At 44.6% G+C, this 122,805-nt stretch overlaps 1 protein-coding gene across 1 annotated transcript; it reads right to left on the bottom strand.

The window, feature by feature from the left end:
- Window positions 1-2,830: 2,830 nt before the first annotated feature.
- RIN3 (Ras and Rab interactor 3) lies at window positions 2,831-111,934 on the bottom strand. Its single transcript, XM_048485228.1, has 10 exons — window positions 111,497-111,934; window positions 67,771-67,957; window positions 62,158-62,272; window positions 42,168-42,240; window positions 36,168-36,259; window positions 28,979-30,418; window positions 21,577-21,885; window positions 13,219-13,350; window positions 6,706-6,869; window positions 2,831-3,637 (listed from the first exon to the last, which is right to left on the bottom strand). Exons 1-10 carry the CDS (start codon window positions 111,529-111,531, stop codon window positions 3,329-3,331), a joined length of 2,856 nt encoding a protein of 951 aa, XP_048341185.1. The 5' UTR covers window positions 111,532-111,934; the 3' UTR covers window positions 2,831-3,328.
- Window positions 111,935-122,805: the final 10,871 nt, after the last annotated feature.

The following is a 122,805-nucleotide window of genomic DNA, read 5'->3' as shown; positions in this document are numbered from 1 at the left end:
AATTCTCCCTTTGTTATGACTTACCAAGCAACCATGGGCGAGTCACTTTCTCTCTTTCTCAGCTTAACATGCCCGGTAGCAGTAGGGTTGTTATGATAGAACAAAATGGGATTGTCCCATGTATTCACAACACTGTGTACTTGACGGAGAAAGGTTAAGGAATGGATAAATGAATGTAAGCTGCAATCTATGAAATAGTGGGTCATATGCCGTTATGGACTGAAGAAGAAAGTATGAATTTTAAAAGTGAAGTTCTGTCTGAGGCAACGTCACTGAGAGGGTTGGGGTTATCTCCCTGTGTAAAACTACCTGAGAGGCTTTTGGAGGCTGAAGTTCCTAAAGTAAAGAGCTGTTGACATTTGCTGTGACAAAACGTAATAACTGAGGAAAGTAGTGGCAGTCATTATGTGATGCTGTCTTGCCCTACTGTGTGACAGCCCTGTGTGCTGCGGTGGAAAGCAAATATACACAGACCAGGAGTGTACTGGTAGTTAGGTTATTGAGGGCCCAAGCTGAGGGGCATATCTATCTATCTATCTATCTATCTATCTATCTATCTATCTATCTATCTATCTATCTATCTATCTATCTATCTATCTATCTATCTATCTGTCTGTCTGTCTGTCTGTCTGTCTGTCTGTCTGTCTGTCTGTCTGTCTGTCTGTCTGACTGACTGTCTATAAAAACTAAGGAGGGATAGATCTTCCAGGGAGGGGAGAAGAATCCCAAAGAACAGCTAATCTGCTGTATTGGGGTTTGCTCTATTTTCCTCTAAAGAGAGTGTGTTATGTTTATTTTGAGGGTTCTCTATTTGTGAGGGCTGAGTACTGAAATTAATGTACCAAGCCTGATAGGATCCTCTGTCTGTGAGAAGTAATCCATTAGCCAGAGTAACATCTTATATAAGGATCTGTATCATCTAAATAACTGTACTATCTGAAGAACATCTAAACTAAACTTATTTGAGCCTGTGCCTGAAAACAAATACTGTTTCTCTGCCAAAGATCTGTTGTATAATTATAAAGAAAATATACAAGTCTGTGAATGACAATTTTTTAGTACAAATGACCAACTTTACATATTTTGTCCATCTTTACATATGCATATCTTTATTAAATGTTTATTATTTTTGTTTATTTTGTATGTGTATGGATGTTGCACACGCACATACACACCCAAGCCCACAAGGGGAGGGTGGCATAGTAAATCTAATAAAATTATATCTATCCATCCATCCATCCATCCATCCATCCATCCATCCATCCATCCATCCATCCATCCATCTGGGCGTGGGGGTGGGGGAAAGGGCAGGTGGCCAAAAGGCACCCCCATGTGACCCAGGCAAATGGCACCTGGGTCATATGCTCCCTCTGCACCTCCCCCCCTTAGATACACCATTGTCTCTAAGCTTATATCTCAAAAAATCTTGTTGGCCTCTAAGGTGCAACTGGACTCGAAGCTACTACCACAGACCAACCCGGCTATCCTCTCAAACATCCTTGACCAACTCATTTTTAGAAAGAAACTAATTACTGTTATGCAAAACTTATATTGATTACATGGGATTTTAATACCATGGTGAAGAAAAGAAGCAGATTTACGGAGGTGAACATTGCTCTGCGCAACAACGTTGCTTCCTGTTATAACAGTAAACATAACACGACATCAGAGAAAGTCTATCTATACAGCAGACATGATGGGAAGAATCACTCCTAAAGGCTGGTACAAAAAGAAAGCAGGTGGTTTAAAGGCCATCCTGTGACCCCGAGTTCTTTTATTTGAGTTTTTCCGGACTCCACTGAACTTGTAGCATTGAGCATACGTCCATTTGTGCTGCCTCTATGAACAAGGCATATCCAAATGCATAATACAACATAGAGAAATAAATATATTTAAGGAGAAGCTCTTACAACACAGATCTGCTTTTTAAAAATTGTCCTGTATATCTGAGAGGAAGGTGACATTTCTAAAGCTTCCAGAGGGAAAATGTTAATCATCTGCTGTGAAAGAAAAGTTTCTTTACTCGAGACATCACCAAACTGGTCCAGATTAGGCACCATTACTCTAACCATGTGTAGATGTTAAGATCTCTAAAAATGGGCATTCCTTGACAAAGGTGGAATATCCACCAGACTGGCTATGGCTATGTGCAGATGCCCAAGCTAAGACAGAATGGCCCCGGTGTTTGGAAGGAGCAGATGGTTTCAGACGTTTGAGAGAAGCTGTGAAAGTAGGGTCTTCTTTAGGATTGCTTTAGCATTGATTCAGAAATCATATTTGGCACTTTATTTCCTCGCCGCCCAAACCCCAGAAATGCTAAACACTCTCTGAGTTAAGCTGCTACAACTTGATTTTATTGATTTAGATATTTATACCCTGTTTTCCTTCCTAACAGGGGCCCAACGATGTTTACAGCACCAGCTTCCCCTTCTCAATTTCATCCTCACAAAAACCATCCTGTGTGGTAGGTTAGCTGAAAACGGATGGGTCACCCAGTGAGTTTCCATAACACATGACTGGAAAAGCTGCCATTGCGCATTGCGCATCCAGGGGACTGCACCCCACTGAGGTTCTTGTTCTCCCCAAATCTCCAGTGGTTTCCGAGTCTGGATCTGGGAGCCTACTAGCAAGTTACTGGGTAATAGCAGTGCAATCCTAAGCAGTCACACCCTTCTAAATCCAATGGACTTAGAACAGGGGTCTGCAAGCTGTGGCTCTCCAGATGTTCATGGACTACAATTCCCATCAGCCCCTGCCACCATGGCCAATTGGAATTGTAGTCCATGAACATCTGGAGAGCCACAGGTTGCAGACCCCTGACTTAGAAGGATGTAACTTTCCTTAGATGGTGGAAAGTGCCATCAAGTTGCAGCCGACTTAATGGTGACCCCTCATGGGGGTTTCAAGGCAAGAGATAAACAGAGGTGGCATGCCATTTCCTGCCCTTGAACAGCAACTCTGAACTTCCCTGTTGGCCTCCTGTCCAACTGCTAACCAGGGCTGTCCCGGCGTAGCTTCCGAGATCTGATGAGATTGGGCTAGCCTTGTCCATCTAGAGCAGGGCAACTCTGCTTAAGACTGCACTGTGAATTATTCAAGTTTCCCCAAAGTAACAGTTGCTTGAAATATATCCATTTCTTGTTGCGAACTAATTCTGCTGACAGAAAATGTTCTGGAGGAAGATGCCTTACGCCGTCACCTCTCAATGTTCAGATCAGAAACTGTATTTTGGCATGCTTCTGAAACCTACAGAGATCAGAATGTTCTGTAAGGCAGAAACATCACACCATCTTTCAAGCAAGACTACTACAGCCGCACAGTTTCGCCGTTACAAATTGTCCGGCTCCTTGATAACGGGAATGGGTGTCTCTTGGCTGCTAATCTGCTTATAAATAAAGTGGAAGGTTTCCTTGGGCTCTTTGTTCAGGAGATGCGATTTGATAACGTGAGGGAGGGCATCTTCAGCGAGCTGCAGGCTCTTATCATTCACCTGGACGAACAAGCCGTAGTCCTGAGGATTCGAGACCTCAAACTTTGCAGCACATTGTTCAGTGAGCTGCTGAGTTTTTGCGTCAGTCCGATAGGCCAGCGTCCTTGTCTTGGTGTCTGCTTCCGAAAGAGAGATTGTGATGAAGTCCTGGAAACCAGGCAAACAAAAGGTATTATTATGGATACTAGCAGACTTGTCTTTCTTTGCAGCACTTTAAGCAAACCTTCTGCCAATTATGGATTCTAGGTAATGGTTACAATTGAAAAGATATCCATAAAAATTTTTACCGCACATGAACAGACATTAATAAATGACATAGTCAACAGACCATCAGGCATGGAAGAGGTTTTTGAGATAGACTCACAAAAAACTTTATGTTGGAATAAGATCTGTTTAGTCCTTAAAGTGGTCACAGGACTTCTGTTTATTTTTAATGCAAGAGGTTGACATAGCACAGCAATCAACACAGTGGTGGGATTCAGCAGGTTCGCACCACTTCGGCAGAACTGGTTGTTAAAATTGTGCTTGTAAATATCCAGTTGTTAAATTATTTGAATCCCACCACCGGAACCGGTTGTTAAATTATTTAAATCCCACCACTGGATCTTCACTATCTTATCAGGAACATCAGGACTTTTGCTGATTACTGAGGGGGTGGGGTAAGGATAAGAGACACAGTAACTTCTTCAGCACAACTTGGTCAGCTGAGATCACCATTAAACTGGAGACTTTGCTTCTCACGCTGCATCACCTTTTTGTGCTTTTGGCGACAGATATTCTGTACAGACACGAGGAAGCCTTATTTGACCTTTGGCCTTTGTAGCAGCGGAACATGTGCTATACACAGGGGTCAAAAGAAGAGAAATCTGGCTCTCATTCGTTCCTATGCCTTACAGACATGGGTGTGCATTTACTAATCCCTGTAACTCACAAAGCCATCCTGTGATCAGTTTATTGTGCTGGTTTCGACAAAGGGGAAAAATGCAGAGGACTGAATGGCAGTTAACCTCGGAGAACCAGATAGCCTTGGATAGTCTGATCTTGTCAGATCAAAGATAAATAGGGTCAGTTCTGATTAGTATTTGGATGGGGGCAGTGGTGGGATTCAAATAATTTAACAACTGGTTGTTTACAAGCACTATTTTAACAACCGGTTCTGATGAAGTGGTGCAAACCGGCTGAATCCCACCACTGGATGGGGGACAGCAAAAGAATTCCAGGGTCTCTATGCACAGGAAGGCAATGGTAAACAACCTCTGTTAGTCTCTTGTGTTGAAAACCCTATGGGGTTGCCATAAGCCAGCCATGACACACACACAACCAATCAATTGAGAGAGGCTTTGTGCCTTCTCTGACACTGCTTGTTTCTTTTAGTGTCCAAAGACCCACCTTTAATGAAGATGTCCCTGTTGAAATTTCTAAGGCTATTTGCCTTGGTTAAAAACATCCCTTAACGCACAAAAAAAAAAAAAGGATCCAAAGAGGTCATTGCTGCCATCTTGTGGCTGAATATAAGGATGGCTTGAATTTGCCCCTGGGTACTAGGGTCTGTTGTTTGATGTTGGGGTGAGGATTTAACGTTTGCCCCTGAGCTGGCTCCCTAACGAAGAGTGTCCCCTTGCTTGCTCTAAGCTGCATAAAGCCTGATCTTTTTCCTTACAAGGGATAAAAGCAATTAGGGGCATTTTTGATGGGGAAAATAACACAGCCCAAATCCACACGATGTATCACTCTACCCGCCCACAACAGGTTTGTAGGGCCAAATACCGTGCTGGGAGTTTTAGAATAAAGATTCAGTGATAGGGAAAGCTAGATCTGATGGACTGGGCCTTTCTGGGAACTGCTAGATACATGGTGTGGGGAGTGGGCCGGGGGGAAGCAGAATGGTATAGTAGCTCGATCTTGTCAAATCTCAGAAGAAAAGCAGGATAAGTACTTGTATGGAAGATCACAAAGGAAGATTCTGCAGAGGAAGGCAATAGCAAACCACCTCTGCTTCTCATTTGTCTTGAAAGCCCCTTGCTGGGGTCGCCGTTTGTTGGTTGTGACTTGATGGCACTTATATGCATAAATGCGCAGAACCTCTATCCAAGTGACAACCCCAAGGCTGATGTTATGGGGAGGAGCCCCTACTAGATATTCCAAGTCTCAACTAATTAAAAAAAACTCCTCTCCGTTCAGCTGTCTTCCATCTGCCAAAACGTAACCACTCCGTGAGCCTCTTTATGCCAGCAGTGGCGTATGGCCCTAGGGACGTGGGGTAACCCATGTCCCTGGGCGCACACCTTTTGGTCACCTTTTGGCCCCCCCACGTGACCAAACGGTTTGCACCTTTGGCTGGAGGTGAGGAGCTGAGCTGGGCGTGCAGCCTGTAGCTGCCTCCCAGTCCCTAGGAGCTGGCTGCAGACCGTGACGCCCGGCGCCCTGCTCAGCTCCTTGGCTCCAGCTAGATGCACAAAGCTGAGCTGACCACCGGAGCTCCCAGTCCTGCCTTCCTCAGCTGCAGAGGGAAAGGCTGGGAGGCCCTGCAGCCCCAGCGGCTGGCTCAGCTTCTCACCTCTGGCCGGAGTGCCCAGTCCTGCTTTCCCCAGCTGGAGAGGGAAGGACTGTGAGCTCCTTCAGCCCCAGTGGCTGGCTCAGCTGCAAGAAGCTGAGCCAGCCACCAGGGTCCCAGTCCTGCCTCCCTGCCAGGCAGAGGTGGGGGGGGGACACCCGGAGCAAGTGTTGTCCCCAGGTGCTGTTTCCCCCCATACTCCTCTGTATGCTGGGGTGTCCAACTCTGGCACCCCAGATATTCATGGACTACGATTCCCGTCAGCCCCTGCCAGCATGGGGTCCCAATGTAAGTTGAAATGTATTGAGGTGGGGAGGAGAGGTGCTAGAATTAACCTGTTTATTTTGCCTTTACTTAAGATATCAAGAATCACATTAAACTCACACACAATGAAACAACAGTGCTTCTGAGGCAGGGCACTGGGTGGGGGAATAACACTAGTTGAGATACTTTGCAATTAGCAGTGCAATTCTAGTCAGTTAAACTGAAGTCAGTGGGCTTAGACTGGTGTTAACCCTACTGTAGACTGCACTGGAGGTTGATGATACGTCCTTCCTTTGCAGACAGTTTGATCAGAGAGCGTTTCTGCAGGCTTGGCTGCAGAGTCCAGCCCACAGTCACCATTTTATGGTATATACGTGTAAGGGCAAGAGCATCTCACCTGTACAGATGACCGTGAGGCCCGGGCTTTGTTCAGCGTTCTCCGCCTCTCCCAGCGGTGGATGGAGTCTTGAACTTCGGTGCTCAGCTGCCGGGTGACGGTGATCTTATCGTAACTTTTGATCAGCTCCACTGCCCCATAAGTAGTGATTAAATAATAAGAACCTGTGGGAAAATTAAGAAGCATCCATCAACTGTCCTTGGGTCTATAAGCCCTTCATGTTGTGCTCGGATCTGGATGTCAGTTGTAAATGTCAGAGGTACACCAGAGGAAAAGCCCAATACACTGCTTGGTTTATTAATGGATTTGACCCAGTTTTTGCAATGGATATGGACAAGATCCTGCAATTTGTGAATGCCACTATTTGTACTCTAGATCCTTGCTTAGTCTGGCTGTTAAAATCATACACGGGCCACATAAGCAAACCCTTAGTATGTATTAATAACGTCACTAGCTCAGGACTCCTTCCCTCAGCCACTCAAAAAGGCAGTTATCTATGTACTACTTTAAAAAACCATCCCTACCAAAATATTATGTGGCCAAATATTGCCCAATCTCAAATCAGCCCTTTTTGGGCTAAGTCAGGGGTAGGGAACCTGCGGCTCTCCAGATGTTCAGGAACTACAATTCCCATCAGCCCCTACCAGCATGGCCAATTGGCCATGCTGACAGAGGCTGATGGGAATTGTAGTTCCTGAACATCTGGAGAGCCGCAGGTTCCCTATCCCTGGGCTAAGTGATTGAGAAGGAGGCCTACTCAAAGTCTGCTTGGATAATTCATTTTTATTTATCTGTATATTTGTTTGATTTATAGGCCACCCTTCCCTGTTGGATGGGTTCAGGGTGGTTCACAACAATAAAAATCACAATATTAAAATCTAACAATTAAAGAAGAAGAAGAAGAAGAAGAAGAAGAAGAGGAGGAGGAGGAGGAGGAGGAGGAGGAAAAGAAGGAGTAATTTGGATTTATATCCCCCCTTTCTCTCCTATAGGAGATTTAAAGGGGCTTACAACTCCTTTCCCTTCCCCCCTCACAACAAACACCCTGTGAGGTAGGTGGGGCTGAGGGAGCTCAAAAGGACTAGCTCAGGGGTTGGGAACCCGCGGCTCGTGAGCCGCATGCGGCTCTTCCGCCGCTGTTCTGCGGCTCCATGAGCCAGCCGCTGACCTCTTTGCCTGCCCCTGCAGAGCAGGGTGGGCGCCTCACCTGTTCGGGCGGCCGCCAGGCCGGCCGCTGGGATGCCGCTCGCCTCTGCTCTTTGCAGGGCGTGGCGCTCACTGCCCGGGCGGCCGTTGCCGAGTCAGCCGGGACGCTTCGCCCGCCCTGCTCCTTGCAGGGCGGGCGCTTCACTTGACCGGCAGCCGGCCAGGCCGAGCCGCCGGAACCCTCTTCCCGACCCCTGGACTAGCTCAAGGTCACCCAATTGGCATTTGTGGGAGTGCACAGGCTAATCTGAATTCCCCAGATAAGCCTCCACAGCTCAGGCAGAGCGGGGAATCAAACCTGGTTCCTCCAGATTAGAGTGCACCTGCTCTTAACCACTATGCCACTGCTGCTCCCCAAGCATCTTGGTGCCTCGGCACAAAGGATAATAGGCCCCTTCCGCACACGCAGAATAATGCGGATTCAATCCACTTTCACAACTGTTTGAAAGTGGATCTTGCTATTCCGCACAGTAAAATCCAGCTTCAAAGTACATTGAAAGCGGATTGAAAGTGCATTATTCTGCAGGTGTGGAAAAGGCCATAGTCAACCAGAGGAAACAAATGAATTAGTGAAGAGATAAAATCCCTAAACAAGAAATCAAAGAAACAACAAGGAAGGGGAAGGGGAAAGGAAAAAGAGAATAAGAGAAAAAGGGAAAGGGAAGGAGGTGGAGGAGTTTGGATTTATACCCAGCTTTTTTCAACTGTAAGGCGTCTCAAAGCTTTGGGCAAACATCATCATGATGGTTTAAAAGAGAAAATCTAAACACTGCAGTAAAATGAGGGTGACCACTAGATGGCACCTAAGCCCCATATGCCATTACAGGAAGAGAGTATTTCTTCAGTCACCAGTCTAGAACAGCTCTTACCTAGAAGAACAACCTTATCATCTTATTTTTTAAAAAAGAGTGTTGCCTTGTGGCAAAATTTTTTGAATTTAAAATACATTTGCAGTACCATACAAGTTGTCCACCTAAGGGATAAAAGGCCCCTCTTGTCTTCAGGCTTCTTAAGGATCCTGTCCCTTTAAATCAATCTTGCCTCCCTTGTTTGAAGGTAGCTTAATTAATGAGTTCCTGTTAAATCAGGGTGACAGGTATTCCTGTGAAAAGGTCCTTCATCATTTACTTTTTCCCGGGTGGAGACTTTAATTATTCTTTTCCTCCTTTGCAACAAAACATGAATTTTCTTTATTTTGTATCCTACGCACACCATTACAAAATTAGTCATGAGAAAATTAATGAGCAGACCTTGCGCCCAAGGAGAAAAGCCGCTTGAAGGTGCAAGGCTCAATGTAGTACTTGCAACTGTCCCTTAAACAAAAACCACAAAGTCCCCAACTGCAAACTGTAAAGTGAGGCAGAAATCAGTACTTTGAAGACCCGCTAAATTCCAAAGATGAATGTTAAACTATATGCTTAATCCACCCAATAAAGTCAAACATACTTAATTTTGCCTAGATCGGCAGTCCCCAATGTTTTCTTCCATGAGAGTTACTTATGAGCAATAACGTAGGGCCAAGATTGTGCCTAAATTTGCTTTCCCCCTTGATTTATAACCAGTTTTTCTCCTCAAAAGGATACTCAGGGGCGTAAATCGTCTACTGCCTTCCATTTTACCCCAATGACAATCCTGAGGGGTAACTGAGGGTGTGTGTGAGAGAGAAAGAGACTAGCCAAGGTCACCCAGCAAGTGGAGTGGGGGGGATGAACCTCCCAAATCCTGTCCTGAAGCTATAATCACTTCACCACAAAAGTCCAAATGCCCACAGCCCTCAGTTGCTTAGGCCACTGGCTAAAAACTGAACCGGCAACACAGATCACCTGCCACCCATCACATCCACACAGGCACACGCTCTCTGTGCCCCTCACACAAAAGGATCCGCTCTCCTATCCACCACTGATGACAAATGAACCTCTTTGGCCCACGGCACTCATCAGATCACATAATCCTGTGTGGGAGAAGTTCCATTGGCTCCCAGTGCTCCCCTCCCCCGCCCCAATGAAATTGAGTCAGTTCTCCCTGCACGTTTTGCTTACTCATTATTAGTACTCATAATGGTTAGCGAAATCAATATGTTAAGCTGTCATTTGGGCCAAGAGTGACACGTTCTGAAGAATGCTCTGCTTTCCAAACCCAACAGCAGGAGATGTTGGGGAGAGCAGCTTAATTTCCCTGCTGCTTACTGACAGGGATCTCTTCCTTTTCAAGCACACAGGATGCTTCACTCTCTTTAGACCACCACCAGGTATCTATTGCCTAGGCAGCCACATTGTCAAAGAGGCCAATTTGTTTGCACCACCTCAGGGGATCCCCCTTTCTGCGCACATTAAAGGGGGGGGGGGGGGGCACCGCCAAGCTATTAAAAGGAAGCTTACATGCTCTTATTACAGTGGTGGTAATTTTGCGGCATTCCGAAAGCGGGACTTATTCCCATCAGCCCCTGCCAGCATGGCCAATTGGTCATGTAGTCCATAACATCTGGAGTGCCAAAGGTTCGCCACCACGGCCTTACCAGCATAATAATTAACAACACTGTTGTGATCCTTATCCTTCAAAGGTATATAGCCCAATCTAAGGGACGGAATAACTACAGGAAGCAGTGCTGGCTCGCCAATGCATTTGTCCTCAGGGCTGGTGTAAATGGCACTTACGTCAGCCAGAAGGTCAAACAGGGTTGTGGGTGGGCAGTGGGCACTATAGAGTTCCACGGTGTCCAACCTGCTTCCAGCCACTGCTTTCAGGGTAGCTGCAGCCCAATTTGTAGGCTGATGCAACTGGGAGCAAACTGGGGGCATTCCCAGAGATGGATCCGACATTAGTTGGCTCCCACCGGGCTTTGGCCCCAGGAATGCTGGCAGTGGGAAAGACAGACTTACGCCACCCTTTTTGGTGAGGTAACTTTGTTTTCCCCCATAGAGGGCTTTTGGGCAACTGGCAAGGTTTTTTGTTTCTTCTACCTCCCTGGGCTGCCAGAAAGCTCTCTGGAAGTGGCACAGCAGAAGCGCCATCTCTGGCTGCCTCCCGAATCAGGATTGCACTGTTTGTCTCTAAAAAGGCCAAGTCTTAAAGAACGTACTGTGAAAACACCAGCATCCAGACACTGGCATTGTTCTAGTTTATATTTGCATTGTTATGTGTTATTAAAAGTGCTTGGTACTGCTGAATCTTTACAACTAAGCAAATATGGGATATGCCCAGATCTGCAAGAAATGGGAACTCAGTGATCTTCAGAGGAAGATCAGGATCTCATTTAGCCATGATCCTTGTTGATAGGGCCATCAACAAAATCTTGTATATAATTCTAAACATGGTAATAGATGTGTATCTTAAAATACACAGTTTAGGGCCATCCTTCTAAAAACTGGGAGAGACACTCAGGTTTGCAGAAAATCTCAAGCCCTTTAAGGGAAAACAACAGAGTAGAATTGCCAGCACAAGAGCAGACCCATCAACCACAGACTTAAAAGAAGAGTTGGTTTTCAGACCCTGCTTTTCTCTCCTATAAGGAGTCTCAAAGAGGCTTAGAATCACCTTCCCCTCCCCACAACAGACACCTTGTGAGGCAGGTGGGGCTGAGAGAGTTTGAACAGAACTGTGACTGGCCCAAGGTCACCCAGCAGGATTCGGGGGGGGGGGGGGGGGGCGGGGGAGGAATCAAACCTGGTTCACTACATTATACTCTGCCGTTCCTAATTACTGTGCCATGCTGGCTTACTCATATTGGGCCAGCTGCCAATGAACTGGTGGCCCCTGCATCAGGTGGCCCTTTGGTGACCACAAACTGAGGATAAGTCCCACTACCCAGTACATAGGGGCACATGTAGAAGACAGTATGGAAAAGGAGTGGGACCCACAGCCACCACATCCTGTATGAGCCAGTCATACAGAGGTGAGGGTGCTACAGGCAGGTGGTGGAGGGGAGGAAGAGGGGGAGAAGAAGCCAGTACCACCTCCACCGATGTATGCACCTGGCAAGTAGGGTGACACTTCTGCTGGTGGGCCTTGGATAGCCTGTGTTGGCAAGCAAGCCCATGGCAACATGGGGGGGGGGGAGGAGGCAATTCCTGAGATATGCCCTACCAGTCACTTCTCTATTAGTGTCATAGGCAGTTCAGACTTAGATGCCTTAATCCTGAACTTTGATCCTAATAAGGGGGGGGGGGCATCTCTGCTTGCCCTATTCATCTCCACCTTACTCCCTAATCAAGACATTTCTGCCATTTCACTGTGGATAACAAAAGCTACAAGTAAATGTCTGGCTACCTCCCTTATGGAGATACTTCTTCTTCCTTGTATCTCCATGAAGGGTGGGACTAGAAACTTACTTTTTAAAAAATGTAAACTAGAACCTGCTTGACCTATGATTACATCATATGAGTACATCAATATACCAACATTTTGGTGCTTTTTTAAAAATCAAAAATGAAATCACTTGTCTTCAGGTTGGGCGGGCGAGAGGGAGTGGTTTGATGGTGACAAAGGTCCAACCATCCCAAAGAGGACTGGAGGAGCATGGGAGTGGGAAGGTCAAAGCAAACCACCAAAAACATTATGCACAAAGAAAAAGGCAACTCAAAATTGGCTTCCAAAAAAAAGATCAGGGCAAACAGTGAAAACTGAAGGCACAAAAGTATATGGAAATCAAAGGATAAAATGAAGAAGTGTGGAACCAGAACTGATGAGAAAACCTTTGTGGAAAGGCCCTCTGTTGCTGCAGTGCCAGTTAAAATTGAAGAGGGTGAAAAAGTGAGGACAAGTGGCAAATGGACAGGGTGGCCTGTTGGTGGTTGATACTGAGCATAACCAAGCTTTAGGAACTTTGAACCAATCAGAGAAATGTGCAACTGTGCCAGAGTTTTAGGAACCACTTGGGGCCAGTGGCATAGCACCAAGGGGGCAGAGCGCAACACACTGGGCGCGCACCGGTGCAGGGTCATGGCGGGGGCGCCCTGAGGGGGTTCTGGAGCGTGGCATGGCAGGGGCGCAGGCTACAGGCGTTCCCTGGGCGCAGTTCCCCCTCACTTCGGCACTGCTTAGAGCAGACCATTCATTGGCAATGGTAACTGGGGTCAGTCCACCAATGATCTTGTCCATGCCAGTTTTCAGGAGGGAGTAGTGGATGAGAGCATAGACATTGTTTGCACTGCTAAATAGAGTGACTCTTGTAGCACCACAGAGGACAGCCATCTGGGCTTGCTCCAGGGGCACTTTTGCCTTCCAGTCTGCTTCCGCCACTCAGCCATGGCCCTCTCCTAACCGCCATACAGATTACGGAATCAAAGGAGAATGCGATCTCTCTCGTACCTTCGCCCAGCTGCAGAGCAGGATCCATGAGTTCCATCATATACTCCACGTTCAGGAGCATCTCTGTCAGGTCACTGCGAGCTAAAACGTACATGAGCACTGGAAGGAAGTCGTCTGCCCCATATGGCTTTCCTGGAAACAAGAAGAGACCCATTCAAGCTACCAGCTGACAAAACTGCTCATTCACACATGAAAAAAATGGGCGTGTGGTAGAAGAGAAGATTCAAGGGGGGGGGGGCAATCTTGGATACCTGTGTGTACAACACACAACCCTTGTGAGAACTAGACCTTGCCAGAGTAATTGCGGAGCAGCTGCCAAAACACAGATTAAAAACAGACCAATCAGGGAAATGTGCAAATTAAGAAGAGGAGGAGGAGGAGTTTGGATTTATATCCCCGCTTTCTCTCCTGTAAGGAGACTCTAAGGGGCTTACAATCTCCTTTCCCTTCCCCTCCCCCATAACAAACACCCTGTGAGGTAGGTGGGGCTGAGAGGGCTCAGAAGAACTGTGACTCGTCCAAGGTCACTCAGCTGGCGTGTGTTGGAGTGCACAGGCTAATCTAGTTCCCCAGATAAGTCTCCCCAGCAAAAGTGGCAGAGCAGGGAATCAAACCCGGTCCCCCAGATTAGAGTGCACCTGCTCCTAACCACTATACTATGCTGGCAGTCAATTACCCTGGCAGTCAAATAAGTTTCAAGATCCTTCCCCTAGTTTTGTCGTTGTAAAAAGAACCACCTTTTCGAAAATAATCTTATTGAACAAATTTCCTCTAAATGAAAAAGAATACTTGCAGTTGTGCATTCTCAGAAAATGGAAGTTAAAGAAGAGATACTTTAAATCAATACTTTGAGAATTTTTTTTGAAAAAGAGGCAGAATTATAAGATGTCATGTCCATATTGTGGAATTAAAGAAAAACAGGTATTTTCTGTAATGATTCCAATAATGATCTAGTGGGTGGGTGGGTGGGGGGGGAGTATGAGTCCCTATTTTGGCAGAAATCTCAGTCTATTATTTACAATGAAGTCATGTTTGTCATTATGTAGCCAGGATTTTATTTTTTTAACAAGAAAACATATGGTATTCATATTACCAGAATGATATGCCTGGAGTCTCCTGCCTACATTTAGCTATGTAATCCTTATTTATTGAAGTCTTATTAGTGTAAAATTTACAACTGGGTTTTCTTAATATTGTTTATTGGAATGTTCACTTATTTATAATGTCTGTTTTATGGTTTTAACTGGAACCAGAATGTCTCAAGGGGTTGGAGGCACAATGGACTTCCAGCAATCAACATTGTTGCATGTTGTTCTAAGATACTTTTTTCAGATTCTTCATAGGCTGTTTCCACACTGAGGCTTTTCTCTGTGTTGTTATCTCAAGTGGATTGCTTGGGGGTGGGGTGGGGGACTTCACATGACATCATGCTCTAATCATGCACCAATGGTCCTTTTCCTGTCCTCATAACACTCTTTTCCAAACCTCTCGTTGATGTAGCTCTTTTTCCACTGTGAATGCAAATGCATTTGCAGTGGCAACCGAGAATTTTCGTCTCAAGCTGCTTGCCTCAGCCCTCTGTCATCTACCATACCAACAGAAGGTTGTGTTCAGCCTTTAAAAATAATAATAGCGATAACACTATAGAGTACTAGTTCCTAGCTCTCTTTTTTAAATGAAAAAAACAGTTCTCTAGCCCTTTTTGTTGCAGAGTTATAAGGCAAACTATAAAACTAGTACCTTTCCCCTTATTAACCCACAACCAAAAGGGCAAGAGACAATCTTTTTAAAAAATGCAAGGTGCAAACCAGAGCATTATACAACAGTTCATTATAACATACAAATGTTATACAGCAATATAGCTATTACTGATTTTAAAAGGCCCCAGAATTCCATTGGTGTGTAGGATAGAACAGGTGCTACACACAAGAAATGAGGGAGAGAAAATGTGTACTTTTCCATCCGCACCACATTCAAAGATGCTTTGACTGCAATTGTTCCCCCAAATCAGATCAAACTAGAAGCCAAGGTAGAACAAAACATCTGTGTGGAAACAGCCTTGCATTGCTATGATCTTTTAGGGAAGAGTGCAGTCCAAGTGTTCTATCCTGCTGTCTGAATAGGAAAAAGCATGTTTTCATAGCACCATTCCTTTTCCACCAGTCACTTATAGTTGCCATTTTTCCTGGCTTTATGGGGGCTTTTAAAAGAAATTGTTAATTGCTATAGCACTATAACACTATAGCAGGGATCTGCAACCTGCGGCTCTCCAGATGTTTGTGGACTGCAATTCCTATCGGCCCCTGCCAGCATGGCCAATTGGCTATGCTGGCAGGGGCTGATGGGATTTGTAGTCCATGAACATCTGGAGAGTCACAGGTTGCAGACCCCTGCACTATAGCATTATATCATTTACTGGGTTTTAAAAAAAACTCCTCAGTGGTTCTTCAGGGCAAAATGCCAGGGAATGACAAAGGAAAGGGCACAGAAAATTTCTGTGTGAATCTCTGCTGCCAGTGCATGTGCAGCAATGATGGACAGCAAAAGGAAAATACTTACCATGTTGATGTAGCCCTTCCCCCCTCAATACAGCCCCCAGGGCCGCCCCACCCAATGGAATGGCATCCGTGGTTATCGTTTCTTAAATATTCACAGTGGCAACAATCCATCAGAGACAAGCCCAGTTCTTTCCTTTACAATCAACATCAAGGGCTTAAGCACACTTAGCTGTGCCTTGGATTGCTCTCATTAACTTGTTCCCAGTTATTTCTATGAATCAGCTGTCTCTGTTTGCCAGGCTGAGAATTATGCTCAGTGGGAGTCTTAAATAAGGACATTTCTGTTTCTTATTCAAAAAATATATCAAGCAAATACAAAGCCAGCTCTTGTTATTTTTAAAAAGTGGTGGTGGATAGAAGTATGCTTATTAACCATTATCATTGCACAGAGGATGTTTTCCTGGGAAAAAATATATAGACATCCATCATTAAAAATATATAGCTAGAAAAAAGACTCTGTTGTTCAGTTAAGCTAACCAGGTCTTCAGTTAGTATAAACTGAAGACCTACATCTTGTGTCCACAAATAGTCGAGGATTCGTCCAGTTGAAAATTTAAAAAAATTCCTGCCGCATCGCGAACGCCCCACCATGCTCTGATTGGACGGGAGGGTCCACGTCATCAGGCGGCGGGAAAATGAAAACCCGGGGTAACCACCCGGGCTTCCCCACTGCCGCGCGCTCTGCGCGCGGGGTCATTCAAAAGGCGCCAGAAATGACTCGCGCTGAGGGGGCGCAAGAGTGACAAAGTCGGGGCGGCTGTATTGTGGGGAGTGCCCCTGTCATGGGGAGTGCTGCTAGACCCCGCATCATTCAGCGCAAGTAGCGCGCAACAATCGGTAAGTAGGGAAAGGGCCACTGTTTGCACCCAAGCTGGGGTTAAATAAAACATACAAATACGCAGACACATCAACACAGAAACAGGTAGGACAGCTAATAAAAGTCTGTGAGAAAATGCCAAACAAAGCAAAGCTCTTCACCGGCTGGTGAAAGACAAATTAGAGGAAGTCAGATGAAGCTCCCTGGAGAAACCGTTTCAGAGTTTTGGTGCTCCAAACAGGACCCCTTCTCAGGTTGCCACTTGTCTAGCCTCAGAGGGAGGTGGCTCCCAAAGGAGGGCCTTTGAAGGTAAACAGGAGTGCTTAGGTATTGGCCATGTTAACCCTGTTCGCTTGCACAAACCTATAGCACAAGAACATTAAACCATGGGTTCATTTCAGCTGCATGTTTTAAATGTATGATTCATGGATGCTATTTCATTTTTCAAAAAACCTGCCAAATGTTTATCATGAATCATGAATATTTTTATGGAACAGTCTTGCATATTATTTAAAGTTTCCATATTCTCTCCCTCTTTCTCTCTTTAGTAATTGCCTGCCTTGAATCCTTATTGGAAAAGAAAGAAAGAAAGAAAGAAAGAAAGAAAGAAAGAAAGAAAGAAAGAAAGAAAGAAAGAAAGAAAGAAAGAAAGAAAGAAAGAAAGAAAGAAAGAAAGAAAGAAAGAAAGAAAGAAAGAAAGAAAGAAAGAAAGAAAGAAAGAAATGCTTTCTTCATTATAATGCCTGTATTTATCTCCTGGTTCTCCCGGAACACCTCATTAGCAATTGTAAGCCCTTCAGCAGCTGCTTCAATGACACTGAAAATGGTCTCGCTTGCTCAAGGTTGAATTGCCTCATTCCAAATCCAGTTTGCCTCCTTTCTGTTTTTCAATGACAAAAAACATTTGTTTCATAAATATCGATAAGAGGCTTAAAATAAGCCCTCTCCTCTGTTACAAACCCCAACGCGATTACACTCTAGGTAAACTATCTGCAGCTTCGGCACCAGTTGGACTACAGCGCTTGAATGAAATTGGTATTTAATAATTGAATGCACAGTTTAAAGAAATTGGAGTTCTGCCCAGATGTCCATAAAGCAATGAAGGCTCTGCCCTTCCACATGCACAAAGAGGCTACTCTCTTGAGGGAAAATTGTCACTTGCTGGTGAAGCAGCTGCTGTCACCACACAAGGATCTCAAAATTAATTACAAGCCTCTGGCAAAGCATTAGTGCATCACATGATCAAGGAAGAAGAAGAAGAAGAAGAAGAAGAAGAAGAAGAAGAAGAAGAAGAAGAAGAAGAAGAAGAGGAGGAGGAGGAGGAGGAGGAGGAGTTTGGATTTATTTCCCCTTTCCTAAAGGAGACTCAAAGGGATTTACAATCTCCTTTCCCTTCCCCTCCCCCCACAACAAACACCCTGTAAGGTGGGTGGGGCTGAGAGAGCTCTGAAGAACTGTGACTAGCCCAAGGTCACCCAGCGGGCGTGTGTTGGAGTGCACAAGCTAATCTGGTTCATCAGATAAGCTTCCACAGCTCAAGTGACAGAGCAGGGAAAAGGGCTATTTTTCCTTTGTCTATGTTATCCTCACAACAACCCATGAAGAGGTTTGGCCCAAGAGAATGACTGCCCCAAGATAACCCAATCCAGATCCCTGAGTGGCCAGGGACAGCACTGCTGCAGCTCCATCTAGAAAGTCCTGCCACCAAAAAGAGTGGCTTAAGTCCAAGGGCCAGGGACAAAGCGCAACTGCTGCAAACCTAGGATGGACACCGACTAAGGTCAGTTCCACCCCCCAGGTACACCTCCTCCATTCCCCCACTGCACTGGTGGGGCTGGCGGCAGTGTGAGAATGCTGACATAGCATTCTCTGGGCATCCCAGGGGGTCACAATGGGGGGCACTTACCCTCTCTGCCAGGGTAAGTGGCCTGGGGGAGGGCAAATCAGCTGGCATGGTCCCGTGCTAGTCCAGCACTCTAAACACTAAACTATAGTAGAAACAGAGCTGGAAGCATTACTTTTTGTGTGAGATGTAGCTTTAGAGACACACAACAGAGAGGCAGTTTGCTGGCTATTTCACCAAGTGATTCAGTACTTCTTGTGCTTTTGTAAGGTAAATCTGTTTTGGAACTTAAAAGTCTACTCCTTTGCTCAACACAACAACTGTCTTCACCTAATTAGCAAGGAAATCTGGCTAATCAAATGAGATTCAGAGATCAAATTCAGATACGCTGCCTTTGTAATCTGGTTTTGTTTTTAAAAAAACCCTAAAAATACCTCTTTGATCCCAAGGCCTCTGTTTATACTGAAAACAAAGGCACTTTTAAATTCACATGCAATTGTGTGACACTTGACATTTCAGGAGTGTTTTTTTTCTTGTTTTTAATGGGCAACATACCAACATTTTAAATATCTGTGCATTAAGAATATGACTGCTTCTATATCCCTGTCATGTAGCACCATCAAGGGATCCTCTCCGCTCTATGGCCCTTTGTGCATGCAGTACTTACCACGAAGCTGTTTGCTCCACCATAGGGTCTCCCCGCATTTCTTAGTTTACATGTGAGGAAGTGCCCCGGTGATGCCTCTGACCACAGCCACCTTTTTAAATGCCCCCTCCTTCTGAGCTATATCTGCAACCTCCATTTAGGAGGTTGCATGCCCCCCCTTTTTTGCTCTTGCAATATACCCAGCATGTTAACACTTTTTTTAAAAAAAAAAGCCCCATTGATTCCCCAGGACTGTTCCTGTGCGGGCAGGGAAAGGCAGAGGGGAGCAGACAACCCAAAGCAAGCAAATTGGACACTGGTTTACTTTGCTTTCCCTGCGCAGGAAGGGAAAAAGTTGCTCTTTACCCTCTTTCAGGAACCATGGGGATTATCTGATCTGTGGCGTGGTGAGTTTGGGAGGAGTGAAAACATGTGTGGATCTGAGAACTTGACCCAAAAGGAATGTTCACTCACTGCAGGGCAGGCCACCAGTGCATTAATGGTCTATAATTCATTTTGAATAATGATCCAAGAATAACTTAAGACAGCCAGAGCATATTAGTGGTTAAAGTGTTACTCTGGGAGGTGGTGAAAACTGCCATCAAGTCACAGTGAAGTTATGCTGGCTCCATTGGTTTTCAAGGCAAAATATGAATAGAGGGGGTTTGCCATTGCCTGCCGCTTTGGAACAATGCTAGGTTTCTTGGTAGTCTTCCTTCCAAGTACCAGCTAGTGCCAACCCTACTTAGCTTCCTGGATTTAATGAGATCAGGCTATTCTGGGCCATCCAGATCAGGGTAGTATTTGCAAGACTTGGGTCTATATCAGAGGTGGGATCCAGCAGGTTCTCACCAGTTCCCGAGAGTGGGTTACTAATTATTTGTGTGTGCCGAGAGGGGGTTACTAATTGGGTCTGCTTTTCCGTTAGAAATCCCATTAGGTCCAAAAATCATAAAGTCCTGTTGTTTCCTATGTGGCTGGTTAGCAAAGGTAGAAAATGGGATAATTCTCCCTGTTGGGCTGTTTTAAAAACATGTTTTAGAAATATGGTAAAGTTCCTTGTTTAAGGAAAGTATCCTCCTTTTGATTCCCTAGGAAACAAAATTAGAGGTATTTTGAGAAAGTATTAAGTATTTGACAGGCAGTCAATTAGAGGAGAAGTAGTTGTTTCTGTTGGCAGTAGACGATAGGACTTGCTATAATGAGTTTAAATTATGGACAGAAGGATACCAGCTGGAAATTAGGAACTTTTTTTTACAGTAAGAGTTTTTTACAGTAACAGAGAAATTATTAATGCCCCACCCCTGGAATGCCCGGCCATGCCCCTGTTGTGCCCCGCCCAGCCCCATTGGCACTACGCCACTGTTTGAATCCCACCACCATGGGAACCTGTTACTAAAATTTTTGGATCCCACCACTGGCCTATATCCTTGCTTTGCCCTTGAAGCTCACTGAGTAAGCTGTACCAGTCATTCTCTCTCACCCTAACCTACCTCCCAGGGTTGTTGTCATGGAGAATGAAGGAGAATGTTGTAAACTGTTTTGGGTTCTTATTGGTGGCAAAAGTAAAGTACAAAATCTCAATAAATAAGCACAGATAAGAGATACATCACACTGACCTGGATGGTCCAGGCTAGCTTGATCCCATCAGGTCTTGGAAGGTAAGCACAGTTCAACCCTGATTAGTACTTGGATGGGAGACCACCAAGAAAGTCCAAGGTTGTTACAAAGAGGCAGGCAATAGGAAACCATCTCTTTTCATCTTTTGCCTTGAAAACCCTTCTTGGTCGCCATATGTGCAACTTGACGGGACTTTAAATACACAAGAGATGCATCAACAATGTCAGGGTCCACTTTTATGAAGCAGAGATCCCAACGCAATTGGACAAAATGTCTTTCTCACGAGCAATATTTGAGAACTCTTCTGGTACAAAGAAGTGCAATTACTTGTTCTTACCCTAGGTGCAACCTATGGACTCAAGACAGTGTCAAAAGAATAATGACATTGCAATAAGTAAGCCAATGTTTGTAGCTCTTTTTAGACCGAGTACAAAAGAAGAGCTCTAAAATATTGTCCCAAGGAAGACTTGCATTGTTCAGTGGGTGCATCTGATACAATGTGTGCCTGTGCCCAATGGAATCTCTCTTTGGCCCCTTCCGCACATGTAGAATAATGCATTTTCAACCCACTTTCACAATTGTTTGCAAGTGAATTTTGCTATTCCACACAGTAAAATCCAGCTGCAAAGTGCATTGAAAGTGGATTGAAAGTGCATTATTCTGCATGTGCGGAAGGGGCCTTTTTGTATCTCCATGAATAATCACCAGAAGGTCCAGCAGCATTTTTCATGTTGGCTGTAACAGACTTATGTGATGAAGCATAATTTAGCTACTTCTGAATGAGTCAGAACAACAATAACTATTTAGAGTCTCTCAAATCCAAAGCACTTAAAAAAAAAGCAACTACAGTTTTTTTTTAACTGCCCCACAGTACCTGGATTTCCCTGAGCCATGGAGTCATAGATGAGTTTGCAGCACTTCAAGAGGATGGAAATCTTTTTCTCTGGCGAGTAAGCCTTGTGCATGTTGGTGAATTTTTGTAGGATTTTCTCCAGCAGTGCAGTTTCAGGCACACTAGTGGTGACTCCCAGGTCCGTAGTAGTTGTGTTCTGTATGACTTGTTGGTTCTCCTTCAGAAACTGAAAAGATCCATCTTTGTTGTGGATTTCACTTAAGTAGGTATAAATGGCCTCTTTCAAAGGCTTCAACACACACTTGTGCAAAGCAGATTCGATGATCACTTCTGGAAGAGGGGAATAAGATATGAAAGGAATATATGAGAAACAAGATGCACGAAATCAGGAGAGCTAGTTTGGGTGCTGATGTTACTCAAAATACCAATTTGTGCCTTTCGACCTACCTGTCCCATCATCCCCTTTCAAAAGGTATGCAAACATTCCAGGCCACTGAAATAATCATGTAGACAAGATTCCATCTTAATTCTTTCTCTCTAATTCTTCCCTGTGTGCTCCTCTGCCTATTCATTAAAATTGCTCATAGGATGGACAATTAAATAAATGTCTTGAAAGTGCCTTGAAAGATTGAGTGCCTTGAAGTGCCTTGAAAGGTGGAGTGCCTTGAAAGATTCAAGTGCCTTGAAAAATTGAGTGAGCAAATGATTCCTTTTGCATGTAAGAATGGTGTCCTCACTGGGAAGACCCTTTGTCACAACCATGAAGAGACACTTTACTTTGATGAAGGCATACTATAGTAAAACGAACAAAAACAAAGTATCTGATGAAGGCAGTGGTGGGATTCAAATAATCTAACAACCAGTTCCGGTGGTGAAATTCAAATAATTTAACAACTGGTTGTTGTTTACAAGCACCGTTTTAACAACCGGTTCTGCCGAAGTGGTGCAAACCTGCTGAATCCCACCACTGGATGAAGGGCACTTTGGCTCTTTAGGGCTTATACCTTGAAAATCTCCTGGCCCCAAATCTTGCTGAACAATGCTAAGGGTTAGATCTGTCAGGAATTGGTAATGTAACAGCTGCCTGGTAGAAACTACTGAACCAGCTGATACTGCAGATTCATCTAAATTGCTTGTTAAATGGTTAAATGGTCACATGTTCCATGCATGCATCAGTCATTGGTTATAGAACTGTATAAGGGTAGTAGATATCAATGGTATGATGTCCTTTGCTGAGGACAGATCCCAAGCTGGAGGCTCTGTCAGTTTATTCTGTATATATGCAACTACAATAATATACCTTTCCTTGATTGAATTACTTGGCTCCAGTCATTTGTACTACACACTGCACTTGATCGATGGCTCAGCTGCTAACTCTGTCAAGATCCACCAGAAAAGCTTGTGGAATTCATCAGTGGAGTGGACCTTCTTCTGTCTTCCCATCTTGTCTGTCCCCCTAAATCCCTTAAAGTTTAGGAAGTGGCTCCAGACTGGGAAAAAGAATTTTGCCCAAGTCCTGCATCTTGCTATAAGCCCCTCCCCCATACCAGCACTGTGATGCATTCCATTTATGAAGGCTCCTGGATTCTCAGATAGGATTTTCAGACTGATGGGAGAAGATGGGAAGTATTATCTCCAACAGCTCTTTTCACAAGCTGCTTCACAGGATCTCCATATTTTAAAGAATTCATTGTCTAAGCTAGGATAGGTAGTCGCCTAAATGCTTTGTATTTATCTGCATTTATTTTTCTTAACAAATCATTTCCTTATTTGAGAATGCTCTTCTGGTTTGCTTTGGGAACACCTTGCTGGGAACGCCTCATAAGCCTCAGTATATTTGATTCTGCGATACTTAGATAATATTTGTCAGGGAGTCTCACCTAATAACAGGATACAAAGATGAGTTTAACAGAGGCAGAATGAATTAACAGAAAATGAGAACAATGACAGGAAAAGTAGGCCAGCTAGGAGCAGTTTCCCATTAATTAGGTGGCAGATTTTCACAGCATGAACGAGTAGATGGCAGAGGAGAGAACTGAATTCCAGAACGCTCGGGAACACAAAGCATCAGAAACTGGACTGGATGTGACAGAGAACGCAAGGGTGAAGACAATTCTGGCCTGTAAGTTGTCCGGCTGTCCTCGACCAGAGCTAGAGCCTGTTCTGCTCAGCTCCCGGCCTTGTGGAACACTCCGTCCAATGAGACCAGGGCCCTACTAGACCCACCATAGTTCCGCAGGACCTGTAAGATGGAGCTGTTCCACCAGCACCATGGCTGAGGACAGCAACAATAGTCCATCTAGGTGGCCACTCCTCTTTTTACATTGTGTGACGTTCTTTTATGTTTTGTGTTCTTATTGATTTTGTATTTGTTATTAGCTCTACTCTCAAGGTTAAAAGGGGAAGGAATTGCAGCTTTGAAATTTTTATATCTAACTGCATAATTTTAATTGTACATATTGGCGATTACCCACTCGTGCTCTGGCCCCCAGTGGGACTGGAAGCGTGTTGAGGCAAGAAACCTTGTCCCAGTGCACTTTCTCTTTGCGGTGTGCTGCTTCTTGCTTTCTGTGGGGAAAGTGAGAGCACTTCAGGTGTGACTTTATGTGCCAGAGCAGGGCAAGGGGTGGGAACACCCTGGAGTGGGTAATTGACCACTGTTGTGCACTGCTTTGAGTAGGAGAGAAAAGGAAAACAATTTGAACACAAATGAAGTGTTCCTACATGGCAGGGGATTGGACTTGTAGTCTCTTCCAACTCTATCAATAGGAGTATAGTGTCAAGATTGAGGGATGTAATTGTACCTCTCTATTCTGCATTGGTTAGATCTCACCGGGAATATTGTATATAGTTCTGGGCACCGCAGTTCAGGAGGGATATTGACCGGCTGGAGTGGGTCCAGAGGAAGGCAACCAAAATGGTAAAGGGTCTGGACTCCATGCCCTACGAAGAGAGGCATAGGGAGCTGGGGATATTTAGTCTGGAGAAGCGTAGGTTAAGGGATGACATGATAACCATGTTTAAATATTTGAAGGGATGTCATGTCGAACAGGGAGCAAGCTTGTTTTCTACTGCTTCAGAGACTAGGACATGGAGTAATGGATTCAAGGTGCAGGAAAAGAGATTCCACCTAAGCATTAGGAAGAACTTCCTGACCGTCAGGGCTGTTGAACAGTGGAATTCACTGCCTCGAAGAGTGGTGGAGTCTCCTTCTTTTGAGGTTTTTAAACAAAGGCTGGATCAGCATATGTCGGGAGAGCTTTGATTGTGTGTTCCTGCATTGCAGGGGGTTGGACTTGATGGCCCTTGTGGTCTCTTCCAACTCTGTGATTCAATGATTCGATGAAGTTGCCTTATGCCACATCAGATCATTGGCCTATCCAGGTCTGTAGTACCTACTCCGACTGGCAGAGTCTCCAGGGTCTCAAGTAGAGGGTCTTTCATATTACCTACCACCCTGCCTTTTTAACTGGCAATGCCAGGGACAGAACCAGGTACCTTCTGTACACCCAGCAGATGCTGTACTGTTGAGCCACTGGCCCATTATGGGGAATGTGGCTTTGGATAAGAAGATGAGCAGCTCAGTTTCTGCCATGTTTGGTTTGAGAAGAACTTCTCAGAGGAAATGCTGACAACACAACTGTGTAGAAAGGCAACCCATCCGGGTGGAGATGAAGTGAAGAAACCCTTCTCAACTTTCATTTCCCCCATGTGGCTATTAGCTATTCTGCTTCCTACAGCTCTACTAAGTGCACCCTTCTGCACCGCTAGCACTATTCGCATACATTCAATTCAGCTGTAGGAAACTCCTTATTGTGCAGTTGAAGCCACCTCTGCTTATTACCTACCAAAGCTATTGCTTAATGCTTGCTTAACATCCAGCAAGGAAAAAAAGCACCCAGAAAACCTTGTCAGATTTGCAAAAAGTACAGTGGATTGCATCATGTCTCTCCTGTTGAAAACTCTTCAGGGCACTAACCCAACATACACGCTTAATTCTGTGTTGCACTGGGACCAGGCTATCTCCTGATATCACACTGCAGAACTGCAGCATCTGGAATGTGCTTGTGTTAAGCAGGGGTGTCAAACTCGAGGCCCTCCAGATGTTCATGAACTACAATTCCCATCAGTCCCTCCCAACACGAGCATTGGCTATACTGGCAAGGGCTGATGGGAACTGTAGTTGATGAACATCGGGAGGGCCGCAAGTTTGACACCGGTATAGGGATCTTTCCTGCAAGGGCAAGGATGGCTTCAGATCCCCAGAAGACATTTTCTCGTTCCTCAGAACTCTTGCCCAGTCCCATCTTCCCTTGCTGACTCTTCAGCAATTACATTCTTCATAAGAACAATCAACTACCAAATGCATCTAGGTGTGGAAATAGCACAGAAGGAAGTGTCTTTCTGCACTGTCAGAACACTGAACAATATATGAAGCTGCCTTTTATCAAGTTAGATCATTGGTCTGTCCACATCTGAATTGCCTACCTTGGCGGGCAGTGGCTCTGCAGGGTTTCAGGCAGAGGTATTTCAGATCACCTCAGCATTTTGACGGGAGATGCTGGGGACTGAACCTGGGAACTCCTGCTTACAAAGCTGGTGCTCTACCACTGAGCCATGGCTCCACTACTCTCTGTGAGTCTCTCGTTCAGTTATTATTTAGAGTCTATTCAATAATCAGCAAGTTCATCCAAAGCTAGAATTTGTTGGGATTTCTAAGGGTAAAAAATTCTAGATCCCCCCCACCCCATTTTTTAACTGGGCTTTTACTTGCGCCTTTAAGAGCACCATGTAGACATTTTAACAGTATGCTCTGACATGGCAAGTTTTCCCCATTACCTCGGGCTGATTCTAGGAACAGCTTTGCCTGTCAGATTTCTGTATGCCGTGTTGTACAGGGCAGGGCTATTAATTCAAAGGAGTTAGCAATACACAGGTGTCGCCATATTTTGTGCCTGAGGCACCACATTTGGCTTCAGCTTCTGGGGTCGCAGGATGCAGGGCTTGGAAATGGGTTGCCAACTGCCAGGGGAAGGCTGGAGATCACCCGCTAATTGCATCTGACCTGCAGGCAGCAGAGGTCAGTTCACCTGGAAGAAATGGTCGCTTTGGAAGGTCCCCCTGAAGCCCCTCCCCTCCCCAAACTCTGTCCTCCTCCGGCTCCACCTCCCAAATCTCCAGGAGTTATTGCTGGCAACTCTAGCTGGGAAAGATCCTGCTTCAGAGATGTTCTTTGTGCATCTCTCCATGCAACATGAGCCCTCTTCAGATGACACCTAGCAGGGGAGCAAGATACACACTAGAAGCCTTTTGGTTCTGTCCAAGGAATGTTCAAAAAAGCAACATTCTCAACCATGGGGGCACAGCTCAAGTGCACTCAGCTTGTGCCCCACTGATCCTCCAAGGGTGGGGCCTGGAATTCATTCCCACACCCCTTCTACATGTATCCTTTTCTCCCAGAAGAGGACTTCTGTACATGAGTGGGAAGGATTTTAAACAGAATAGGGAAGGGATGCATCAGTTCTTCAGAAAGGCAGGTCTCCTTCCAGCTTCCTACCCAACTGAGCACAGTTTCTACATTTACGCTACGAACTTTTGAGTTTCTGTTTACAAAATACCATTGTATGGCATCACAGCGAAACAAGAAGCAAAAGCGCCATGAGGAAGAGAACCGTAATTGAAAAGCTAAGACACCCTCAACCATTTTAACCCAACCTCTGGCTCATCTCAGTGCTCTTTCTTGCATGCTGCCTGCAGCCCTAGGCAGGATATTTGGTTGATATCTAAACAATGAATCTGGTTAGAAGAGGAGGAAGTCTTGGAACCATTCAGAATTCTTGTGTCAAAGGACTGGTCAGTGCTCACAACAGCTCATTCTCTCTCAATCTGGTTCACCTTACAGTACTGGAATTTCAAAAGGGGATAACATCACATAGGCCAACTCTTTGGAAAATACAAACTCAAAGTGGTCAATTTAGCAAAGAATGCTGCCATATCCCCATACCTGTGACCTGTCTTCTCTGCATCCAGACTCAATTATGTTTTGTTTAAAAGATGAAATTGTCTATTTCAAAGTTAGGAAATGGCCATGGTTCAGTGGTAGGACATTTGCCTGGTATGCAAAAGTCCACTGGTCCAACCCCCAACATCTTCAGAAGGAGAAGGAGAAGGAGAAGGAGAAGGAGGAGAAGGAGAAGGAGAAGGAGAAGGAGAAGGAGAAGGAGAAGAAGAAGAAGAAGAAGAAGAAGAAGAAGAAGAAGAAGAAGAAGAAGAAGAAGAAGAAGAAGAAGAAGAAGAAGAAGAAGAAGAAGAAGAAGAAGAAGAAGAAGAAGAAAGAACTGTGACTAGCCCAAGGTCACCTAGCAGGAGTGTAGCAGTGCGGAAACACATCTGGTTCACCAGAGAAGCCTCTGCCACTCAGGGGGAGGAGTGGGGAATCAAACCCGGTTCTCCAGATTAGCACACACCTGCTCATAACCACTACACCATGCTGAGATAGTAGGAAAACATGAAATGCTCCTGCTAGTCTGATGGACCAATGGTCTCACTCATTGATAAGGAAGCTTCATGTGATCATGTATTTTGGTAAACAAGCAAGTATCCCTCCTTTGCAGGCAAAAACATCTAGGGTTAGCAGCTGCTGGCATTTAACAGCTGCATCAACCCAATAACAAGAGTCGTATTCATATCATGTCTTTCAATACTCAGCTTCATACACACTATCCTCTTGCAAGCCTTACAATAACCTGGCACAGTAGGTCATTTTTATTACCAGGCTACTGATGGAGGGGTGGGGCTGACAAAAAATAGCCTGACTTTGGGCTTAAAGAGATGAAACAAAGATCACACATCTCATTCTGCCAATGAAAAGCAATCTGCAGGTTCATACTCCTCATTTTGCCTCTGGGTCATACAAGAAAGGGAGGGAGTACTCAACCCTTCAACCTCTCTTCGGTTTTGCAGTTTGAAACTGTGCTGTCTGTTTTATTGCGAGCATTTTAAAGGGGAAATGTGTTTTTTTTTAAACCATACACCTTTTCCTTTAAAATGCTAATAACCAAGCAGGGAACGCAGTTTCAACTAGAGAACCCAACTGGGGATTGAACAGTTAAATCCTGTCTCCTTTACCTACATGGCCTCGAGGCAAACTGAAGCACGGGTTGTAGTCTGTTTTTTATAGACAAGATAAGACACATGACCTTTATCTGTTTCAGTCCTAGGGTCCCAGAGTGGGCTTGTGGCAGCTGTTCAGTATGGTGACTTATTGATTCATTGCTCCACCTCTTAACCACTAGACTTCATCATAACTTCATTTTATGATTTTCCTCATATTTTATTAACTTGTTATTTTCTTTTGTTCCCACCTGGTCTTGCAGCTCAGAGAAGCCACGGGGCCCAAGGATGAGCAGATGGAACCACTTACCTAGTTGGTCATCAGGGTAGACGGCCTGGTCCATCAGAGATTTCAGCTCTGTGCTTTGTATTAAGTAGCTCTTCAGCTGTGTCATCATTAAGCGGATCTCTTGCAGCATCTCTGTGCTCGAGCTCTGCTTTGCCATCATCTCCAAACTGTACACTTTGTAATCCTGCACCAGGTTGCCAAAGTACGAGTCCTTGACTTGGGCCAACTCTACAATCTTCTTCTGCAGCTTTTGGTCAGAAGACAGGAAAGCAGTGAAGACATTGCTCAGGCTGACCATGGATAGACGGTGCCTGGCCCGCCCAAGGAGCAAGGAGCGGGTCTTCTTCACTGAGGGAATGGTGACGGGCTCTATCTCATCTTCTGTGCTGCTGGTGGAATATGAGTCTTGCTCAGAGGCAGAAGTCTGAACCGATGCATTGCTTACTGGGCAGTCTAGAGAGTCACGTGAGCCTTCACCGTCTGATAAACTGGCAAACTTACTGTCATGTCTCGATTTCCTTTTTGCATCCAAGCAGGTGTCTTTGACTGGCTGCGTGTCTTTTTGTTGCACAGGTTTTTCTGACTCATTCAAGCTCAATTGTTTGAAAAGGAAGGAATTCGCTGAAGATGGCTGTCTGGAGAGCCTCTTCTTTCTTGGGGGAGGGATCGGTGGCCCCGCTGGATTCTCTGAAGGCTTCCTTGGCAACTCAGCCAGCTTCGTCTTGGTGTCCATATCAGGTGTGGTTTCTTGACATTGCGAGGGGTCTTTCTCTGTTGCCTCCAGTGGAACCTCAATAACTTGAATGTTATTAACAAGTCCTTCAGTCCCATCACTGTGTTTTCCCACCAATTGCTTGTTGTCTGGCACTGCATTTTTTCCAGATTTATCAGCACAACATTTTCCCAGTGGTCTTTCAGACACACACCTCCTTGGTGGAATGAATGGAGGGGAGGCACTTTTCTTCATGGATGAATAGCCACCAGGCGATAAGGGCCCTTCCCCATCACCTTCTTTTTCTTTACTGACCTCTGTTTTCATTACTTTTTCCTCCTGAAGATGAAGGTGGTTCTCTTCAGCAGTGGTTGCAGGAGACTTCACAGGTTGCTTCAAAGCATGTGGCGGGAGCGGTGGGGGGCGACGGCTGGGATATTTTTTGATGGGTGTTGTCACACTGTTTGGAGCCAAAGGAAGAGTCTCCCTGCAGCTCTCTTGAGGAGGCACATTCAGGGGAAACGGATAGCTTCTCTCTTCTATAAAAATAGGATTCACAAACCACAGCCTGTCACTTCCGACTGACAGCTCAATTTCACATGAACAATTGTTCCTGCTGCTTGCAAAACACTGGTCAGATTTTTTAATTTTTGTTGCCTGGGCTGTGGCAAAAGCAGAAGCTTTCACAGGGTGAGGAAGCCCTCCTCCTCCTCCTCCTCGCTTCTGATTTAAAGTGGAATCCCAGAAACCTGTCAAAATTAATAAAATAACTTAATCCAAGAAAGGAAGGAGACAGCAGGGCTTTAACCCCAGTTATTTTGGGGGGCTCGGGAATGACAAAATCACTGATAGCATCAATCATTTTACTTAGACGGTATATCAAGGAGGGAGGGGAAAGTGAATATAAGATTTTAAGTCTGTTTGCCAACCCAAAGTTGGGGGGGGGGCAATATTGCAAGCTTCCACTGTATGAAGGAAAAGATGCTCCTGCAATTATCTCTTGGGCAGCATTTGTAACATCATTCATTTACCCCCTCACAATCCTCGGAGTAATATTACATCTTTGAAAAAAAGTTCATGAGGGCTGTGTTTTGCTTCTGTGGAAGGTTTTTCTTTCTATTTTTTTTTTTGGAAAGTGAAAACAAATATGGCACCTTAAACCTATTATTAAAAGGCAGAATATCTGCTTGAAGCAGGGGAAAACAGGACTGACTCAGTACGCATGCTGGGGATATTGTAGTTGTAGTTTCTGCATTATCAGGGAGTTGAACAAGATGGCCCTGGTGGTGCCATCCAACTCTGAGACTGAACAAATTAAAGGAATTAAAAACACGTATATATTTCCCCCTTCATATTTTATCAAAGGATGGAAATGGATGATCTTTATGCAAGAGACAATTGCTCAAAAAGTAACTGCATTTCAAAACTGGCAGTAGCTGAGGCTTTATAACTGGGGCTGCCCTTGAGGACAACCTGGAAAATTGACATGGTACAGAAAACTGCAAGCCACTCACCTGTTTATCAGTTTGCAGGCATGACCATATCTTAGGTCCTTTTAAAACAGTTCCCTTGGTTAACTATATGTTTCCACATTCAGTTGAAGGCGTTGATTCTCACTTTTAAAGTCATTCATGACTGAGAATCATATACTTCTCCTGGTGTGATTTGGACAGCATCAACTTAGATGTTTCCAGAAATATCTTCTGGTACTCCACCTGCCCAAGAGCCTTAGCCCAATCATCCACCACAGCCATATCATGACTATTTTTAACTGACACCTCAGGAGAGGACAGAAATATACCACTTTGGCATCTTACAGGAAGCAGTGTTGGAAGACCCTTGATGGAGGTTAAAGTGTGGGCCTTATGGCTGTTGTGTGTGTGTGAAGGGGAAGGGACTGAGGTCAATGGGCTCTCAAATCACTGCCTCAAAGGCTATGTTCCCTGTAAGCCGCACAGATGCGCAGTCACATGACCACCGTATTGGTGCCATGCAGAAAAGCAACAAAATACCAAACCCAGAGGGTCTCAAGGTACTTATTTGTATACTATTTTCTAAACTGAATATGAAGTCCTTCCCAATTAGACAAGGCAACTAAAACCAAATCCCCTTTAAATTTATAAATGCAGCCATCATCACCTGAAGAGGCAGTTATATGTAGTTAAATCCAAAAAGAGGAATTTGTTTGCCCTCTCCAGTCATGCAATAAGTTGACATTTACACCCGCCCACAACTACTCAGATATGCAGGGAAGCTGGGCTCCCTAATGCTAGTAGGCTACACATGACCAACTCTCCCAGCTGTTACAGGCTCAGTTACTGCCTAATGTATTATTAAATTTAAATCTAAACCTTCCTCTAAAGAATACAGGATGCGATAGAGGGTTCTCCATTCCTCTGTTTTATCCTCAAAGTAGCATTGTGAGCTACACTGGACTGAGGGAGAGAACTGGTCTAAAGCCACCCATTTAAATTTATTGGTCCAGCAGTAATTTCATTGGGGAGGCTGAGGAACAGTGTCATCCTAAATTATATCTGTCCATCAATTAGAAAAGTGTATCTCTGCTTAGGATTGCACTGTTAGCCTGTTGTGGCAAAACAAAAAATAACTGAATTCCAGTAGCACTTCCTAGCCCAGGAGTCTTCAAAGTACGGCCCTCGGGTCACATTTGGCACACCAAAAGATCTAATCCAGCCTGTGTCCACTTGCCCTACTCCACACTTCTCTCTCCTCCTCTCCTATTTTTGCCCTGGCAGCAGCAGAGAAAAGCCCATTCAGTGTTGGCCTGGGCCTGACCAGGTCCACCTGACTTCGGAGGCAGAGCTTTGGAAGCAGAGCCAGCATTATAAGGCTGGACTCAGCCAAGCCAAGCCTGCAGTTGAACACTGGACTTGGCCCGGCTGGATTCAGCTTTATACTCCTGGCTCTACCACTGACGGTCATGTGACTTCAGAGGTGGAGTCAACAGTGGGGCATACATTGAAAATGCTGGGGGGAAGAATTAGGACTAATAAAAGGAAACACTTCTTCACGCAAAGTGTGATTGGTGTTTGGAATATGCTGCCACAGGAGGTGGTGATGGCCACTAACCAGAATAGATTTTAAAGGGGCTTGGACAGATTTATGGAGAAGTCGATTTATGGCTACCAAGCTTGATCCTCTTTGATCTGAGATTGCAAATGCCTTAACAGTCCAGGTGCTCGGGAGCAACAGCCGCAGAAGGCCATTGCTTTCACATCCTGCATGTGAGCTCCCAATGGCACCTGGTGGGCCACTGTGAGTAGCAGAGAGCTGGACTAGATGGACTCTGGTCTGATCCAGCTGGCTTGTTCTTATGTTCTTAGTGCAAAGTTAGACTTGGCCAGGCTGAGCCTGCAGTCCAACACTCGATCCTTGGATATTTGTAAAATATATAACAGGGCCCTCCCGCACACTGAAAAGTTTGGAAACCCCTGTTCTACCTTATGCTGGAATAAATTGCTAGTCATTAAGGTGCCACTGGACTTTTGTTTTATTGGGTAAATAAGAATAAAATCTGGATCCCAGAATTCTAGCACAACATGTTAGTACTATTTTTTTTAACTTCACAATTGTTTAATTTTGTATTGTGTACTGATGAGCTATTTCCAACAGAAGAAGTCAGTTGCTTTTATTTAACTATTAAACACCTCAACCATTTCTACATTAAACTCAGAGCAACTTACAGAATATTAAAAGCAGTGCAGTAATAAATGTATACAATCATTAGAAGTCAATGATGATCAAAGCAGTGTTTTAAAACCAAAGAGTTTCAGCATCAAAAGCCCATGTGCAAATGAAGGGTCCAAAAGACCTTCACAGGGAGGAAATTCCACAGGCTTGGGGCAATCACTGATAAGGCCCTATTGCTAGTGGACATCAGTCTGCAATGCATCTGTGAAGATTTCATGAGCAGTGCTCCCCAACAGATTTTAAGAGATGGCTTTTAAAGGAGCAGGTATTCTTTCAGTTACTCCCATTTCAGTCTTTTTAGGGCTTTAAAAATCAAACCTAGGAAAGGAGTTATAGGGAAAGAGCTGGAGCAGTACAGAGAAACAAGCATTAACATTCAGGTGGTACTCCAACAGACATCTCTTTACGTAGGAGAAACCACTGAAAATTTAGCATGAACAGGATTGTACAAGGTAGATGTAATAACAAAAGGCTAATGTAAAGGAAATGTCCTTGAAGAGTCATAGCAGAAAATAAATTATTTAATTTTACTTCTCTGAAAAGAATTTGCATCTGATATTACACACATGTACTGAAGACATTTTCTAGTCACTTTCTCAGAAAATAGATGTTTAAAACCTTGACTGAAGAGGTCCTCAGTCAGGAGGACAGGGGCCACTGCTGAAGGAAGTTGTTACATACTTAAAGAACTTCCGATCTGTAAGGATCATTGCATAATAACAAGGCCGTACTGAACCTTTTTCACATCACAGCTTAGTCATGAGGCTAAACTGTGGGATTTCAGGCTCTATCACATTTTGAACAGTTCACTGTGCACACATGACTTTGGTTGGGATTGCTTGTAAATAGAAATAAAATCTAGTTTAAACTGGCTAAGTATATATGTTGAAAATGTTCCTAAAGGGTATCCATAGCTGCACATCAGTGACAGAGAATTTCGAGTGCCCTTCTAGAAGAACCTCCACCCCAAGTTGTAGGATTTTAGGACCCTGCATAAACTCTTGGAAATTTTTGTTTCAGACTGGGGAATTCCTCTTCCTAAAGTCTGCATGATTTTGGAGGAAGTGGAAATTGACAATAAATAAACATTGTAAGTTATGAAATGTTTCCTTTCGGAAAAGGAAACTTGGACGCACCACCTGCCATCAACCCCCCACCTCCTCTGAATAGATTACACTCTGTCAAGAAACTAGAAATAATCCAAAATATTTCAGTATTTAACCCAATCTCTTAGAAAAGAAAGGCTCTATACCAGTGTTGGCGAACCTTTTTGAGACCGAGTGCCCAAATTGCAACCCAAAACCCACTTATTTATCACAAAGTGCCAACACGGCAATTTAACCTGAATACTGAGGTTTTAGTTCTGCGTGCACCCACTGCTCTGCCCTGAACTGCTCCAGCGCCTCCACCCACCCCTCTGTGTCCACCCAGCCTGCTCTAGCCTCCAGCAAGTCCTGCGCGCACTGCTCTGCGCCTCTCTAGCATCTCTGCCTCCTCTGCCTCTGCCCCCACTTGGGCAGCAGCCACCCGGGGCACAGGCACCAGGCATGCCAGCCAAGTCCTCCCTGCTCATTGCGGGGTGTCACCCAGGCCAGCCTAGATGTGTGTGGAGGGTGTGTGTGTGATTTCCCCCCCCCCCCACACACACACGATGAACTCTATGCACGTGCCCACAGAGAGGGCTCTGAGTGCCACCTCTGCTCTATACAAATAAGTAATCCTGGCAACAATCATGTATGGCAAAATTGTTTTATTGATCTCAAACAGAAAGACTACAGAATATCAGGGCACAATGAAATCATCATACCTAAAATGACTCTCTGCCTTGTGACCTCTGATTTTAGACCAACAACGCTCATTTTGCGTAAACAGAAAAAGACAAGGAATGTAAAGACCCAGCACACATCATACGCGCATAACACAAGCATACAAGTATTTACATGTGGGTGTATGTATACATACGCTCACAGATAAATTCAGAAAACACAGGTACGTTCCTGGTTGCCACTGGAAATCTTGACATATTCCAAAGCTGTAGCATATGAGTAAGTATGGTGGAAGAATAACCTACCTGGCTTTCTCAGAGCTTTGAAATTATGTTTTATGAAGCATGGAAATAAGCTCACTCAATTTTGTTGTTCAGCTAAGTGTACCTAAATGTAAAGAAACAAGCACTTCAAATATCTAGTATCGGGGCTTCTCCAGTTGTTGAGCATAGGAAAGAGAACTACACTGCATCTTCTGGTTGTTAATTGTATTATAATAATGCGTGCAATCAGTGACCGGGGTTTCAAAATCATTAGTGCACTTCAATGCACAGAAAGCTGAAATTCTATTATCTTTCTCCCATCTTTTAAAAACGCATTCAGGACAAGTTATTTATTTATTTATTTCAAATTTATATCCAGCCTTATCCCCCACAGGGCTCACTGCCCCCCCTCCCCCAATTTTATCCTCATATGTTTAGGAATGCTTTGCTTCATATTGGTAGAAAACCCTGTAGTAGAACACAAGGAATGGCATAAATTTAATGCTGGATTGTGGAGGTTTTTCCTTTATAACAGAGGTGTCCAACTTCAGCCCCTGCTGGGAATTGTAGTCCATGAACATCTGAAGTGCCAGAGTTGGACACCCCTACGTTATATAATCTGAAGCAGTCTTGGACTGGGGCAAGGCAGATTGCTAGTGGCAGCCAGGAATGCTCACAAGAGGCAATATGAATAAATGATAAACCTGCTGCACAGGTAATAAATTGCTCTGCTAGACAAACTCCCTAACCTAACTTACCAATCCCCAAACAGGAAATAGTTTCCAAATCTGTCAGACTTCTTGCTTCCAATATTGCTTGAGGCAGTCTTAGTGTGAAGGGGAGCAAATCTCTGGAAGGTAAAAAAAAAAAATACAGCGCTATGTAATTTTGCAGAAAATAATTCTACAGGTTTGTCTCCCCATAATTTTCTGGATTTCCTATAGACAGCATTTGAAATTAAGGACCAAACAATGTATTACACTGGAGATACAGACAGCACCATAAACACTAAACCAGTGACAACAGATTCAAACAATCAGCATAACCACACCTCAGTTTCCAAAGGCTTTTAAAAAAATAATTACAGTAAATCTTTATTTCTTTTCCTTCTGAAGTTTGCAAAAGATGACTCTTCTTGCAGTTCTCTATGAAATCCATTCCAAAAGGCTGGGGCTGACAGTGAGAAAGCCCAAGTGCGAGCTGAAACCAACTTAATCTCCCTGAGTGACAGAAGAAGACTTTTGTTTACTTGAAAAGGTCATTTTGAAGAGATCTAATTCAGATTGGGGGTGTGAAGTTGGGACATGGAGAGGATTAACTCATTCCTTCTATGCTGTTTTCCTGATCAAAACCTCCTTCTCAAATAGATTTCCTGACTGCCTGGAGAAAAACATGTCCTGGCCCTTTAGTGGAGGCTTAATGGGATATTATTTACCATTCAATATTATCTTTCTCCATGCCATGGAAAGCTCCAGGTGGCCATTTCCACACAGGAGACCTTTATTAAAGGGACAAGATATCTCCCCCCAGGCAGTTGGCAAGTCTACTTCTAAGCTTCAGAAAAGTCTCCCTAGAATTTCCGAACCAGGAAAGAAAAAGATAAAAACGTAGTGGTATGTTAAAGCCAGATTTACTGAAGGCCTTCATGGACTACAGCCCACTTCATATGAAATGCTGCACACAGTCAGTAGAAAAAGATACACAGCAGAGGGGGGAAGTTGTGAAGAGTGGGTTTAAAAGCTAACAAAATGCAACAAGTATAGTTTGTGAGATTTATATTTAAGAGTAAGTATACAGGATAAGCAGAGTGATTACTCAAAACACCTGTGATGGTGATAGTAACATAAGGTGACCAGCCGTCCTGATTTTCGCGGGACACACACACTTTTGCGTGATGTGTCCCGCATCCCGCCGGGCTTTCACATTGTCCCAATTAGGCAATGTGCTCCTGCGACCATGCACACGCAGCCGCAGGAGCACACTGCCTTTTGCGGCGGCGCTTCCCTGTTTCCTGACCGGGGAGCGCCGCCGCAAAAGGCATGTGCCACAAAAGGCATGCGCGAGCGGCCTCAGGAGCGCACAGCCTTTTGGGGCGCTGCCGTTTCCCACCCTGGGACAGGGCGGGAAACGGCAGCGCCCCAGAAGGCAGTGCGCTTCTGCGGCTGCAAATGAGTGTCGCTTGATGAAGTGTCTTGTACGATCTTGCGCCGCGAGCGCCATCGGGACTGCCCACCGTCTCCGGTGCTGAGCGGTTAGGTGGACCATCTGGTCACCTTATAGTAACACAATCTACTAAGTCTGTCTTAACAATTTGATATCTGTAGAGGCTAACCAGGGTGTCTAATATGTTTAAGCCCAAATTAACAAAATTAACCCTTCTCAAGTTCTAAATCAGCATTTTCTCCTTGGAGCATCCCTTTGAAGTTACTTCATGGCAACTTTCAGGCCAGCAACAGTGTTCTGAAAGACTGGTCTTTTCCACACAGCAGAAATAACAGTCATGTAGATGTTTTAAAAAGATCCATTTCGTCTTTTTGTGTTTGCTCTGCAAAAAAAAAAAAAAAAAATCTCCTGCCTGCTTTTGTTCACACAGCAAAGCAGGAGACATCCTCAACCCATCTTCAGGAAAAACACAACTTTAGCAGTTTTCGAAAAAACCAGGCTGAGACACATAAAACATGCCGAAGACATTTTGAGGGAGAGGACTGCATGAACTTCTTCCCCAAAACGCTTTCCATACAGTCCTCAAGACGTTATATTTCTTCTGTGCGAAAAAGACCACTGAAATGGTCTGCCAGAGGTTTCTGAATGTTGCCATTTTTAAATGTCAAATCATGGCACTGTTGACAAGGTAACTGGAAACACAAGGTGGTCTTATAGTCACAATGATTTCAGGGAAATATACTTTGAAGGATGTGCCCAAATATTAAACGCAGTTAAGATCATCTTTATTTGAGATGTCGTAAATGGAATATTGGATTTGGAACAGGAGTTGAGCTGAATTCCTCTTCAGTCATGGAGAAAGCTGGGTGAACATAGTTTTATCACATATCCTCAGCTCCACTTACCTCACAAAAAGATGCTGCTGAAAGCTGAGTTTAATATTTTGTCCATTTGAAGAAGTGTGCTTCAGGTTAGTAAAGTGGATCAATAGTATTTAAGGTGGCATAACACACTGGCCCCTTTCAGATTACTTCTCTCAACCAGATGTTATCCACTGTTGGCCCGAGTCTGAGTAAAGCGATATAGGCATTTCATATTGCTCATTTCAAATGATCCATGAACCATCTCTAAAGTTCTCTGAAGCGCTCTGGCCATTTCAAACAGTTTCACATTCCCCCTCCTCACATTGTTCACAGCACGTTCTTCCAGCATTCAGATGCACTGGATTGCTATGGTGGTCTAGCATATGGTGCTATAGCACTAATCTTAAAATGTAAAAAAAAAAAAAAACAAAGAAAAAAGAAAAAGAATGTGCTGCAAAAAATGGTGGGAAAAAAGTACACTCCTGTCGGAAGCGCTCCAGGCATTTTAAACAGCAGGCTGCAATGATTCAGAAGCTCAAGGAAAAACTGCAAACGGGAGAAAGCAGTTTTCATTTAAAAATGGCTGAGTCCCTGGGATGCCAATAGCACACAAGCAGCTTGGGCTGAAAAGATTTTTTTAAAAACGTCTGTTAGCAGCTAGGAGCCAAAATGGTTGTTTCTGAAATGACACACACAAAATATCCAATAGGAACCAGTTGCTGAAATGGATTATAAGGGCAGTTTGAAAGGGGCAACTGTATTGTTTCAGCTCCCTCACAAGGTTGCTTTAAGAATCAAGTGAAACACATACATGGATATACATATACACATATATAGATATACATATAGATATACATATATGTATGTGTGTATACATATATGTATGTGTGTATGTGTGTTTACAGCAGCAGCATACAGCAGTGGCATAGTGGTTAACAGCAGGTACATTCTAATCTGGAGGAACCGGGTTTGATTCCCTGCTCTGCTGCCTGAGCTGTGGAGGCTTATCTGGGGAATTCAGATTAGCCTGTGCACTCCCACACACGCCAGCTGGGTGACCTTGGGCTAGTCACAGCTTTTCGGAGCTCCCTCAGCCCCACCTACCTCACAGGGTGTTTGTTGTGAGGGGGGAAGGGCAAGGAGATTGTAAGCCCCTTTGAGTCTCCTACAGGAGAGAAAGGGGGGATATAAATCCAAACTCTTCTCTTCTATCTAATATCTATCTATCTATCTATCTATCTATCTATCTATCTATCTATCTATCTATCTATCTATCTATCTATCTATCTATCTATCTATCTATCTATCTATCTATCTATCTATCTATCTATACACACACAGAGAGAGAGAGAGAGGGAGAGAGAGAGAGGGAGAGAGAGAGAGACTGTACCATCTTGATCTATTTAGACTAGGGCCAGGATGCAAATAAAAGCAGTAACTGTGTGTCTCATTGATTCCAGTTTTAATCATAGCTAGATCTCAAGAGTCTCAGCAAACATTTTCAATATTAGGCCCAATCTCTGGAACAGTGATTCTTCCACAACAGAGGCAGATGGAAGGGGAGAAATGGGATTATGAAAGGCTTGGTTTGCGCATTTGTGTATCCTCAGGAGGTGGGAGCACATGCTAGGCTAGACTATTTGCAGAAGGATATGACACCCAAGTGTTTTGAAGGCCAACAAGTGTTTTGAGGGCTGTTTCTTTTCATCCCCAGCAAAAAGCTTTCAGCAGGTCAGTGTGGTCCCGGCAAGTTTCAGTTAGCATTCCGGGCACAGAAAATTTGACTGCAGCTTCTCTACACTGTAGGAAGTCATACTTTCACATGACTGGCATGAGATTTGCAGCAAAGTGCCTGCCTTAGCAGTTCTCAGAATGGCTAACTGATGAAGTCACTATAGCCTTTTCTTCCCTAGTGTTTTGCTTTATGTCAGCCAAAAATGTTCACACCGCCTTTTCTTCAGCCCATGTTCTCCTTCAAAGGCAATTTTAGTTACCTCAAATTCCCCAGGGTCAGTCAGAATGTTTGATTTCGGCAGACATATAATTACTCGCAGGACTTCTTTTAAAATCTATAAATAAACTCTTTTTACTGAGTGTATGGAAATTAAACGTGCCAGATATTCACAAGCACCATATTTTTCCTGTTAAGAACAGACCCTCCGCCCTTTTACATGCCCTCAGAAATACAAACACACACGGATCCGTCTGTCATTTGACCCTGACATAAAAGGTATTTCTTTATATTCTGAAGTAATGGACAAGCTTTAAAATCTGACAGCCCTACTGGAAAATCTGCAATGAGAATTCAGAATATAAGGACCAAGGAATAACTGGCGGCTGCTGCCTTTGAAGACAGTTTGGAAAGCACCGTCAGTACAATATGCCACAGCTAGATTGCTGACTGGTATATCCTACAGAGAACATATTTGATCACTCTTAATACTGTTGCATTGGCTCCCAGTGAGTTTGAGTGTGAAATTGAAGGAGTTGGTTTTTTCTTTATAGACCAGGATATCCAAAGGACTGCCAGCATCCAGGTATTCCCATTCATCAGGTATAGTCTACACAGACCTTGTTTCATTTGCTGTCATTACCAGAGGCAAGACAAACCATTACTACAGTCAGTGGCATAGCTTCCATGGGACGGGGTGGGGATAGGCGCCTCGGGCGGCAGCCGTTGCAGTCACATGGGGGGGCCGAAAAATCACCCCCCACACCTCCTCCTTCCCCCCTTACCCTGTCCCACCAGGGCCGGCAGATGATGCCGGGCCAACCTTGCTCGGCAAGGCCCAACAGAGCTTGCTGCATGCACCCCTGCCCAACCTTGCCAGCCCCGCTGCTGACTAAGTTAAGTGGGGCACGGGGGGGGGGGGGTGCCCAGGGGGCAGGGTGGAAAACTTAGAGTCTGCTCTGGGCTCCATTTTCCCTAGCTATGCCCCTGACTATAGCCAGAGCCTTTTCAGTAGCGGAATGCCCTTCCACAGTCAGCTGCTCCTCTGATGCTGGACTTCATGAGTTTCCAGTACCAGGAAACAGCCACACCTATTCACCCAAGCTTTTTTTGATAACTCATTCTTGCTATGTTGTTTGTTTGGAGGTTATCACTCTGCTGGGTTGGATTTTTGGATTTTTAAAAAGGGATCAAATGTACAAAATAATACCCTTCATATATTATATACATATTTATCTTTATATACAAATATAATTAACCTATATTGTCAACACTTCTTGGCGCCCTGGCTGCTGAGTAGGAAAGAGGGGCTGTAGCCTGACTCAAGAGTAAGAGGGGTTACTCATGAGTAAGTGAGGCTCTGCGGGGGGGGGGGGCGGAGGTTTTTTTGCCTCCGGGCGCCATTTGCCCCCCATACGCCTCTGCAAAAGAGTTGTAAAAATGTACCATGAAGTACTAAAATGAGCATTTGGAATTCACTGGAAACATAATATTCCAGATTAGGTTACTAATCCAGAACAAAGAGGATAAACCGATGCTGGAAAGTCTAGCACTCATACAACTACAATTACGTAAGTGCCCAGAACTGATCTCCACAAGCTGTTTCTGCTTAAGTTTGTAGGGAGCAAAAATACCAGGAACGACTCACCAGTTAGAATGTGTTATAAAGAAACCGTGGAATCTACTTGAACCACATCCAAAAAGAACATAGAATAATATTGATCTCAGTGAATTATGGATTAGAGAACAGCACCATTACTGAAAAGATGAATTCAACTTACCTACTGACACAGTAGAACGCGACCAGCTTGAAGATATCTCCAAACACAAGAAGAGATCCTTCCAGGTAGAGGACTAATGAGAAACAAGGAAAGCATTTCAGAAACTGCTGTCATGAAAATGGAGAGGATTATGGCTGGGTTTGGTTCCGGCTCATCTTGGTATGCTCACTTTGGGGGAAAATTGCAAAAAACCACACACATTCTTTTCTTGTTTGTGTCAAAAATAAAAAAATAAGAGCCGCTGTCAAGTGTCTTGGGCTCCTCCGCACATGCAGAATAATGCACTTTCAATCTACTTTCAATGCACTTTGAAGCTGGATTTTACTGTGTGGAATAGCAAAATCCACTTTCAAATAGTTGTAAAAGTGGATTGAATGTGCATTATTCTGCATGTGCAGAAGGCTTGGAGTGATTCTGAATGCCTCCCTGTCTATGGAGGCCAGGTCCCATATATAGCCTGTCTGGCATTTTACCATCTATGCCAGGCAAGGTCATTGATCCCCATCTGTCCCAGCCTTATCTGGCCACAGTGATCTATGCAACGTTCCCTCCAGGCTGGATTACTGCAACTTGCTCTACATGGCGCTGGCCTTGAGGCTGCTTTAGAAGTTCTGACTGGTGCAGAATGTGGCGGTACTGACTGGGATGCCATCAGAGGTGAAGCTACAAGGGGGCCAGGGGGTGCGCGTTGCAGTGGGCACATGCCTGGGGGCGGGCGCAAAAAATCAGGTTTGTGGTTTTTGTATTTTTAGTGTTTTTTCAGTTTTTGGCCTGCAGGGGGCACAGTTTTTAGGCTAGCCCAGGGGTAGGGAACCTGCGGCTCTCCAGATGTTCAGGAACTACAATTCCCATCAGCCCCTACCAGCATGGCCAATTGGCCATGCTGACAGAGGCTGATGGGAATTGTAGTTCCTGAACATCTGGAGAGCTGCAGGTTCCCTACCCCTGGGCTAGCAGCACCAAAATGTCAGGGTATCTTTAGGAGACTCTCCTGAGGATACCACCCAGGTTTGGTGAAGTTTGGTTCAGGGGATCCAAAGTTACAGACTCCCAAAGGGGGTGCCCCCATCCCCCATTGTTTGGTGATCCCTGCCCCCAAAGCAATCTGGCTGTCCTCAACTAGCCCCAAGGCTTTCTCAGCCCTAGTCTAGCCCGGTGGAATGCTCTGTCAAATTAGTTCAGGGGCCTGCGGCATCTGGTACAGCTCCTCAGGACCTGCAGGACAAAACTATTTTTCTGTCTTATGGTTGAAGGCTTATGGTTGAAGACAGCGATGTTATTCCATCTCTTTGGCCTCTCTTTCCCCCTCCCTCTCCTGTTTTTCCTTTTCCTTTCCATTTTTTGTTTAGGCCAGTACGAATGGGGCTGTAGATATAATTTTTATTACCCTCCCCTTAAATTGTGTTATACTGCTGTCTCTCTGGAAGATATGAACTTTTATGAGATTTTATTGAATCTGTTACATTTGATGTCGTACAATGCCGTGAATCAATTTGGGCAAGGCTGCTTTGTAAATCAAACAAACCAGCAAATAATTCTTGATAGGCTCTGACATCAATCCCCCCCACCCCCCCTGTAATTCTAGTGTGTCGGGTTTTTAAAAAAAATATATACATCTGTTGGAAAAAATGATCATTTGCTTTTGCTGTTTTTCATGGTTCAAGGAGGAATTCTCAGTAATCAAAGAAAGTCTAAAGTGCATCTCACAAAATCCTACAGACCATGGCAGATTATTTTAGAAAATACACAAAATACACCTGGAAGGAACAGCGTGACACACCCCTGAATGAATTCAACTTCCTTTTCTCAGTCTCTGGAGTGTCTCAGTTTACGCTGTTGTATTCACACTGTGGTATTCACACCTGTTTATACCTCAGCCTAGTCTACTGAAGCTCTCCACTGAGGTTGCTGACTCTAGCTTGGGTGTTTCTGGGGGTTGAACCAATGTTGGTTGGGTTCCGCCCCAGGTTTGTAGCTGGTTGCTTCTTGGGTGGCATAAATCCATTAAGCCCTATGGAGAGCTTTCCAACCTTGGGGGAGGGGCTTTTTCTGCCTCCCCATACTGCCGGAAAGCCCTCTGGAGACAGTGGGTCACTGCCTTCCTCAATACCCGCTGATCTGGATTGGGCTGCCTAGTTGGGATAAAAGTTGGTTTTAGAACCCATGGCAAGTTCAAATTTCCTTGTTTTAGAAAGCAAAAGCTGCAGTTTCAAACATGCCAGCTTGAAGCAAAGCAACAGTATAACAAGCTGGAACAGCGTGGCTCCAACTGCAACTATTATATAGCGGCATTTGAGGGGTGAGGGAAGACAACTTGAGAGAAAAGTCAACAATTAAACCTTAAAAACAACTAAATGTCAGGGGGAAAAGTTGCATCAGGAAAAAGTTCCCTGCATTTTCTCTCTGGAACTCAGGAGAAGAAACCAAACTAAACACACCATATTATTCACACCTGATGATGCCAATTTATCTTTTTCATTTGGTAGTGGACATTTTTGTACTTGAGTCTAACATGAAAAATGAATCTAGTTAAGTCTCTATTAAGAAGTATTAATAAACTAAACTACCTGGACTTCTTCCTTCCACAATCAGAACGATTTCCCCTTATATCCATTCATTTAAGCCCTCATAGGGTTTGATGCATTATTTCAATTCCCCCCTCTCCTTTGTTTATGTTAATTTATTCAAATTTTAAATGTCACCTTTTCATGGGCACAGTGGAAGCTTCAAAAGAAAAAAGCCCCTGGAGCGATTTAAAAGCAGCTACCAATATCCCTGCTAAGTTAATTTTTCACACATTCGGCTAGAGTACATTTTACATTTCCTAGACTAGTAATGTTCCAATAATTAATATTAAATTAATATTAATAGGGAAACATTTCAGCTTTTTTCAGACAAGCATAAATAGAACCCAGGAGCTCGGAGGCATTGGATCACTGCGGCAAGTTCTGCCCCAATTTATGTGTACTCATTTGAATTTTTTATGCCTTATATTTCCACAAATGAAAGGGCCACATTTTTGTCCATCTACTCTTTTGCTGCAGACCTCCAACTCTCTGTCATACTGTTCAGGTGGGGGGGGGGGTCCCCTGCCCACAGAAGGACTATTTGTGGGGTCATCTTTGGCTGAAGCGGGGATAGGAGGAAAGAAAATTCTGTTCCACTCATGGAAAGCTCTGTCACTGGCAAAAATTATCACGGGATCCAAGCCTATGTTTATGCACACATCAGTATACAAGTGTTGTGCTTTTTTCACAAGGTCGGAAACCCTTGAAGAAGCAAAGTTCCGGGCAGTATATAAGTTCTATACATATGTTCCAATAAATGTGAGAATTGGGGGGCTGAGCTTGTCACATTTATCCCACTCCCCAGTCAGTGTGCACAATCATTCTACCGTATGGCAGAATGTGGCTTTGGAATGAAATTATCATCTCAGTTGGATTTAAGAAGAGTTGGATTTATATCCCCCCCCCCTTCTCTCCTATAGGAGACTCAAAGCGGCTTACAAACTCCTTTCCCTTCCCCCCTCACAACAAACACTCTGTAAGGTAGGTGGGGCTGAGAGAGCGCTGAAGAACTGTGACTAGACCACGGTCACCCAGCTGGTGTGTGTTGGAGTGTACAGGCTAATCTGAATTCCGCAGACAAGCCTCCACATCTCAGGCAACAGAGCAGGGAATCAAACCCGGTTCCTCCAGATTAGGGTGCATCTGCTCTTAACCACTACGCCACTGCTGTTCCTTGTCGATCAATTATAGGAGGGGCTGTGATCTTTAAAAGTCCTTCTGTTTTCATGATAATTACCTTAGCCTTTGGGAGAAAATGACAGGCATCATTTGTTTTCTATTTCCTGTTCATCTCACTGATCCCAGTGCAATTATGGGGCTCAATCTTCCATGTTGTGATGCTCCATCATTGAATAGCTATTCATCATTTATTTGTTTTGTTTATTATTAAAACATTTAAAAATCTTTCCTCTTGGTTCAAGACCACTTACAATTATAGTTAAGGAATTCACAGATAAAACCCAGGGTAAAATGTATGTTAAGTGCCATCAAGTCGCTTCTGACTCATAGCGAGCCTATAAATGAATATCCTTCAAAACATCCTCTTGTTAACAGCCTTGCACAAAACTTGCAAACTGAGGGTTGTGGCTTCCTTTATAGAGTCAATCCATCTCATACTGGGTCTTCCTCTTTTCCTGCTGCCTTCAACCTTTCCTAGTATTACTGTCTTTTCCAGTGACTCTTGTCTTCTCATTATCTGACCAAAGTACAACACTCTCACTTTGTCATTTCAGCTTCCAGGGACAGTTTAGGTTTGATATATATCTAGAACCCACTTATTATATATTATATATATATATATATATTTATATATATATATATATATATAAAATAATATATAATAATATATATACATCATGTCTTCTTCTGCTCAAATATATATATTTAGTGGTTCACAGTATCCATAGCACACTTTTCCAATACCACGTCTTAAAAGAATCTACTTTCTTCTTGTCAGCTTTCTTCATTGTTCAGTTTAAGAACATAAGAAAGAACCTGCTGGATCTAGTCCAGCACTCTACTACTCGCAGTGGCCCACCAGATGCCTTTGGGAGCTCACCTGCAGGATGTGAAAGCAATGGGCTGCTGCTGCTGCTGCTGCTGCTGCTATTCTCGAGTACCTGGTCTGCTAAGGCATTTGCAATCTGAGATCAAGGAGGATCAAGATTGGTAGCCATACATCGACTTCTCTGCCATAAATCTGTCCAAGCCCCTTTTAAAGCTATCCAGGTGAGTGGCCATCACCACCTCCTGTGGCAGCATATTCCAAACACCAATCACACGTTGCGTGAAGAAATGTTTCCTTTTATTAGTCCTAATTCTTCCCTCCAGCATTTTCAATGAATGCCCCCTGGTTCTAGTATTGTGAGAAAGAGAGAAAATTTCTCTCTATTAACATTTTCTATCCCATGCATAATTTTATAGACTTCAATCATATCCCCCCTCAGACATCTTCTCTCCAAACTAAAGAGTCCCAAACGCTGCAGCCTCTCCTCATAAGGAAGGTGCTCCAATCCCTCAGTCATCCTCGTTGCCCTTCTCTGCACTTTTTCTATCTCTTCGATATCCTTTTTGAGATGCGGTGACCAGAACTGAACATAGTACTCCAACTGCTTTATATAAGGGCATGACGATCATTGCAGTTTTATTCTCAATTCCTTTCCTAATTATCCCCAGCATAGAGTTTGCCTTTTTCACAGCTGCCATGCATTGAGTTGACATTCCCATGGAAATATCAACTAAGACGCCCAAATCCCTTTCCTGGCCTGTAACTGATAGCACTGATCCTTGTAGTGTGTATGTGAAGTTGGGATTTTTTGCCCCTATGTGCATCACTTTACATTTTGCTACATTGAACTGCATTTGCCATTTCTGAGCCCACTCACCTAATTTATCAAGGTCCGCTTGGAGCTCCTCACAATCCTTTTTTTCAGACCCATACAAAGTAATAGGGAGTACTATGACATGAATTAAATTGATCTTGGTTGCAAGTGACCATCCTTGCACTAAAAAATATTTTCTAGCCCAGTGGTTCTCAACCTTCCTAATGCCGCGACCCTTTAATACCGTTCCTCATGTTGTGGTGACCCCCAACCCTAACATTTATCCATTTAACAGATGGAGAACACTGATGAAGAGAATCTTAGGCAACCCCTGTGAAAGGGTCATTTGACCCCCAAAGGGGTCCTAACCCTCAGGTTGAGAACCACTGTTCTAGCCCCTTCATGGCTGCCCTTCCTAGTCTTAATCTCCTTTTGATTTCTTGGTTGCAGTCTTCCTTTCGGTTGATGATGGAAGCAAAGAATAGAAAGTTTTCAACAATTTCAATTTCCTCATAGTCCATCCTAATGCTGAGTAATTCTCCAGGAGTAATTTGAAGTCTATGGTGGGAAAAAAATATTTTTCTCCATCAAAGATCTTGCTGAGGAGCCTGGCAGATTCTCTGATCTGACCAGGCACCATTGTAGCCAACAGGGAATTTCTGGGGATGTCTGTAGGATGCACATTTTTTAAGGTAGAGGCACCAAACTTTCAGGGTACCTTTAGAAGACTCTCTTTATGATACCACCCATGTTTAATGAAGTTTGGTTCAGGGGGTGCAATTTTTTGCACTATCAAAGGGGTAACCCCCATCTTCTATTAGCTCCCATTGAAAACAATGGGGGATAGGGGCACCCCCTTTAGGCGTCCATAACATTGTACCCCCTGAACCAAATTTCACCAAACCTGGGTGGTATCATCAGGAGAGTCTCCTGAAGATAGGCAGAAATTTTGGTGCCACTAGCTTAAAAATGCACCCCCTACAGATAAAAAACCCAAAAACACTAAAAATACCTTTAAAAATTTTTTTCGGTATATTTGAATATATTTGGGTATACTGAATCAGGAATTCAGCTGACTCGGCTATAACGATAATTTTACAGCCAAATCAAGTCGAATCCAAATTTTACTGAATTTTTTCGGTATCACTCAAGCTTAAGTTAAAAATGCATACCTGCTCTTTACATAGTCTTTGAACTCTTCAGAAATGTTGCTTTGATTGTATTTTGGCACTATGAATGTTCTGGTGTTTTTCTTCAGCTTTAGTTTATTTTCAATATTAACAGTTCATGATCTGTACCGCTGTTGGCTGCTGGACTTGTTTTTCCAGAGAGAATAGAGCTTGTCCATCTTTTGCTTTCCATTATGTAACCTATTTGATTTTTATACTGGCTGTATGGTCTATGTATACATTGGCCTGTTTGGTTGCCTAAAAAGTGTTTGCAATGAAAAAATAGTTGTCCTCACAAAATTCTGAGTAATTCTCCTTCATTTTGTGCTCCTAACCCAAATCTGTCAACAATATTTGATTTTGTTTTGTTTCCTACTTTTGCGTTCCAGTAACCTATGATTATCAGCACATCCCCCTTCCCTCCTATTAAGGCTCTTTGAAAGGAAGAAGTGTCTGATTTTCAAATCTTGAGCCTCTATCACCACACAAGGATTCCCAGACATTTATTAGGCTGAAGAACACCACATGCTTTCTGATAAGACATTAATTCTGCCACACAGAGGTGTCAGAAAAGGTGGAACAGAAAAAGGGAAATTGTGCCTATCGGCAGATGGCATATTTTTTCAGGAAGTGAAACCTAAAGTCAAGGATTTCTCTGTAATGTGAAAATTCTTAACTCATGGAATGAAAAATTAGATTTAAATAATTAATTTTAAAAAATTATGTTCTGCTTTATCCAAAATTCATGGTAGTGTATAATAGAAATATTAAAAATAGAATGAAACAATTCAGTAAGCAAAGGAATATCAAGGCCAAATTCCCCCTAAAGTTGCCTGCGTTAATCAGAAAAGGCCATGTGGATTGTGAAGGGCATAGAACAGGGGTAGGGAACCTGCGGCTCTCCAGATGTTCAGGAACTACAATTCCCATCAGCCCCTACCAGCATTGGCCATGCTGGTAGGGGCTGATGGGAATTGTAGTTCCTGAACATCTGGAGAGCCGCAGGTTCCCTACCCCTGGCATAGAAGAACCAGCACTTTGAATTGAGCCCAGATGCAAATTTGGTAGGATGTGAAGTTTTTTTTAACAGACTAAGCTGAATATCTTAAAGGAAGACTAGGTTTGTTTCCACAGATGCCCAGGAGAAAAAAGAGTTAAATTTACATGAAAGTTACAGTTGCCCACCAACGGCTCCTCCCACACTGATGGCGGGCAAATGGGAACCCTAGAATAGATCCAGTTCAAAATGAGATATGATGGCATGTAGGTGAAAAGGGAAAGTGCACCAAAGTATCCCTAACTTTTACCTGTTTTGAACAGTAGTCCAAACCCCATCTAAAACCAACAAGTCAGTTCTTCTCAACTGCTCAGACTTCTCCACCAGCACCCTCCATTTTGTCTGGATTCAGTTTTCGCTTATTCTCCTTCTATCACTTGAACATGCAAAATAAAATCAAGACAGTCTGGCGGGTGGGAGGGGAAAACTTACCTATGGAGCCAGTGCAGGCTGCAAGGGGCAAATACACTGGGGGAAAATTAGCAGAGCAGCACAGAAGAGACTCATACACAGTTGCTTCTGTATAAAAAGGGCTTACTAACTATTAGGGAAGGTTACATGGAGGAAAAACACGAAATGCTACACTGTCCTATGTTACTACACTTGGTTACATAGTTCTATCTAGCCTTGTGGTCAACTGTAACTATACCTCACATGGCTTCTACATCACGTCTTCTTCTGCTCAAACAAAGAAACAGACTTGACTTTATAACTTCTGTCTATGTGACCACTTACATGCAAGCAATGTCTAACTAGCTGACCAATAGCTAATCAATAAAGCAGGTCATAAAACAGTGACATCAGTAACTAGTTAACATACACACAGTTAACCCTTTGACGTGTGACAGACGCTTGCAAAGATGCCAACCAAAGGGCCTGATATGTGAGTGGACAGACAGGTAGTCCCACCACCTCAAAAGAGGGGCTGCACTGAATGCCAGCAGGGGGGTGGGGGGTGGGCAAGGCATTCCTGGGACAGAGCAGACATTAGTCAGCTCCCACCTAAGATTTGTGGCCAGTTCCGTCACAGCCCTGCCCCTGAACTTATGCCACCTTTTTCGGTATGTGGTTTTTTTGCTGTTTTCTCTCTCCCCCACCCTATGGAGGTGGAGGGGCAGGGCAGTAGCAGCGCCATCCCTGGCAGCCTCCATGGTCTGAATTGGTCTGTAAGTCTGTATCAATAACTGCTTGAAGTTGTGTTCAGATTGCAAGGTAGATTTGGTAGCTTAGACATTTTCAAGCCAGTGTGGAAAATCCCATATTGTACCTAGAATCAGAAACGAATTCTTCTCAGTAGGTGGAAATACCCTGATGTTTCTATCTTACACAGAACAGGAACTGTCCTAGGATACAAATTCCACCCACTTTCAACAGCAAAACCTATTTGTTGCAATACTAATGGGAGAAGAGATCTGTGTCCATAAAGCAGAATATCTCCTTGCTTTTACTTTACTTTTTTAACTGTCCAAAATGCAGGTTTTTTTATCTTAATTCTCAGTGGCTTAAATGTCTGTTGCTACCATGTCGAATAGAAAGGGACTGTCCCTAACCATAAAAACAGCAAAACCAGGCAGACCAGGTATGTGCTTAGAGGAACTGACTAGGTGTGCAAAGAAATATGACTTTGTAAGTGAACCAAGTTATATGAATATGCTCCAAAAGGCACAGAATGCAGAGAACAGTTGACAGTTAGTAAAAGGAGAAATGCGGGGAGGGAAAAATCTGTCTGACAGGGGATCCTCCACTCCCAAACATCCACAGTTCCTCACATCATCAGCTTGCCCCTGCCCACTTTTAAGTGGGTCCAAAACTTATACACATGCTAGGCAGAAAAGCAGGGGAGAGGGAGTCCAGGAAGCATTTCCTACATACAAATGGGATAGGAGCCCTAAGATATGAGAAAAACAATGTGTATGTACTTTTAAAAACATGCTCGCCAAAATCCTGTAGGGGAAATGAGGTATACACATGCACTAGTGAACACCGCAGGAGACTATAGCATGAAGGGTATGTTAGTCATGTCAGTTCTACCACCCCCCCCCCTCACCTTTAGATCTTTTCAAGTGTTAAAGGGCTTTGCCTCTTCAATAAACAGAGACAAATGTGAGGAACTGTGCTGACTGAAAAATTGTGTGAAGAGCCACCATGAGAAAGAAACCACATCCTGACCTCTCAGGATGTGTTGTTGCTTGGACCCTGCAGACCACTTTCCTTTGGCTATTCCACAGATCTGTGGGTCAGGAGAAGGATTAATCAGACAGCTGCTTCAGTGTAAATTTCAAAGGCCTGGTTGCCCCTTGGATCTCCTCGCTGGACTCCAGGGGCCAGTGTCTCTTTAAGCCAGTGGTGGTTAACCCTTTGGCACTCCAGGTGTTATGGACTACAATTCCCATCAGCCCCTGCCAGCATAGCCAATTGGACATGCTGGCAGGGACTGATGGGAATTGTAGTCCATAACATCTGGAGTGCCAAAGGTTCGCTACCACTGCTTTAAGCTGTTTCCATGAAGTGTGAAAATGTGACCTGCAGGTGAAGAGGGAGGGTAAATGGAAGGAAACATTTTCTTTTGCTCTGTTTCTCCCCACTCATGAATATTTTCCACAGAAATAGATGTCTATGTCCGTAGCAGCCTATGCTTAGGGAGGCTTAAAGATAGTCCAGGGCAAAACAATCTTGGGAGACTCCATCATCCTGAACCCCACTCTACAAATGCTGTCAGAGGATAACATATTTACATACATGGAACAGCAATACAATACATGTGTTATACAGTTTAGTAAACAGCATGTAATAACAATCAGTTCATTAGTTACCACAAATGCCAATTCACTCACTAACCAATAGGCTTCCTGTTTGACTATGTGAGCCACAGCCCTGAAGGTCAGAGGTAGGTCAACATTATCATTTTGTAGTGTTGTCAACAAACTGGAGACAAAAATGTCCATTTAATTTAGACTTCATGTGTAGAAATTTGCAATTCAATTTCTCCATGATAAACAAGTTAACTTGATAAATAACATCCCATTAAACCTCTGTTAAAGGGGCAGGATTTTTTTTTTCTTCAGATTGTTGGCAGCTCTACAACCTTGTTTGTCCTCTAACTTTAGACAATATGAACCAACAGCTGATGGTCCCTCAGTCTTCTGCCTCTCTGGGAAGTTTCCCCCGCCTCCCTCCCTGCCTCCCTGCACACTTGCCTAATGTCTCCCTAAGGAGCTGAGGGATATATACAAGCATTTCTCACCACTTCTCCTCTTACAATAACTCTGGAACTGAAGAAAAAAAATGACTCTCTTGAGTCATCTAATGAGCTTTAAGGAGAAGCAGGGATTTGAACACTTATGTGGTTTACATACTTGCTTGTCGCTGCACAAAGCACAGCCATGAATGCTTTATCTTGAAATATAATTCACTGTCAAATGCTGATACATACCCCTGGTTATATGATGTCACTTGCTTCTTCTTGTTTTTATTATGAATAGTTCTAACCTTCCTGTTTACTTTTGTCAGAGAAAATTAAGGTCAACCAAAACGTACTAAAGAAGTAACTCGTTAGCACAAGAAATCCATTGTCCTCCACTTTTAATCCACACTTACTGTACTCTGAAAACAAATATCTTAGTTTAGCAAACCTATGCTTTTAGAAAAATTACTCCAACTATTTTTTAAAAAATCAATTAGGCTAATCTGGCAGACAGATATCAGCAGGTTTTTTTTAGCTCCTGAAGAAAAGAGGCTTTAAAAAAAAGAATAAACCTGTATAGGTTGCTTACTAGCTGATTCAACAAGGTGGGCAACTTACCCTAAATGAGGACGGGAACCAAAACACGACCCTGAGCTTGCTGTAGTGTGCTGCGGTCAACGTTACTAAATATGGAGAGCCGAGAAAGCTATCTCTCTCTCTCTAGAACATTACTTGGAGCTAAAAATAAAACGAGTCACCATGATTGGAATGCAACATCTCCAAGGCTCCCAAACTCATTCTGCGTGTCCATGGTTCCATTTCTTAAGTACTGAATGGGATCAAGTGTTGAAACCTATTACTGTCTCTGTGTCACTTTTACACAGTGCTGAGCTCCTTCCTGTCACGGGCAGAAGGTGACATTTCTGTGTCTTTGTCTACATTTGGAAGCCATTAAATTCTTAAGATGGAATCGATGTGAAGGTCATCCAGGACAACCTATTGCTCTGAGATAGCTTCCCCTTATTTATGCCAGCATATCAGCATTGAGCCATGCCTCATTTCCGATCCCTGCTTCCACTCAAGGGTGTTTTCTCTGTGGTGGTCAGGTTGCTGATATGATCCTGTGTTAAACTGCCTTAGCAATGGAGGTGCTAGACAGCAGAGGGTAATCTGTTTTCTCTTGATTGGTAACCATGGTTTTCATTTCACACCTGATGGGCCTTGAAGACCCCCTCCCCACCGTGTTTTCACATGATCTCCCCTCCCCCTCCTTTAAAGACAGGCTGAATTGTGGGTGACTTTAAAGAAACCCTCCACGATCACAAGTAATGCTGGATAGGAATAAAATAGCACCTTTTGACAACCTCTAAAGAAACTGGATCTGGATAGCCCATGCGAGCCCGATCTCATCAGATCTTGGGAGCTAAGCTGGGCTGACTCTGATAAGTGTTTGGATGGAAGACCTCCAAGGAATACCAGGGTCATGAAGCAGAAATAGGCAAAGGCAAAAACAACTTCTGAACCTCTCTTGCCTCGAAAACCCCACCAGCGGTCACCATACATCAGATGTGATCGGATGGCAAAAAGAAAAGAAACCTCCTCATATTTACAGTTGAACAAACAAACAAAACAAACTTTAAGCTTAGGTTTCATTCCAACATTGTTGAATGCTGCCTTACTTACAAATCTTGCTACTATCCATTTTGAATGACTAACAAGAAGAGAAAGAGAAGAAGAGTTTGGATTTATACCCCACCTTTCCCTCCTGTAAGAAGTCTCAAAGTGGCTTACAAACTCCTTCCCTTCTTCTTCTCACAACAGACACCTTGTAAGATGGGGCTGAGAGAGTTCTGAGGGAACTGTGACTAGCCTAATGTCACCTGGGAGGCTTCATATGTAGAAGTGGGAATCCACCATGCTGGTGCAGTGAGAGTTAAGCATAGCTAGCTTTGCAAGCCCACTGAGTTAAACCAAGTTAAAAAAATTTAGAGAGTGAATGGTGTCAAGGGAGTATCCATCTTGAAGGAATTTTCCAGCCTGAACTAGCTCACTGCCTCTTGCAGATGCAGAATGCACACCCCCATATCAGTCTCTCTCAAGGACATGTTTGGATTTAGAAGAAGAGTTTGGATTTATATCCCCCCCTTTCTCTCCTATAGGAGACTCAAAGGGGTTGACAATCTCCTTTCTCTTCCCCCCTCACAACAAACACTCTGTGAGGTGGGTGGGGCTGAGAGGACTTGGAAGAACTGTGACTAGCCCAAGGTCACTCAGCTGGCGTTTGTTGGAGTGCAGTGGCTAATTTAGTTCCCCAGATAAGCCTCCACAGCTCAAGTGCAGAGTGGGGAATCAAACCCGATTCTTCAGATTAGAGTGTTACTGCCACTGCTGCTCTCTAGGTAAGTTTAACATGATCACATGGTGCAGCTGAGAATCTGAGTTGAGAGGGAGGCAGTTCATTCATTCCCTGGAAGGTTCCATGATGGCAGCCCTATGATTGGTTGTGCGGGGTGAGGAGGTCAGGGCCAGCTGCCTCCATAAATGTGGCTAATAAGAATAGTCCGTCATCCTTTTATCCCCTCCTTACTGCCAGAAAGACACTTGAATTAAGTTCTAGAAATGATATGCCCCAAAAAAACAAGTACGCTGTGTCAGGACATCAGTAAGTAGTCAGCAAGTTAGCTTTGTTATTTTTTTCTATGCACCCTGTTATCACTTGTTTTTTTTCAATAACATTTTTCTGAATTCTCTCAAGTAAAGAGGTCTTTTTAGTTTTCCACACGTGTGAGTTCACTTCACCAAAGTCAGGGGAGCTTGGTTGCATTAGCCCACTGCAGTGGCGTTCCTACCTAGGGACATGGGGTACCCTTTGTCCCCGGGCGCCCCCCATTTGGTCACGTGGGGGGGCGCCAACATTTCAGGGTCGTTTGTATGTTTTTTACATTTTAAAGTAAGTTTTCTTCGATAAACCTGTCTGCAGGGGCGCATTTTTTAAGGCTGGCGGCACCAACACTTCGAGGTACCACCCAGAGACTGTCCCTGATGATACCCAAATTTGGTGATGTTTGAGTTCAGGGGAAGCACAGTTATGGACTTCAAAGGGGTGCCCCCAGCCATTGCTTCAATGGAAAGGTTCCAACCTGAGATAATACCCATTTGAGGGACACAACTTTAGTCCTCCCTGAACATAACTCACCTGAAACTTGGGTGGCATCATAAGAATGTAAAGCACAGATGATACCCTGAAATTTTTTTGTCACTAGCTGCAAAAATAGTTGGTTCTTCAAGGAGCACCCCAGTACTTCACTGAAGATTCTTTTGTTTCTTGCAGTGACTTTGCTACATTGTAGCCAATGGGGAATTTCTGGGAGGTGAGTAGGCGAACTGCACATTTTTTGAAGAGGAGAGGCACCAGACTTTCAGGGTGGCTCCAGGAGGCATCCTGCCAATTGCATCCAGGTTTGGGAGACTTTAAGCTTATGGGGGTTCAATTTTATGGGCCCCCAAAGGCTTATTTTGCTTCCTTGCTCCCTGCACATGAAAAGCCTGTGGGCTGAGGATTCTCCCAGAACTCTCTCAACTCCCCCACTCCAGAAGCAAAGCTCACCAAGCTTGGATGCTTTATTACTGCAAAGGTCTCTTTGGGCCACCTGAAAAGTTCAGGTGCCACGTATCGCAAAAATGTTAGCAGCGAAGAATATTCTCAGAAATTCTGGTGAATTTGCCAGGTTTTTTTCAGCAAGAGTTTTGTGGTGGGAAAAATTCACTTTCTCTCACCATAGAGGCCTTTAATGGGAGTTATCTGTTGTTATGCTTTTCAGATGGTTCTGTCCTAGGAAGCCTCAACAGGAGGCACCGTGGTAGGGATGTTGCTCTGAGTGGGGGCATTTCCTGTAGGGCTGCTGGTGTGAGTCTCCTGGACGGAGCCAACCAGATTTGCTAAAATGTGTGAGGAAGAGGAAAATGCCAGGGCAACGAGTTTAGCTGGTGAACCCTGATGCCCACAGCATTCGCCATCATGCAGGCAAACTTTTAGCAAAGTTGGCTGGTTCCTTTCCAGGAGATTCACACCAGCAGCCCTACAGGAAATAAGTGCCCCTCACCAGAGAGAAAACCACCACTACCACAGTGCCTCCTGTTGAACCTCTACCACAGAGCCAGCTGGGCATACTAAAGTCTTGCATGGAGGCTCAAGTAATTGGGAAAATAATTTTTCACCACCACAGAACATGCACATCATGCAGAAGCTTGATGCATGGGCAGATTCTGGGGAATTTCTGAGTGTGTAAGCAGTGACCACACATTTTTTGAGAGACAAAGTGCCAGACTTTCGCTGCGGCTCCAAGAGGCCTTGAGTAACAAAGCATCCAAGCTTGGTGAGCTTTGCTTTTGGGGGGGTGGGTGGGAGCCGAGAAGTTCTGAGAGGGAACTCACCCAGCGAGGCTTCATGTGCAGGAGCCGGGGAAACAAAATGAAGCCTTTGGGGGCCCATAAAATTGACAGAAGCAAAGGTCTCTAAGCCTGGATGCAATTAGCAGGATGCCCTCCTGGGAGCCACCCTTTGAAGAGAGATCTGGTGCCTCTATCTTCACAAAAAAAATGTGCAGCCTGCCTCAGAAATTCCCTCATTAGCCGCTGATGGAGCAAAGTCACTGCAAAACAAAGAATCTTTGGGCAAATTTTTTTGGGGTGCCCGGAAGGGATGTATTTTACAGCTAGTGATTAATTAAAAAATTTCAGGGGTATCATCTGTTATCCTATTCTTATGATGCCATTCCAAGTTTGGTGAGGTTATGTTCAGGGAGGACCAAAGTTATTGTCCCTCAAATGGGTAGTAGCCCCTTATCTCAGGTTAGCTCCCCATTGAAAACAATGGGGATGGGGCACCCCTTTGGGAGTCCATGCTAACTTTGCTTCCCCTGAATCCAAACATCACCAAATTTGGGTGGGTATCATCAGGACAGTCTCTGGATGGTACCCTGAAATCATGGTGCAGCTTAGCTCTCTTTAAATGCGCTCCCCGCAGGCCGAAAAAAAACACCAAAAAAAATAACCCCAAACAGCCCAAATTGGTCATGGTGGGGAGGGTGGCCGCCCATACGCCAGGCCGGGGGGGGGCGGCATAAACTCAGGTTTTGTCCCCTGAGCGCCAGTTTGCCTAGGTACGCCCCGGCCCACTGCAGTGGCACGTTCCTACCTAGGGACATGGGAACCACTTGTCCCAGGCGCCCCATTTGGTCGCGTGGGGGGGCACCAACATTCCAGGGGTCGTTTGTATGTTTTTACATTTTAAAGTGTTTTTCACGTTCCGGCCTGCAGGGGGTGCATTTTTAAGGCTAGCAACACCAAAATTTCGAGGTACCACCCAGAGACTGTCCCTGATGATACCCAAATTTGGTGATGTTTGAGTTCAGGGGAAACAAGTTATGGACCCCAAAGGGGTGCCCCCATCCATTGTTTCAATGGGGCCCCAACCTGAGATGGGGGGCTACCATTTGAGGACAATAACTTTAGTCCTCCCTGAACATAACTTCCTGAAACTTGGGTGGCATCATAAATTGTTAACAGATGATACCCTGAAATTTTGGGGTCCTGCTAACAAAAATACCTGCTTTCAAGGAGCACCCCAAAAAATGCCCAAAGATTCTTTTGTTTTGCAGTGACTTTTTGCTACATTGTAGCCAATGGGGAATTTCTGGGAGGTGTGTAGGCGAACTGCACATTTTTTGAAGATAGAGGCACCAGACTTTCAGGGTGGCTCAGGAGACATCCTGCTAATTGCATCCAGGTTTGGGAGACTTTTTTGCTTATGGGGTTTGGTTTATGGGCCCCAAGGCTTATTTGTTTCCTTGCTCCCTGCACATGAGAAACCTGTGGGCGCAGGATTCTCCAGAACTCTCTCAACTCCCACTCCAGAAGCAAAGCTCACCAAGCTTGGATACTTTATTACTCAAAGGTCTCTTGGGGCCACCTTGAAAGTCTGGTGCCTTTATGTTTAAAAATGTTCAGCCAGTAACACACTCAGAAATTCCCAAATTTGCCAGGCTCTTCAACAAGAGTTCTGCGGTGGGAAAAATTCACTTTCCCACCATAGACTTCAATGGGAGCTATCTGTTGTTATGCCCAGATGGCTCTGTGGTAGGGTTTCAACAGGAGGCACTGTGGTAGGGATGTTGCTCTGAGTGGGGGCATTTCCTGTGGGGCTGCTGGTGTGAGTCTCCAGAGGAACCAGCCAAATTTGCTAAAATGTGTGTGGAAGAGGAAAATGCTGTGGGCACCGAGTTGAAGGTGAACCCTGATGCCCACAGCATTTGCGACCATGCAGGCAAACTTTGAAGTTGGCACAGTTCCTTTCCAGGCCTGGCAGCCAAAGACCAGAGAAAAAACCACTACCACAGTGCCTCCTATTCCACAGAGCCAGCTAGTAAAAAGCCAGTGAGAAGTAATTAGGAAAAAACCACCGCCATAGGCTATACACATCATGCGGAAGCTTGATGGTAGACAGATTCTGGGGAATTTCTGAGTGTGTAAGCAGTGACCACACATTTTTTGAGAGACAAAGTGAACTTTCAAGGTGGCTCAAGGGCCTTGGTAATAGCATCAAGCTTGGTGAGCTTTGCTTTTGGGGAGTTGGTGGGAGCTGAGAGTTCTGAGAGGGAACTCACCCAGCGAGGCTTCATGTGCAGGGCTGACAAAATGAAGCCTTTGGGGGCCCTTAAGGTGGACAAGGGTCTCTAAGCCTGGATGCAGTAGCAGGATGCCCTCCTGGAGCCACCTTGAAGAGAGATCTAGTGCCCTCAAAATGTGCAATACCTCAGAAATTCCCTCATTAGCTTCTGATGGAGCAAAGTCACTGCAAAACAAAGAATCTTGGGCAAATTTTTTGGGGTGCCTGGAAGGGATGTATTTTACAGCTAGTGACACCAAAATTTCAGGGGTATCATCTGTTAACTATTCTTATGATGCCACCAAGTTTGGTGAAGTTATGTTCAGGAGGACCAAAGTTATTGTCCCTCAAATGGGTAGCCCCCATCTCAGGTTAGCTCCCATTGAAAACAATGGGGATGGGGCACCAGCACAGGGAGTCCATGCTTGCTTCCCCTGAACTGAAACATCCTGCATTTGGGTGGGTGTCATCAGGACAGTCTGGATGGTACCCTATAGTGCAGCAGCTTTAAATGCGCTCCCTGCAGGCCGAAAAACCAAAATAACCCCAAATGCCCAAATTGGTCATGGTGGGGGAGGGTGGCCGCCCATACGCCAGGCCGGGGGGGGGGGCGCCAAACTCAGGTTTTGTCCCCGGGCGCCAGTTTGCCTAGGTACGCCCCTGGCCCACTGTAGCTGGCCTGCCATGATAAACAGTGGTGGTTCCATATGAAAGATTGAAGTAGTTCCATCTCAGAAGCTAAGCAGCCCTGCTGGAGTTGTGGTTTCCTGCCCTGCTGCTCCACACAGTTCTTTGCCCACCCACTTTCCCTGCTAGCATGAGCAGTGGAGCAGCAGAGCAAAAGATGCAAATTCATCATGACAGGCCAGTTACAGGGAGGTAACGTAACCACGCTCTCGAGTTGACTGGGAGATGTTGAAGGGGCAACTCTACATGAAGGTCTGGCTGTTTTTTTCTCAGTCTCTGTGTGGCAACTTGTCTGAGAACCCCTTGAATACTGTACCAAACTCCTAAGAGGGTATACAAATGAAATGGAGCCTCAGCCAGGAGGGGTAATTCAATTACAAGTGCCCCGTTGCAATTAGTTCGTGCAACATTTCACTAAACCGTTATTCATGGAACGGAAGACGTTAAAGCGTGTGGTTATCTGTGAGCTGCACAATGTAGTTGAGAGCAATGCAGAATAATCCAGCCAGTAATGAAGAAAGCTGGAGATAAATAGTCTGCTTCCTCAAAAGAATAACGCTGCCTATTGTAAACCTCTCTGCCTAGTTATCCCCTTCAATTTCCTCATTAGCTTCCATATGAATAATACATAGATGCTACTACATAGTTTCATAACTCCTCAATTGTTCAAACTAATTTAACTGTCTCTGAATCATGATATGCCAGGGAGCCCATGAATATTCCTAAGCACTTACCACACTTCTAAGCTCCAGCAGTTTGCAAAGTCAGATATTCAAAGAAATAGATGCACGATTTTTTTAACCTTTCCAAAAGTAACAGTGAGTCAAACATGACTGCTTTGCAAAGACAGTTATCAGAAAATGAGATCAAGCACATCAGGGTGCGTTAGAGCAAAATGTAACCCTCATTTATTTTATCTGGGGTGGGGGCTTAGGAGGGACTGGTTGTTAACTGCTGTGGAAAACTGTGTGTGCGTGTGTGTATGACCTCTCTTTGGAACAGCCCATTACTCCTGCTAATGGAGTTGCTGCAAAGAATGTAGGAGAAATTTTATCTACAAGAGGTCTTTTGCGCGGCAGGCTGCATAGAGTATTGTGCAGTTAATGCTGGCGGAGGCTCTTGCTATCCATTAGCATCCGAATTCCCTTCATCTTCTTACCAGCAGGAACTGTGAATGTCGGCATCAAGCAATACTGAGAATCTCAGTTGAGAAGGAGGCAGTTACATGGAAAGTTGCCAGTCATATAATTGAAGAACAGCTACATGGAAAGTTGCCAGTCATATAATTGAAGGACAGCTACATGGAAAATTGCCAGTTATGTCATTAAAGAGGGCCATGTTCCATTTCAGAAAAGCAGATAGAGTAATGTCTTCTATCAAAATTATCAAGGCCTTCCTGGGCCTCCGCCTTTAAAGTTCTGCTGGCCCTTCTGGTCTTTGGCTTCTTGGAGGGAAGGGTTGTTCCTGCTGCTAGGCTAGCTTCCTGCCAGGTGTGGCTCTGCATAATTTGGCATGGCTCTGAGACAAGCCCAACCTTTGGTGGCCCTGGCCTGGCATAGCTGCTGCTTGGCTCTCCCACCTCCTTAAGCTGCTGCGGCTAACCAAGTCCTGCAGGTGTGACTTGGGGGGGGGGGGCGGTTGGAGAAGCCCAGAGGCCTGGACCCTGGACACAGAGCTCCTGGTAGGAAGATCAGGATAATAGTAAAGTAAATAAATATATTCCTGTTGGCCTTCAAACCATTGATGCTGGGAAGTAGAAGATACTACTGCAAACACTTCTTTGGATAGTAAAACAGTCTGGGTAAGTTATATATTTAACTACTAGAAATCGACTTACATGATTTTTCTTCTTTAATCTTGTATTCCACCACTTCAGATGCCTCTGCCTGGGCTGGGAAATGAACCGAGAGAAAGAGGTTTTTCAGGTTCTCATCTTTCCTAACAATGAATATCTAAACAGAGAAAAGAGGATGTATGAAATAATATGGTAATTTTTTTTAAGGACCAATTATTGCATGTTGAACAGTAATTGTGAAAACCAAATCAAATTTCACAATGCTTTTAACCAAAATACAATTGCAACAAGTCTATGTTGGTGTCCTATACATGCCAACAATTACTTTTGGGGAGAATAACATTGATATATTTTTTCATGCACATAGAGTCTCTCCTAGAACTGTTCTTTGTCCTTCAGTTTTAAACATTCAAATTGTATCACGTTGCTTGTATGTTTCCCCCAAAAGGCCAAATAACAGCTCCAGGGCGACGTTTGAGGTCTGGAAAATAGCATGAGATGGAAAGTTAAAAACTCAATCTATACCATAGGTTAGATTTGAATCCCACCCCCCACACACTCACTGTCATTGAACAACAAAATGAATATCAAATAGCAAAGTGTTTGTTTCTTGATAACAAGAAGGGCATGTCTGGTGAAGAAGGAGAAGAAGGAGAAGTTTTTAATCCATAGGAGGACTTCCAGGGGCGTACCTAGGCAAACTGGCGCCCGGGGACAAAACCTGAGTTTTCTTGATACTGGCCCCATGTATGGGCTGCCACCCTCCCCCACCTAACATGACTCAAAATAATGATTTTTTTTTGTACCAGCTCACAAAACACCTCCCACTCCCATCAAAACATACATGGCTCTCTCCCCACCAACTCTTTTCCTAATTTCCTAATCACAACAACCCTATGAGGTAGGTTGTTAGCCTGAGAAACAACCCAAGCTTGTGCAAGTGGGTATTAAGCATGTAAATCTCTCTCACAAATCACCCCTGGTGCAAAAACATTTACTTCAAACAAATGTCAGCATCATTCCCCCCAGTGGAATCCACCCCCAAACAGCATCACTTTCAATTCAGTGTTTAAACTAGGGAGCTCAGATTCTTCTTTTAAATCTACCTTAAAGGGAGAATCTTGGGGTCCCTTTCGGTTAAAACAAAATGGAAAGTGATGCTGTTTGGGGTGGGATTCTCCCTTCACCCCAGTGAAACAGCATCACTTTGAGGGTTGAGATTCAGATGAAACAAATAGCAGATCTCTGACTGAATCTGGGCAAATTTAAGGGGCACATTCGGACAAAAATTGTCCACTAAGTGTCCCGCTCCAAATATGAAACAAACAATGCACGTATGTATTTGGGTTTTTTGGGGGGGGTATTTTTGGTGGTTTTTTGGCCTGCAGGGAGTGCATTTTTAAAGCTAGCAGCATCCATGATTTCAGGGCATCATCTAGAGATTGTGTCTCTTTCTTGGGATGATACCGCCCACCCTGAGTTTGGCGATGTTTGGTTCAGGGAGCAGCAAAGTTATGGACGCTCAAATGAATACCCCCATCCCCTATTGTTTCTCACCATGGGAGCTAACTGAGATGGGTTGGCTACTCCATTTGAGGGACCATAACTTTGGTCCCCCTAAATGTAACTTCACCAAACCTGGGTGGAATCATAAGAATAGTTACTTCAGATGATACCCCTGAAATTTTGCGGTGTCACTAGCTTTAAAATACATCCCTTCCAGGCAGGCACCCCAAGAAATTTGCTCCAAGATTCTTTGTTTTGCTAGTGACTTGCTCCATTGTAGCATGAGGAATTTCTTGAGGCAGGCTGCACATACTTTTGAAGATAGAGGCACTAGACCAAGGCTGTGGCTCCATGGAAGCCCTCCTGGTAATAGCATCCAGGTTTAGAGACCTTTGCTTCCCGAGGGTCCAATTCCTATGGGCAACCTCAAAAGGCTTATTTTGTTTCCCTGCTCCTGCACATGAAGCCTGCTGGCTGGAGTTCTTCCTCTCAGAACTTCTCAGCGCCCCCACTCCACCCCTAAAAGCAAAGTTTTTTCCTCACCAAGCTCTGGATGCTATTACTCAAGGTCTCTCTGAGCCACCTTGAAAGTCTCACAGCCTCTATCTTCAAAAAATGTGTGGTCACTGTTTACACACTCTCCTTTAGAATTCGTAGTTAGGTAAGTTAGCAGCTGTGGTGGGAAAAATTATTTTTCCCACCATAGACTTCAATGGGGCTTTCTGTTATGCCCAGCTCTGTGGTAGAGGCTGCTCTAACAGGAGGCACTGTGGTAGTGGTCTTTCTCTAGGCGGGGGCACTTATTTCAAAAGTGGTGAAGCTAAAGGCTGGTGTGAGTCTCCTGAAAGGAACCAGCCAACTCTTTGCTAAAGTTTGCTTAGATGATGGTAATCGCTGTGGGCATCAGGTCTCACTCTTCAATCCCTGGGTGCCCACAGCATTTTCCTCCTTCCACATAATATTATTTAGCAAATTTGGCTGGTTCCTTTCAGGAGACTCACACACCAGCAGCTACAAGGAAATGCCCCCACCCAGTAGCAAGATCCCAACCCTGCACCACAGTGCCTCCTGTTGAAACCTCTACCACAGAGCCATCTGGGCATAACAGAAAGCCCTATTGAGAAGTTCATATGGTGGGAAAAGTCATTTTTCCCACCTCACAGAACTCTGGCTTGAAGAGCTCTGGCAGGATTCTGGGGAACAAGTCTGAGTGTATAAGCGCTGCCTGCAGCATTTTGAAGATAGAGGGCGCCAGATCTTTCAAGGTGGCTCCAAGAGGCTCTTTGAGAGTACAGCATCCAAGCTTGGTGAGCTTTGGCTTCTGGGAGTGGGGAGTTGAGAGAGTTCCTGAGAGAACCTCAGCCCACAGGCTTTATATGCAGGAGCCGGGAAACAAAATAAGTTTCCTTTTTTTGGAGGCCCATAAAATCTGAACCCCAGAAGTGCTAAAAGGTCCTCCCAAACCTGGATGCTATTACCAGGAGGGCCCCTCCCTGAGCCAACACCCCCTGGAAAGTCTGGTGCCTCTATCTTTCTCAAAAAATGTGCAGCCTGCCTACACACTTGCAGGAAATTCCCTCTATTGGCTACAATGGAGCAAAAGTCACTGCAAAACAAAAGAATCTTAAGCTAGGGCAAATTTCTTGGGGTGCCTGGAAGGGGTGTATTTAGCTAGTGACACCAAAATTGCAGGGTAATCATCTGATAACTTCATTCTTATGGATCTCCCACCTGCTAAGTTTGGTGAAGTTATGTTTAGGGGACTCCAAAAGTTATGGTCTCCTCAAAAAATGGGTAGCCCCTTATCCTTCTAGTTGTTAGCTCCCATTGAAAACAGTAATGGGGATGGGATTTGGGGGGTCCATAATCTTTGGACCCCTGAACCAAACATCAATCACTAATTTGGGTGGTATCATCAGTAGATAGACTCGTAGATGATACTCCTTGGAAATTTTGGTGCCGCTTAGCTCTTTACAATTGCACTCCCCTGCAGGCCGGAACGTGAAAAAAACACTTTAAAAATTTTAAAGTCAACACACAAACGACTCTCTCGAAATGTTGGCGCCTCCATCGTGACTCAAATGGGGGCGCCTGGGGACAGAGGGTACCCCTGTCCCTTTGTAGGGCAGGAAACGCTTACCGAGGACTTCCCATTCCTTGACTGCTGAGTTTTCTCATTACTTAGGTCTTTTGGTGAGTGAATCCTAGTCAAAAGCCTCTTTGGAAACTCCAAGTAGTACAATGTCCACTGGCTCCTCCTTAATCCACATGCCTGTTTTACAATTCTCAAGAAGAACTCTTCTAATAAGTTTGTAAGGCAGGACTCTGCCTCTGCAAAACCATATGCTGACTCTCCTTTCCTCCCCAACAGATCTTGCTTTCTTCTACATAAGTTTTATAATTCTTTTATCTTTAACAATAGATTCTACTAATCTACTTGTGAACAGATGTCAAACTTGACTGGCTCCTGTAATTTCCTGGGTCCCCCGTAGATCCTTTCTTAAAGATTGGTCACAGGTGACATTGGCCATCTTCCAGTCTTCAGGGATGGAGGCCGATTTCAGAGATAAGTTGCATATTAAAGTGAGAAGATCAGCAATTTCATGCTTGAGCTCTTTAAGAACTCTTGGGTGAATACAATCTGGGCCAGGGGATTTGGTAGCATGTAGTTTACCAATGGCTGCCAGAACTTCTTCCTTGTCTACCACTATCTTCGCTAGTTCCTCGGATTCGCCTCCTAAGAAGCTTGGTTCAGGTGCAGGAATTTTCCTCACCTCCTCTTGGGTGAAGACAGATGCAAAGAATTCATTCAGCTTCTCTGCAATCTCCCTGTCATCCTTTAGCACACGTTTTGTTCCTTCGTCATCTAACGGGCCTAACGCTTCCCTAGGTGGCTTCCTACTTTTGATTAACTCTCCACTGTGTGAAATAGCACTTCCTTTCCTCTGTTCTGAACCTACTGCTGACTATTTTCACTACACAACCCTGAGTTCTAGTATTGTGAGTGGTTGAGTAAAATCTCTCCATTCCAGTCATAATTTCATGTGTTTCTGCACCCAGCTAGCCCTTTTCTAACTAAAAGCCTCTTCCCTCCCTACAATAATAATAACATAAACACTTTTTTTTTAATCATTCCAATATTACAGGAAAGCTTTTGCTTCACCAATCTTTGGATCATTGTAAAAAAATTCTAGTTGGCTATCATATAAAGTATATCCATAATAATACTTCCACTGCTCTGTCAACATCGGCACTGGATAATTTCTGTAATCCCTGTGGTGAAGCTTACTCAGGGCATAGCTTTAAAACAGTAGCCTTAGTTCATTTCCTAACTGTGCCAGCTATCCCATGGGGGGGCAAATTCCATGCTGTACTATCATGTAGAGATTGGGGGTGGGGTGAGCCAGCTGGCCCCGCACTTGAACTCCACATGGAGTTTGGCAGTGGAACCAGCCCCACTGACTGAAGTTTAACTGCACCCCTGCCCCAACTACTGGGAGTCAGGACACAGTTGGGAGGGGTCATGTCGTAATATGCACCCAGCAGAAAATGGTGCCCAGGGTTCTAGCCCCCTTGTGCCCCCCTTTCCTACACCAGTGCAGCTAACACCTGATCCTTTTTAAATTAAGATATTTTACACCAGTGTTGCATTCTGAGATGGCAGACCAATTGGTGGGGAACATGGCGAAAAGAAATCAAGGCTTCATTTATCTTGTCATCCATCTGTCTGTTTGAGATGTCATCCTCACATTGACATATGAAGGTGACTTATATTGTGTCAGGTCATTTGTCCAACCAAGTCAGTATTGTACACGCAGACTGGCTGTGGCTGTCCAGGGTCTCGAGCGGAATTCTTCCACATCACCTATTACTTCATCATTTTAATTGGACATGCCAGGAATTGAATTTTTGCCTTTAAATTATCCTTCCCCCCTGCAGTCATTCTAACACTCACTGTCTGACAAACGATCCTACTGAATCCTGAAGAAGTGACAGTAATAGCAAAGGGGAGAACAACAATAAAAGTCACATGTTACTTTAAGAGTTTGAGTCAGTCTCAGGTCTTTGGGTGGGGGAGACATTCTAGCCTAATAAATTATTTTCCCCTAAAGAGCAGGAAACAGTCTTGTTTGAGAGCTGTAGACCTACCCCTGCTGGTTCCTTGCAGAGTAGCTCAGCAGCCCTTTCCAGAGTGATGCTCAGATGAAGCCAAGCTGGGCATGTTTTGATGAGCTTCTCAAGGAGACTGATGCCTGGAAGGGGACAGCAATTCCCTTGAGCAGTAGGCTGGCCCAGCTGGGTCTTAGTCTCTTCTTTGCCACCGTCTGTGAGAGGCCTGCAAAAACACACATAAGCCTTTAGGAAACAGCCATGATAGTAGATGTTGAACAGAGAAATGGTGATTAAGGTAAGAATGGGGTACTTATGTAGCTGGTATTATTCAGCTCAGATGTACCCGCTTCACATCCTTCAATAACAGAACTGGATTTGTCAAGGAACAGCCTACTTCTCTGCTCTGTGCCTGTTCTTAGCCAGAGAAGGCTATTAGGGAAGTGTTAGGATATTATGGTTTTCAATGTTCTAGCAGCATTCTCTCCTAAAGATCCTCTGAAGATGCCAGCCACAGATGCAGGCGAAACATCAGGAGAGAATGCTGCTAGAACACGGCCATACAGCCCGGAAACCACACAGCACCCAAGTGATTCCGGCCATGAAAGCCTTCGACAATACAAGAGGCTTCTGTTGACAAGGAATTGTTGAAGGGCATCTGTAATTCCCCTTCCTACCGTGGCAACAAAAAAAGAACAAGAGTACAGAAAAGGTCAAACTGAGAGGAATAAAGAAGAGCTCCTTCAAAGTCAAGTCCACTTAATAGGTAGTTTCAGCTGCCAGATCAACTGGAGACTTCAGCAAGACTGTGTGTATGTGTAAGAGAAGAGAAGGAAGAGGAAGTGAGAAGAAGGTGTTCCCCATTACCTCATGTGTTTTGTACTGAAAGATGGTTTGGAGATACAGTACCGGAGCCACAAGATAGATCTGAGCTGAGTAATGAGAAGGCTGTGCACAGTTCATATATGAGAGGGACTGAAGTCCACATTTAAGAGACAGGCGGTTCAGAATGCATGCTTATTACCCATACTTAGCAGGGGATTCCCCACCCCTAGCAGGTGCGCCAAGAATCATAGAGTTGGAAGAGACCACAAGGATCATCAAGTTCAATCCCCTGCCATGCAGGAATACACCATCAAAGCACTGCTGACAGTTGACCATCCAGGCTGTGTTTAAAAACTTCCAAAGGAGACTCCACCACTCTCCAGGGCAGCGTATTCTATAGTTGAATAGCCCTTACTGTCACGAAGTTCTTCCTAATGTTTAGGTGAAATCTCTTTTCCTCTTCTTGAACCCTGCTACCAATCAGCTGGCTGATAGGAAAAAAATGGCATTAAAATGGGCTAGGGGTGATGGAGTGGTCAGCAGCATCCCAAAGTGCTGATAGCAGTCCCTGTGCCCTAATGTTTGGACAAAACTCTGAAGTTTAACCCAAATGCCAAAGCATCTCTGGCATCCCCCTGCAATGCACTGACATCACTTCCTGCGTGAAAGGTGAATATTGTTTCCTTTTGCTGTCATTGGCTCTCCATGGTCTTGGGCAGAGGTCTTTCACATCTCCTGTGGCCTCTTATTTATATCTTTAGAAAATTCCTGTGCTGCTTCTGTAGGGAGCCTTCCTGAGGCAGCTTCAACGAAAAACACAGGACTGATCCCAGTGGCATAGCACCCAGGGGGTGGGGATATGGTCAGTGCGGGGGCAGGGATGTTCCGGGCGGACGGGGGCATGGCAGGGGCTTAAGGCACACACGTGCCCCAGGCACAGTTCCCCCTCGCTACAGCTCTGACTGAACCTGTAACTTTCCACGTGTAAACCAGATGCTGTACTGCTGAACTATGGTCTGTTCCACACTGCTAAAATAAGAAGTCCTGAGGAAGCAAAAAAAGGCATCCTGGGAAGGCACTCCACACAGCATTCTTCCTAAGACATCCTTAGGACACCTTATTTCTGCTCAAGATGTTTTTTTAAAAAAATGCTTCAAAGTGCACCTTTCCCTCCTAAGCTACGTGCAAGACATCTCCTGCCTGGCTGAGCTCAGGAGAGGTCTTATGTTTCCTGCCTGACGATTTTGCTCTCTGGTTAGTTTCACCCTTGGCTGTTATCTTCAAGGAGCTATCTTCATAGCTATGCAGACACACATTTTTCTTACTGCACGGAGAAGTGTGTCTGCGGAGGGCAGGTCAACTCAATGCCTTTCAACATGCAGCAGACCTTTCTTCTGAGCAGCGAAGATTCTCTGATGTATGTCTGCATAGCTATGAAGATAGCACCTCAAAAATAACATTAAAAACAGGGAAACTATATTTTGCCAGTATTGGCAGGACCAGCTATGTCCTGCCAAAAGTACAACTATGTACTTTTTGAGCTGAAAAGGCACTCCAGATTGGAGCCTGCAAATCAAAAGTCCTGGGGCAACGTGGGGCAAGTGGCAGCAGGGAGAATCCCTTTGGCTGCACACAAAATATTGGGTGCAAGCTGAGGGTAAAACTGACCAGACAACAGACAGGAAACAACCTCTTTTCCTCTCTAATGCCTTTGCTGTCTGGAAAGCACCCAGAAGCTGCCTTTTTAAAAGACATCCCCCAGACATATGATTTTGGGTGTGTGGAGTGAAAAGTCACCTCTTTTTAAGACATCCCACAGAAGTCTTCTTTGTGCTGTGCAGAATGGACCCATATTCCGAGCCCCCACAAAGGCAGGCAGCATTACAGATCATAAAAAAGAAAAGTGTTTGGCATTCCAATACCACTATCTGCATATTATACTCCGTTCCCATCTGTAGTATGTCCTTCCTTCCAAATTTAATTTTCATTTTATTGTTCTTTATTGTTTCCCGTTGGTTTAATTTCAAACTGCAACCTTTCTGTTTTGTTTTGCATTAAATTTAGATGTGAATGTCTTTATTTTGATTGAACCTACCCTGCCAAATTTCAGACCCAAAGAGCAAACTGTTGCAGTTTAATTAGCAATTAATTTATGGCTGTCTCATCTTTGTTTCTCATCTTTCTAAATGAGATGGGAGGGGGCTTCTCAGCATTGTACCTTTTCCGAAGGGTCCTCCATGGTCATTTCAAGGAACCAGAACAAACGTTTCCACTTTTATAGGCAATTAAAATCTAACCTGTAGAACTGCCAGAGCCAGATGCTTAGTGTCCCAGTATTACGCTGCTTGAATACAACAGTATTTGGCACCCCAAGGAAGGCAGGCAGGCAGAATGGAAGCTGAGACAAATTGGAACATTAGGCATCCCAAGAAGGGCACACATCAGGGCAGAGTAAGCATATGAGTTTGTATTTATTGTGTCAAGAGAGGCAGGGTGAAGGGTGGGCAACAGAGGCTTGCATGTGGTACCTCTAAGCAAGTAGGCAGCAGAGAGGGCAGAACTGGCACTTTCTGGGCAGGGAAAGGTGGGCAGGGCAGACTGTTGAAATATATAAAGCTGTTACTGAATGGGTTAAGGAATGAGGACCAGACAGTCTTCTGAGGGAGAACTAGGTGGCCGACTGCATCCTGAAAGGAGCTATTGCCAACCTCTGTGATCATAGCTTACTAAAAGGTAGAAGGTCAATTAAAGGACAATAAAGAACAGTCCCTGAAAATGAGAACTTTCAGAAGGAGACTACACACAGAGAGATCGCTCTTGAGATTATCAACATCAGCAGTGGAGCAGCAGTGGCGTAGGAGATTAAGAGCTCGTGTGTCTAATCTGGAGGAACCGGGTTTGATTCCTAGCTCTGCGGCCTGAGCTGTGGAGGCTTATCTGGGGAATTCAGATTAGCCTGTACACTCCCACACACACCAGCTGGGTGACCTTGGGCTAGTCACAGCTTCTCGGAGCTCTCTCAGCCCCACCTACCTCACAGGTAGGGAAGGGCAAGGAGATTGTAAGCCCCTTTGAGTCTCCTGCAGGAGAGAAAGGGGGATATAAATCCAAACTCCTCCTTCTCCTCCTCCTCTTCCTCTTCTTCATCATCATCACTCTGGCTTGCTACAGGATGGGATTTTTTTTTCTCCCTTGCCTGAAATCTATAGGTAAACTTGTGATTCCCTCAAAGAAATGGTATTCTGAATGAATCTGTTCTGGTATCTTACCATGTTTTCAGAATACATCATGGAGGGCAGGTTGCAGCAAGCTGGAACTTAATCAAACGAATGTGTTGTTGAGTCCCTACAGACGTTCCTTGTGAAGATCATTAACACTTTAAAAATAAATGCTCAAATTGTTTTCTGTCTAAAGTTAGACTTGTTTGCAAATGCCAGGAGCAGGTGGGAAGCCTTTTGGAACAACTGACATTTTAAAACCCGTCCTTGCCTGTTAAAGCAAGAGAAACAGCTTACTGGGTGGATGGTTGACTGCACGATGTGCACAAATACACAGGCAGTAAGTATATAGAAAGAAGGAAATTTAGATCAAAGAAGTCAGGAGAGCCAATGAGCAGCCCTTTCCACGGCTACTGTTTTCCTCCTCAGCTGCTAGTTTATTCATGAGGTTCAAAACCTGAGCAAACACACCTTTTGAAACTGGGTGAGGGAGTGAAAGCAGGTCGAATCAATCTGGAGCAGAGCAGTGGTGGCTGGCTGGGGGAGTAGCCCCCCTTCCTCCATTAGGTCTTCCCTCCAAAATTCCCTCTTCTGAAGTTGTTTCATAAAAAATAGCACTGGAACTATGATTTCTGCGTTTTCATGTAACGTACCGTAAGCCCTCAGAGTGATTTCTTAAGTTGAGGTCCAAGGATTGTTGGCAGCCACAACATTGCCTCTCAATGTGAGTGTAATGGGGCTAAAGTATGAAAAACAGTACTAAAAGTGCTACAAAGAGAAGCAGATATTCCTTTGCTTTCCTGCCGACAATAGCCAATTTTTAACACCTGAATTCTGGATCAGACTCTCCAGGTACAAGAAAGGGGAGAAGGAGAGCTGATAAGAGTCTATATTGTACCCAGAGCTCCAACAAGCAGCCCTTCCACAGCCGCCCAATAAAATTCAATGCACAACTGCTGGCGGGGCCACCAGGATAAACCATATGTTTAGGCAGCGTATGAGGGCTTCATCTCTCAGGATGTGAATGCTTTGGGCCAGAGGGGCCCTCGGGAGCCATGGAAGTGCACTGTTAGATCTGTTTGGAAATGGTTCCACTCAGTGGTGGGATTCAGCCGGTTCACACCACTTCGGCAGAACCAGTTGTTAAAATTGTGCTTGTAAACAACCAGTTGTTAAATTATTAGAATCCCACCACCGGAACCGGTTATTAAATCATTTGAATCCCACCACTGGTTCCACTCTAATACTTGCTCCTCAGACCTTGGGTTGGTAATAACTTGAAGGAAAAAATGTCCTGCCAGTTTCACAGAGCTGTCATGAGTGGAAATGGGCAGTTGAAGTTCTTCATGGTACAGAGGCAAATGACATGCCATTAAGCCTCTATTAAAGGGGCAGGACATTTTTTCCCCTCCAGGTTGATGGCAACCAGACCTCACCTGCAGTACCTTGTCCCGTTCAGTGGGTCACAGTTGTTGAAAAGTTTAGACAGAGGTTTAAAATGATCTATTAAATCGGCCCTTGTTACAAACACCTGGATTTAGCTGAGTAGCTAGTTGGAAAAATTGATATTATGAAAAATGTTACTTTTGTTTGAAAAGGTCACGATAACAACACCCACTCAAGTCCTTAATGTATGGCAAAAAGCATGCGCAACGTTTATTTGGTTAAGTAAGAAATCCAGAGTTAAGTACTATGCAAAAATTGCCTGAGAAAGGAAGATTGCTCTGTCAGAATCTTTAAGATATTGCCAAGCAACCAAACTGACATATTTCTACTAGGTTTCATATTAATAAGAATATCCCTTAAGATATTTTAAGACCATTAAATTATAGGTATAGAAAATTTGAGCTGACCTGGATGGCCCAGGCTAACTTGATCTCATTGAATCTCAGAAGCTAAGCAGGGTTGACCCTGGTAAGTATTTGGGTGGGAGGCAACAGGAAGTCCAAGGTTGCTTTGTACAGGCAGGCAATGGCAAATCCCCTCTGTTCGTTTCTTGCCTGGAAAATCCTGTAGGATTGCCATAAATTGGCTGCAATTTACGACCACTTTCTACCACCACGTATAAGGTTTGGCAAAAATTCAAACAGTCTAAATTAGCAAAATTGTACGTCTGAGAGTAGGGTTGCCAAATGCCTCATGGCCACCAGTGAAGGATGCGGGGTAGGGCTGCCAGGTTGTTGTGTGTTTTTGTTATTCTTACGTATAATTGTTACTGAATCTTGATTTTACATATTTGATGTTACATATTCAATTATGAGTGTAAGTTTCCCTGAGCTGGGCCTTGGCCAGGAAAGGGCAGGGTATTAAATGTAATTGGATAAATAAAATAATGGTAATAATCAAGACTTTCGCGAACTGGGACAGGTGGGTGGATATTAAAGCATCGGCAAGAATCGCGAAAAGATCGCGACGGCCTTCAGCGGTGCCGCCGCTTCCGCAGCAGCACCCCAGAAGGTCGGCAGGCACCTCCTGCGTCGCTGCAAGAGGAGGCTGAGGCCGCACTGCCTTCCTTGCCCCAGTGAAGGCAGTGCAGCAGCCTTCCAAAACCCGGGACATTGGGAAAAAAACCTCGCTGGACGCTGACAAGTTGTTTCATGGACTGTCCTACGGCCGCATCAAAGCGGGACGTCTGGTCAGCCTAATCAAGACACTACCTTGTTAAACATAGACAACTGTAGGGTGCTCTGTGTGCCTACTTCTTGCAGGTATACATTGATTTTCTAGCACACAATAGCTTGTAATTTTTGTAAAAATCAAAATTAAACCAAGACAACAGACTGGAATGGGTTCAGAAGTGGGTGAGGGAACGGGTCAGGCTCCAGTTTTCTGTAGCAAAAGGCTGAAGGAACAACTGAAATGTTTAGTGTACAGAAAAGAAGTCTGGAGTGGAGGCATGATTATACTCTTCAGCATCAGACAAGCCTGCCACACAAGATAGGGCAAGGACGTATTCTCTTCTGCTTTCAAAGGGCAAGGCTAAATCGAATATTTAAGTGACAGGTAAGGATATTAGCAATTTTACAATGAAATCAATTACCAGTCTCCCTCGGTGGAGATCTTCAGTCAGGGGTTGGGATATTACAAGAAGGAAAAAAAAAACAATAATCCACTGGCAGTGTTAACTATAAAGTAATCAAGTGTAATGTAATTGAATTATCCTGTGTAGTTGGTTTTTGACTCTGTGCAATATGAAACATTTACAAGAACTCGCAAAGGCAGGAACTGCATGATAATTACAGTGTGAAATAAGAGTATTCATTTCCTGATAACGGCGAGTTATTAATATTATCTACTGGAATGCAATCATAGAACAGGATGTAGATAAATTTTGACCTGTGTGAATTTTTATTTGATCAATGTGTATTAATACATTGATTAAAATAGCAGAGGGAAATACTTATAATTATTAATTTGATTTGTTAGGACAAGAGTATAAAAAGTATCATTAAATATTGCATGGTACATTTATTGAATATCTGCATAATGGATTAATACTAGGAGAATGAAAGGAAACTACATGGATATGGGGAATATTTAGCCACCTCTAGAGGATATTGAAGAGATCTTTGTGACAGTTCTCCAAGTTTCTGGAAGAAGAAAAACGTTGGAAGAAATGTAGACTGTCCCAAACCAGGTTAAGAGCAATGAACTCCAATCTAGAGTTCCAGGTTTGATTCCCTGCGCTTCCATATGAATGGTGGACTCTAATCTGGAGAACCAGGTTTGACTTCCCACTCCTCCACATGAAACCTGCTGGGTGACCTTGAGCCAGTCACAGTTCTCTCAGAACTCTCTCAGTCCCACCTATGTCACAAAGTTCCTATTGCGTGTGTGTGGCGGGGGGGGGGTGATTGTAAGCCATTTTGAGACTCCTCATGGTAGAGAAAAGTGGGGTCTAAAAACCAACTCTTTTTCTTCTGTCACAAAGAAAATCTGTGACTGTGTCCATGTTTTCTATCATATGAAAAAAAAAGTAGCAAGGCAGTGGGTGATCTGGATTGTGGCGAGACACATTCAACCACCTTCCCGTTGAGCTCTTGTTTTGTTCATAGGGAGTCATCACAAAAGATACATGTTTGATAAAGATAAATGGTGCATCAGAACAGCTCAAATCTGCCCAGTTGCAGGAAAAAACATGACTGCGCACATGGGATTATACACTGCTTTCTTGCAGCTTCTGCCCCTCCCATGCCTACTGTGCCTTCTCCACAGCATTTGTCATCTCCACCTCCAATTAAAAGCTACATTGTTAAAAGCAAAAAAAGTTTGCCAGTTTGATGTTGAAACTTACTACTTGGATATCTCAGTAAGCCTAACACAGCAAATTCTCTCTCAACCTACAGTCCTAATCCAAACTGGGTCCCCACACAATTGCTATTTTTATAAAGGACAAATGTGAAAGCTCCGCACATAGAACCCGTTATATATTGTTTCGTTGATTACTCAGAGGCTTGATATAGAATTAACTCAACATAGATGAAGTTTCCTTTTCAAACTCAAATTCTGATAACAAAAAGACAGAAATTGCTGTATATGCTAGGGACAGGGACAGGATATACCCTGTTTCCCCGAATATAAGACATCGCCTGAAAATAAGGCATAATAGAGGTTTTGCTGAAGTGCGAAATATAAGGCATCCCCTGAAAGTAAGACATAGCAAAGTTTTTGTTTGGAAGCATGCCCGACAAACAGAACAGAGAAAAATAAGACATCCCCTAAAAATAAGACATAGCGCATCTTTGGGAGCAAAAATTAATATAAGACACTGTCTTATTTTCGGGGAAACACGGTAGCAAACCTTGATTTCAGTAAGACCTTTGATATTCTTGTTAAAAAGCTAGTAAAATGTGGGCTAGACAATGCTACTTTTAGGTGGATGTGTAATTGATTGGTACTGAACAAACCCAAAGGGTGCTCATCAATGGCTCATCTTCATCATGGAAAGAAGCTACTAGTGGGGTGCCACAGGGTTCTGCCTGGGCCCAATGCTATTCAACATTTTTATAAATAACTTGGATGATGGAGTAGGAAGCACGCTAATCAAATTTGCGGTAACTCCAAATTAGGAGGGGTAGCTAATACCCCAGAAGGCAGGGTCAGAATTCAAAAAGACCTTGACAAATTAGAATGCTGGACCAAAACTAAACAAAATGAATTTCAACAGAGGTAAATGTAAGATAATCCACAGATATAAGATGGGTGACACCTGGCTTGACAACAGTGCATAACGAAAGTGATCTTTGAGTCTTAGGGTGATTTACCACTGAAAATGGTATTTTACCACTAAAAGTAGATTAATCTGTCTGAAGTCCTTTGATTGTGTGTTCCTGCACAGCCGGGGGTTGGACTGGATGGCTCTTGTAGTCTCTTCCACCTCTATGATTCTAGGAACTAGAACTAGAGTACAGGAACTGCAAATGCCAGCCCAGGTAGAAGAAGGAAGAATGGACAGAGATTCTGCAGGAGAATTCACGTAATTAATGTTGCAGTGGCAAGTATAAATAGCAACTGATGTAGGTGTTATGTGCTATTAGAAGAAAGGCTGAATGGGAACATAATTAATTGGGTGCTTATTCTTGGGCAGATTTGAAAGGTGTGGGGAAGTGCATTTATGGGACACTGAGTGTAATTATGTGCTTATCAATGGATTATTGTTAAAAGGAGGAAAATCCAGAAGAAGATGCAGAAAATGTAATAACACAAGGAACATATATTAATCCTTGGAGGCTTTCAGCACTTCCTGCTCAGAGAGAACTGAGTGAATGGTCCCAACAGATAATATTTAAGGCTCCTTAGAATGACAGGCCAGCCAAGGGACACCTTGAGAAAAAGAGCAGATAAAATCCCCAATTTTGCCTTGTGTCTTTCTAACAACTTCAGCAGTTGTTCTGAGGCAATTTTCAAATGGTTTGCAGTAAACTCACGAGCCTGCGGAGGCAAACGACCTTTAAAGACAGCTTCAGTCTCTTTGCATCTTCCTATTAATTAGAAGTGTACTTAGGTAAGTGTTTGCTTTTCTTTATACACTCTGTGTTCTACTAGTATCTTGTAGAATAATGAATAGCATATACACCATCTGTCCAGGGCCCCCCTCCCGCCAAGACCTGGAACAGGCACTGTAAGTAACTTCTCTCGACATTCCAGGACTCCTGCAGTGCAATCTAATGCAGAATGCAATCTTGTTAGGATTAACTTAAAATATTTCGGTATGAGATTACGCTGGTAGAGGGCAATGAGCATTCGTAGCTCTCATGGGGGAAGGGACTTTCCTCCACCTTTATTTAGTACATACAATGTAATATTTTTTTCTGCACCAGTGAGGAGTCCCCTAAGTATGCAGAAACCCTGATCTTAATTGTGGGTGCCTCTGTTTTGCTATCCAACTGACAGGTATTTGACCACTACCTTCACTCTTAGACAAGTTTCCTCCAGTAATATAATTCTATTTGATCACTGCACATGGAATATAAAACAATAAAACAAAATAATTCTATTTAATAACTGCTCATGGAATATAAAACAATAAAGCAAACAATAAAACAATAAAACGACATTATTTATAATCCCTCTGTATCACTGAGATCAAGATGGATTGCATAGTATAAGCCAAAGACATCACCAGAGTGGGGCATTCTGAGGGACACATCAAATGATGCCTACCTCCAAAAAGTTATAACTTGAGTCTCCTCCCTCTCCTTTTTTGGCCTTGTTAACAAACTACATCTATATATATAAAAAGCTAACAGTGTTTTTGTTGATGATAGTATAACTCAGTAACTGCTGGGCCAATTCCTCTGAAAATTCCCAGCCACTATAGTCAGCCAGGCGAGAGTGTTTTTAGATGTTCACATACCTGAAATTTCACACCTGGCCCAGGTAAAACGCCTTTTTCCTGGCGCTCCATGGTGAAGGACACGCAGCTGCCTGTGTGTAACTGTCACCCTTAGAATGTTCGTTCTGCTTAGAATGTTCACTCAGATGGCCAGATATGAGCAGTGAAAACAGTACATAGGCAGTAACTCGAGTGGAAGTGAAACACATTCACACACATACACACAAGGGAGAGGGAAGGGACAGAGGGGGAGGGGTGGCATGCAAGGGAAGAGAGGGAGGGAGAGGAAAGGGATAGAGGGGGAGGCATGCAAGGGAAGAGAAGTGAGAGAGGGGAGACAGTGAAGGGTGGCATGCAGTGGTGGGATCCAAAAATTTTAGTAACAGGTTCCCTAGCCAGCCCCCCCTCAGCAAAAGGGGCAGAGGCGCACCTAGGCTCAGCCCTGGGCAAAACCTGAGTTGGATGCCCATGGGCAGCCACCCCACCACGACCCCTCCCCATTTTTTGCACCAGGTCATTTCTAAATCATCATCACATTATAGAAAATGCCCCAACTCACAAAACTGAACACAGCAATGGTGAAACACACAGATTCTTTGATAGAGACTGGTGAGATAAAAGGTACGAAAGGCTGAGACTCAATGAATTGCAGTACCTGAAAGGGATTAACCCAGTTCAGGGAGTTACATGATTAGTCGCAATTGCTATATGGAACCTTCACGTTCAAAGGCAGGATGCCTCTCGGGGAGGCGAGGGCGTGGAGACAGAAAGTGGACCCAATTAGTAACCCCCTCTCAGCACACACAAATAAGTAGTAACCCACTCTCGGGAACTGGTGAGAACCTGCTGGATCCCACCTCTGGTGGCATGCAAGGGAGGGGCGGCAGGGGGCACAGCATCTTGATATGACCCACCCACCCTAGTAGTAAATAAAATTCTTTCAGGGCCACACATCCCAACGTAAGGATGTAGCAGTGTCAAAAGCTTCACATGTTCATTTCTGTCTGTAAATGGCAATTTGTTTTTGTTTTTTAAAGCAATGCTATTTACAATATTAGATTTGTTTTCAAGTTTGTCATTTGGGACAGAGTTGTCAATTTAGAAAAAGACTGCCTTGGCCTGCTCTTATACCCTTAACAGTAGCTCAGTTGGTAGAAATTGGCCATGAAGCATGATCTCTTGTGAACATCTGAACAAGTGGCCTTTTAAGGCACCAGAGAAAGCACCGTAGTTTGAATCTGTGAGATGAAGCTCTCCTTGCCAGCCCTTCCTTCAATATCAGCTGTGCCTCCCCCTATACCAGGGATGTTGAACTCATTTGTTACAAAGGCCTGATTTTGGGGGGGGGGGCTGTCTCAGCTGACAAGCTCCCAGCAGGCTTGCCAGCTGAGATCAGCAATGGGGGAGGGGGGCTGCTTCAATTGGCAAGTCCACAATAGGCTCACCAGCCCAGATTGGCAATGGAGGACGGGTAGCTACCTCAGCTGTTGAGCCTGCAGTGGATTCGCCAGCTTTATGGCACTAAGGGAGGTGGGGGAGCTGCCTCAGCTGGTGATCAGCACTGGGGGAAGTGGTCAGTACAGGTGGGGGAGGATGGCTGCTTCAGGGCTTATCACTCCAGAACAGCATTGCGGGAAGAGGTTGGCACCGGGGGATGGGGGGAGGTGGTGGCTGCTGCAGCTGGCGAACCTACAGCGGGCTCATCAGCCCAGATTTGCACGGGGGAAGGGTGGCTTGCCAGGCCATATCAGTGGTGTCTGGGCTGGTCAGCCCTCAGGAGCAAGGGGGGGGGATTGCCTCACCTGGCTTATGGGTTTTATAAGCCCTCTCAAGAGACTGGATGAAACCACTGGGTCCATGCTTGACACCCCGGCTCTAAACTGGGCCTATGCTTGACATGCCAGCTCTATTCCTGTCAAAAGCTCAGAGCTGAGGAGAGGCAGAAGATCCCAGGTGCCGTTCCCAGTTTTTCCAGCAAAAAGGACCAGATAGTTGGTAATGTGAAAGAGAACCTGGAGAGCCACTGCCCGGTTCAGCAGACAGTACTGACATTGTTGGATGGATGGCCCGATTCACTATGACTCAGCTTCATGGGCTCAGATGTAAGCTTTGCCCAGGTTTTGTGTAGCAAGGATATTTTTTCTCAAAAGCAATGGCAGCCATCGTCACTCCAAAACTATATATATAAAAAGCTAACCGTGTATTTGTTACTGATGGCCTAACGCCGAAACGGCTGGACTGATTCCTCCGAAATTTGGCCACGACGTCCCTCCCCCTGGCGGGCAGGTTTTTGCGCCTTCACCAGGCTCCCAGGTCACACCCGAGCCCAGTAAAACACACATTCCCCAACACCACGGTGGACCAATGAGGACCCACCAGGCCAGGGGCGTGGCTTGCCTGCCTTCTGTGCGGCGTGCGCGTTCACGCTGCGCAAAACCTAACCCCCCCATAAGCCACAGCGAAGCGCGCAGCAAGACCAATCCGGTGGGGGGTGCCACTGCGGGGGCTGCGGGGGTCAGTTTGATTGTTTCCTGCCAGGCGCCAGGCCTTGGACAGGAGCCTCCTGGTGCCTGCCAGCAGCAAGCCCGGACGGCACTTGCGAGCGCCCTTGACCCGCGACCCAGCCATCCAGAGAGCCCTGCCGCCCTTCCTAACCCCCCCACTGGGAGCCACAACGAAGTGTGGCTGAGCCAGCTAGTATTTAAAGAAAAGCTCTTTGAGAAAAGCAAACATCACACAAGCATCAACTCTGAAGATGGATTTTCCTTTTTCTTTTCAAAAAGAACCTTTCGTTTAAACAAAATGGAAGTAGATTTCCAATGAAACCCGCCTCATGAAATCCAACTTTTTTTCGGTGAATGTGATTATTTTCCTTCTGAGAGGCAAGTGTTCTGAGCGCTTAACTTTGCTAACAGCTATTTCCTCCGTAGATACAAACAGGCTTCTATTTAAAAGGTACACACTTCTGTTTCATATTTTAAAGATCAGCATGGAGCTAGCAGCTTGCAAGTTTCCACTGATTTTTTCCCTATTCCTTTTTTTAAGGAGGCTCAAATACACAATGGCCCAAACCAATATATGAGCTTCATTGGCACAATCTTTATAACTGGAAACTATTTATACATCCACAATGTAAAACATACATCTCTTCAGAGTTTTATCACGCATAATGCTCAGATGTTTTTCATCTGAGAGGCATTCTTTATGCAAGTGATTCATGCAGTGTAAGAAATGGGGAAAAAACCATTTTAAAATAGCTCCCATGTATTCCATCTATCACAGATTCTGAATTTGAATTGCAAACACAGGAAATGCAAAAAAAAAGATGCTTTCAGTGACATTGGTGAGAACAGTCCCAGCCCTTCCCATATCTCATTAATATTAGTACTGCGTGGTTACCAGTCCGTCCATATTTAACCACCCACGTCTTTTGACCCACAATCTGGCAATATTTTTAAATGTGCTGTTATGCTGGAAAAGCTGGTGAAAAAGAACAGTTCTTTAAAATATATGTGTATGCATGTTTATTTTCAATCACAGCTTATGTGTGCACGTTAAGAGTGCAGTCCAGATGAGGGAGGTGAGTGGAGGCAGCCGGGCACAACTCTACAGGGGCTTCAGATGGCATGGAAAAGAGGGCAAGTTTAAATCCCTCCGGCCAGTCAAATCGCCCCACAAGACAAACAGGATTATGTCACACTTTCATGCGGTGTAAGTCTGCAGGGCTGGGAGCCATTGTTCCTGAGCTGGAACACCAGTGGAAGCCGACTAACATTGGCTCCACCCCTGGGAACGTCCTGGCCTACCCCAACCCCCACCCCCATGCTGGCATCCAAGCAGACCCCATTATTGCTCCATGGCAGCCTGGAATTTCAGATTTTGCCAACATGGAGTTGAGGGGCGGCCAGCTACCAGTGCTGTGCCCCCCACCAGTAGGGGTGTCCCTTGTGCTGGGGGGGGGGGGGATGCATCAGCATAGCACTCCACTGCTCTGTGTGTGTTTAACACCCCCCCCCCCCAATCTGGATTGGGCTGCCCCTGTGTTCCATGGCTGTAAATGCAACTAATAAGAGTGAAGACGTGGTTCTTGGGGTACTTATTTTGATTTAAGATTTCTCTTCATTTTCTGCTATGCATTCACCAGCTGGTTTTGGTGCCAATTTGACTCAGTGTTCCCCAGCTATAAAATGGAACTTTTTAATATGCTATATTAAGAACTGTGACTAGCCCAAGGTCACCCAGCAGGAATGTAGGAATGCAGAAACACATCTGGTTCTCCAGATAAGCCTCTGCCACTCAGGTGGAGGAGTGGGGAATCAAACCTGGTTGTCCAGATTAGAATCCACCTGCTGTTAACCACAACACCATGCTGGGTCTCTTTAGATTTGTTACAGGTATAGTCTTTGGAAACAAGCAATAAGAAAACAACTATTGTAAGCAGCCAGACACCTACTTCCACTAAGGGGTGCCATGAAGGCACAGGGGGCAAAGGCTGGCATAACAGCAAGATAATGCTCCTGACAAAATGGATGCCCCTCAGAGAGTTCTGAGATCCATTTTGTGTGTCAAGCAGTTGACCACTGTGCTTTCCCTCTGGCCCTAAGGTGTACTTTGCTGGACAATGGAGCTAGCGAACTCCCCTTGTGTCACCCTAAGGTGATTTTATTTATTTATTTATTTATTGTTTGATTTGATATACCGCCCTATCCCCGAAGGGAATCAATCAGCACTCTGAACAGACTATTACTTAACCTATCTGCACTCATCCTAGCAATCAGTCAGTACTCAAGAGAGTAGCCCAGGCATTCTCTTGGGTTCTAACGATACATCAAGCCTCTCCTATCTTTTTGTTGCAACCCCAGAAAAACAATTAATTCTTGCCTCTGGCTTTCCTGCTGGCTTACCTCATACCTCTGCAGGACCCATTTCGGGGTATAAATATTGGTCCTTTGGCCATCGCATGGTACTTACGTGGAAAAAAAGGTTTCAGGCATGCCTCCCCAGTCCTCGAGCGACAAAGGGGGTTTCTTCCCGTTTCTGGTGCTCGTTCCCCCCCCATTCCGCGTTTTCACTATACCTGCTTGGAAGTACAACTTTTTCTTTTACCACAGTTCTTTCCAGTCTCGAGGGGAGGAACGGGGGACTAATTTTCACTTAATTTCCCGCCAACAACCAATCAGCGGTCGCCAGGTGCTTAGAGATGTGCACGCAAGATTTCCTGGTTTCGTTTTCACCTTTGTGGTCAGAGGAGACGAGAACACGTGAGCCGGTTTCCATAGGAGATCGAGCAGCCGTTTAAACAGTTAGGCATTCGCTCGTTTATTCACCTGAACGCTTAAACGTTTAGCCTTGCAAACGTGTTGCCATTCTAACGTCATGACATAATCACGTCATCACGTCATCACCTTTTTTGCAGGGGAAAAAGGGACCCGTCCAAACACGGCATGCCAGCCAATCAGGAGAGACAAAAAACGGAGATCAATTTGTTGTGGGGAGTGCTGCATTTCCAGAACCTGATGTAGCCCTACATGTCTTTGCAGAATAAATCTGCAATAGGGAGGTTGAAATCCCAATGAAAAGGTGCAGTTTATTTTTAAACTTGGTTTAAACTATATTTCATTTCCAGTGGGGAATCGACTCCCGAAATCCTGTCTAACTTCCGACTTTTTCTCTTAGCCCTTGTATACTAGGTGGGGAGTGCATAGCAGGCTTAAAATCTGTTTCTTGCTTTACTATTTTTATTCTTTAATAAAACCATTTTTGAACGATACAACCACCTGCTTGCTTAACGGTTTTTACCCAGGACTGTCCTGGTATACATGGGTTATAAATTGCCTGCTTTGGATAACACCATGAGCCGACAGATGCTGGAAACCCCAAGAACATTGTACATGCACCTCCTGTCCCCAACGGCTGCTTCTTCCCTCTGAACGTCCAAGTCCTGAATCAGACTGTTAAATGGAGCCAATGGAAGTAGCATCCAGCCCCAAATCAGCAGGCAGGCCATCCAGAGGCCAAGCTGTGAAGAAAAGCTTAACCAGCTATTTAATTTGACTCTGAGGCAAACGCCGCAGGAAGCTGCACGGAGGAATGAAAAGGAATAGCTTTCGAGCTCTGCCAGGTCTCTGGATTTGCAGGGAGAAGCAGGTTGCTCCAGATGCACATAATGGTTTATGTCTGCGCTCTGCTTTGAATTAGTACCCCAGGCTGACAGCTCCAACCAGTGAGCAGATGGGACTTCATAAAGCCAGGGAAAAACCTCTGTGTTGTTTTACTTTGATTGCCAACTTGGGCTTGTAAAATACCCGGAAATTTTTGGGGGAATGTGGGGTTTGGGGAGAGGAGGGGCCTCAAGAGGGTACCGTAGAGGCTACCCTCCAAAGCAGCCATCTGCTCAAGGGAATCTGATCTCTGTGTTCTGGGGATGAACTCTAAAAGCAGACGATCTCCAGGAGGTTGGCAACTCTATGTTATGATGAATAAAACAAGTGTAAAGCCAAGGCTGTTCCTACTGGGTGGGGAGCCCGTTGTAAGGGGGTCGTCCCTGTAAATATACTTCAGACTCTTCTCCAAATCACCTGTTTTCCCCCCTTTAATTACTGGGAAATTATAAATACAAGGGAGAGGCTGTGCCTCAGTAGCAGCAGATCTGATTTGCATATAAAGGCTTCCAATCCCTGACATCGCCACTTTAAAAAAGAAGAGTTTGGATTTATACCCCACTTCTGTCTCCTGTAAGGAGTCTCGAAGTGGCTTACAACCTCCTTCCCTTCCTCTTCCCACAGTAGCTGCTTGTGAGGTAGGTGCGGCTGAGAGAGTTCCAAACAACTGTGTCTAACCCGAGGTCATCCAGTCGTGCCCCCTGGACTGTTCAATAACGAGGTTCTGTGTTCAGATGATTTCTTTATTATGAAACAACGCCAGCAATAAGCATTTAGACTTCTCTTGCCAGAACTAGAGCATAAGCAGCACAGTGTCCTCCATTATACCACACATCATGCTCCATGTCACAAAACACCACCCCGGGCCCTGACTGCCAGTCCCAAGGGGGGGGATGGCACTGCTCCAGTCCCATGGTCCAGAGACAATGCAGCCTCCCCCAGGGTCAAAACAACCTACATCTGCACTACTGACATAACTACAACAGCAAGTTTCCAATGAGCAGATAAGTCATTGCTCAGGAAGCAAGAGTAGAAAGAATGAGAAAGTACAACCACTGTAATGGGGGCGGAGGGGGTTATGCGGAGAGAAAGGATCCCACATCCCAGGCAGGAGACATGGCAGGATCAAGCCAGAAATGGGCTGACTATGACAACCAGCAGGAATGTAGGAGTGGGGAAACAAATCTAGTTCACCAGATAAGACTCTGCCATTCATGTGGAAGAGTAGGGAATCAAACCCACTTCTCCAGATTAGAGTCCACTTGCTTATAACCACTACATCATGCTGGCTCTTCAGGATCAGGTTGTGTGAATGACTTCTGCATGTCATCAGCACTACCCAGGTGCTCAGTATGGAAGTAAATCCCAACCGAAGTCTGAGTATGCTGCTCCCAGAGTGGAAAGTTGGCAAGCACATAGACACATAGCACATATATTTTTTTAAAAAAACAGTAAACTGACAGTGCCATGCTATACAGAGTTGCTGCTCCATCCAAGTGAAGCTACGCTCTTCTAAACCCCGCTGATTTCAGTGGACTTAAGGGTATAACTGGGCTTAGGATGGTGGTGTAAATCTTCTTCTGCTCACTGCCGAGCAGTCTGCCTTTTGAAGGGGGGTGGGGAGATGAGAGAATATGGCTTAATTAATCACATAGTAATTACACCAAAGAACTGTGCTTTATTTGACAAGAGTCGGCCAGCTAGCTCAGCTGGAAACAAGAAGAAATAGCAGGGATAATTTGCCTTCAGGGCCTCGTGGTAGTGAGGCAATTAGTTGCATCAGTGCCTTAACATATTTCTCTAGGAACAGGCAGCTAAATTACACGCTGCTTTACAACGCTGCGCTCAGTCTGAGGGGCGCTGCGCACTGTGAGCCAGCGAAGGGAAAAAACTGTCCTCTCCTTGTATTGTCGAAGGCTTTCACGGCCGGCATCACTGGGGTGCTGTGTGGTTTCCGGGCTGTATGGCCGTGTTCTAGCAGCATTCTCTTTGTGACTCACATACCAGGCTACTCTATTCAGAGGGCCTCACCTTTTGACATCACAGTATATATACTCCACTTGCTTTCCATTCCTACTATCAGATCCTCTGAAGATGCCAGCCACAGATGCAGGCGAAACGTCAGGAGAGAATGCTGCTAGAACACGGCCATACAGCCCGGAAACCACACAGCACCCCACTGTCCTCTCCTTACTGCTGGGTTGGTGAGACCAACAGAGACCTCAGAAGAAGTTCATCAGTCACATTCGACTGTGACTATCAGATGTGAGCCTGGCTCAAGCAACAGATGACTTGAACACCTGCTGAATAGATTCAGGCAGGAAGCCATGTTGGTCTGAAGCTGCAGAAAAAAGGTTGAGTCCGACACCACCTTTATTTATTTATTGGTTTTGTATGCTGCCCTTCCTCTCACAGGCTCAGGGTGGTTTCCAACATTCCATACTAATAAATACAATAAAATCTCAATTTCGCCAAGATTTAAAACCAAAACTAACTGGATTCCAAGTGCAGGAAAAAGCAATTCCATTTAAACATGAGGAATGACTTCCTGACAGTAAGGGCTGTTCGACAGTGGAATACACTGCCTCGGAGGGTGGCGGAGTCTCCTTCCTTAGGGGTTTTTCGACAGAGGCTGGATGGCCATCTGTTGGGAGTGCCTTGATAGTGTATTGCTGTATGGTAGGGGGCTGGACTTGATGGCCCTTGTGGTTTCTTCCAACTCTATGATACCCAATGGTAAAAGATACTTACAATTGCACACTGTACAGGAGAGTAAAAGGTTGGAAAGGGGGAAGCCAAGATGGTGGGAAATGGTTAGAATTTGATTTATAGGCAACCCTTCCCCACGGTGGACTCAAGGCAGCTTACAACGGAGTTAAAACACAATCAGCTCCTAACATACAACCCAATGGTGCCAAATCTAACTAAGGAGGAAAGAGAGGGATAGAAAAGGGAAGGGGAAAGGGAAAGGGAAGAAAATCTATTTGTATTGGCATGCACAGAAAAGCTTATAAGAAGAATAAAACTTTGTTGGTCTTAAAGGTGCCACCAGATGCAACTTTTTCACCTGCTGAATAGGTTTGCAAAGTTCCATTCCACCCACCACCTGCAATGCTGCTGAACCAAATGGATTAACATCTATTAACATTGTAGGATATTTTAGGCCCTTTCCCCACTTACCTTTGTCGGAGGGTTGCTGCGCGCAATTCCCAACGTGCGCAACGTGCGCAATTGCGCGGGGTCATCAAAAGGCACAATTTGAAAAGGCGCCAGGAATTACGCACGCTGAAGAGGCACGAGAGAGGCAGCATCGGGGCGGTTGCATTTTCGCCGCCCCTGAAGTGGGGAGTGCAGCTGGACCCCGCGCTACTTTAGGAGAGTAGCGCGGGGCTTAAGGTAAGTGGGAAAGGGGCCTTAGAAGTATTGTGGTGGTGTTGTTTTTTAGGATTGATGTATGTGCTTCCTTACTGGTTTTAACTGCATCTGCTTGCCAAGACGAGCAGAGGCACAACAAGCTGGGGGGGGGGGGGAAATAGGGCTGCCAACCTCCAGGTGGTCCACCATAGTAATCAAGGCAGGTGTACAACAGGTACTGTCACAAATATTGCACCAATGCGTACTCCAACTCACTAAGTGAATATCATTTCAATAATATCTTTCTATCACAAATGATAATTTCAAAAAGATCAAAAACAATTCCACAGGTAACAATTCCAGGTGGTGGCTGGAGATTCCCCACTATTACAACTGATCTCCAGGCAACAGAGATCAGTTCACCTGGAGAAAAGGGCTGCTTTTGAAAACGAAGTCTATGGCTCCACCCCCAAAATCTCCTGGTATTTCCTAACACAGGGCGAGCAACACGATTGCCTTAAAAGCTGAAGAAGAAGAGTTTGGATTAATACCCCACCTTTGTCTCCTGTAAGGAGACTTAAGGTAGCTTACAAGCTCCTTTCCCTTCCTCTACCCACAACAGACACCTTGTGAGGTAGGTGGGGCTGAGAGAGTACCGAAAAACTGTGACTAGCCCAAGGTCACCCAGCAGGAATGTAGGAGTGCAGAAACACATCTGGTTCCCCAGATAAGCCTCTGCCACTCATGTGTAGGAGTGGGGAAATCAAACCTGGTTCTCCAGATTAGAATCCACCTGCTCTTAACCACTACACCATGCTGGCTGTCTGATTATAATGAATTGCCCTGTTAGGAAAGGACAGGATGAAGCAACCTGAAGAACACTCACCAACGGGTCAACGAACAGATGAACAGTTCATGAACTCAGATCTTTGTTTGTGGCTTGCAGATAGGACAGGCACTAGATCTGATATGAAGCTCACTGGTGATCTTGGGCCAGTCATTCATTCTCAGCTTACATAATATCCACCTCTTGGGTTGTTGTGAGGATAAAATGCGGGAGAGAGGGCCATATATGCCACCCTACGTTCCTTGGATGTAACATGATGTAAGAGATAGCAATGGTGCACAACAGATCAGATGGTTGTGAATATATTGGCTGAAGCTATGTAAGGATCTCAGTCGTTCTTGTTTCCCTTACAGCCTAAACCTGACCTTGAAGGAGATTCTTTTGGCCGGGCGTCCGGCCAGGACCTGCACCAACGTTGTGAGAATGCTTATCTCGCTGTTGCATAGTAAATTCCGTTCTCATGAAGCGGGACAGGGGGGATGGGTTAGTCAGCATTATAACCTGTTGTTCGAGCGGGGAAGCTCATTCCTGCCATGTCGTGTGTGTGTGCTTTTCCAGGATGTCTGAATAAACGGACTTATAATCAAAAGCCTTTTTATTTCTGCTCTTTGGAATTCCTTACATTATGGCAGGAATCTAACTCATTTTTTGGATCTAACTCATTGTTTGGATCTCTGGTGTTCTAACATGCAGAGATTGAGTACTCTTGACCATGTGGAAGAGTACGGTAGCCCCCATAGAGGTTTGAGCCTTCCTTCAATCCGGATCGGGGAGATGATCGGTTTCGCTGGTGCCTCTCTCCGACCGGTCAGTTCGAGTCCTGCCTCTCTTCCCTTGGGGCGATGCGGCATGGTTCAGATGCGTGTGGAGATGCATGAGACTTTAGAGCTATCTATGGATCGGCGCCTGTTGACTGATTCATTTCCGCGACGCGTGGATTACAAACCCCAGATTCAGCCAGTCCCTGAGGAGTTTGGTTATCTACCATTCATGCTGACACCCAGAATCCATTGAAAGGTTCCTGGACAAATACTTGAGGACATTCCCCGAGAGAACGGCGGTGGCATAATTGCCGGGAGCTCGTCCCAAAGTTACAGCCGGAAGCGGGGCCGATGACGAGGGTTGGATGGAGAGTGATGGGAAGAGGGTTCCACACCACCTCGGCAGCACCAAACCCGGAAGCGAGCAATGGTCGATTCGAAATCATGGAGCAGTTGGGCGTGGAGGAAAAAACCATCAGAGGAACTGGATCGATCGAATCGTTACCCATGCCACCGAAGTGGGACGAATGCGGTAGCCATGCTGCGGGCGTAAAACTTGCCACCTGGGGCTGGCGAACTGTGGGAGGAGGGCGAGAATCTGCAGGACGTGAAAGTCTGCTTAAGGACGTGAAAAAACAGCGTAGAGGAAATCCAAATGAGTTGGACCCGTGAAGAAGCGTTGCGTCCAACAGTATCAACGGAATCTAGCGATTCATGACAAAGTGTGGATCAGTCCAAACTGGATTTACAGCATGTAGCGACAACATCAAAGCCATCAAACCCAGAATGAACTGACTTTAGCGTTACAGCGAGGCGAAAGAGCTAAATTGGATCGAGAGGCGGCTTTTGCCGCAGCGCGCAAGATGCCTTAACGCCAAAGGAAAGGGGAATTGGCTGAGCAGGGAGCAAACTCTCACGGCCGGTAGCGTGAGGCGTTGGTTAGAGCCCCAGTTGGTGCCTACACCTTCACCCCCGCACCGGCCCTCCCTCCTGCGAGGCTGACACCTCGCGGCCCGGTTCAACCTTTCAACCTAGAGGCTGCTCCTCCCAAGCGCCCTACTATCAGTACAACAACCAGGTTACATCGCAGCAGCAACCCCAGCACATACCTAGAAGCTGATTGAAAGAGGGTTCTAAGACCCCATCAGCTCGTTTGATGGTGCAGCGTCAAACTTCCTTACTTTATTCTGCTTCGATGCTCATATGCAAAATTTCGCCAGTCTATATCGTTCTGAGCAGCAATCACGAGACATTGGGTGGGTGTTGGATGGTAACAGCTGAGTGGTTTGTTTCTCTTTATAGTGCAGGGGGCGATACCGCGATGGCGGGCTTCCTCAAAGCGTTAGCATTGATTCAAGATCCCAATGCTGGCGATGCCATCCGATAGTAAAACCATCCAACAGAACCTTAACCGCTTTGCTGATTTTGCCCGTGAATTCAGCTGCCAGCGACAATGCTCCACCTGGACTGGCCCGACCGCATGAAATCACGATATTTTTTTTTCAAACAATGGATATTAAACTTTGTGAAACAGTGATCATATTAGGATCCATGGCGGCTAGCGGTTGGATCGAGCTTCGGCTCGCGGAGTTGCTATACTGTCTTGCCTGCCGGCTGGGCGGCCATGCCGAAACCAGCCAACATGCGGCCGACGCTAAATAAGCCGGCGGCGGCGAGACCCGCGTCGGAGCGCCGTGCGCCGTTTGGGATTGTGCCTCTATTAGCGGTCTGGCCACCTGGCTGCCTGCCCGAAGAAGCAGAAGCCTCCTCCCGGGGCCCCGCACTCCGATCTGCCAAGCCTCCACGCCAAATCCAGCCTGCTTAACTCAAGGATCGTCCAAAGCTACTTTTTTTAGTGAGGATGTGAAGAGGAAAAAAGAAACTTCGTAGTCTTTCAGCGGCACCACGTGGATCTTAATCCTTCTCCTGATCCGGTGGTGAAGGCAGCGGCGTACTATTTTGACTTCCTTAGCCAACCCCAGTAGAAACATATCGCATTTTGGCCTCTGCGCTTATGGACTCAGGTTGCTCACATCTTAAACGCAAGTGGCGAGGAACTTCGGTTTAGACCGAGGATTCCCTTGGTGAAGCCCATCCTTTCACCCAAATGGGCCGGTAGCCCACTGGGTGGTGAGGTCGGCCAGTTCAAAACCAACCGGTGCTATCGTTGCAACGATCATTGGGAAAAGATTAGTTTCATTCTTGCTCAGTTGCAGAAGCACTCCATTGTTTAGGTATGCCATGGCTACTTTTACCGCGAACCAACCTTCGTTTGGAAGGCCGAATCCTTCAATTCTCAGATCCCCCCTCTTGCGGAGATCCACATGGATGGGGAAAGATCCATCGATGGAAACAACCATCGCTACAGCTCAATGTGCGTAGGCTCCCTTGCCAGAAATCCCTGCGATATCAAGACCTATCTAGAGTTTTCAGGAACAGGAGTCGATCAGCTTCCCCATAGAGATACCGATTACCAAAGATCCTACTACAACCGGGCCCAATTACCTAGGGTAGGATCTATCGTATATGAGTCCACGAGGAAAAGAATCAGCGCCTTCTTAGATAAAAATTTGTATGAGTTTCATCACGGCGAACCACAAAACACCCATGCGCCCTGTTTTATTTGTTAAGAAAAGGGCCGGTTCGTTAAGACTGTGTACTGATTATCGTGGACCCCAATGCTGTTTCCATCTCCAACAAATCCTTTGCCCTTAATAAAAAGGACCTTTGGATGCCCTAGGCAAAGGCGGTTACCAAATTGGATTTGGGAAGCTTATTATCGTGTTCGCGCCATGAAGAGTCTGAACATTTAACAGCATTTAATGCAAAATTCGGGCAATATGAATGTTAATATTGCCCTTGGGATTAGCTGGGGCCCAGGGGCTTTCATGGCCTCATAAGCAGTATTACATGATTTATTGGCCTGAGGGAGTAGTAAGTATGTTGGATGATGTTTTGGTTACTCACAGACACTGGAAAGAGCATAGGGCTTTAGTCCGGGAAGTTTAGCGTTTACCCGGTAACTCACTCTTTGCCAAGTTGTCGTCTGTTCCGCAAACCTCCGCATAGACTACCTGGGCTGTCGAATATCCTCTGATGGTCTAGAAATGGACCCGGCTAAAAGTGGCGCAGTGGTTGACTGGCCTGCCCCACCAATAGGCGAAGTGCAATCTTTCCTTAGAGCTTTGCTAACTATGGTAACCCCATTCCCCATTTTGCAAACTTGCCTTACGCTCCACTGATCTTTTCGCTTTTAAAGGAAAGGGCGTAGCGTACCGAACCCCTCCTAATTACTTAGGAATGCCAATTAAGCGTTCAGCAGCTGAAAACAACTTTCGGGCCAATTCAGCACATCCGACCCTGACTTCCCTTTCGCCAGTTTCGCGTGGATGCTTGGACAAGGCTGGGCTGCCCTCTTACCGAAAAATAAAGACAATAAATTGGTACCGTGTGCTTGTTATCCAAAAAAATTTTTTCTGGTTCGAACTAAACTGGACTGTCGGAGATAAGGAAACGCTGCCATCAAACTTGCGTTGAAGCACTTAAGCCATTGGTTAGAAAGGGCCAAGCACCCTTTCAAGTCTGGTGGGATCATAAAAAATTTGGCTGCTTTCCACACCCCTCAAAATGTCCGCTAAACAATTCGTTGGAGCTGATTTTTTCTCACCGCTTTTTCCTTCTGGTCCATTTTCCCCGGTAAAAGCAATAAGCTGGCTGATGCATTGTCCGCCTCCCGGGGAGAGCGCATCCTGAGGATATTCCGCACCGTTCTCTCTCTCCCTCCCAGCTAGGATTGGTTGTCACCCTCACAATCCTCGTCACCCCCCCCTCCACGCCCGTCCCAGCCTCGTCTCCCTTCCTTCAAGACCTCCAGGAGGCGGGGATTAGCGAGCTACCAACAGAGGAAAAGATGCGCTTGCAGCGGAGGATGGTGTCTGGAAGGGGGGGGTGTTGACCGTTCCTCTCCCTCGAAGCAGGTTCTTCAAAGCGTGCCATGATGATGCTCGTCAGGCTGGGCACTTGAGGTTTTGTGAAAACTTCCTTCATCTATCGCCGCCAGTTTTGGTGGCGCTCTATCTTATAAGGGCGTTCGAGTCTTACATTAAAGGAGTGTTCCATATGCGGAGGCCAAGAGTCAATACCGAAGGCCTCATGGATTACCTGAAACCTATCCCGTTGCCTCCAACCCTGGCAGGAGTTATTTCAATGATGGATTTTATCACCCTGACGCGAGACAGTCAGGGAACCTTATTGTTGTGGGTGGTGGTGGATCTCTTCTCAAACAAAGCGTTTCATTCCTTGCACCACCATACCGTCAGCTCCCAAACTAGCCGGTTGTTCATTCCAACACATCTACGCCTGCATTCCTCTCCTGAGAAGGTGGTATCGGATCGTGGCCACCTCGAATTCATTTCTGTTTTGGAAGGCTTTCCTGGGTTGGGAACCACACCAGCAGTGTAGCCCTACCGTTCAAAGTGGCCGGGCAAAGTGAGCAGACGAACAGAACACTAGAGCAATATTGCGTTGTTATACAAACTACCATCAGGACAACTGGTGTGAATTGCTTCCCTTCGCCAGAGTATGTACAATAATGCAGTTCATAGCAGTACTGGCCATTGAAGTAGTCTCAGCCGATCCTTCCGCCGTTGCCCAGCTGCGGCGGAGTATTGCAATACAGAATTCAATCAATGGATTTTGTCACTGGCTGAAGGCTGGAAGTGGGTTCAGTCTACCTTAAAACAGGCTCCAAGAAGCCCAGTTTCAGGCAGATAAACACGGCTCAGAATTCCCCTTGCGTGTTGGAGCTTGGGTTTATTTGTCACTAAAACCTTCCAGGCGTGCATAAATACTCAAAAGGCAGCCCAAAGAATTTGTGGGTCCCGCTTTCAGATTACAAAAGTGATCAACGATGTTACTGCTTTCAGCCGATCACCTGAACTACTTCAATGCCATTCATCCCGTCTTCCATTCCAGCTTGCTCAAAGAGGCTCCGCTTCAGATGCCTGTGCGACCCTCCGGAACGCAGCCAGTTATAATTGATGGACATAAGCATTATGAAATAGGCGGCTATCCTGGACTCTGCATTTCTTTATGGCGTCTACAATATCTGGTGTCATGGGTTAGCTATTCTTCTGGCCATAATCAATGGGTGTATAAGGAGAATATTGATGCCTATCTTTAATTGTAGTTTTCACCAAGCTTTTCAGGACAAGCCGAGGGAAAAGGGAGATTTCTTTTAGGAGGCAGAGTGTAGGAACTCAGTGGATTCTTGTTTCCTTACAGCCTAAACCTGACCTTGAAGGGAGATTCTTTTGGCGGGCGTCCGGTAAGGGTCCTACCTGCTTGGTGTGAGAATGCTTATCTGCGGCTGTTGCATGGTAATTCGTTCTCATGAAGCGGGACGGGGAGATGGGTTGAAGTCAGCATTATAACCTGTTGTTCGAGCAGGGAAGCTCATTCCTGCCATGTCGTGTGTGTGTGCTTTCCAGGATGTCTGAATAAACGGACTTATAATCAAAAGCCTTTTTATTTCTGCTCTTTGGAATTCCTTACAAGCTACCTTTCTTTACAAAATGATATAATAGTCAAAGCGTAGTGTTCTTACAGGCGAATAATGCTCCCACAGACAGAACTATGCTCTGCACCCAGCTCCCCAGATTTCGAGATATACAGCTGACCTTAAGAAGGCTTATGGGCAGCCATAAGTCCATCCATGTATGGGAGGACTTGCCACCTTGGGCATATACCTTTTGACCTCCTGATGCTGCCGAAATAAAGGGGACTGTGGCTCCTCCCCTCTGCAAGGGGAAGAAAGAACACTTTTTTGAAGAAAGGGCATGAGAAAAATGCACTAGGTAAGAAAAATAGATCTGCTCTCCCACCTGCTGTGCAGCAAACTTGACATCCTAGACACATGTTAGAAAGTTGACAATCTCATCCTGTGTCCTCTTCTATCTCTAACACATAACAGCTCTTGCCATGTGGGTGCTAATGGAGGGGAGAGTTGTTGGAGTCGCACTCAATGGTATTGTATCCAACTTCCATGCATGAAAAGTTCCTGCCACATAGATCCTCCATGTGAATGAAATCTGTGCCTATTCGGGTTTATGTTTGTAGGCTCAGTTCAAATGGGACCATTGAGTGCAAAATGTGTCCGATAGGAGCATTCCCAGTCACCTTCTCCATGCATTCATTTGTTCCCTGATGAACATGAATGACTCTGTTATGATTAGCCAAAAGGTCCTGAAAGGATATGGGAATGTTCCTTGAAGTATGGAAGGAGAGACAAGTGATCGGCTGTGCTAATCAAAAGTCACACTCCGGAGAGGAAGTACCATGCAGGGGATTTTTCAAATCTATTGCATGAGTTTTAGACACTTGCTGCTATCATACAACCAAATTCCTGTATTTGATATGAAAGAAGGAAATGATAAGGTTGGCATCCCAGGGAAAATAATACTGAGGAGGCAAAGTTCTGCAGTGTCAAGGCCAGGCCATGCTTGGTGGACCTGCTGCAATTGCCAATTTGCATGATTCTGAGGTGGCAAAAGGCAACACCAGCTGTTATCATCCCCCTTTTGTAAGGACAAGAATGACAGATTATCCTTCAGCACTGAGCACCCAGCATACATAATCTAGGACATGGGAGCTGGTGCCAAGAGCACATGTGTCAGCGTGGAATCTCAGATGGCCCTAATACCTTCTCATAAAGACTGTGTCATCTAAGCAAGGGATAACAACACCTTATGGGACTCACATTAGAGCTCTTTTGGAATTAGGTAGCAGATACTAGTAAGCACAGAAAGTACTATTGTGAGCATCTGGCAACTAAACGTGCATGAAGGGAAAGCGGTGAAGTAAGAAATAAGTAAGTAGATTCTGTTATCAGTTAAAGAGGCATGTTGCGATTGGATACTGTCATATAGAATACCAGTTGGGGCTCTTGAATCTCAGTGATTTCAGTTTTAAGCCCCTTCTTAATTCTCCCATTGAAATCAATAGTGCTTGACAGTTAAATGGATTGTGCTCTAAATCTTTTTTTAAAATAACATTTATTTATTTTCCACAAACTACAATATGAAAACAACAAAAGATAGAAAATGAGAATGAAACATAGCTTAATCACAGTTGTAACTATGTAATGAGAGAGCCAATAGAATTATTATTATTATTTATTATTATTTATTGAATTTAATATACCGCCCTATCCCCGAAGGGCTCAGAATTATACCAGTGATATTCTATAATAGCATAAATTGATCATCTAATATTCAAGTGCACTTATTATTATATTCCAAGAATTTTTCTCAAACTTATAAATTCAGTCAAATTATACATTTCTTTTATGCTCCAGCATAGGTGTTGCAATATTAACACCCACTAGTGATTCTATGATTTAACACTAGATATCCTTATTTACATTTCATTTTTTCTTGCTTTTATGACTATTATGAGAAGTACATTTCCCATTTGTCTTGAAATTCCTGATTGGGTCTTTCACTGACCACACTCATTGCACTCCAGATAGGAAGACATTGCTCCGAATTTGCACTCAAAAATTTGCTGACCAAGTCATCGCTCCCCCTTCCCTGCTTCCATAACTCTTTTGCCTTTTTGATCTGCCTTCCAGTCATCACAGGATACCTGCAACAAATACAGGGTTCCAAAGTATTCTATCAACATTACTCATGGGCTTTAAGTCTTTGGAGTACTGCCTATTATTTTTGTGGCAATGACTGATCCGCACGTCATTAAAATGTCATCAATGTTTTTGCTCAGTCGGTTCAGACAGCATGAGACAATTAAAGCTGGTGGTTGAGAAAAGGTTGTCATTGCTGGAGTGGCAGAAATCGGGAATGTGCAGTTTTCCCCCTAGGACATTTGGTAATGCGTCCCACTGGAAAAGTCCTTAAAAGCAAAGAGAAGCTGGTCTGCTAGTTTCTATAAACTGCACTCCTCACACGCGTTTCTGGGTATTAATCTTAAAAGAAGTCAAACTCTATCCATTTCCCTCATCTGTTAAGTAAATTCAGTGCAGAGGACCATTTCTGTTTGCCTTGAGTGTGAGGGATGCATTTTTTAGAAATGACAGGTATGGAGTCATCCTCAAAGAACGTGTCCCCTGCAATCAAGGAAAACAGAAACTGCTCACCGCCTAAACAGATGGGAAATGGTTTGGATTTATCACCAGCCAGTGGTGTGTAAAGCTGGGCCAGCTCCCAGACTTGGAGTTATCTAGTTAGGTGTGGCATAATGTTGAAGGCAGAATGACTGAATCAGAAACTCCTGGAGATTTGGAAATCTACATTTTGTTGAGACAGCCCCCCGGGACTCATTCCTAAAAGAAGTGTACAGTGATGAAGGTGGTAAGGGAAGGGGAATTCTTCAGTCTTCGATTCTCTAGAGTTTACAAGACTAGCAACTCCTTCTAGGAAATTATGCATAAAAATATTTGTTATGGCTGCGGGCTTAGCATCGGGTTAAATGCAAGGGCAAACCAAGTGGGATTCATCTGCCAAGAAATACAATTAAAAACTCATTGGGTTTTTTTGTATAATTGGCACCCAATCAATTTAATACCACAAAAACAGATAATAAATCATTGAGAGAAGGAACGCTCGAGAAAGACAATAGCCACAAATCAGAAACAAGTGAGGGAATAAAAGGATAGAGTTAAGGAGGCCAGCTAAGTTTGTGGGGTCCCTCAGGGGGGAATTATTCCCCCAGTGTTAATTATATGAGGCCTCTCGCCCAGTTAGTCTGGAATTTCATGCTGGGGTGCATTCAATATGCAGATGACACCCAGCTGTATCTGTTGATGACCAGCTTCAGGCTGTCCCACATACTTTGGCTGGGTGTCTGAAGATGGTGAAATGATTGAAACTGAGTTGGCTGAAATTAAATCCATCAAAGATGGAAGTAATGTGGGATGGGTGGATCCAGATTTAGGGCAACGGCTGCCAATTTTGGACAGGGTGATCTTAACATCAACACCAATCATCAAGAGTCTGGGGGTGATGCCTCCCTTTCTACGGAGGCCCAGAGCCCTTCGGGGGAAGGGCGGTATATAAGTCTGATTATAAATAAATAAATAAATAAATAGGCAGGCAGGCAGGCAGGCAGGCAGGCAGGCAGGCAGGCAGGCAGGCAGGCAGGCATAGATAGATAGATAGATAGATAGATAGATAGATAGATAGATAGATAGATAGATAGATAGATAGATAGATAGATAGAGAGATAGAGATAGATAGATAGATAGATAGATAGATAGATAGATAGATAGATAGATAGATAGATAGATAGATAGATAGATAGATAGATAGATAGATAGATAGATAGATAGATAGATAGATAGATAGAGAGATAGAGAGATAGATAGAGAGATAGAGATAGATAGAGAGATAGAGAGATAGATAGATAGATAGATAGATAGATAGATAGAGAGATAGATAGATAGATAGATAGATAGATAGATAGATAGATAGATAGATAGATAGATAGATAGATAGATAGATAGATAGATAGATAGATAGATAGATAGATAGATAGATAGATAGATAGATAGATAGATAGAAGTCACAAACATAGCCAGGCTCATTCTGCACAGTATATTTATAACAAGTTGCAATCGTTATAAATTAACTTGTTTTCCCTTTTTATCAATGGAAAACAAATTCATTTATAACCACTGCAACTCATTATAAATATGCTGTGTGGAATGAGCCCTGGAGTGACATTTTTCCATCTTTGCCATACTAAGCAGCTGGTGCTCTATCTGTCTCACCCTAGCTTTGCCACAGTGATCCATGCAACTATCACCTCCAGATTAGACTACTGTAACTCCCTCTACACAGGGTTTCCCTTGAGACTGCTCCAGAAACTTTAACTGATCCAGAATGCAGCAGCAAGGGGTCTTACTGGGCTGGAACACTGACTCTATGTGCAGTCTCAGAGGCAGCCCAGTACTACAGGACAGAGACTGTGCTGGTTACCCTTGTAGACGATCTCCACAGACAACTGAATTGAGGCAGGTCAGTGCTGCTGTTATTACTCGATCTTACAGCACTGTTTGACATAGGTCCACTCTGCACGGGCCAAAAACAGCGCTCCTGGAACACCACGGCCTCTTTTAACCTCCCTGGGAAGACCCCCAAGAGACACACACAAGGGGTCTAATTACCCTAAATAATTGTGCTGAGTTTGAGCTAGTGGATACAATGGAGGTCGCATTAAAAAATATTTTTAACGACCTTCACTTCCACCTCACAGGATCTCATAAACACCCTGGCCTATAAGATGCTCCTGCAGCTACGTCATACACTCGCTCTAGTTGTCTAAGCTCCCGCTTCATCACCCAAAGCTCTGTGGTATGCCATGGGACTAAGTTGATGCAGGAGCAAAGACAACATCTGGGGTGATCTTGTTGATGGCTTCAGATAGACAACTATGCCCGCATAAATCTGCTCACCACCAAAGCATGAGGGGGTTGGAAATCCCAGACAGGACTTCAGGGCAAAGTGATCTGACCTCAACATTCTATCAATAGAGACTATATTAATGTCTACCGCATGCCAAAGATGAAGCCCAGCGTGTGGACTGCTCAGGGGCATAGCCCCCATGGGGACAGGGGGTCAACTGTCCCCGGGCACAACAGGTTGTGTGTTTTTTGCAAAATCACCTGCCCCCTTCTCCCCTACGCTGACCTGCAGGGGGCCTGATGGGGCAGATGTGCAGCCCCCCCACATTATGAAATGGCATGTACCTGCCCACCCCCCGAGCCCTGCCCCACGGGCTCCATGCAGGCTGGCTTTTGCCCTCCCCAAGCCCTGATTGCTGCTTTAGAAACAATGAAGGATTCTTGTTCATCATGCTCAATAGCACAAAGTGTTCAGATGGACAAAGGAAATGTGCTTGTTGCAGCTGTGGTAATCATTACCACAGAAGAGGGAGGGGGAGGAGCTTGCAACTACATCCAGAACTTATGCTGTGCCGTCTACTTGACCACAGCAACTTCCCTTGCTGTTGAGTGACAAACATACAAGCCACATTTGATTTCAGAGTGGGAAAAAAAGTAGCAAATCATGTTTACTTTGAAAAGCCATCTTGTATGATTGCCTCGATCAGAGTTCACCAGGACCGTACCTGTTATGTTAGACTTGCACAAAATTCCAGTTCATAATGCTGAACAAGTGACTATCCCAAAGGTTACAGAAAGCTAAATCTTGGCCCCTTGACTTCAACAGGGACATATTTCAGGGACAACCCCATTTGTTTAAACCAACAAGAGAGACTTAGCAAGTTTTTATTCTTTTGTAAGCTTTCACGGTCTACAAAGTGTGCTCTGGTGCATGAAAGCTTATGCTAGAATTAAAATGCAATCAGTTGTGGGGAGTTATTTCCCCCATTTTGCTACTGTACATGGAGTATTCTGTAAATGTGGAACAGCAAAAGGAGAAAAATGACTCCCCTTACCACCAATACACTATTTTGGAACAGAGAAGTGACAGGAGATGGGGGCATGTGGGCTGACCTTTATGGTTAACAGCCACTCCCACAGCTTCTGTATATCCTGCGATCTAACTCTTTAAATATCTGCACCTTCTTTTATGGGTAATAATTCCAAAATTGTGCTCTATTGGGAAACTAAGATGCCACTATGTTTTTAATTCTTACTCTGTGGTTAGCAATCTCTGATCCTTTCCGCACAGCAGAAATAAAATGTCCTGCAGACATTTTTAAAAGATCCGTTTTGGCTTTTTGTGTTTCCCTGCCTGCTGGCTGATGAAGCTCTGGCCAGTTTCAGAGTTGCACTCACCATTTGTGGGCTGCTGCAGAGATTCTCCTGTCTCTGCCATTTGGTGAAGGTTTTCCACAGAGGTTTGTGCTTATAGCTCACCTGTGCTGTTACCAGACCGACCTATTCTTACCGCTGGGAAAATTGAAAAATTATGCTTTCTAATAAAGTTAGATAAATGAACCTCTTTGCACCATACTACACCCTTCATGGAGCCAGAAAATGAAAGGGTATGTGTGTCAGTAACAAAACCACTCATTGGAAACAACCATTGCTCAAACAATCCTTTCCTCTCCTTTATTTTGTTTTAACATATATGTAGGCTTTCTTTATTTATTATGTTGTACATTCTTTGATGTTACATTAATATTGGCTTGATTTTAATAATGTTTGTAATCATTTTAGGAAGTTATTGTCTTTAGGTAGGATATATATAACATAACATATATATATTACGTCCTGGAATGTGGCAGAAGCCAACACCCAGGTAATCCCATCTTCAGCAGTGGCATAGGAGGTTAAGAGCTCGTGTATCTAATCTGGAGGAACCGGGTTTGATTCTCCACTCTGCCGCCTGAGCTGTGGAGGCTTATCTGGGGAATTCAGATTAGCCTGTTCACTCCCACACACACCAGCTGGGTGACCTTGGGCTAGTCACAACTTCTCGGAGCTCTCTCAACCCCACCTTCCTCACAGGGTGTTTGTTGGGGGGGGAAGGGCAAGGAGATTGTAAGCCCCTTTGAGTCTCCTACAGGAGAGAAAAGGGGAATATAAATCCAAACTCTTCTTCTTCTTCACCAACAAAAGGACCTTTTGACTTACAAAAGATGAACTGAGGGTGTGGACTGACTGTTGGAAGATGTCACCCTGTTTTGCTATTGGGCTATTTGAAGTTTTACTCTCAGGATCCAGAGGCTTATTGGACTGTTCACACTCTTACTTTCAGGATCCAGGAATTCATTGGATCATTCAAACTTTTCTTTGTCTGACACTCTCAAGAAAGCACCTCAGGCAAGAAGGGGCAACCTTTTCTTCTGGGATTTGATCTCATCAGCATTTACAAAAGGACTGTTTTCTCCCTTTGGTGTTTTAGGATATTTTCTCTGTATTAGGTGGAAGGGGACCACCACCACCCTTCCTGGTTTTGCACTGTGGGGGTGGGACTGCCCTACACCCCTTTCTGGGTTACTGGGGAAATGTATAAAAGGTAGGTATTCTGTTGAAGCCAGCATGTTCTTTGCTGAGCTGTTTTCGAGGGATCACTTGCCAATAAAGAATCTCCTGTTTTTGAAGAGTCTCCAGTCTCCTGCACCTTTCCTCTTTGCTTTGCTGCCAAGAGCTGAAATCACTTGAATCATCCCTAGATTCACTCAGAGGCCCCGTCCGCACATGCAGAACAATGCATTTTTAACCCACTTTCACGATAGTTTGCAGTTTGCACAATAGTTTGCAAGTGGATTTTGCTATTCCACACAGTAAAATCCAGCTTCAAAGTGCATTGAAAGTGGATTGAAAGCGCATTATTCTGCACGTGCGGAAGGGGCCTAAGTTACCGGGGCAGCGGTAACACTATGATGAACCAAAGGCAGTGGTGTAGTTATAAGGGGACCAGGGGCTGTACTGCGCACTGGATGCGTGCCAGTGGGTCACATGGGGGGTGAAAATCACGCCACCCCTCCCCCGCACCCCCATTAAGGAAGTGGGGAAGAGCAGGGGGAAGGGGCGGGGCACCATTTTGCCCCAGGTGCCACTTCCCCCCACTATGCCTCTAACCCAAGGGATCCTGTTTTGGAATACAGTGGCATCTCGACCACTTCAGCCAACCTTTGGGGTGCCTAGCAGTGCAGTGCCAAAACAGGGGAGCCTGTTTTGGGCATTGGCTCAGTGTACCTACATGGAAAAAGAATTTTGTCTGGAGTTGTCTCCCACCAAAGCAACTTGCATAATGCTTTTTTCACACCCTTCCTGACAGGATTAAGTCAACACAAAATACTTTGCCCTAGAGAGAGATCTCATACCCCAGTGAAGCCAATGGAGGTGCTAATGTGCTTCCCCACTTAATTTTATTTATTTATTTATTGTTTACATTTTTATACCGCCCCATCCCCATCCCCCTAATGTTGTCCTAACTAATGTTTCTTCCTCCAACTCATACCTTTAATGACCATCTTGTTTTGCACTGTCATTGTTTCACAGCTGTAATTTCATCAACTAGCTTCCCCCTTGGAGACACTCCCAAGCCTGGAAACATCAGGCTGATGTCTCAACATCAACAACCAACCATTAAGGTTGGACCAACAACCCAACCATTAAGGTTGGACCAACAACCCAACCATTAAGGTTGATGTCTAACCCTTGTCCTTCCCAGGAAAGGCAGGAAATACCTTTAGGGGATTAATGATCACTCTGCAAAACCCTGAAGGTCTGTTTTTCCCTATAAGAAGCCCACTCTCCCAATAGAGTGTTCAGTATCTCTGGACAACTCTCTGTGATACTGTTCCACGGTGCTGTTCTCCCAGAGCTAAGTGCAGGTCACTCCGTTCTGTACATTGGACCATTCTGCTGTAGGATCAGGTGACTATTTCGAGTCATCATAGCTTCAACAACACGTCATCAAAAATTTAAAAATGGAAAAACCACGCATTGCCAAAATCAGCAGGAAAAACTGAGTTCAATTGTATACTTTAATGACTTAAAAAGGCGGGTTGCCACAAAGTCTGCAGAGCAAACATCCCAGGGAATCTTCACCAAATGGCAGGCTGCATGGAGGAATCAAGCAGCAGAAAATGGTGGGTGGGGGGAAATTAATGTAGAAAGCTTATAAATTGGGTGAGAAAAATAAAACACTTCCTTATTCTAAAGAGGCAAGGGAAAACGAGGTAACAATGACTGGCGGGGGGGGAGATAGCTAGTTTAGAATTTTCTTTAAAAAACACACACCCCGGGTTGAGTAGAAATAAAACATCCTGAAGACATCTTGGGGAAAAAACTGTGAGAACTTCCTCCCCCAAATGCTTCTTTTAATGTCTTCAAGATATTTTATTAGTGCTGTGAAAAATGTACCAATGACTGAATTGGGAAGAAGTCTCTCCACAATTGCAATTGTAATGATGATAGAGTGTGATAGTTAACAAGTCTGTGAACTGTCTTAAATCCTAAAGAACTATTTCTGGAACTATAAGCAATCAATACTTTCAGTAAATCAAGAAATACATGTGAGACTTCTATTTTTGACATTTAATCTTGAATTTATCGAAATGCAGACCTTTGAAACTCATGGTCAATTTTGCCCCCTTTCTTCTAAAATTTCTTTCTTCTTTGCCCTTTTCTGAAAGTGATTCTTTCTTCTTTGCCCTTTTCTGAAAGCGATTCCATCCAGTTCTCTGTGTGTATTGCAACATTTGTCCAGGTAAAGCAAAATGACAAGTTTCTCTCGAATGTATTTGTTTCCATTCCTTCCCAATCATCTCAGCATAGGTTTTTCTGTTGTATGTGGCACTGTGATGTCCGGAAACCTTCAGCCAAAGAAATAGTGTTCCCTGGAGTACGGAAGACAAGAAGTCTTTGCAGTGCCTGGCATGCTATTTTCCCCCTACTTGGTTAGGAAAGGTTTTGCATGGTGATGTCATCTTCCTCTGATTGTTTTCAGTAGGAAACAGGAGCACCTTTTGGTTTGGGAAGGGGATCTGAAAAGCCCGAGTTCAGTCTAACATACAGTATGACCCCTCCCCCAGCTGCAAGAGTGGTTTTTCACCATTTTTATGACCAATTCCTCTCCATAGCACCAGCTTCTTCCAGCAAGTCGTCTAACATTCTTTGTCCACACCCATTAGCTAAACATCTTCAAACTGTCCATCAAACCCCACTGAAATCATATAAAATCTTAACTCAAAATCCCTTTAAAAATCACAAGATCAGCTTTAAAAATCTTGTAACATTTATAAGGTATTGTAATAATTTCTTAAGAAAAAAAAGTCTGAATGCCCTTGTGGGTTTGTGATTTCCTGACTTGTTCTGACACCAGTTTAGCAAACCACATTGTGGTTACTGAGTCATTCACTTGCATATTCATTTCATAATAATTTCTTGTTTTCATATGGATCTTACATTGTTACAGCTACAAACACATCTTTATACTGCGGAAAATCCTATCACCTGCATCCATTTTGAGTGACTCCATGGAAGGACAGGACTACCTCCCCAGTGGGAAATTCCTACAAAGGTCAGGTGGTGGCAGCAGTTACGCTGAAGAGAAAGAAAGCCCCTTCCAGTAGAAGTTGGGAAACCCTGTGGGAGGACTGGGTGGATAGGGACTGCAGGTCAAACCAGGCCTGTTCTGCCACACCCCTGTATACAAACACCTGTGTCTCTATCCCCTGGTCACCAGTCCTTCCACTGCTTGCACTTAGACTCATTCATACTGCCTGCATGCCCCTTTCTCTAGGGCACTGAGTGGGTATGTGTGACTGAGAGGAATTCTACCATGGCCTGTAGGAGTGGTCGCTGTTGCACTTCACCCACATGCCCTTTCCCATCATGCAACTGTGAGAACATGATGGAAAAAGTGCTTGCAGGTAAACGTGTAGTAGGATAGGCAGTCAGATGAGTGGGGCATTGGTGGCAGTAAGGCCCATCAGGTAGCTGCTCCAGCTCACATTATGTTGTTGCAAGCAGGTGCATTCTAATCTGGAGGAACCGGGTTTGATTCCCCGCTCTGCCACCTGAGCTGTGGAGGCTTATCTGGAGAATTCAGATTAGCCTGTGCACTCCCACACACGCCAGCTGGGTGACCTTGGGCTAGTCACAGCTTTCCGGAACTCTCTCAGCCCCACCCACCTCACAGGGTGTTTGTTGTGAGGGGGGAAGGGCAAGGAGTTTGTGAGCTCCTTTGAGTCTCCTACAGGAGAGAAAGGGGGGATATAAATCCAAACTCTACTCTTCTAAAATAGAGTAGAGCAAATTCCAAAGGCAAGGTGCCACCTTAGAAAAACCTGTCTCTAGTTACCACCTGCCTTACCCACAGAAAACAAAGCTTGAGAAGTTTATTGTAATTGGTGGGCTGGATAATATGGGAAACTATTTATGGCCTTAAAGGTAACAAACCATGCTTTAAATTGTACCTTGAAACTTTGTAAACTTAAAAATAACCTTGTTCAAGGCACATGTGAGCAATTCCACATAGAAAGTTGGCCTTGGTAAGAAAGTTTTACAAGGTTGTTGGGAAACAAGAGGTAATTTTCCATTCATGTCTTTGAAGACTAACTAAGAAACATAGCAGCCCCAACCATGGCAAAAAACCCTGGTTATAGATAAAAAAGCCTTTCTTTTATGAGCACAAAAGTTTAGCTGTACAAACAGTGTAAGTCCAAGGAAGTACAAGTTTAAAACATTGGCCCTTTGTGCCCTTGCAGTTTGTGGTATAGCTCTATGCTTCGCTGCGGGGTCTCCCCGCATTTCCTTGTTTACACATGAAGAGGTGCCCCACTATTTCCCCCCAAATTAGCCACCATTTTGCCTGACCCCTGCTTCTAAACCAGGAAGTTATTCGCCCACTCTTATTGGTCAATTGTGCTTAGCACAAATATTTTATTTATTTATTTATTTATTCGTTCCACTTTTATACCGCCCTCAGGGCGGTTTACAACATAATATAAACAAACGGATAAACAAAATAAAATATTAAAATTCATCAGTTAAAATGCAGCGTTCTAAATTCATAATCAATTAAAAACAGATGGCGTTCGACCATTAACTCCTCAACTCCTCTGAGAGGGGAACAGCGGATCTCAGTTGTTAATGGGCACCTATCAGCAGCCGGCCTCCCCAAAAGCCCGGCGGAATAACTCAGTCTTGCAGGCCCTGTGGAACTCGTTTAGGTCCCGCAGGGTCCGGACAGCTGGTGGGAGAGCATTCCACCAGGCAGGGGCCAGGGCCATAAAAGCCCTGGCCCTAGTGGAGGCCAGCCGCATCATAGAAGGGGCGGGGATCTCCAGTAAATTGGCCTCTGCCAAGCGCAGAGACCGACGTGGGACATATGGGGCCAGACGGTCCCTGAGGTACGAGGGTCCCAGACCGCGTAAGGCCTTAAAGGTTAACACCAATACCTTGAAGACGATTCGAATTCAACTGGGAGCCAGTGCAAACGGTGCAACACGGGCGTGATATGATCTCTAGAGGCACCTCCCGTGAGCAAACGAGCCGCCGCATGCTGGACCAGTTTCAGTTTCCGGATCAGCCTCAAGGGTAGGCCCGTGTAGAGCGAGTTGCAATAGTCTAATCAGAAAGTGACCGTTGCATGAATCACTGTGGCCAGATCCGCCTGGGAGAGGAAGGGGGCCAGCCGCCGGTCCTGGCGAAGATGGAAAACGCAACCCGGGTTACATGGGCCACCTGGGTCTCCATAGAAAGAGACGAATCCAGGTGGACCCCAGGCTGCTGGACCGAGGGCCGGTGCCACCGAGACCCTCCCACGCCGGGCGGGTTGAGCCCTCCGCCGGGCGGCCTAGCCAAAGGATCTCCGTCTTTGCTGGATTCAGTTTTAACCTACTCTGCATCAACCAACCAGCAACTGCCTCCAAACAATGCTGTAGAGCTGCAGGGGCGGTGTCTGCTCCCCCCTCCATCGACAGAATGAGCTGGGTATCATCAGCATATTAATGGCACACCAGCCCAAAGCTCCGTACCAGCTGAGCAAGGGGTCGCATATCGATGTTAAATAACAGCGGGGACAATAGCCCCTGAGGCACACCGCAATGAAGCGGGCACCTCCGGGAAGCTTGGTCCCCGCACCACACTTGCTGACTCCGGTCCCGGAGGAACGAGGCAATCCATTGAAGGACAGTGCCCCGCACCCCGGAGACGCCAGGCGGGTGGGTCAAAATGATCGGTCAACCACATCAAACGCTGCGGTGAGATCCAACAACACCAGCAGCGCCGATCCGCCTCGGTCAAGCTGCATACTGAGCGTATCTGTGACGACGACTTAATGGCAGAACAGTTCTCCGTCCCATGCCCAGCACGGAAGCCGGACTGGAAGGGATCAAAGGCTACTGTGTCCTCCAGAAAACCCTGAAGCTGCTCCAACACCACTCTCTCAATTACCTTCCCCAGAAACGAAAGATTCGAAACGGGGCGGTAATTGGCCGGATCACTAGGATCTAACGACGGTCTTTTTAAGAGTCGGCGGACCACTGCCTCCTTCAACCCACCCGGACAAACTCCTTGCTCAAGGGAGCAATTGATGATAGTCAACAGGTGGGGTCGTAGCTCCTCCCGGCATGCTTTAATAAGCCAGGAGGGGCACAGATCCAGAGGACAAGTAGTAGGTCTAACAGCAGCTAGGGCTCTGTCAACATCGTCTTCAGAGAGCAGGGAAAACTGGGCCAAACAAGGGCCAAAAGACGGCAAGGGAGCCTCCAGTTCACTAATTGTCTCCAAGGTGGCAGGGAGGTCCTGGCGGAGCGACGCGATTTTATCTGCAAAATAGCTCATAAATGCCTCACAGCTAATAGCCAATTGATCATTTTTTGAACCCTCTGACAAAGAGGTAAGGGATCAAATAATGCGGAACAATTGTGCTGGGCGAGAGCTAGCAGACGCGAGAGAGGAGGAGAAGAACACTCTCTTCGCCTCCTTTGTCGCCATCTCATAGGCCTTCATAAACGTCCTATAAGATGTTCGCGCAGCCTCGTCACGAGACTTCCTCCACACTCGCTCTAGCCGTCTAAGCTCCCGTTTCAAACAGCGTAGCTCCTCTGTATACCATGGAGCCAGCCGAGAACGGGGTCGAAGAGGGCGTCGGGGAGCAATGACCTCGATGGCATCTAATAAGACTTCCTGATTCTCCATCCCTGCAGATACTCACTGAAGGTTTCCCCAGAATGTTTGCTCTGCATGTTCCACTGCTGGGCACCTTTTCAGCCTGAAAAGTACATGGTGGAATTCAAATAATTTAATAACCAGTTCTGGTGGTGGGATTAAAATGATTTAACAACTGGTTGCTTACGAGCACCATTTTAACAACCGGTTCTGCCGAAGCGGTGCAAACCTGCTGAATCCCACCACTGTGTACTCAGCTGGGCCTGCCGATTCCGGCAACATACAATTTTCAATGAGCTGTCTTCGAAGGTGCGCAGATGCGATTTGACAATCGGCATGGGTTCTGAAATCATGTCTATGTGTCTTCAGAGACAACTCATCAAAAATAAAAAGGGAAAAACTATATATTGCTGGAATCGGCAGGATGAGCTGAGTACAACCATGAACTTTTCAGGCTGAAAAGGTGCCCAGCAACAGAGCCTGCTGAGCAAACGTCCTGGGGAAACCTTCAGCAAATAGCTACATGCTGTGGCACCATAGCTACAGCAAATAGCTGCATCACTGTGGCACCATAAAATGTCAGGCATGAGAGCTTTAAACTCAGGTGGGAGAAAATGGTGGGCCTGGGAAAAACCCCTCTTTCTCCTCGGATGCCTTTTTTGTCTGTACTGTCCAGACAAAAAGTAAGGAGGCAGCTTTTTTAAAGTCGTCTCCAGGAAGTGTTATTTGTGCTGTGCATAATCGGCCTTTGTTGCTGTTTTTTTCCTAAGGCCATTTTAATAATTATCACAGGCACAATAGATTGAAAATATTTTGTTAAATTAAAAAAAAGAAGCCCCATTGGTCCACCAGACATGCTGGGGTAGGAGTTGCCAGAACTGCCCCTGCAAGGGTGGGGAAAGGCAGGGAGGAATGGAAAGGCTGGCCAAAGCAGAACACTCACTGGTGGAGTTTCCTGCACTTCCCTGCACTTTGCCAGCTCCATGAGGCTTCTCTGATCTCCATCATAGTGAGTCCTGACTGGGAGAAACACGTGTATAATTAAGAATCTGACCTAAAGATAATATACACTGGACCCGAAGAGACCAAACATGCACAAAAGGCCAAACTGTAATATACATATACACCAGAAGCAAGAGTGGGAATGACAGCAATTGGAGGACAATAAAATTATTCTCGCTTTACAGCCATATATTTCACCACGTCAAACACAAACCATCATTACTCCTTCCTGGTTGGCATCCAGTCCCCTCAAAATGGCATATGCAACTATCTTCATTTGTGTAATAATGCATATACAGCCCCCACCCCATCACAAATATTTAATATACTGTTGTGGAGATTGAGACTATTGGTGACGATTCTGGTACTAGCCAATAGGCACTGAGTTATTTCACTTCCCCACTCCAGTTCAACCTTAATTGCTGCAGAACTTGCAGAGTTTGTTTGCCTCGAACCCAGCCCATGGAACAAAAATGTGCATTTGCTTAGAGAACTGTAAAAATGTTACATGTGCATTCTTGCCTGATACCTCAAGATCCTGCATCCTGCAATAGTGATCTGCTTTCATGATAGTATTTTCCTCCTGACCCTGCTTTCACGCCTTTACAAGCAGCGAGATGCAGAAATATAACAGGTGAAGCCACAGAGCTCAAATGTTAAGAGAAAGCCTCACCTGCTTAATTTACAGATGTCAAGCAGCTGTCAAAAGCAGGGTTCATTACAGAGGTGGGAGAGCAAGTCCTACCAATTGAGCCACATCCACATAAACAGACAAAACTAAACTCAGCCTCCTCTTTGGATGCATAGAAAAGCTCTGCTGTGTTTCCAGATACACAGACTCACAAGTTGGAGACAGAACTCTTTCTGCTCAGTTTTTCCCTCCCTTTCCCGCTCTGCTTTCCTGGCCATGAGATTTCTGCTGTTTCCGAACACTTTAAAAGAGACATTTATTAGGACTAGGCTGAAGGAAAGGCAGTGAATTTCAAGAGCTGCAGTTACTCTGTGGATACCTCTGCATAAGCCTGCAAGCAGATAGGAGGGAAAGCTTTTCCCCAGAGAGCAGAGAGGCGCAAGAGTGGTGGTGGTGGGGAAATCACCTTTTACTTCAGGGTAGTGGGGGAGAGAGAACTTCTACGGTTTCAGGACTCACCTTTCTCCCTGCTTGCTCTCTGATGTTTTCATCATCACAGTGAGATTGCGAAGGTGCGTCTCCCTTCAGACTCCTTTTAGATCTTCCTTGCGAAGAAACTCATACCTTGGCATTTCCTGGCAAAGCTTCCACACCCTTCCGTCCTTTTCTCTATGAAATCTACAAATTCCACACGAATGAAACCCGAGCACTTCTTTCCTCCCTCTTTCCCTTGTTTTTCAAAAGACTGCGGTGAGAATGAACTTCCAAGTATATGTGCTTTTAGCCTCTCTCTTTTTCTACTTCCTGTATTTATGCGAACAGGGGCTTTCAGGAAGAGGCAGTCCTTGGTGGTCAAGGGTGTTTTTTCCCTCATCAACCCATTTTTAGTCATGAACCTTCCCTCAGATGGTTAGAAAGGAGGGTCTGGGACTGTGAGTTGCTGCATTTGCGCTCGGCTTTCCCGTGAAGCTGAGAACGGAATCAGGGAAGGAGGGATTTATTTTGTCAGCCCTACAGGTACATCTGGAGCTGAGGCAGCTGGAGTACAAGGAACTTTGGAAGGGAATTTCTACAGTCACACATTGTCCGTCTGCAAATTCCAGAGGCATGTGTATTTGTGTTTGAGCGAGTAACTGGAACCAGATGGAAGCTGGAAACCCTCACACAGCTTACAGAGGACCTGCAAGAATGTAGCGTGTAATGCCAGAGAAACAGATTCCTTACGATACCACCTTAATGTTCCTGAGCTTGCTACTACATTGTTGTTGTCTAATATATACAAATATAAAACACCTACACATATGCTAGTGTGCAGCATTTCTGGATGGGTACACTCTGTATTCGTTAAGTGGCATCAAGTCGTTGCTGACTGATGAATTAATGACCTCCTATGAATTAATGACCTCCAAAATGTCCTATCATTAACAGCCTTGCTTAGGTCTTGCAAACTGAGGACCATGGCTTCCTTTACGGAGTTGATCCATCTTATGCAGAGTCTGCCTGTTTTCCTGCTGTCTTTGACTTTTCCTAGCAATTTTGCCTTTTCATCATTGGGTTTTCAAGGTAAGAGATGATCAGAAGTTATTTACCATTGCCGCCTTCTGTGGAGTACTAACCAGGGTTAGCTGAAGTGGCATTGCTGTTGAACAATAGCCATTCAAAATTACTTTGCACAACCAGCTCTGACATAAGGCCAACTGTACGTGTGCAGTAGCCATCAACATTAGCATTCTCGTTTGAGAAAGCTTGTAATAACGTGCAACATGTCTGTGTAGAGAACGATTCAAAGTACAGTGGAACCTCGGTTTTCATTGGTAATCCGTCCAAAAAGAATCAATGAAAACCGAAACTGATGAAAACCGAGGCAAACTTTTCCATAGGAATCAATGTAAATCCAATTAATCCGTTCTAGGCACTCCAAAAAACATAGCAAAAACACATTTTTGGGTGAATAAACATAGTGTTTAATGCTGAAAACAGTAACAAACAATAACACCAGGACCAGCTTCAGAGCCAGTGGACCAGTTTTAAGATTTGTCTGAAATGGGGCAAGACATTGTCATTGTCATTAAACATTGTCATTAAACAAGTTGCAGACATGGCCTGCAACAGCTTTGTCCGGGTGATTTTTCTCCACAAACACCTGCACCTTACTGCAAATCGATGAAAACCGAGACACATTTTTCACCTTTTAGCTCTTAACACCCGAGTCCTTCTATCTAATAGGACTCGCCACTCCCTCCCTCTTAGGGGAGGATTTAAAATTAGGGTATTTGGACGCCTCTTATTATTCTACTGCTGTTTTTAAAGGTTTTAACCATATTTATTTGTACTGAGATTCATGTTGTACACCGCCCAGAGCCCCTTGGGATGGGGCAGTATAAAAGTTTAAATAATAAATAAAATAAATAAATAAATAAAATAAATAAAATAAATATGATACACTGAATAAAAGCTCCAAGACAGTAATTGCACCTCTCTATAATACATCAAGCATGGCATGGCATGGCCAATGCACCCTTATAACAGGAAGATAAGAAGGATGTCAACAAATGCATGGTAGACAATTGCCAACCCCACCCCCAGAACACAGCAAGGGCAGTTACAAGGGAACACAGATCATAGAATCATGGAGTTAGAAGGGGCCATACAGCCCATCTAGTCCAACCTTCTGCTCAATGCAGGATCAGCTAGGGCAGGGGTAGGGAACCTGCGGCTCTCCAGATGTTCAGGAACTACAATTCCCATCAGCCCCTACCAGCATGGCCAATTGGTATATATATATATATAACACTTCAGGTAAACAAATTCCTTTTCAAATGTTTTCCAAGTTTCATCTCTATTCACAAAAAGTCTACAGCTTTTTGTGAATAGAGGTGAATAGAGATGAAACTTGGAAAACATTTGAAAAGGAATTTGTTTCGGCGTGTGTGTGTGTGTGTGTGTGTGTGTGTGTGTGTGTGTGTGTGTGTGTGTGTGTGTGTGTGTGTGTATATATATATATATATATATATATATAGGTATGCTATTGGTATGCTATTGATGATAATATATATATATATATTAATATAATATATATATATTGGTATGCTATTGATGATAATTCTAGGAAGTAGATGATTTGATGAAATGTGACTAAATATATTTGATACTATAAGAGTTATAGCCTATGCTGGTGTGTGACGTGATTGTTTGCCTCTACTCTTGTACGTTACACACTGTGTTTGTATTTGTGCACAATTACAAAGCTATATTGGACTTACCACACACTACATTAAGGACTCGGCCCACTTCATAGAAAAAATCGGCAATCTTAAACTCAGCCCCAACGACAAACTGATCAGCTTTGATGTGGTTTCCCTATTCACCAAGGTCTCCATAGCAGACACCATCTCACTCATTAACCGTATTTTCCCTAAAGACATTACAGCCCTGTTTCAACATTGCCTCACTACAAGCTACTTCTAATGGGATAATGAATTCTATGAACAGAGAGATAGGGTCGCCATGGGTAGCCCTCTTAGCCCTGTATTAGCAAATTTCTACATGGAACACTTTGAGAAACAAGCCCGGGAAACAGCACCAAGAGGTTCCATTATGTGGATGACACGTTCACAATTTGGAGCCATGGAGAAGAAGAACATAACAAGTTTCTGGATCATATCAACAATATCCACCAAAACATCCAATTTACCGTGGAAAAAGAAAACGAGGGAAAACTACCATTTCTAGATGTCTTAGTCATCTGCAAACCGAACCAACAATTGGGCCACACAGTATGCAGAAAACCTACACACACTGATAGAAATCTACATTAAAACACTGATAGAAATCTACATTCAATCAGGACAGAAAAGAAGCACAATACAAACTTTGGTAGATCATGCAAAACGAATCTGTGAACCCCACCTTCTTCAAGATGAACTGAATCACCTAAACTGGGCTCTATAGGCTGCAGACATCAGAAGAGCTGCAAGACCAAGAGCAAACCACAGGAAAGAAGATAAACAGCCACACAGAGGGAAAGTATTCTTACCATACATCAGGGGAATCACTGATTGTATAGGGAAACTGATAAGAAATATAACCTCCAAACAATCTACAGACTCACTAAGAAAATTCAACAAATGCTATGTTCAGCAAAGGCTAAGAGGGATCCTCTAACTTCTGCAGGAGTCTACCGTGTACTGTAGACAAGTCTACATAGGGACCACCAAACGCAGCACTCAGACACGAATCAAAGAACATGAAAGGCACTGCAGACTAATTCATCCGGAAAAATCAGCAATAACAGAATACGTGATAAACCAAGTTGGGCACAGAATATTATTTGAAAACACAGAAATTCTGGACCACCCGGACAACCACTATGTCAGACTACACAGAGAAGCCATTGGAATCCACAAGCACACGGACATTTTCAACAGAAAGGAAGAAACCATGAAAATGAACAAAATTTGGCTAGCAGTACTGAAAAACACTAGAATCAAGACAGTGACTAATGAACGCCACCCAAACAAAGGATGTCTCTCGGCAGTAAGCAATCAAAGAGATCAAAAAACCAGGCTACTACAATACAGATACTTTCACTAATTGCTTATGCTATCTTCATGGTTACTCACATGCTAAATGGGTGGATTGCACCCAACACATGCAAATCAAGCTTGCTCATTACACCCTTTACACTTGTTAACAGGCAAATGGTTCTTTCTCCCACACAGGACATTTCACTCCACTTGCTTTACTACCATCAGATCCTCTGAAGATGCCAGCCACAGAGGCAGGCGAAATGTCAGGAGAAAATGCTACTAGAACACAGCCATACAGCCCGGAAACCACACAGCACCCAAGTGATACACTGAAGTTGGATATTGTTTCAGGCATGGGTGATAGTTACCAGTCTTGCAGAGGAAGAGTCTAATGAAAGCAGCAGCTGAAAAAGAAAGGAGCCCACATACCATGGAAGTGGGCATGCAGACCCAACACACACACACACACACACACACACACACTCTCTCTCTCTCTCTCTCTCTCTCTCTCTCTCTCTCTCTCTCTCTCTCTCTCTCTCTCTCTCTAAATGGCCACAAGAATAAGATTTATAGGTCTGTTCTGCACAGCACAAAAAAAGTCTATAGGAAAAGAAGGTGACTGCTTCTTTTCACTCCATGCACCCAAAGCAAGACATCTGGGGGACATCTTAAAGAGCGGCAGGTGCTGGTTTGTTTATGGACAGCAACCGTGTCAGAGGGGAAAGGAGGCATTTTCTTGCCCAACCGTTTTGCTCCCTAGTCAGTTTCACCCTTGGCTTGCACCTGGCATTTTGTGTGCAGCTGAAGGGATTCCCCCACCGCCATTTGCTGAAGGTTGCCCAAGGACATTTGTTCTGCAGGCTGTAGTCCTGGCCTCCTTTTCAGCTGCAAAAGTACATACTTGTGCTCAACTAGTCCTGCCAGCTCTGGCAATATATAGTTTTCCTATTTTTTAAAAAAAGCATTTCAAGCATTTCATACACACCTGGAATAAAGTGAATTGCCTGATGTATGCGTGCCCATAGATATTTGCACATGGAGATACAGGCACAAATGGATATCTGTGCAATGTTCGTTTTGCATGTTTCCCAGTCGAAAGGAACCTTCTTGGACAAAATCCCTTGCATGTTTCAGCAAATTCTTTCTTTGGTGGAAAATGGAGGGAGGTGTCCACATTCATCACCCAAAAGGCTATGGTGGGGATCATAGAATCTGCATGGACAAAAGCCACATGTGGCTGACAATGTAGTAAGAAAAGGAATTGGGCAGGATTGCATGAAAAAGCTGGCTGCATAAAACCCATTATGCGAATGTGTTCCATCACGGGTGTTTATTCACACTAAAATCACATTAACTGCCAGCTATAATTTTTTTAAAAAAATGCTGGGAATCATACCAAATTCTCCGTTGGCACAGGGTGACGGGGAGCATATTCCCAGCCGTGGAAATATTCCATCGGATCATTTTCCAAAACAGAACTGCAGCAGTGTTGATGAACTTTAATAATTGCTGCTAGGAAATGACCAGAAGCGCTTTTTACTGAGCTAATATGCTGATTGCATAACAATAAGGCTTCCCCCCCTCCCCCCGTCTGTTGCTATATCATCTACACACTACACAAGGACGTTGAACGAGCTGTCGTGGGCTCCTGCACCGCTAATCCGCGGATTACAAGCCCTTTATAGCACAATCTCTTATTATATAACTGGCCATCAAAGCCTGCTGAGTCAAGCCATTGGCTGATATTGCCTACTGGAACGGAGCCACCTGCTAACACTGAGCCTATTTATGAGCTGTGTATATATAAACACTAATCTTTTTTTTCTAGGCAGGAGCAAAAAAAAGTCCCACAAAAATGTTCTATACTGAGAGGGGTTTGTACTGCAAAAGTCAGCTAGTATGAAATGTCAAAGGTCATCCTGGGGGTGGGGGCACCTCATTCACCTAGTGCTGGTAGGACTCAGTTTCATTCCAGTATCACCAAAGCACTTCCTCACCTTGTCTTAGAGGACCAAACCGCATGTGATGCTTGGGATGGGGGAGGGGGGAACAGTTACCTCTAGTATACCTGTTTGTTGTTTTTCCTTTGGGGGCGAACAAAGCAAAGATACCGAGTTAAACCATTCTTTTTGACTACCGTAGTATGCTGAGAAAATGCTGTGATGTGGATACAAATTGACAGCGCCATTGAAACACATATGTGTGATTTGTTGTGTTGATGTCAGTCGCCAGTCTGATATCAATAGCCAGTCTGCAAGAGACTAGCTTTCTAGTGTCACGTTGTGCTCTGCCAATCTGTGTGTGGAGGTTTTCCTCAAAGAGAGAGATCTGAAATTTCTCTATCCAATGGGCTTTCACAAGAGGATTGCTGGGTTGTCTTTTATTGTACCTCAAGTATTCCACTGACTATTCCCATCTTCTTGCTGACAAAGGGAGCTTTGAGACTTCTGTGGGATCCCTGCTAGCGAAGACATAGGCTATCACAGGTGTCAAACTCGTAGCCCTCCAGATGTTATGGACTACAGTTCCTATCATCCCCTGCCAGCATGATGTTATGAGTCCATAACATCTGGAGGGCCACGAGTTTGACACCTATGGACCTGGTTTCATACCTGGCAGGCAGGTTTTGGCCTCAACATAACAGCAACCTTTAGCTGAAATGCTTTATTAGCAAATTACAATAGATGGGAGCAATTAAGGGGGTTCCCTCAGTGACATTGCTGGGATAGGCATTAAACCTGCTCTCTATCCTTAGCCATTAAACACCAAACCTGATCCAATCTGTATAGCACTGCCCCTCCCCCCCCAATCCTGCCCTTTGGGCCACATTTCTTGGTCATGCTGCGATGCAACGGAATGTTACACAGAGGTGGGATGAAATGTTAGTGCTTTTTGTAAAAGGGTCGTGCTAGTATTCCAAAGAATGTACAGCACGTATGCAAAAGGAAGCAGAATTGCCCCTCCAGGCTCCACTGCCACACATGTAGTCAGAGTCTGCAGAGAGCTCTGCACATTTACAAGATCTGTCTATGTGATCAGGACTCTTCGCTCTACAGCATTCCTGACTGGGTGGAGGAGAGAATGCATATGCTACATACTCTTGGATTTCTGCCATGGTTGGTTGAATACATATTCTACCTGCCCACTCTTTTGAAACCCCCAAAAGGAAGATTCTGTTCCTAATCTTCTATGAACGTCTCTGTTTTCCTCTGAATCGATTCTAGCTCGTGAACAAATTCATGACACACAATGTTTATTCTTGAATTTTTTTTAATATTAAAATGCAAATGCTGGTCTCGCTCCAAACATCACAGTCTCTTTTCCAAACCTGTGGACGTTTTCTTTTTTTTCCTGAGAAAGACTTCATCACTGCATTATCTGGTTGTCCCTACTTATTTTATTAAGTGTGTACATATGTTGGTATATAGTGCTTTACAATACTGACTGCTAGGTTTATTTTAAATATAAATCTTCAGTTCATATTATCTAGGTTTTTTTCTTTTCCACAATAAAAATAATCAAAAGTCATGCCAATATCATGTAACAAATGATCACATTTGGATTTTTCTTTAAAATGACATACAGATTTGTACAAAGAAACCCCATATCACAAAAGCATTCACAGTGCATAAGGTCACAGTCATTGAAAAAATAAATAACATGATAAATAGATCTGTGTAAATGTACATTTTACAAAGTTCTCACTTTCCAATCTCTGAGCAGCACTATAAAAAGTATATCATCTTTTTTTGGAAAAGGTGCCACCACATCCCATTGTGTGGGATCCACATCTCGTGCCCCGGGAGAGTGAACATCAAAAGGAAACCCACATAGACCAGTAGTTAGTTCCATGTTCAGAATGTCCCTGAATCAGTTCACCCAACAAAGTCAAGCTTTGCTGGAGAGCTTTAGTCACTGGGAACGTAACTGTTGCTTTTTGAAAAGTTTTGTTTTTTTCAACACATGGCTGATGAAAAGCTATAATCTTGCTGCAATGAAATAGTTCCCAGCAGGCATTGGTCTCCTCTCCTTTAGTGACCTTGCCTGTCCAGTTATGTCAGCTTCTGATCTTTTCAGCTTTCACCTGAATTCAAAGTTACCAAGCATCAAAAGCTACACACCTTTCAAGCATATTGTACTGAAGGACCTAAAAGAGCTACATTCTTTCTGTAGAAATAAGAAACACACACACACACACAGATAGATAGAGAGATAGAGAGATAGAGAGATAGATAGAGAGAGAGAGTATTATGCCAGCAATTAACTTGAAGCCGATAGAAAACTGTCACCGGCTTTCTATTAACAATCAATTTTCTTTGAGAAATTGTTTTGCGTTTGAGAAGGGTCAGCACTGAGAATATGCTATATACAACACCAGTTAAATGAGTCAAAATGTAGTCCAAATGAACAAGGCCCTGGTATTTTCTGTAGTTAATCATTGGTTCTTTAGAGCCAGTGCCAGGTTAACCTAGTTGCAAAAGCAGCATATGCTATGGCCCTATATTTTCAAAGGCCCAGTACTAAATGTTTGCATGAGCACTGAATGTGAACTTCTGCATGAAAAAGATGCTTCCAGTTTTCAACAAATTTGCTCATGCTAAATCTCAAAAATGTAACTTTTAAACTGTAGATTTCTTGCATGATACCTATATGTAAATTGCAGTATTATTGAAGTGTAAGACATTTGCCGTATTATCTGGCTGTATTACAAATGAAACAACTGAATTACTTTACTGTATAAGTAAATAATTTATGTTTTAATATTTGTGTATTTTTTGCAAAAGGCAGGGCCCCTTTATGGCATATGCTACAGCCCCACACCAGCTCAATCTAGCACTGTTTAGGGCAGTGGTTTCAAACAAAAGAAACTCTTGAGGTTCCCTCAAAAGCCTATAAGGGATTCCTTAATTAATGGCACTCATTAATCAGAACCTGCCTGCCACTATCCATCTTTCCCTTCAGTGTGCAGCCACAGCAGAGCGATGGCCGAGTTCTAGGTCAGTGCTCTTCAACCTTTCATTTATCTGGAACCCACTTTTAACCCCTGGAAGCAGCATTGGACCTGTTCAGCTGCAACCACATGCTAGGAAGTCACTGGATGTTGTAATCATGTGACAGGAAGGAGGAAGAGCCAGAGAGACAGTGCCATCTTAAGCAGCATTACACCCTTCAAAGTCAATTGAAGTTAATGCATTTGGAAGGGTGTAAGACAAGTGCTTACGATGGTCCTGACAAACTAACTACCAGTGCTAAAGGAGGGTCCTCTCCACTGCCCACTGATCTTGCTTCAGAATCTTGAAGCTCCTGTTAGTGTGCATGCAAAGAGAGGAGGCTTTGCTGTGTACACATTCACTCAGGGTTGCCAGCTCCAGATTGGAGAATACCTGGAGATTTTTGGGCTGGAGGCTCAGGAGGGTGGGGTTTGGGGAGGGACTTCAACAGGACATAATGCCATAGAATCCACCTTCCAAGGTGGCCATTTTCTCCAGGTGAACTGATCTCTGACATCTGGAGATCAGTTGTATTCCTAGGAGATCGGCATCTACCACCTGGAAGTTGGCAACCCTACATTCACGCTAGCAGTAGGTTGTTGTTTTTTAAAAGCAACAAATTGGCAGCTCCGAAGGAGCTCACGTCCCAGCATGTGAGGCTGTACGGTCATCTGAAAGTCCTCACCTATGGACTGAAGACCACTGTTTCAAGTCACACTCTTTCTTGAAGCATGGCAATAGAGCAGCTTAGCAGGCCTGGCCAATCACTTTACAACACTCAAACCCACAGAACCCTCTGGAGCAGGGGTGTCAAGCGTGTGGCCTGTGGCCTGGATCCAGCCCGGGGGGGGGGGGGCTGTCTGCCTTGAGAAGGCTTATCAGGCCCACAAGCTAGCTGAAGCAGCCCCCCCCCCTTTGCTCCTGATCTGGTCTGGTGAGCCCATCATGCCAGATTGGAAGCAAGGGAGAGGGTGCCTCAGCTGGCTTGAGGGCCTGATAAACCCCTTCAAGGCAGACACCTCAGCCTGCTTCAGGCTTCTCTATTTCCCACAGTGCATTCTGGGGCCACCCAAGGCAGTCACACACACACACCTCCCCTGAAGGCCTAGGCTGGCCAAGTCACATTTATGTCACATCTGGCCCCTTGTAACAAAATCAGTTCGACATCCCCACTTTAGAGTGTGCTGGAGTTCCCCAGCAGACAAATTAATGGGGCGAAGAAAAAGAAATTCTGCTGTTGGAAAGTTTTAACAATCATTGCTTTAAGGAAGCGTACATTCAAAGAAGCTAGGAGGGAGATGTAGAGTTGACATGCATCTAATCGCTACCGTGGCCTTTCAATGCTACCTGTGCACAGGGTTAATGGCTTTTTAAGTGAGTAGCAAGTGAGGCCTACTTGCTTGCTCAAGTTAATCTATACCAGGGGTAGGGAACCTGCGGCTCTCCAGATGTTCGGGAACTACAATTCCCATCAGCCCCTACCAGCATGGCCTATACATATAGTCAACCAGAAGACTAATTCTGGTATAGGGCACTATCAAAAACCATGTCTATCAAGCACAACTGAAAAATAGAGGCATAAAACTTGGGACGATGTCTATCCAGCAGCAAGGAAAGTCTGCTTTTGCAGAATTGGGGTTTTTAAGGTGCTGTAATGTTTACTAGAAAAAGTCTTTGGTTTCACATGGGTACAAACATTGAAATTGATGTTGGATTTGACTTTTACTTTCCTACATTCAGATAGTGTATAGTAAACTCAGTCAAAACTCCACCAAAACAACCTAATTTTAATATTTGACATCCCATTTCAATCTATCTAGGAAGTATTTTTGAATGGAAAATGACAAAATCTGGAAGAACTGAAGGATGAAAAAAGAGACAAGCAGAGTGTGGATTGCTACAGACATTCACAACAGAGGTCCGTTCTGCACAGCACAAAAAAAGACATCTGTGAGATGTCTTAAAAAGAGGTGACTGCCTCTTTTCACTCTGCACACCCAAAATAAGACATCTGGAAGACATCTGGAAGACATCTGGAAGGCGTCCGAGGGGGAAAAGAGGCTATTGGCCGCCAGACTGTTTTGCTATCTGGTCAGTTTCATCCTCAGCTTGTGCTCCACATTCGTGTGCAGCTGAAGAGATTCTCCCTGCCACCATTTGTTGAAGGTTGGCTCAGGACATTTGCTCTGCAGGCTCCGATTCTGGGCGCCTTTTCAGCCCCAAAAGTACACAGTTGCACTCAGCTGGTCCTGTCTATTTTGGCAATATATAGTTTTCCTATTTTTTGTTATTGTTGGTGAGCTATCTC

The sequence above is a fragment of the Sphaerodactylus townsendi genome, linkage group LG02 (genome assembly GCF_021028975.2).
Source record: "Sphaerodactylus townsendi isolate TG3544 linkage group LG02, MPM_Stown_v2.3, whole genome shotgun sequence".
In the NCBI taxonomy this organism is placed as follows: domain Eukaryota; kingdom Metazoa; phylum Chordata; class Lepidosauria; order Squamata; family Sphaerodactylidae; genus Sphaerodactylus; species Sphaerodactylus townsendi.
This window is presented reverse-complemented; position numbering and strand designations above follow the sequence as displayed.

Bases quoted from the DNA above. Each gene is read 5' to 3' on its own strand.
- RIN3 (XM_048485228.1), bottom strand. From the start codon at position 111,531: ATGATGAAAACATCAGAGAGCAAGCAGGGAGAAAG. The intron at 67,958-111,496 runs GTGAGTCCTGAA...GTGTTTTTGCAG, and splicing joins GAGAGCAAGCAGGGAGAAAG to GCCTCTCACAGACGGTGGCA. The intron at 62,273-67,770 runs GTAGGTCTACAG...TTCTCTGTTTAG, and splicing joins TCTGCAAGGAACCAGCAGGG to ATATTCATTGTTAGGAAAGA.